Source organism: Paramormyrops kingsleyae, chromosome 4 (assembly GCF_048594095.1).
Source record: "Paramormyrops kingsleyae isolate MSU_618 chromosome 4, PKINGS_0.4, whole genome shotgun sequence".
In the NCBI taxonomy this organism is placed as follows: Eukaryota; Metazoa; Chordata; class Actinopteri; order Osteoglossiformes; family Mormyridae; genus Paramormyrops; species Paramormyrops kingsleyae.
The window spans coordinates 6,049,056-6,193,234 of record NC_132800.1 but is presented as its reverse complement, the minus strand read 5'-3'; the positions used below and the strand labels follow the sequence as shown (position 1 = coordinate 6,193,234).

General features: G+C 47.0%; 4 protein-coding genes and 1 long non-coding RNA gene across 17 annotated transcripts; 2 read left to right on the top strand and 3 right to left on the bottom strand.

Moving 5' to 3' along the window:
* Positions 1-29,294: 29,294 nt before the first annotated feature.
* On the bottom strand, positions 29,295-69,815 carry prdm5 (PR domain containing 5). 6 transcript variants are annotated; one of them, XM_072710502.1, is made up of 16 exons: positions 69,412-69,815; positions 68,454-68,537; positions 66,963-67,085; positions 62,816-62,984; positions 62,512-62,689; positions 59,961-60,056; positions 59,750-59,871; positions 54,956-55,035; positions 52,148-52,232; positions 51,858-52,015; positions 49,668-49,761; positions 48,264-48,424; positions 45,891-45,984; positions 37,324-37,409; positions 32,141-32,245; positions 29,295-30,037 (listed from the first exon to the last, which is right to left on the bottom strand). In XM_072710502.1, exons 1-16 carry the CDS (start codon positions 69,514-69,516, stop codon positions 29,873-29,875), a joined length of 1,905 nt encoding a protein of 634 aa, XP_072566603.1. In that variant the 5' UTR covers positions 69,517-69,815; the 3' UTR covers positions 29,295-29,872. The 6 variants fall into 6 exon arrangements, with proteins under 6 accessions (XP_072566603.1, XP_072566606.1, XP_072566604.1 ...); XM_072710505.1 differs by lacking the exon at positions 69,412-69,815 and adding an exon at positions 69,098-69,380 and having other exon boundaries at positions 68,454-68,555; XM_072710503.1 differs by lacking the exon at positions 69,412-69,815 and adding an exon at positions 69,098-69,380.
* Positions 69,816-79,383: 9,568 nt separating this feature from the next.
* On the bottom strand, positions 79,384-92,717 carry ndnf (neuron-derived neurotrophic factor). 2 transcript variants are annotated; one of them, XM_072710500.1, is made up of 4 exons: positions 92,297-92,717; positions 85,410-85,601; positions 83,866-83,990; positions 79,384-81,448 (listed from the first exon to the last, which is right to left on the bottom strand). In XM_072710500.1, the coding sequence occupies exons 2-4, from the start codon at positions 85,598-85,600 to the stop codon at positions 80,040-80,042; spliced, it is 1,725 nt and encodes a 574-aa protein (XP_072566601.1). In that variant the 5' UTR covers position 85,601; positions 92,297-92,717; the 3' UTR covers positions 79,384-80,039. The 2 variants fall into 2 exon arrangements, with proteins under 2 accessions (XP_072566601.1, XP_072566602.1); XM_072710501.1 differs by lacking the exon at positions 92,297-92,717 and adding an exon at positions 90,417-90,783.
* A 4,318-nt stretch (positions 92,718-97,035) lies between these two features.
* Positions 97,036-113,416, bottom strand: LOC111857148 (TNFAIP3-interacting protein 1-like). Of its 5 annotated transcripts, none has more exons than XM_023837686.2 (12): positions 113,326-113,416; positions 105,450-105,508; positions 104,907-104,997; positions 103,837-103,920; positions 103,205-103,282; positions 102,845-102,910; positions 102,484-102,570; positions 101,877-102,005; positions 99,762-99,839; positions 98,370-98,495; positions 97,641-97,710; positions 97,036-97,178 (listed from the first exon to the last, which is right to left on the bottom strand). In XM_023837686.2, exons 1-12 carry the CDS (start codon positions 113,389-113,391, stop codon positions 97,162-97,164), a joined length of 951 nt encoding a protein of 316 aa, XP_023693454.2. In that variant the 5' UTR covers positions 113,392-113,416; the 3' UTR covers positions 97,036-97,161. The 5 variants fall into 5 exon arrangements, with proteins under 5 accessions (XP_023693454.2, XP_023693459.2, XP_023693456.2 ...); XM_023837691.2 differs by lacking the exon at positions 113,326-113,416 and adding an exon at positions 113,230-113,296; XM_023837688.2 differs by lacking the exon at positions 113,326-113,416 and adding an exon at positions 112,982-113,209.
* On the top strand, positions 107,257-111,925 carry LOC140588683 (uncharacterized). Its single transcript, XR_011989837.1, has 3 exons — positions 107,257-107,769; positions 108,253-108,347; positions 108,480-111,925. It is a non-coding gene; the product is annotated as an uncharacterized lncRNA (long non-coding RNA).
* Positions 113,417-128,052: 14,636 nt separating the features above from the next.
* On the top strand, positions 128,053-140,084 carry LOC111857147 (polymeric immunoglobulin receptor-like). 3 transcript variants are annotated; one of them, XM_072710496.1, is made up of 6 exons: positions 128,053-128,171; positions 129,877-130,197; positions 134,710-135,021; positions 136,153-136,443; positions 136,962-136,983; positions 139,337-140,084. In XM_072710496.1, the coding sequence occupies exons 1-6, from the start codon at positions 128,126-128,128 to the stop codon at positions 139,494-139,496; spliced, it is 1,152 nt and encodes a 383-aa protein (XP_072566597.1). In that variant the 5' UTR covers positions 128,053-128,125; the 3' UTR covers positions 139,497-140,084. The 3 variants fall into 3 exon arrangements, with proteins under 3 accessions (XP_072566597.1, XP_072566596.1, XP_072566598.1); XM_072710495.1 differs by having other exon boundaries at positions 136,959-136,983; XM_072710497.1 differs by lacking the exon at positions 136,962-136,983 and having other exon boundaries at positions 139,337-139,498.
* The last annotated feature ends 4,095 nt before the right edge of the window (positions 140,085-144,179 follow it).

Sequence of the window (144,179 nt, the reverse complement as noted above, 5' to 3'; positions counted from 1 at the left end):
CCTCACCCTGGCCTCACCTCATTTGTAACCCAACACGCGGTCTGGATTGCAACCTCTGACCTCCGACCTCCGAGATAGCGCTCAGGGCAGATAACAGGAAACACGTGTTCCCACAATCCTCTGCGGCGCCGCCTGGAACAGCCCAGAGAGACCTGGGGTGGGGGGTGGGGGGTCTAAATGTCAATGCTCTCATGTCTTGTGACATACCTTTAGCATTGGAAGCTAACTAATTGGACGGTACCCTACCACCGCCATCGGTCCCTCCAGGGGAGCCTTTGCTGGTTAAAAAGATTCTCGTTTTATGGCTCGACATGGGGAACGTGGCCCCTGTCCCTTTACAGCGGTTACTCAATACCCACTGAAACATCAGCACCATCAATTTCAGCCAGTTACCATAATCCCGAGCACCTGTACCCAGGGAGCCTCTGGCCCGAGCGTTACCCCGTGCTGCGTTATGATGTGTCTTGTAAATGTTCTGTGGCCCAGCAGTGCACTTTAACGCAGCTGTGGAGTGCCACCCTGCCCCCCTACCGAGGGTCCTCACCAGCAACTGGGCAATGAAGGGTCATTTTAGATGAGTTGCTATGATATAGCACCATATAAACAAAGCCAGGAAGGATACAGACATGGAAGTATTTACGCTCTTCCTGAGAGATGGGAAATGGCCTAAGATTATGGAGCCAGCAGCAGTATTTACTGCCACTCAAGCCACGCATTTGTCTGGCGCCCCCTATCGGCAGTCACTAACAGGAGTGGGGGCCCCCAGAAACAAGAAACCTGGCCCTGTAGAGAGCCCCTTTGTCTGGTAATGCATCGTCCCAATGTGGGGCTCAGGGTTGTTGCGCATTGCTTCGATGTTCCTTGCGCCTCTGAGTGGATCTGATTCCTGACAATGGACTTTCTTTCCTGGAAAACGGTAAGAGTCATACTGCTCTTACCACAACAATGGGGTACGGTGTAAACCAAAAAGCATTTGTCCCCCCACCCCGCCATGCATCATTAAGGATCGATTGCCCTCATAGAGGGTGTGTCAGAGAGAGGACAGTGCTTAAATTGCCCAAGGTCCAATCCGACTTGAGACAAGACACCCCCCGCAGCACCCAGGAGGGGGGCATTAGTCACCACCCTTATTGTAGCAGACAGGGCCCTAAACTGAGTACTGAAGTGCCCCCCCCTTGCACAGAATACCTCAGCCCATCTCATCTTCAAAGACATATTAAGACCTTGGAGAGTTTGATTTTCTCTCTCTCTCTCTCTCTCTCTCTCACACACACACACACACACACACACACACACACATCCCTTGTGGTAAGACCTTGGAGCAAGTCTGATTTTTAAGGCTAACTGAATTGTACAGAGAGTTATTCTGTAGAGTGGGATCAAAGCAGAGTGAGCGCACTTTTTCACTTTCCGTGAAAAAACTGAACCCTCTGTTTGCGACAAGAGCGATAGCTTAATGAAGAGTGTGATAAAAATGATTAATTTTACCCTCAACGAATAGAAATTTTATTGCGTTACCAAAGAAAGAGGGAATATTTATTTTAGCTAACATGCTTTACTTGGCCACTGGTGGAGAATTCTGGAAGCTGAGCAAGAGGAGGACGAGCAGGAGCGTGACATCATGGGGTTACCGTGAGGGGAACCCCATCTTTGAGCTTTCATGCTGGCTCAGCAGAGAAACACTTCACCATCCTGAAGTGTGGCGGGTGTCGAAAAATGCTATTTTCGCTCCATGAATGACAAGAAAACTAAAAAGAAATGAAAAAATAATCTTTACACCATGTATTTCTTTTTTATAAAAGGTCTCTATGACATAGACTTTCAAAGTGTCATTTTTTTGGAAGCGAATCTGTTATTTTCTTTCCTCAAGGGAGCATCTGATTAATCATTCTGCAAAAAATCCTATAAATGATCACATTAATAAATCAAAATCAAAAAACTACTATTTTGCTGTGGCTTATATCAAAATCTTGGCCCACCGGTAAACTGGTTCCACATGTGGCCCCCAGAACATGACTTGATCTCGCTCCGATCTTTGTCCACGCTCCTGCTGCCATCCAGCCGCACCGATTACATGACCCTCCTCCCCATGTGACGGGTTCGCTTGCTGCCACGGGCCACCAGATCCAAGCAGGCTGGGGGGCCTGATTTAATTCCGCGTTGGCGCTAGCCAAGAGAATCGTTTTATCGCTCGTTAGCGTTCCTGATGCTAACACAGAGCCCAGCCGCATTTTTTAAATCAGAAACATATAGCCGCTTTGTTCCCTGCCCAAAATGTTTGGGGATCGTGGTCGCGACCTCTGATATGCCAGTGAAAAGCCCCTCCCTGCTCTTGTTTGCCCCGCCCACGTGACAGCAACGTAAGGACAGATGCTGCGAAAACCAAGGCTTGGCACGTGTCTTGCTAAAAACATGGCCCCCACGTCGACGCTGCCCGGGCTGTAATTTACAGTGCATGTAGCCTGTTCCGGAGCTTTTTGTGCTCTTCCTGTGCATTCTCATTCCTCTTTCCCCGCTCCGAGACCAGTAAATCTTCCTCGACAGCAGGAGAGACCTTGCGTGGGATGACTTGTGGAGTCTGGGTACTCCTGGTACTTCATGATCTACGTGGATGCTGTGTCCCTCTTTGATCTGCAGTACTGCGGTGAGGGGGGAGTCACACTAGGTCCTTCACTCAAACAGGTCATGCTGATAAACAGCCAAGGGGGGCACCTCTGTAACAGGGTACAGCATAGGCTTGGACATCAATCTGTGTGTGAAGGTCTTTCAACATAGATGTGCATGAATAGACCACATAATACGCCTCAATCATGGCCATTTATGACCACGGAACAGACTGACGCTTTAGTTTTGACTCTAGAACATTTCTTTCTAGCTAGATTGTTTAGATGGTGAAGCCACAGTTCTGGTCTTGGAGGACCATGGTACAGTATGTTTATGTTACAATGGAGATCAAGGTGGGAAATGCGAAAAGAAGCTTTACAATGTACCTGTTCTTACACAAATAAATGGCAAATAAAGCACCATTTCATCTCAGTAGGAACCTGCAATCCTTGTCCTGGATGACAAACATCCAACAAGTTTCTTCAGTGCTTTAGCGAGGAACATTGTTTAATGATATTTAGCCACAGAAAATAAACCTTTCCTGAAGTGAATCTCTACCTTCCCACTTACCTTAAATTAGATATTTCAACAGGTGCTCCTCTGTGTAAGCTGGAAAGGGAGGGGGATGTCAGGCCGTGATTTGTGCTTCTGGCACTTTGCTGATGTCACTTCCTGCATGATTCATCTCCTGACATGAGCATGAGATCAGGTAGAGGTCTGAAGACATGAGCGTGAGGTGGTGCTTGCTACTGCACAAGTAACGTGAATGTATGTGAACTTCTAGCTGCTGCGTCAGGATATTCGCTAGCAATGAGCAATGGGGTTGCTGGTCATTGCCTCTGGTCTGCTGTGACGTAAGAGACCTTCCAAAATGCTCAGGAAGAGTCACAGGGCACCATCCCTGGCACCAGCCACCCGTCTGCCGGTGATGGATGGCTGGATGCCGATGAAGATGCAGCGGGGTGAGACGCAAATAGGTGCGGCCTCCCTGTCTCGCCGGGAGAGCTGGGTGCCATGATCCAGGCTACTGGATGTGGAATGATGACATGAAAGGTTCTAGGTTCCCACGAGCTGGTTGGTTCAGAAGGGCCATCTCACTTCCATGGCATCGGTGGGGGTGATGCATGTGTTTTTTGGCCCGGGGGGTGGGACATGGAAGATGAGATTCTCCCAAGAGAACCCCGTGCCTTTGTGAATATGTTGCGTTAAGCTAAGTCAGTTAAGGCTGGTGAGAAAGACGTCGACCACCTCCCCCCTCAGCTTGGTGAATGGATCGTTCCTTCACTGTACCCCCTCACTGGCCCTGCTCTTCGAGGGCTGGTGGAGACACAACAGCAATTCAAAGGCCCCCTATTGGCCAATGGCTGTGGAGAGCACCCGCTGCCATAACGCAGGCCTTGAGGGTTATAAAATAAAGCTCTCTTCTGTAGAGTTTCGGGGGAAACGTTCTTTAAATAAAGAGGCCATGTGTCGGACGTGAAATGTTCCAGAAACTTTGAATTATACTTGAATGAAACTCAATATGCGTTTCCCGTACTCATGCACGGGTTCGATTGGGTTTGATGGCCGTGTCACAAGTTCAAAAGGTGTTTCCCGTAAAAGGTCTGCATTCCCGCTGATGTTCCTGCAGGGTCACAGGTAACTGTCCGAAACAGTTTGTGTACCCTGAGTCTTGAGCGGAACGCCTTTGATGAGTGGACCACCTCTGTGTAAGGGAACTGGGTAGGGACAGTCAGATTGGTGCTGTGGAACCAGACCCCCCGCTTAAATAATTCTTCAAAAACACCCCCCCCCCCCCCCACCCAGGCATATCCACATATTCCATAAAGCAAAACGTGTACAGAAGAGCAATGAGGCATGATATTGATTACGATCTCTTGACCAAAATGCACAATTTGCAGCGTGGGTGCGTGCATGGACAAGTGTGTCTCTTCATATTAGGGGAGATACAAAAAGATTTGACCGCAAAAGTATTTTTAATGGCGCACTTTTCAGGAAGGAAAAATTCAGGTTTTTAATAAGCGTGTAATATGATCAGTTTTAGTGCTTTGGGCAGTTTGCTGGATGGATTTGAGGTCTGAATTAAAAAGTGCGCATGTCCGTCAATGCTAATGTGAGCCTGAATATTATGTGATTCATCTCAAAGTGATGTAGTTCACAGTTTTGCCAACTAACACATCTGGACATCAGGTTAAGACTGTTTCACTGTCTCACTTTGGTTACAACTAGTTTGTATAGACATCTAGTGTGTGTGTGCATACGTGTGTATATTCACTATTTGCAGTATTATTATTATTATTATTATTACCTGTATTTTCTTCTATTCCTCATTTATGTTTATTGTCTTATTTGTATTGGAGCGAAACGTCAAGTCAAATTCCTTGTAAGTGTCACCTTACTTGGCCAATAACACAGATTCCGATTCCTTTTTTGATTCTGATTCTGACCCTGGCTCAAAGGTAAAACAGCAAGCTCCTATCTAGGAATTGAACTTGTAGCATTTTTAGATGCCAAGCCCAGCTACCTGCCTCCTCATGTTTGCACGTGTGCGCTCATGGGTTAGGACGCTGTTTCTGTGAACATGAGGTCATAGGTTCAAATCCCAGGGTCGGCAGAGTGATGTTACCATTGGGCCCCTAAGCAAGACCTTTAACCCCCAATAGCTCTTGGGCCAGGCTGCCCGCTTTCGAAAATGTATGTCACTTTGGATAAAAGCATCTGCTAATGAAATAAAATCTAAATGCTGGCATTACATGCTGGTGTGGACGGCCGTGTGCCTGCGCTGTCTAAGCTTTACAGCACATGTTTGCCGCCCTGCTATCCCAGAATGCATTTCACCTCTCAGCCTTGTGCGTAGCACATTGACCCCGATGGTGAGCAAGGGGCCTATAAATACTTCAGCAGACCCACAGCTCTTAATACACCACAGGAACGTCTTACATCTCACTGAGGTTCTTATTCTCGTCAGTCAATCGCATTTTATTTGCTATTGCACATTTTCTTAAACATGAGACCAAGCATTTCAGCGTTGATGTTACTGAGGAAATAATGAGGAGTGACTCTCTGTTGTGTTATAAGAAAGATAACTGGGTAATTCTGCCCCCCTCACTCCCCACCCCGCAGAATACAATGTCTATAAATGTTTGAACTGTAGGCCATGTTCGTAAATCGCATTTGAAAACCTGAGGAAACGATCTCTGCTTCAGTACCCAGGGAGAAGGAAGTAATTCACTCATACTTATAGCTTGATCCATCAACCAATCACTTACCCCAAGCAGGGTCATGTGGGAAGATGGGGGGTGGGGCCTGGATCCTATGGCAGGCAGCACAGGGCACAAGGTTCACCTTGATTGGATTGCCAGTCTATATTAGGATATATAGACAAACTTTGACTCTATGGGTAATTTACAGAGTCAAATTAGCCTGAATGCAGGTCTTTGAACAGAGGGAGGAAGCCAGAGCATCTGTAGGAAACGGACAGCTCTACAGGTACAGAGCGGAGGTAGGATTCAGACCCCCAGACCTGGGGAGGGAAGCTGCCGTGCTACAGGCCTAGCCACCATGCTGTCAAGGTAAATGGCTAAACGAACTATATCTCTCAGCAGCACATTTAGTCATAGTCTATCATTTGTTCCTTATACTTTTTAGCATTTCCATTTGATCCCTGCTGCACACTGTACACTCCAACACCAATCACATTTTAATTTAATTTATGAGAAAAACAGGAAAATGGCTAAACTGTTGACTTAGGATCCACATGTCTACGGCTAGGGAGTTTGTACGTCGGAGGCATTTGAACGTGAGTCGGCACCCTCCCGGTGCACTGCAGTGACCCGTAGCCCAGAGGTAGCTGGTTCTAGTCTCCGACAAGCTTGAAGTTGTATCCTTCAATAAGGGCTTTAACCTGAATTTCTTCTGGATGGTTTCCAGGTCTAAAAAAACCGAAAAGCCATACTCTTGGTGGGAGTTTATCAAATCAGCATGGTGCCGCTTGGCTCAAACAGCGAGGGGATTGTCCCAGCCAGCGCCGTCAGCCTGGCATAACTGTAAACAGAGATAACGAAAATAAAGAGGTGAATAACCGTATCGTTTCGGAGATGGCCTTCAGCTCTCGTGCAGGACAATCACCTCGTTCTTGTCAGGGTCTCGCCGCTGAAAATCAAGTCGAAATAGACAGAGGAATCACTCAGCGCTCAGTATGGTGAACATCTGATGAAATCATGTTGGCATCTACGGGAACAAAAATCAACTTCATTGTCTCATCTGATAGCTAAGGAGCAGAAAAGACGGAAATGTCTCACCACGGTTATGACAGTTTGTGTTTGTTTTTATGTGTCTTTTCCATCTGGTAACATATGATCTCTGTGTAACGAAATCTTCTGTTTACTTACCTGGTTCAGACTGAGTCCCCAAGCCTCAGTGAGACAGCGCTTGATTATTTACTGTCCTGCAAACACTCACACAGTGGTCCGTGTTCATTTCACCCCCTGGAACCCGGTTTCTCAGTTTTCTAGCGGTAAATCATGTCATTATACAACCCTCAAAGGTACAACATATGCCCCACCACTGGGATTATAAAAACTGCAGCCTTTTCTGTCCCAATCTGGTCTACGTGCCCGCTGAGAAAAGATGTAGGTGATTTTTAATGAAAATTATAAAATGCCAATTCATTCACTGGACCGGTTAATCTGTTTCTCATTTCTCAATTTTCTCGAAAAAAATAATAAAATCACGAAAGGCAGAAGGGGGATAAACTTTTCTGGATAATTGTTGGGTGTTCTCCATCCTCAGTGGCCTCTGGAACATAATTCCCATCAGGCATCTGGAGGGTTAACCGTGTTTTTACTGCCAGCTTTCACAGTAATACACAGCTGGTCTCTGTGCCTTTTGAAAAAAAAAACATATATAAAAAAACAGAAATGAAATCACACATTTTATGTATTTATAGATCTCGCTAGGTCTTTTCCATAGCCCGGCGACACTTGTAAAAGTGTTTCTCTCAGAAGGGAGCTTTTATGGACAAACCCAGTGATCGAGTGTTGAGCCATTGTGGAGCCAGCGTTTACGTGCCTCGAGAACGATCTTGCTTAGAAAGGGACAGCCCTGTTGCCAAAATCGATGGCGGAGGTGCACCCCCGAAACCGCGTCACCCTTCTGGCTGGGCGCGACGGACTGGCTGGTGTATTTAAAAACCTCTCCATTGTAAAAATGTTCCATTTTAAAGTCTTTCTTTAGTGACAAACTCATGCAGTGTTTTCCCTGCACCGATTAGCCTTCCAGCTTGAAGAAATATTCATATTTCACTTTATCGGCCTGAAATAATTTTCCAGACAAAACAAGAGCAGGAGCTAAGTTTGGGGATATGATTTTTCTGCAAAGATATAAACTAGGAAACATTAAGCGCACATGGACAGACCCAAGAAAGTAATCAGGCTCGTCTGCATCCATACACCCCACGTAAGTACAATCAGGATTCCCATACCCCTCACATTAACGCACCGAACACATACAGCAATTAAACCACGCAGATGTTTTCGGGATCTGATTTCAAAGAAAGAAGCTTTTCTTCCTCTTCCAGTTAGTTGACATTTTTTTCTGGACTGGCCTTCTCTGCCTACGGAGCAGACGGTATTAAATCCTAGCACCTGATGGGGAGTAGCGTCTTTCCTCCGACCCCCCTTCTCTTATGGCCTTCAGCAGGGTTTCACGTGCGGGGAAAACATGAAAACACGCCGCCGTCCACAGAATCCCCGCTTACGCGAGATGTACTCCAAACCTGCGACTTTAAACATCAGCCAGATCCGTGACATTAAGAGAAAAAATACAAGCTGTTTTTGCCTCGGTTAGAGGTAACCATCTACAGCTGATGCAAGCAGACCTCTAAACGTCTTCTCTGATGTTTGATTATAGACAAACATTTCGTTCTGTTCCCTCTTACAGATACATGAGGTCATCTGCTTTTATTTTTAAGGTATTCAGGTTTTTAAATGGTAGGAACCTGAAATGAAAAGGGCTTTTAAATGCTTGGGGAACCTGGATTCTTCAAAGTTTGCTCCCACAGGTTTTTTTTGGATGTAATTTTTGGCAGAATTATAAGATCCCGGTGCCAGTCCATCCTCTGGTGAATGTTAGGAGACACAGGATGGTTCCGATCCCGTGCAGCCGTGCAAAATCGAGCTGCGTGATTCCTGCTTGTGATGTGATGAAACGCTCACAGCAGGATGGGGGGATCTCCCGGTTTTGTCCGGGTGACCGTGGAACATGGCAGAACGAGATGTTTAAAGATCTCAGCTGCGGGTGTGATAGATAGCATCAGAGAACGAGCCCTAAGAAAACAGATTATACTGCAGCCTGATCGGGAGTGAGATACGGCAGAACTGTGGAGCAGAATCTGGTGTGGAGACCAGAGGCTTAAAGTTCAGGAGGCCCAACCTCCAGCACCAGCCTTGGAGAAGCTCAGTATGGAGCTGAGAGAGCATCTCACTACAAAGCATCACATAGGAGGTTCTCAGCAGCTGCCCGACATCTGGAGCTCATGAGGTTGGGATGCTGGGTCTGTGATCAGGAAGCCAGTGGTTCAAATCCCAGGGTCAGCAAAGTGATGTTACCACTGGTTGCTCGACCAAGGCCCTTAATCCAAGCTGCTCCAAGAACTATCTGACCAAGGGCTAACGTTCGGGTTCATCATTAGTAGGTACCGAATTAGCCCATGACCCCCCACCCCCCTAAACGCATGCGGTATGAGGGACATATCATGATTTGGTGTTTTTTTATGTACGTCACTTTGGATAAAAGCATCTGCTAAATAGATTTAAAATGTAAAAATGTATTAATATCAATGCTCCTTCATTACTGTCTTACCATTCAATGAAGTCAGAATGGTACAGCATGAACGGTACAGCATGAACGGTACAGCATGAACGGTACAGCATGAACGGTACAGCATGAACGGTACAGCATGAACGGTACAGAAAGGTTCAATTTGTTGAACTGAACTCCCTCATCCCCCAACAAAGCCCTTCCCAATGGCCAGGAATTACTCCATCCTACCCTACCCTACCCTACCATACCCCACCCTAACCTATCCTACAATGTCCTACTCTATCCTTCCCTATTCTAGTCAACCATTTGGTACAGCATTAGCTTTTAGCATCTCTAATGCTGAATCCACTATAGGCGAATGTTTGTATGAGAGGACATGGCCTGGAACTGCTTGCTGGACCATAAGAGTATAAGACTACTTCAGCACTTCGTCAGTCCTGGAGACATTAGGGACTTTGATGACCAGGATTCTGCTGGATGGTTCCTCCTTGGCTTCTCACTCCATGTGTCAGTCTATACTCTCAAAACCTAGGGCAGGGTTCCGCCAGTTCCAGTCCTGGAGGGCCAGGATCCAACACAGTCTGCAGATTTTCCAGCTCAAACACACCTACTAAACCGTGTAATTAGCTGCTTAAGATAAGTTTGAGCCAGGAAATCAGTAAACCGTGTTGGATTCCAGAACCGGGGAACCTGGACTCTCTCGGAAGACATCTAGTGTAATGTCTTTTCCTAATGACTCATCCACATCCAACTACATCAAACAGCCAAACTACTCCCCATACAGTCTCAATAGTGCCCCCTATGTCTACGTGTCAAACCTGCCCCCCCCCGCAGCCACCAGCTCTCCTTCAGCACCAGCATCTACACATGAAGGAGGAAACCCAGTTTAAAATGCGCCCCCTCCCACCTTAAAAACCATGGGGGCTTCTCTGTCTCAGATCCAGTCTCCAGCTGGAGGACGACTTCTGGGGGGGGGGGTGCCGACATCTGAGGAGCAAGGCTGCCATTGAGTGCGGCGTCTCACATCAAAACTTCCCTCCCGCCCCTTTAAATCCCGCCGCGCTTCTATGATTAATATTCATGAGCCGGGAAAGCTGGAACATATTTGGCCTCTGCGATTGATGGCCATCGCCGTGGCAATGCCGCCACACACCAGCCCCTGGCTGGGGCATTCGTGACCCACGTCACACTAGCAGAACCTGCGTCGCAGAGTCGGTGTGAAGGGCCCCTATCTCATTACCGTCAAGAATCTGTGAAAATCCCTCTATCTAAATGAATGCTGATGTGAGTGACGGGGATTCATCACTAACGAAGCGAGGTATCGTGGGATCTGAGTGGTGGCACCCCCCAGTGGTCCAGTTGGTGTCCTGCTTGTTAACAGCCTAGGGGCGACTTCAAAGCAAGCCGGACACTCAACAGCCAGATGCAGCAACAGAACGCTGATATCCACACACGTCTGTCTCGTTCCATCGCGGCTTTCGGTGAGTGTGGCAGATAAATGTTAGACAGGGGAGGAAATATGTCTGTGTGTATGTGTGTCTGTGCGTTTGTGTCTGTCGGTCCATATGCATGTCTGTCCACCTTGCAGAGGTAGGAAAATCGTAGGAAAATTCCAGAAGGCAGCGTGTTTGGGGGAGAGGACACCTGTTGCCAGAAACCAGCTCCTAGCAGGAAGCGGAGAGGCCTGTGAGCACCCCCCTCATTCCTGCAGGTGCACGTGTTGAGCAGGTGGGGAACCGGTATCCCAGGGGGTGGTTCCCTTGAACTGTACGGGACACTTGCTGCTGTTTCAGGGGGCAGGGACCAGCATCGCTATGGCAACCCCATGGAAGGGGGCCTTAGAAGTGATAGACCACTGTGTCCACCGTTTCACACATGATGCCCCAACGACATTTAGCCGGGAGGGAGCAGGAAGTAGGGGGTGTCCACTAGTCTCCATGGTGATGATACATGATGAGAGAAGTTGGGGTTCCCTGACTTACCCAGAGATGGAGGGGGGGGGGGGGGGGTCTAAAATACAGACGTCCTAACAGATGTAATTATAAGTACATCATTAACATGGGAGCAGAGGGTACCGCACTACACAGTGCAGAGTAAGTACATCATTAACAAGGGAGCAGAGGGTACCGCACTGCACAGTGCAGAGTAAGTACATCATTAACATGGGAGCAGAAGGTACCGCACTGCACAGTGCAGAGTAAGTACATCATTAACATGGGAGCAGAGGGCACCGCACTGCACAGTGCAGAGTAAGTACATCATTAACATCGGAGCAGAGGGTACCGCACTGCACAGTGCAGAGTAAGTACATCATTAACATCGGAGCAGAGGGTACCGCACTGCACAGTGCAGAGTAAGTACATCATTAACATGGGAGCAGAGGGCACCGCACTGCACAGTGCAGCGTAAGAACATCATTGACATGGGAGCAGAGGGCACCGCACTGCACAGTGCAGAGTAAGTACATCATTAACATGGGAGCAGAGGGTGCACTGCACAGTGCAGAGTAAGTACATCATTAACATGGGAGCAGAGGGCACCACACTGCACAGTGCAGCGTAAGAACATCATTGACATGGGAGCAGAGGGCACCGCACTGCACAGTGCAGAGTAAGTACATCATTAACATGGGAGCAGAGGGTGCACTGCACAGTGCAGAGGGTGGCAGGCATGAGCTTCAGCTTGTTGGTCCAGGTCAGCAGGGAATTCCTGCATTGAATGGGGATATTAGCATTTTCCAGCTTGTGTTTATACACTATATTGCCAAAAGTATTGGGACACCCCTCCAAATCATTGAATTCAGGTGTTCCAATCACTTCCATAGCCACAGGTAGGGCTGGACAATAATTCGATATCAATATATATCGCAATATAATTTTTTTCAATAACAGTGATACGATTTTTAAACACATTTCCGATATTTCGATATACATATATACTGTATCATATAATATACAGTATATGAATAATCAGCCTGTTTTAGTTTAAATGGAAATATATTATTGTTAATAAGCTGAGTCTGAGAGTTGTATTTATTTGATAGTTTATTTCACATTTCTTGTTTGTAAAGGCTAAATACAAATAAAAAGTGAACCTTATTTTTTTTTGTACTGTTTTTATTTTAAAAAAATTATATAATTTTAATAGGAGGAGCCTGGAGGTATTATAGACTTTGCAAATTCAGTTTGCAGACATCCATTGTGTGTGTCCTCGGCAGTTTTTTCCTGAGGCTTTTTAATATTGTCCATATCGATATCGGAATTATATCATATCGATCAAAATTAAGAAATATATCGTGATATAAATTTTTGCCATATCGTCCAGTCCTAGCCACAGGTGTATAAAATCAAGCACCTAGGCATGCAGACTGCTTCTACAAACATTTGCGAAAGAATGGGTCTCTCTCAGGAGCTCAGTGAATTCAAGCATGGTACCATGATAGGATGCCACCTGTGCAATAAGTCCATTCGTGAAATTTCCTCACTACTAAATATTCCACGGTTAGTGGTATTATAACAAAGTGGAAGCAACTGGGAACAACAGTGACTCAGCCATGAAGTGGTAGGCCACGTAAAATCACAGAGTGGGGACAAAGCATGCTGAGGCGCACAGTGTGCAGAAGTGGCCAACTGTCTGCAGTCAATAGCTACAGACCTGCAAACTTCATGTGGCCTTCAGATTAGCTCAAGAACAGTGTGTAGAGAACTTCATGGAATGGGTTTCCATGGCCGAGCAGCTGCATCCAAGCCTTACATCACCAAGTACTAAGCGTCGGATGCAGTGGTGTAAAGCACACTGCCACTGGACCCTAGAGCAATGAAGACGTGTTCTCTGCAATAACAAATCACGCTTCTCTGTCTGGCAATCAGATAGATAAGTCTGGGTTTGGTGGTTGCCAGGAGAATGTTACTTGCCTGACTGCATTGTGCCAAGTGTAAAGTTTGGTGGAGGGGGGATTATCGTGTGGGGTTGTTTTTCAGGGGTTGGGCTTTGACCCTTAGTTCCAGTGAAAGGAACTCTTAATGCTGCAGCATTCAAAGCCATTTTGGACAATTTCATGCTCCCAACTTTGTGGGAACAGTTTGGGGATGGCCCGTTCCTGTTCCAACATGACTGCGCACCAGTGCACAAAGCAAGGTGCATAAAGACTTGGATGAGCGAGTCTGGTGTGGAGGAACTTGACTGGCCTGCACAGAACCCTGACCTCAACCTGACAGAACACCTTTGGGATGAATTAGAGTGGAGACTGTGAGCCAGGCCTTCTCGTCCAACATCAGTGCCTGACCTCACAAAGCTGTTATAGCTGCAAAGGAGGGCCCAACTCCATATTAAATCCTATGTATAAAAAATGGGACCACATTAAAGTTCATGTTTGTATAAAGGCAGGTGTCCCAATACTTTTGGCAATATAGTGTATGTCAGCGGCTGGAAAAGTGTGATAACAATTAAAACATGTTAATTAATCATCGTGGCCCCCTGTCTCTGCCCTTATTACCCAGCATGCCTTTTCACTATCAAACACACAAGCTCTCTGGCCTCCCTGATTGGACAGCCATTGCGGAGGGCCCTGCTGTGTTCTGACAGGACCCGGGGCTGGCCGCGGATTTGCCTGCCACACACAACAAACCTTTATTATGCCGCTGGATTTTCAGGTTAGCAAGATAACTCATCAGATTTAAGGTAGCCTAGGCTAAATGCAATTGAACAAAGATAAAGTCTATTTAAACTGGGGTAGCTTAAGTCATCAAGCGAACCAAGAAATCATTTCATTTTACAAGTACCTGCGGCTCCCCCCCCCCCCCAAAAGGTAAAGACTAAACCATTTTCGGATCTGTAGCAGAACTTCAAGCTGGTTCACATCTGGATTTACAGAGCTCCAATATTATTCTGTATTCTGTATGCAGCTTTTCCCAGCTCATATCCGAACGACAGCATTGATTCGCAGGTCACTTACGCTGACATCTGTGCACATCCGACACAGCGAGTTCAGCTATAAATCAAACATTTACACATTTCCATGTGCCAAGGAGCATAGAATTCAACAGATTGGCATCCTTTTTTAATATTAGAAAATATGAGTATAAGAATCAGGGCCAGACTGACTTATTTGGGTCCTAGTTTGACATTAGCATGGACACTCAGGTGTTGCCGATTTCACCGACCGTTCCATAAGCGACACCTGGTGTTTGCTGGGCCCTAGGCTGTTGTCAGGCATAGCTAATGCATTAATCTGCCCCTGAAGAAAATATGCAAGCGCAGGTTCGATATTAGCGGTCTTGGTTAGTTGTGAAAGGTGTATTTGCTCATGTGACTTTCAGGCTGAGCCAGTCGCATTCACCGGACAACGATCGATCTTTGAAATGCGTCCACCCACAGAAATGTGCGTTAAAACCAAAATTTGAGTTTCCTCTGAAAAAATAAAAGGAGGCCTGAAACCAGCTTGCAGGGCCTGAACTGGGACAGGGCGATTACAGCCGTCGGACGCCTCTCGCTTACTGGGGACATGTTTGTTTGGGGACTGCTAATTGTGCCACCCAAGGCAGAGAGCACGCTCGGACTGTTGAAACAAGGATTGACCTGCCATTACGACAAATTGCCACCATTAAATGTATTAGGGGGACAGATGCATTTTCGTGGATTTTCACCAAGGGGGGGTGTTTGAACCTAAATAAACAGGGAGGCAGCATTCTTTAATTTCCCTCCTTTTCTCCTTTCATTTTTTTTGGAAACCCTGCTGTGACTGTGACTGAGATTGTTACCACCTGCTGTGCCTTTCTGCCCCCCCCCAAAACATTTTAATCGTGGATGAAATTCATTTATACGTCCTGATAATTGCCCCTAATTGTTTCTTTGAAGGAGTACTGGCATCTGGCGGACACGTGCCACGCGAGAGAGGCGTAGCGGCCCTGTGCCCAGTGTGAAGTAGCGGGCCGAATCCTACCCATAATCCCTTTCATCCAGGAGGGAGGGCCGTCCCGGCTTAGCAGCGTCAGCCCAAGACCGGCCTGGAGGGCAGGGTACAGGTGAACGGATGCTCAGACCCCCAGTGATTCGGACTGATCCAATTTTATATAGCGCCTTTAAAGAAAGAGCTGGAAAGAAAGAAAGCCAGATGACAACAGAGGAGAGGAATCAACAGCTCTCAAGTAGGGAGAAAAAAAATCCTCTTGGGGTCCAAGGTCAACTGTCCCCCCTAGGACATGCTAACATTACAGAAAATAGGGAGTGAGCCTGCTTACGAAAAGCAAGGCGTAAACTGTGTTCAGCTACCTAGACACGTATATGGGAGGCAGATCATTGAGCCAAAGGAGAGGTCTACGTGGACATCAGTGAGCCAAAGGAGGGGTCCACGTGGACATCAGTGAGCCAAAGGAGGGGTCCACGTGGACATCCGTGACAACAATAATAAATATGGGGGCTGACAGGCTCCCACTTAACGGCAAGTAACTTTTTACACTCTGGACAAATATGTCCAATCGCCTGTCGGCTCTGTCCGAATCGCAGCCGTGATCAGTGTCGGTGGTGCTGACCCAGCCCACATCTGGAAGCCTTTGGCCCGTGTGTGTGTGTGTGTGTGTGTGTGTGTTTTTCCCTTTTGTTGCACACAAATGTGCTGTGCATTTCAATGTGGTCTGATGTGGTCACGGGCCCTCGCTGGGGAGGTGGGCCAAAGGGTTCAGGCTGGGGGGGGGGGGGGGGCTTGTGTCCCTCCAGGGTTACCATAGAATGGCTGGCAGTCACCCCCCCAGACTCCCCCGCGGGCAACCATAACCTGTAACAGATGGGCGGTAAGCTGGTGCACTGCGAAGAGGGGGCACTCGGGGGGGGGGATGTGGCTTCCCAGCTATAGGCAGGAAGGTTTTCAGTGACCCCCATCGATGTCACTGCGGCGTGGCTACATCAGCATCTACCTACCAGCCCCCCCCCTGGATCTGCTCCGGTTTTAAGAGTTGGTAGGGAACCCTTGACATGTGGCACAGAGACATTTTGCCGGTGGGGGGGGGGTTGGGGATGGGGCCCGGCCGACCTGTGCTCTCCATCGTACGTCCCTTTGGATTAAAGCATCTGCTACATAGATGTAAATAGGAAAGACTCCTACATTCTGGGTCAAGAAAGGTGAGAGAATCTCAAGTTCTCTAAAAACCGACAGGCTGGTCAATATACTTTCAATACGGCCCTATAATCAGTCGCAGCAGCAAATTAATATATATATTTTTTTTTTTTAAAAAGAACCAAAGAAAACAGTTGATTTTATGAAGAGTTGCAGGTTCAGGACCCAGAGCCCGGGAATATTCCAGGGCCGAGAGCTCAGTCTTACAGAGCCGCTGTAGGGCGCAGCTGAGGAGAATGAACAGCCTTGTCACCCGGGTCCACACCCTGCCAACCATCTTATGTTACTGTGTCATCCCGCCTCGCTGACGCAAGCTTGGCGTGTCCAAAAAAAAGAAAAGAAAACAATTTACAGGCGTCATAAAGAAATTAAGCCACCTGTCGGAAACAGGAAGCCAGACACTGTGTCGCCGTGGGATACGTGACAGAGGATGATCTCGTAAAAATGTCATTCGTCTTGTTAGGGAAACATAGAGCTTTTTTGTTGCCGGGAAGACTGATTCGGTAAGGTGACAGCACGCCCACGGGAGAAAATCCCATGTCAAGGGAACATCGCCTCACCTGCTCTGAGGTGAGAATCATCTGTTTACCCAGCTGCGTGTGCCAGATGTATCCCAGAAGGCCCTGTGAGAGAGAGAACACAGCGGCGGAACGCATAATGGATGCTTTGCCACGTAAATGACTTACTCAGTAAACTAACTGTTGCACTATTATTTTACGTTATGTTATTTATTCTATTGTCTGTTGTCACCATTTTATCACTATGTGTGGTGTTTGCACTAGCAGACACTGACACCTCATTCCGTTGCAAATGTGCACAAAATGACAATAACGTTAACGTTAAACTTAACGACACTTTGAAAAACTCCCCAGAAGTAAATCCCACTTTCATGGCGTCATGACGACATTCCGTAAACGTGGCACGAATGCGGGCAGCCACCTTTCACCGAACATTAGGCCGAGCGACGTTTTCTGGAAAAATAAACGCATAGAGTTGGGCGACACAGGTTTAAGCGAGCGAGCCGCCCCCCCCCCCCCAGTCCCACAGAGGGTGCCAGGCAACTGAGCGACTCCACGGTGTTTATGTGTCCAGTCCGAGCTGGTAATGGCCTAATTAGCTGCGAAAAGGCCCATCGCTGCCAAGCGTGGAGCCAGCGGGACAAAGACGAAGTGTTTCGGGGTGCGGAGAAGCAGCCTCGCCTGGAACACCTTCCACGCCGACGGTGCTCGACTCCGCCGATGACATCATGGCTACATCGAGATCGCCCCCCTCGAAGGGAAACCCATATTTAAGCCACATTATCTGACGCAGACTGGATTCCAGAGTTATTTCCTGATCCTGATGAGTTTCCACATGGACACGACTGACCGTCCAGGCTTGGTCCCCAGTATTGGCTTCAGGCCCGATGGCCGTAAACCGCCGTCAGAGAAGATAGGGAGATGCTACAAAGCGGAGATCCGCTCAAGTTTATCTACACCTTCAGCTATCTAGCTGACACATTGGACCATGAACACAGCTGTGAATCATATGTCTAAACCGTACAGATCTGATAGCGTATCGGATTCATCACATGACCAGCACACTCAGAGAGGCCCAGCGTGCTGGATCCGGGCTTGAGTGCCGAGCAGTGGCTTGCTGTCGCCTCTGACGGAGCCCTGTGACCCAGGTCACCTCCGATTCAGCCACCGTCACAGGGCGACACGATCAGTGCCACCCTTGATCAAATCTGACCTCCACTATTCCTTCTGTCTGCGGTGTTTGGCGACGGATTGCTTGATGTGGACGGGGTCCATCCAAATTGGAGGAGAAGGGGACTTACGGGGGAAGGATTTCGTAGCCCGAGGCATTGTGGGATTACTCAGCAATAGCCCAAGGCATTGTGGGATTACTCATCAATAGCCCAAGGCATTGTGGGATTACTCACCAGGTCCTACATGTGGAGGAGACCCAAACTGCAGGGCTCAGGGTGGCTGGAAACACTAGCAGTGACAGATAAACATTCAGCTCGGAGTAACTGATGGTGCTGTCCCTGTTAGTGTCACGCTGACATCGCTGCATTTGAATTCATACCCTGCCTGTTATATTAATGGCCAGATTAACATCTTAATATAGCTGGAGTTTTTAACGGTTTTTACCGCAGTAGTTAAGTTGAAATACATTGCTGAAAGCAGGGTCAGACTGGGATCAAAAACCAGCCCAGGACATTGGGGGTCCCCCATGGTAAATTTTGCTGACTTGCAGGGGGGGTTCCCCTGTATAACTTTTTCCAATGGATAGATTTGGCTCTATAAGCCAGATGGCCGGTCCAGGTCTGACTCAGGACCCAACTGCAAAGTTCCCTCCCAGTGGGGAGAGATTTCCACATTTTGGGTCCGTGATCTTCACCGCTGCAGCTGCAGGTGTGTGCAAATACAGGAAGGGCACAATAACTTGCATCGGGGTGGCCCCCCATGAGTCAGCAGTTTACGGGAGTCTGCCTGGGGAGAAGAACAGCACCTGAGGGGGTGTTGGTGCACTGACTGACACTTGACATGACTCAACTATCCAGCACGGTTTATTTTCACCCCCCAGACCCTTGTGGAAAACACACCCCAGAAGAATCCAAACGTCCCATCCAATCACATGCTAGTATTTCTATGCCCCAACTTGACTGGGGTCACGAGCGCAGGACCTCTACCGAATTCCCCTTGCGAAACGCCATGACGCCAAGGGACCACAGACGTACGTGAGACCTCAGTCATCCGACTCCCGCCATTCAGCTGGTGAGGCCAGGTTAACTGGAACCATCCACCTCTACTACATGGGCTCTTCCAGAACCTTCTACCTGGCAATACTGTTGACCGACCCCGTCCCACCAAAACAGAGCACGTCAGCCGTCTCTCTCTCGAGTCACGGTCTGAAAGGTGGCAGCATCCCCCGGTGCCCGGTGTGGAGATCGCGAGCATCTGCTTTCACTTAAGCCATGCTTTCTCTGCGAGAATTAATCTGAAAGGGGACTGGATCCAGTTTCCCGAAATGCTTCTAATGAAATCTAAACTGGAACACGTTTCCAAATGAAGAACAAAGAAACCGGCGCACAGGAACGTGCGAGCAGGAGCGATCTGGGGGGAAGTGTTTCTCTAGCCCTCAAACATGGGGCCGGACCCACTTTAAACTCGAAACACCATCCCTCCCCCCCCCCCCCCCCCCATACGGGATCGAGTTTCTCCATTCTTCCCAAAACAGGTGAAGAAATGAAAGCCTCGTTGTGGGGCTCTCGGATTACACATTGTTTTTACCTGTGCGACACAGGCGTGAGGCGTAATTAGAACCGTCGCGACTTTCACGACAACGCAAAGGGGAGGCCGAGCGGACTCCCCGACGCTGCTAAGGAACTCTGAAAAAAGAAAAGAAAAAAAAAAACTGTTAAACGCGAGTCAATCTCGAGCAAATGTGCTCAACAGCTCCAGAAGATTGAGATATCACGGACGGCAGACACATGTGGCAGGTTATGTGAAACATATTTGTGGGATAGAACAATGTGCAGACCTCTTATATGAGAATTAGGACCTTTACAAAGCTTTGAAAACCTTAAAGGTCCCGCTTAACCCAATTTCTATAGCTGTCACCGATGATGGAGTGAAATATTTATTGGGAATGAAGGGCCCCTGGTGACTGTAATGAAGGGCCCCTGGTGACTGTAATGAAGGGCCCCTGGTGACTGTAATGAAGGGCCGTTGGTGACTGTAATGAAGGGCCGCTGGTGACTGTAATGAAGGGCCCCTGGTGACTGCAATGAAGGGCCGCTGGTGACTGTAATGAAGGGCCCCTGGTGACTGTAATGAAGGGCCGCTGGTGACTGTAATGAAGGGCCCCTGGTGACTGTAATGAAGGGCCCCTGGTGACTGTAATGAAGGGCCGCTGGTGACTGTAATGTAGGGCCGCTGGTGACTGTAATGAAGGGCCCCTGGTGACTGTAATGAAGGGCCCCTGGTGACTTTAATGAAGGGCCGCTGGTGACTGTAATGAAGGGCCGCTGGTGACTGTAATGAAGGGCCCCTGGTGACTGTAATGAAGGGCCCCTGGTGACTGTAATGAAGGGCCCTATCTCGGAGCACCACAGGGCTGTGCCGTAACCAAACCCAATTAACTGCCATCCATTCATTATGAAAAAATACATCTCAGAACAAATTAAATGATAACACATTCTTTTTCCTCCCTGATGCAGTTTGAACTGACGTGAAAGACAGCGAGAAAGGGACCAATTAAACTTCAGCTGGAAGCTTTTCATTTCGTTGACATCTTTGTATTATTTTTTTTCACATGTAAATCCTTAAGAAATTTCCAGAATTGGTCCTGGGGTATTGTGGCTGAATTTAAGATGCCAAAGACGCATACCAGGGTTTAGGAGTTGGCTTAAATCGAAGCTATCCTTGTGTTTAAAGATATAACTTAAAAAATACTTATCGTCATTTGTTTGTTTGTTTTTCAAATATTTCTCTGTCTGATTGTGAACTTTTTTTGATTCATTTTTACTTGCCTCAACAATATATATTGGCTGAACAATATAGATTTATCTTGAACAATTCCATTATTCTATTCTATCCATCTGACTTCTAAATCTGCTCTAGAAAGCGAAAGGTGGTGATTGCATAATTACACCATGAAGTGTTCCTGACTGGGCTCACCAGGGCGCCCAAAAGCGTCAGAACGGGGGAGTCAGCCGCAAGCCGACACGTGTACGATCGTATCTTTTAAGGCCTCGCAGTTAAAGAGGCAAACAGATCTGCGGTTTTTAAGGCGCAGTCTAAGGAGGTGCTGCAGGCAGGAGAAGCCCACATGGGAGAGAGGGCGAAGGCAGCGCTATCTCACGCTGCCCGGATGGCGTCCTTCAGAAGTGAAGACGTGAACTTGCCGTGGCGTTATCGGATACGCCACACGCACGCGGGAACGTCACCGATAGTGTGAGGCTCCGCTAAGGAAGGTTCCGGGTTTACAAAACAAATCAGCTTACACAAAGAAGTCTGGGTCGTTTGTTTATTTTCACATTCATCTCAGGTTCTTGTTAACTGAGGTTGGAACTTCAGGGCCGGCACCTCGGCCTCAGAGTGCTGCGTGACCCTCTCCCCACTGGGCTTCAACACAAACAATCCACGGGCGACCTGACGCCGCTCACAGGGGGAAGGGGCAACATTCATCTCTGTTTTCCATGAAAAAACAGAAAAGATCACAGATTTAGTTGTCCCTTTGAACCAATTTTTATTACATTAGATTACATTTAGATAGATAGATAGATAGATAGATAGATAGTCATAGACATGCAGTCTCAGAGATTGGCCACAAGCTATGATAAAGTCAAAAAACAGGCTGAACAAACGGGACACCACCTTCTGCCTCTGGACTTTTTCCGCTGCCTGTCCCATGTGATATATCGCGTGGAGACATTTATGGTTAGCTGTGATATACTTTTTTTTTTGCTGCTGTTATGATTTACATCGTGCTCAGTAAAACCTGTTCACTGTTTTTGCATTTGCTTTGATGTGGGATACACAAGACTAACTTTCCAGGTTGTCTTCAGGTTGGCCTGCTCCCTTCCCTACCCTTATCTGGTTGGCCTGATTTAGTCCTATGTCTGCAGTGACTTACTCTGGACAACCACTCTTACCTTACGGGCCCATCCCCCCCCCCCCCCCCTCCCCATTGTGAGATTGTATCCTGACCTGATTGGCCCATTTCTCTCTATACCTTTTACCTGCTTGGCCCATTCTCTATGTACCCTTTACCTGGTTGGCCCATTTCTCTCTATACCCTCTCCTGATTGGCCCATTTCTCTCTATACCTTTTACCTGCTTGGCCCATTCTCTATGTACCCTTTACCTGGTTGGCCCATTTCTCTCTATACCCTCTCCTGATTGGCCCATTTCTCTCTGTACCCTTTACCTGCTTGGCCCATTCTCTATGTACCCTTTACCTGGTTGGCCCATTTCTCTCTATACCCTCTCCTGATTGGCCCATTTCTCTCTGTACCCTTTACCTGCTTGGCCCATTCTCTATGTACCCTTTACCTGGTTGGCCCATTTCTCTCTATACCCTCTCCTGATTGGCCCATTTCTCTCTGTACCCTTTACCTGCTTGGCCCATTCTCTATGTACCCTTTACCTGGTTGGCCCATTTCTCTCTATACCCTCTCCTGATTGGCCCATTTCTCTCTGTACCCTTTACCTGCTTGGCCCATTCTCTATGTACCCTTTACCTGGTTGGCCCATTTCTCTCTATACCCTTACCTGGTTGGCCCATTTCTCTATGTACCCTTTACTGTACCTGCTTGGCCCATTTCTCTCTCTGCCTTCACCTGGCCATATCAGTCACAAGATTACATGTTAGAGGTGTATAAACAATGCATGCATTGGATTCTGTTGAGTTACAACTTCCTGTTCTAATCATGATGCATTTCTTGGCATGGACACTCGATGCATTTGCTTTTCAAGGTGAGAACATACTGGTGTGTGTGATGGGACGTGTTCGTTTGTGTTTGCTGGCAGCATTTGTCCTTCAGCTTTGTTGAGCAAGTTTGCTTGTCTGTGTATTTGTGTATATGTGTAATGAGAACAAAACCCAAAACAATAAGTCCAAGCACTGGTGATGAAAGGCACCACAGCTGGTACGATATCACTGTGATACATCTGACACCAAGCTATAAGTGACCTAAGCGGCGGCTTGGGGCCCAGTGGCCACCAGGGGGCCCCCTATCTGATCATCCCATCAGAATGGGAAGGAAGATGAAAAATGACAACTAGGTCAATCAAATCTTGCTTAGAGCCCCAAAAAGGATGGGGGGGGGGAGGTGGCAGCCCTGCCTAAGCCCCCCAGATCTGTTTGTTTCTGTGTTGTCTGGGGTTTTAAAGTCTGTTGCATATCCCATGCCTCATGTGAACAAGTTGCTAGACAGGCTGGATAAGGCTCAGTTTTATGTGAAAGTGGACTGCTAGCAGATTCCCGCGTGGCCAGTGTCTAAGGAAAAACCGACTTCCTCCATTCAATCCAGGGTCGACTCAAATTCTCCACTGTACTGCACGGTTTACATGGGGCACCAGCAACATTTATGCAGCAAAAACACAGGATAGTTCACCCTCTTGTTGCTCATGCTGCAGGGCATCTGAATGACGTCGCTGTTTATGGGGGTGACTGGCCGAAGGTGGCCCCGTGGATGCCGAGGCAGGTCTGCAGGGCATCTGAATGACGTCGCTGTTTATGGGGGTGACTGGCCGAAGGTGGCCCCGTGGATGCCGAGGCAGGTCTGCAGGGCATCTGAATGACGTCGCTGTTTATGGGGGTGACTGGCCGAAGGTGGCCCCGTGGATGCCGAGGCAGGTCTGCAGGGCATCTGAATGACGTCGCTCTTTATGGGGGTGACTGGCCGAAGGTGGCCCCGTGGATGCCGAGGCAGGTCTGCAGGGCATCTGAATGACGTCGCTCTTTATGGGGGTGACTGGCCGAAGGTGGCCCCGTGGATGCCGAGGCAGGTCTGCAGGGCATCTGAATGACGTCGCTGTTTATGGGGGTGACTGGCCGAAGGTGGCCCCGTGGATGCCGAGGCGGGTCTGCAGGGCATCTGAATGACGTCGCTGTTTATGGGGGTGACTGGCCGAAGGTGGCCCCGTGGATGCCGAGGCCGGTCTGCAGGGCATCTGAATGACGTCGCTGTTTATGGGGGTGACTGGCCGAAGGTGGCCCCGTGGATGCCGAGGCGGGTCTGCAGGGCATCTGAATGACGTCGCTGTTTATGGGGGTGACTGGCCGAAGGTGGCCCCGTGGATGCCTGCTATACTCAGAAAAGTGCACCATTAGCCAGAGAGAAGTTCAGAATGTGTCAGTGGGCAATGTCTTAATACCGAACTCATGCATGGACTATTCCAAGTGGGGGCGGTCTGTGCCTCAGTGTGTTGGGCGCCTGTGATCAGAAGGTCGCCAATTCAAATCCTGGGGTCGGCAGAGTAGTTTCCCTGTAACGTCCCTGAGCAGAGCCCATAACCAGCAATCGCTCCAGGGACTGGCTGACCCTGCTGTCTCAGCTGTACCTTGCTTTGTCTGCTAAATGTCTTACAGTCAGTCTTACAGTATGGTGGTGTGTATGGTTTATATTATGAGCGTGTACGTAGATTACCCCGCACACGCGTGTGCAATTGTGTGTTTGTGTGGTTTTCTTCACAGCTCTTCGGCATGCTCTGTTACAAACGGCTTCGAACGCTGCTACATGTCATATCTTCTCCTCGGCCTCCAATCCGGTACAGATTCCCCAGTTAGAAGATTAATTATTCCCTCTGGGGAGGCAGTGAGGGTGGGGCTGCCCAGAGACAGAGTCCCGAGGAAAGGGAGGAGACGGGGAGCTGGCAAGAGAGAGGAGATTAGTGAGGAATCTCTGCTCACGTTTCCACAAATGTTTTGACTAGACAAGTTAAAACCTCTCTGTCATCAGCACTCACCTGCCGATAATGTGGCCCGACGGGGCCCCCGTGGGCTCGCAGAGAGGGCAGCCTGGCTGGGATGTCCAGAATCAGATGGAAGAAAGACAGACGCTAGACTCCGGAGCTAATCAAATCGTCCGAAAGGCTATTCAGAATGAACGACGGCTACGAACATTTGCTTCTCGTTTTCAGCGGACGCCACCCGCCGGGGACAAGTTAAAATGTAATTTTTTTTGGAAGTCTGAAAGTAAGGGTGACGTGAAGGGTCAATCCTTGCTGGGTTTTTTTCCTTACATGCCCTATAACTCAGGCATTGAGGGCGAGAGCTCAAGTCAGATAGCATGCGATGAACAGAAGAGAGTGAGATCAAAATCACCGAACAAAATAGAAGCGAAGAGGCAGAATATATCGAGGGTCAGAATTCACTTGAGCGCGTTCACTAGGGTCTCACGGAGCTTGAGTGAAAGATGACACATCTGGTTCTAATGAACATACCTGCTAAGTGAGACAGCAGTTCCTGAGCTCGTCTCCGTAACCAGAGAGGCGAGGCTGTGGTCATGTGGTCAACTCTGAACCCAAGCCAGGCTGCGTTGGCTGGGGGTGCATCTGGTCACCCATTCCAGTCTTCGCGGTGGCGATCAGAGACAGGAGGTCCACCATCCTCTACCGGGTGATGGGTGAATAGATGAGCTTCTGAGAGATGGAATAATGTGGCCTGTGTGTCTGGATATCTTTAAAAAACAGTTTATCTTAGGGGGTAACTGCCCCTACTCCACTATGGCCTACCATAACCCTTTATAACATCTTTCTAAAGGGACCTGCCACTATGGCACACACTTAGTGGATGCCCACAGACTGCAGTCATTGTGGCTGACATGATTATGGAGCATGTGTATCTATCGGGCGTGTGGAGGAGTTGGGGTAAACGGGCCGGTGCTGTCACAAAAATGAACTGCCACATACAGGCATAATGACCAATGTGGTGCCAAAATGGACCGACAGTACTGAACACACACACACACACACACACACACACACACACACAGAGTATCAAATAGTATTATTAGTACCTTTATCCATTAGTTAGATAACCTGAGTATATTTAACTACATAAATCCCCACAATTTCTGTAATAACAAAAGCAAATTTATTATGTCAGCTCTAAATAGCGGCTATTTAACATACCTGACTAGACTGCATGACTGCATGCAAAAAGCTTACATGTGATTGGATGATTCCTTGCACCCCTATGGAAGTACATAGCACACCATTGGACAACAATCGGACCGACAGACTGGCAACTCCCTCTGTCCTGTCCCCCCCCCCCCCCCCTTTGTTTCTCCATCGCTATGGACACAGCCTCTATTATACCGGTTTGAGATACCTGTAGGTTTGTGCTGCGAAGCCTGGCCAGCCGCCTGCCGCTAAACCCAGGAGGTTTGCAATTAGGCTAAATCGTTCCTCTGAAGCGAGGGGGGAGAAAGGGGCAGCTAAGCTGGAATAACAACAATCTCACGCCATGCAAGATGCTATCCTTATTCCCCGATTAATCACCCTAAGCTTCCAGAAGGTAATACTGGTTCATGCGTCTTTAAAGTGCCGCTCACATGCTAAGTCTGTTCCATTATCTAAAATGAATCTCTCCGTGTGGCACGAGGGACTGAGACGTAAGCCTCCCTGCTCTCGTTTTTACAGTGATAAAGGCGTCTATTCACTCCATCCTCCCAGGACTCGAAAAACGATACCATCTCTCGCTCGCTGAGTTGATATCCCTCCTGGGGAGTCTGGGAAGGGGAGGGGGGCGGGAGTTCAGATTAAAACATCACGCTATTAAGAAATGACCCTCTAGAGTAGAGAACAGTGGGGCAGCCGGTATGCAAAGATGTTTCACAGAGGAATGTTCTACAAGAAAATCCTGGTACTCATTGGCACCGGTGAAGAAGATAGGTGAAAGTTCAAGGCACAAGGACCAGTGTTTTGGTTACTATGGATACGACTGACACGGCAACAGGAAGCCAGACTGGAACACCCTCCCTGACGTATAAAGACACCTCGGTCGGCACCTCCTGTGCAATCTCGTGATGCCGCTGCGGTCCTTACTTCACATTCCCTCTGGGGCGGCTTGTTGCTGGGGTGATGGTAGCCAAATAAGTTCATGGGGCAGCCCACTATGTGTCGTTCCTGGTGGTTTGCTGGGAAATCCCAAAGCCGGACCCCATTTTACAGAGGTATCCGCTACTGGACCTGACCGCACACAGATGGGTCTGGGTGTGCTGGAAGTCGCCACAGGCCCGCGGAAAACGTGCAATTAAGGCGGAGGGCGGTCCCCTGAAAAACACGCAGTGACCACATCCACGGATAGGAGACTGTATGCTGGGGTCACTGAAAAAAATCCCAGCCGAGAGCAAACCTACAGCACCTTCGGAGATGCTCAAAGGAGGATTGAAGCACTTGGATCACATGGGGGAAAAAAACTTCAGGCAATGAGAGGGACACTCAAGATTAGGCCCCCTGCTTCTGCTTCTGTGAGGGGAAGCATCTCCCTTTTGGTTCAGGCAATGAGAGGGACACTCAAGATTAGACCCCCTGCTTCTGCTTCTGTGAGGGGAAGTATCTCTCCTTTGGGTCAGGCAATGAGTGGGACACCCAAAGATTAGGCCCTCTGCTTCTGCTTAGGAAGACATGTACCAAACTAAAACCACTCCTTTCTTAGTTTAAAGTTTGCAAACATTTTAATTACACATAAAAGGAAATTGTCCAGGCTTCGCTGTGTCATCTGTTATGCATTTTCAAAGCAAACTGTGTGGATATACAGCACTAATTAAGGACCTCGGCGGTCAGCTCACATTCAGAAATACACGCCTGCACCGGATCTCATGTTCCTCAGCAGGGAAGATTTGCATGGTACATGTGAGAATCGTTACGGACTAAATTTAATCTGGGAAGACTCACAAGCTTTAAAATAATAATTATGCATTTACTAATTTGTATAAACCATCGGTTTTCTTGATTATATATTCCTTTTGTCTATTTTTAAATCATGGATTTGTACTTGGCCTATGTATGCAATTCAAAGTGAACTTTATCGTCATTGGGCAGACACACAACAAAATTCTTCACGTATGCCTGCTTGCACCTCTGCATTCTGGGAGCACGTCCGTGTGTGGGTCCGTATCACCGTGAGCTGGAATGGCCCGGAAATCTCCCGGCAACCAGCAGGAGCCCATAGAAAGTCGCTGACAGCTCCCGCATTGAAAGTCGTGGCCTAGGCGAGCAAGGCCCCAATCCAGGAACACCCCCGGCCCGCCCCCCCTCCCCGGGGGCTAGCCCTAGGGAGCAGGCCCCGCGTGGGGACGCCCCAGGGAGCCTTCTCTCCCAGTGCTGGCTTTTGTAGATCAGTCAGCGGCTCTTTGTGGGCCAGTGCCGTGGCCGCGGACGGCCTTAATTACCGAATCGTCCCAGAATGGCCGATGAGCGCAGAATGAGAGGCGAGCGAAGAGCCGCTGTGAGAACGGCGATTCGGCTTTGAGTGGCCCGGCCTTCACGGTTTACATTAAAAAAGCGTAATTATAATTAACGGGGCGAGCGGCTCGGCAAGCAAGGCTTTCATTAGTGTGCGTGGGAACATTGAGGCCAGGAGGGAGCGCGGGATTCTGGGAGATCGGCAGCCTGGGGCCCGGTGAATGCATACAGAGATATGACTAAAAACACACACACACAGACACACACACACATAATAAATACAGCAACACACACAAATATACCGACATAAATATGACAAATAAAACACATAAATACACCAATACACACACAATACCACATATAAACACACAAACACACACAGATATACCAATACACATGCCAACACACACAAACACACACCGCTCATTCATTTCTATGGGGAAAATGCTAATGCTAACTATGACAACCTTAACCCCTACCCTGCCCTAACCATAACCATAAGCTAACCTAACAAAATACAAGAGTTTTTGCATTTTTAGTTTTTTCATTGCAGTCACGGATTTTTATAAAATAGAGTTTTCCCTTATGGGGACTAAGAAACTAGAAAACGGCTCTTCATAACGTTGTGGGTCCCCACAAAGTAAGGTATACCTGGACCACATACACACCCACACAAATACATGAAACACACTCTGATATACCAATACACACGCAGAGACACCAACCAAGAGAAATAACCAACACATTAGTATCACACATTACTGTGGGCAGTTTAGCGACCCCCCCCCCCCCCCCCCCCCCGCACAGTCATTCACCACTGAACCTCCTTGACAGTAGCTAAGACAAGGAAAAAAATTTAAACAGGAATTTTAATAAGCAATGCCAACAACTAAACCACAGAATTATAATACAAAGAGTATGAACATTCAGAAAAATTCAGTTTTAACAACAATACAACGATTTTTTTTAAATGAATATATAGAAAGGAAAATACAGCACATGCAAGAGAACCTCAGGGAAGCACTGGACTAAAGAAACACTCCTTAAAAACAAAATAAAATAAATCTACTGATGTTTAAACTGTGTGTAGGATATGCAGAATGCCCAACACTGAACAAAAATCCATGTAAATATGGCAGCAGCTGAAGTGAAATGAAATGCTACAGGATGTAGAGGTTAGGTTTTGTTTGGTTGGCCTTCACTGGCATTCCTGCATCTGAGGCTGCAGCCCAGAGTACACCCTCTAGCACCTTACCTATCTCAACATCACTGATCCCATATTGGAGATCGGATACACCAAGGTTAAGGCATACCCAGTGGTGCTGAGGATGCCGGACCGGCAGAACCACTGGGACGGTGCGTAGCCATTTATTCACTTTCCCGGGGTTCGATGCTGAAATCCCTCCTTCAGTGGAGGGGAAGGTGAGTGCTACGCTTCGGTCTCGCCGTGGACGTTCTCCATGTGCACCTTGAGGTAGTCGTTGCGCGTGAACTTCTTGTGGCAGAGCTGGCATTCCGCCATGGGCCGGTTGGGGTTGTGGGTCAGCTTGTGGCGGATTAACATCTTCTTCAGGCTGAAGGACAGGTCGCACACCTGCAGGGGGAGCCGTCGTTACCTCTGACATCTGCCTGCCTTGCACCTTGGTCTACAACAGTGTTTCCCAACCCAGTCCTCAGGGAACAACGGACATTCCACGGTTTTGCTTCCTTTCAGCTCCCAGCGCACCTGTACCAGGTATTCGGTGTTCCTGATTGGCTGGGAGCTGGGAGGGAGCAAAAACGTGGACTGTCTGGGCTTCCCCGAGGACTGGGTTGTGAAACACTGGTCTACTATACGACAGGGGTGATATTTGGGAGGGGGGGGGGTATTTTGAGTAGTAACATTCACCGATGAAAAACAGAGCCGTTAGACCAGTAGATCCGCATCGTGGTACCCAGGCCATATTGTCATGTGACACGGGGCCGTCACGACCATGAAAGCCATGAAATCTGCAGAGCTGATGTAGTCCCCAAAAAGTTGCTGCAGAGACACAGAACAGTGTGATCCACGTCGCAATGGAAGCAGTCCGTCAGGGAAACGGACTTTGGAAGCTTCTGTTTGGGCCGAAACACACACACCCCCCCCCCAACCCCCATCCTGCAGACACTGCGTTTCCACGTGGCTCGCAAGTAAATAAAATCCTACTGAACAAGCTGCTTAAAAACACACAAATCATCCCTTTTATGAGCGTTGATCCTCTTCCAGGTGGCACAGCGACCGCCCGGGCCGTGATGAATTATCTCCGCCATGCGCCCCCCCCTCCGCTAATCAGCTTAAGCTGCCCCATCTGGGAAGGGAGGACTTGCCCGTGGCGTTTACCAGAGCGTATAACAGGCCTGCAGAATGTGCCCGTGGATACAGCCAGTGGAGTTAAAGCTCTGGGCCTTTAGGGGGCGCAACTCCGAGGTCTGGGCAACAACTGTAAGCTCGCTGTGTTTCCAGCTTGCAGACATAAATCACATGGGAGGCCCCCTCTCCAGCGGCAACCTGTCTAAAATCATTTAAAAAAATGGATACATAAAACTGAAGACCTTTTGCATCTGCAGCAGTTTGCAAGGGACATTCCCCGGTTCTATCCTCTGTTTTCTGGATTCCTCTCCCTTCACGACGCCCTCGAATTCGCAGTACGCCTCACAGAACGCCCGGGCTGTGGCATCCGGTGACAGATCCCAGGAATGCGCCACTTTCAAAGATGACGTGGTCCGCAAAATTCTGGACGCCAAACCCGAGCAGGAGATCAGGCAGTGTGCCGGCTCTGTGGCCACTCTATCCGCCAGCGTCGGAAGGTTGTGGGTTTGGTACTACAGCCAAGCCCAACCAAAAAATTAAAGCCAAAAAAAAAGCACTTCTGTGCTTTCCTTCCAGAAGCTGCAGTGATGTATTATGGGTATTGGGGGTCCTGTTAAGAGGTCCCATGTTTGGGGGTCATATTGTTTCAGGATTCGCAAACTGGATCGGGTTGAATCCCCAAGTAAAACCGCTTGACTTTGTATACTAATTCCAATACTAATTAAAGAATCCACGGTAATAATTAAGATGAGACTTGCTAATGAGAAAAGCTCTATCAACTTTAAGGAAACATGCTTTACATGAGTAATAAAGCCTGTCTGAGGCACAGTGCGAAACAGGTGCTTTAAAGCTCATAGAAACCGTGTCACATTTAACCATGTGACTCACTTTAGCTAGAAAAGACGCGTCACGTTCTGAAAGGTTCAGGAAACGACCTGATTTATTCATCCTGGGATTCAAGCAGCCTTTAAATGGGAATTCAACGTTCATGGTGGGGGGGGGGGTGTCTTCAATTCTTTGTGCGACACTGGAAAAATCTGCGGCCTTGTTCTGGAGCCACAGTGACAGGATTGGTTTGGACAGCGCCGCACATGGGCTGTTTTCTATAACATCTCTGCGATGCTGCAGGATGTGGACATGATGTGGACGCCTCAGGACGTGAATAAAGACGCGCGGCCAATCGGACAAAGCCAGGTGAGACGCGCGGCCAATCGGACAAAGCCAGGTGAGACGCGCGGCCAATCGGACAAAGCCAGGTGAGTGGCTCAACTCGGCCTCTTTAGGTGCCTAGAAATTTCAGAAATAGGTTCAGGTGACCGTAAGAGAAAAGCCAAAGGTTAGGCGTTAGGGGTCAGGGCTCAGACTTACGTCACACTGGAAGGGTTTCTCGCCGGTGTGCGTCCTCATGTGCTCGTCCAGGCCTCGCTTCTGGCTGAAGGCCTTGTTGCACTCAATGCACTTGTAGGGTTTCTCCTGGAAGGGAGAGCATCAATGAAACTGCAGCTCGTTAGATCGGCCCGGCGCAGCGGCGAGTCCGAAGGGATCCGCATAAATCTGTACGTCCCAAAAAAACCAAAACGAAACACAGAGCATGTTTGTGAGGCGTTATTTTACCCCAAAGCTTCATGTCAGCTTTCTCTCTTAATGGCTTATGTGTGGGTATCAGAATGATCTAGAGCAGGCCTCCACGCAAGTCTGATTTAAACACATCCATCCACGTACCCATCTTCTAACCATTTATCCTGGTCAAGGTCATGGGGGAGATTTAAACAAACTTAACCAAATTTAAACAAAGTAAAGAAGATCCTGGCCAAATGAAAGGACGTTCTGACAGGTTTAAATGGATAAAGAGCAAGCCTGGGGCAGAACCCAGGAGGCCCGTTGGATGAGACGAGCTAAGGTAGCACGAGAATACGAGTAAAAAGCAGCGCCATGTCCTCCCGTAGGTACAGAGATGGGAGAAATGGGGGGGGGGGGGGGGGGGGTGAGCATCCACATCGCTGTCCCCACACCTGGAGGGCATTTAAGCACTCAAAGCAAGCCAGCCTCCTCCCCCCCACCCCATCCGCCTCCTCCCAGGCCGCGCTGAGACGTAAAAGCCCTGAAATCAGAGACGGCAACAAAACCCATCAAACTAAACGCAGAGGGACGACTGGGAGAAGGCAGCATGCATACGAGGCATGAGAAACACATGGGCCTTTAACACGGGATGTGGGACAGGGAGATAGACTGGGACTTCAGAGGACATGCATGCATTAGGGGTGGCGCACACTAGTCGAGTGGAATTTACTAAGTGCCGTACAACAGCGAGGAGCAGGCTTACCGGCTGGATCATGCACGAGTTCCGCTTTCCTCCCCAAGTCTTACACCGACATTTCAGTCTTTCGTCTTTTGCACTTAAATGGAAGTCATAGCCAACTAGTGTTATTGTTGTATAAATTATCGCTGCTGAGTTGCAGTCTGTTGTTTCTACTTGTTAATATTCCATGAAAAATGTTTGTGTATGAGCCATTTGTTGTCAGCATATGCGTTCAGTTTTGCGAATAGAGATTGTTGCTTGTTGCAAACTATTCCCTGCTCCTGTGGTTTTATTAATGACGCCATCTGTGATGTCAACTTTAAAAAATCTGATCTCGTGCAACCCCTAGCACGCATGCACACACACACAATTCTGTCCATACATGTGTTACTGTCCTGAGCCTGTCCATACAAGTGTCTCTGTACTGAGCCCTTCTATGCAGGTGTCTTTGTATTGAGCCTGTCCATACAGGTGTCTCTGTACTGAGCCCTTCTATGCAGGTGTCTTTGTATCGAGCCTGTCCATACAGGTGTCTCTGTACTGAGCCCTTCTATGCAGGTGTCTTTGTATTGAGCCTGTCCATACATGTCTCTCTGTACTGAGCCCTTCTATGCAGGTGTCTTTGTATTGAGCCTGTCCATACATGTCTCTCTGTACTGAGCCCTTCTATGTAGGTGTCTTTGTATTGAGCCTGTCCATACAGGTGTCTCTGTACTGAGCCCTTCTATGTAGGTGTCTTTGTATTGAGCCTGTCCATACAGGTGTCTCTGTACTGAGCCCTTCTATGCAGGTGTCTTTGTATTGAGCCTGTCCATACAGGTGTCTCTGTACTGAGCCCTTCTATGCAAGTGTCTTTGTATTGAGCCTGTCCATACAGGTGTCTCTGTATTGAAACCATGGACACTGTTACCATGGAGAATCGGACCCCCGCCAGACAGTATGACAATAAGTGGAGACAGCCTGTCACCCCACCCCATGTAGCCTGGCGGGCCCTGATAGCAGTCAGGGAGCCAAGGGTGGGCCAGGCAGACATACTGGGGAGGTGGGGTGCCAGGACTGGGACGGCGGTTGAGGAAAATGGGATGGGTGGCAGGGAGAATGGGGACCGTCTGCTGGAAACCACATACACAGGCAAATTCTGTTACACTACTCCGTAAGATACTCAGCCATATAATTGAGTAAAAGAGCAACTATTGATTCCATATAGAAGCAAGCACTGTGAGTACTCATGAGTACTGTTCATAAGCAGCCTGGTGCATGGTCAGGTCCAGCCTCATTCAATCCATTCCAGCCCTTCTGGCCCCCCGGCCCGGTCCAAATCTGCTATGCGGCAGCGAGGCAGCTTCCTTCCCAGGCCTGTTTACCAAATCTCCAGCAGTCAGGTCGAGATCCCCAAGACACCGGGGTCAGAGTCCAAGCCCCCCCCCTGCTGCTGAACCCCTGGAACCAGCCCGCTCGAGTTTCCTGGCTAAAACAAACAAATAAAAAGCCAGCATTTAATCTCTCAGTCGACACGTTTCCTCGGCAGAGTCCATTTAGCAAACAAATTGGGAATCGTATGGCTTTATTTACACAAACGAGGACCCGGCTGCCCCTGAAAAGATTCCAGCTTCTGCAGGGCCTCTCATTTCCCATCTTTCCTTCTGGAAATTTCCGTGCAGGACGTCGCGGGAATGACTCAAACCAGGGGCGCTTCTAGGGTTTGAAAAAAATAGGGTGGCTGAAGCCTCGCTATGTAGGGTCTGGAACCACCTACGAGTCAAAAGCTAGCATCTTGATGCGTTTTAACTCACGGCTGCCGAATGTCACTGTCCCACCACCCCTCCCATCTTCATCTGAGTGTTACGGGTAATTCCTCACTCCTCCTGCGCCCCTCAAGGTTGGCTGACCCCAAAAACTGCTGGCCAGTCTATAAAGACGCCACCAACACCCAACCCCCCCTCCCCCAATCGCAAAGGGTTCCTTAAGTGTTTGAGTCCCGCAGCTGGTCCATCAAAAGGAAGCCTTCTGGACTGGCATCCTGCTGAAGCAGAGGGCACAGCAGCAGGGGCTGTGGCAGGGAACCTCACAATGGGAAGTCGGTGTCGGAGTTAGATCAGATAAAATGCCGCGACTCTCCACCCCCTAAGCTAGCCCACCATTCCTGATCTGATCGATAAGAACCCACTAGCTCATTTGTTTGGGTGGTCTAGCCCAGTAGGCTGGTGGGCAAGTCAGGAGAGCCTGTGGGATGCTGGGAAGGCTGGCTTTCATTTGCGGGCTCATGGGAGGCGTGCTCCGGACCCCAAAACCGAAAAAGCAGCAAGACAAGCGCCCGACCACCCTGCCTGGTATGGGGCTGGGCTTGTGTTCCAGGGACGTACACATGGATGTCTCCGGCAATGCCACTGGTAAACTGGGCCTTCTGGAAACTTCCACGGCCTTCCTGAGAGTTACCTTCATCTTTCGCCATAAAACATACGCGTATCACTGAGGATGCTCTGGGGCGGCATGTCTTAGCCGGGGAGAGGGGAATTCCTGGCTAACGGAATCCCAGAGGTCCCGAATCAACCAATAAGCCCAACTTACTGCCGCCTCTAGCCAGCTCACGCTAATGACCTGCAGTGAAGCCCCAACCCCCTCCAGCAAGCCCCACCCACCAACTCGCGCCGTACAGCGAATGTATTCCATAACCGCGAGTCAGCCTCGTGCCAAAAGAAGCCTGCGAATGCCCTGCCTTCTCCACCTCCTTCCAAGCAGACGGCAGCCCCTAGGGCATCCTGGGAAGTACCCAGGAAGGTGTAGCACACAAACAGACTCGCGCTCCTGAAACGCACCTGTGTTCTGACACGCGACTTGATCGGCGGGATTTCCCTACATATGGGGTGTGAGGGCTGGGGGGGGGGGGGGGGGTGGGGCAACTGTGCTGGGCTTATGCTTATAACGACCTGGAAAGCCCACAGCCAATAGCGAAAGAGCGACTTCATGGTGGGAACAAGAGAAGACTGCAGACAGATTATAGCTATCCTAAAAAGCAACGCAAATACAGAGACAAACACCAATAAAAAGTGGACGGCAACAGAAACTAAGGTAAATTAAAAAAGCACCATCTCCCCTCTCTGGGGCTGGGAAGCTGCTGTTGCATTATGGGCCGGATGTTGTCGTTGTTGAGTGTCAGCCGAAAAGCTGCCATGGCAGAAATGCTACTGATGTCGATAAAAGCCTTTACGCTTCTCCAAAGCTTTCCCCGCAGCCCTAACCCATCAGGTGACTGCCTCCTTTACCGGCCCAGCACTGCTGTCGTACATCTGAAGCAGCCTGAAGCTCCCAGCTTCTCTGTCAGTGTGTTAGACCCCATTCAGAGGGAGTATCTCAGACAGCCAATCATAACCGAGCTCCTGGGCATTGGTGTCATAAATGTTTAGAGTATAATTCTAGTCGAGGGGTCTCTACTAAACCCATATTATGGAGTCCACATTAAACCCCGAACCAAAACCTAGAGCAGTGGTTCTCAATAGGATTAGGCTCAGAACCTACATTTTCATTTGGTGATTAAGTCACAACCCAAATTTTAAAAAATTCAAACCAAAAACAATAAACGGAACATACTGCCAGCATAGCAGCACGGTGCCTTCATGCACTGTTAAAAAAACAAAGTCTGAGGTTAGAACAAAAAAATATTTGTTTTTAACCACAAACTAAGAAACGGTGCTCTGAGGGAGGTCAGCCTCCTCTGATGTGATGAGTGTTAATTTGTTAACGATGGTGTAAATGGAGGAGAGTAACTCTCCACCGCTGTCATTTTCACCCGCAAAGACAAAATCGGATCAACAGTGGAGAGAGAGAAAGAGGGGAGGGATCTTAGCGGAGCTTGTTATGAATGTGACTCTGGAGGGGGGGGGGGGGGGTAACGACAGCACGCGTGCTAAAGTGTGTGGGGCGTCCGTCTAGAATGTAACGCCGCACCGGGGCGTGATGGACCGCAGATGCTCGACGTCCTTTCATGTGCGGTGACCCTTTCAGCTGACATTAAGAACATTCCAGAAAGAGAAAGCTCTGGAGAGGACACTCGGGCATCCTTCAAACCTGCCTTTGGATAGCAAGTGAGGCGCGACTGGCTGTGGGCCCAGAAAGGGCTTTAAGAAGACTGCCATCAACATGGCTGCTTGTGGTCATGTGGAGGGGGCGGGGTTATGGATGGGGTAAACAGCTATTGGCTGGAGGCCAAATCACTCCAGCATGTGGATGTTGATGGGGGTGGGGCTTCACTTACCCGGGTGTGAGTGCGAATGTGCATCTTCAGCCCGTCGTTCTTGCTGAAGGCCTTGTCGCAGTAGGGGCACTGGTACGGGCGCTCACCTGGAATGGAGAAAGGGGGCGGGTCAGGGGGGGAGGAGACAGAGGCAGGGAAGTTGTCATAGCGACGACCTCCAATGGCTGACAGTTTTCCTTCATAGGAGGAGATATATATATATATAGATATATAGAGGTATATGTAGGTGCTCCAACACTTGAGGTTATGTCAAAATGAACCAATCATGTTATCAGTTGAATGTGATATGATAAACGATGATAAATAACTACTATCACTGAATAAGTAAACATCTAATAAAAAAAATACCTAACTAAATACTAGTAACTGAAAAGAAAATAACTTTAAATACAAGTTTATTTGGCTAAACACAGAAAGAAAAACACTGTACGATATGTTGTTGGACATCATAAGTGATGTTTTACGCTCGCAATTGCTACAACAGAGGCCGGGAGCGTAGATGTGTGGATGTCGTCACCACCCCTCATCAGTATAAAGTATCATACGGCATATCGCTATCCTGGAAACGGATCAAAATTCAAGCTGTCTGCTGAATGTGCATCACTACTGCGCCATCATGAAGTTGAAATATGACTATGCACGACTATGCACTGCATCAATGTACGTTACTTATTACAACGCGATGCTGCTACGACTTCTGTCTTGTCTTGTCTTTCGCACAATGTCTTGTCGTGCCTTGTTTTTAAGTTTTAATTCTTATTTGCACTAGTATCTGGACACTGCAGACCTCGAGCTTCGCCATCTCGTCCCACCTTATAATTTATATGGTTGAGATGACAATAAAGTTCACTTTGACGTTGACTTGAAATATCCTAAGTTGGACCATCTCAGAGTGAGGAGCATCTGTTAAGACAGACCCAGGTGAAGCAGGAAGCTCAGCGCTGTTTATGTATGCCTTACCCAATTACTCAATTACTCAATTACACAATTACCCCAGAGGTCAGGGCGCAGCAGGGCAGACACCGTAACAGCGGGCTGCTTGCCTTACAGGCCCAGCGGAGATAAGCAGAGCTATAGTAATAATAAACACTAATAATGCTAATAATAACATTACTAACGGGCCTGTGGCTCATTCTGGGCCTGACGGGAGCCGCAGAACCAGCTCCAGGTCTCACACCCATTTCCTCTCGGCCGCGTGGGGGGTGGACTCCAGGCCGCGATATCGTCCAGGGGTGGGGGATCAAAGAGGGGCTCAGAGATGCTATCAGCGGCAGCCGGATTGCTGGCGAGCAGCGATGGGGCCGTCAGTCAGGGGCCCGCCGCAATGTGGATTCGTTTACCCCCTCGGAGGAGCGTATTAGGGGCAGAAAACAAAAAAGCTGAGGGCCGTGTTCAATCAGCCGGGTGTAGGGTGGCAGGGCTTGTGTGCGGCCGGTCCTGCCCAGACATTCCATGGGGGGGGTCGATGTCTCCGCCTCAGCATGGATGGCGCCCCCTGCTGGTATCCGCCGCCTCCTCTGTGAAGAGGAGGAGATTCGCCCCACTCCCACACCCCCTCCCCCAGGGTTCAGCCTCAATCGGCGCACTGGTTTGAATTACAGCCGTCCGCACGCGGCCAAAGCAAACCGAATAGATGGGACGACTGCGCGGCTAAAACCCGCCCCCTTTACGCTGACACGTCCAATCAGCAGTCGGCTGACGTGCGCCGCATGCGGCCGACAGGTGACAAGCCTGCTTTCAAACACAGCCGCGGAGACAGGGGATTTAAAGTGACCTGTTCCCCTTTTACCGTCTTTACCGTTCCGGCCACTGCAATGTTCATTTTGTTAGTTGCGTTTTTCCATTTTATTTATGTAGTGTTTTTATCAGAGGCGACGTGCATTTCAGAAAGCTGGGTCCGACAGTCCCTGGAGCTACTGGGGGATGAGGGCCTTGCTGAAGGGCCCAGCAGTGACATCGCTCCAAAGACCATGGAATCCGAACAGACATCCTAACCCGTTGAGACACACCGTCCCCATTCTGAATCATTGATTTTTATAAAAATAACAGATTTATTGAATATGGTCAGTTTCAAGCAAAAATAACAACCAGAACTGAAGTAACTGATACTTGAAAATGGACCTCACCAAAGGGGGAAGGTGGGGGGGGGGGGGCAACCGTTCGGAGTCGTCAGCAGTGCGGCAGTGAAACGCAATTGAGTGTCGCTCACTGGAATTTTACACGCCCGCAACGGAATGCGAGTCTGCGTGCCGCAGTGTAACGGAATGCGGTTTCATATCCTGCGGCATAATGCGACGTAATCTAATCTAATGCGACGGAGTGCGGCTCAGCGTAATTCGGGGGGATTCGGCGCAATTGCACGTGATCCTGGGTAATTCGGCGTAATGCAAGTCGGTCCACTAATGGCTGGTGGAGAATCCCATTACAGCCGGCCAGATGGGTGAATGAGGGAACCGAGAAGTCATGGGGTGCCTGGTGTGTGTGTGTGTGTGTGTGCGGTACAGAGAGGAACGTGCCTTAATGAGATGTTGTGTTACGGCTGTTTGGGGGGTATAAACAGCCCCCCCCAACCCCGACAGATCCTGTTCTCTAATGGGATTAACAGACAGGGTAATTTCACAGAGTTTAGGAGGCGTGAAGTTTGCCATCCTGCAGCAGGGGTTGGGGGGGTAGCCTGTTTGAAGGTCCCCCCCCCCCCCACAATGGCAGAATTCGTGCCAGGCGTGCAGCTGCAGAACGCCCCCTGTTGCTTTTGGGGTGGTACTAGCACGCACATCTTCGCCTGAGGGGGCATTGCAGGGGGCGTGCCGGGTCATGCAAAGCGATCCAAATACACGCATAACTGATTGTGAAACAGCTGGTCACACCCTCGCTGACTTCACGAACAGACACACACGAAGATTACACACAGGCTGGCAGTGAACCCAGGGCAGGTTATGCTTGGCCAACCCTAACAGACACCTCCTACTGGCACTCCAAGGTTGCTTCTCCTCTGCTGCTTCCAAAAATGGCCCACTAGCAAAGGAACTGAGGTCTGTCTCCTATGCTGGCAATGACGACCAGTAGTACCAGTACAACCAGATAGCCCAAATCCAATAAAGTAGCCCCGATCTAGTAAGGACTGACCAATGAGGGCTGTCCAGTAGAAACGGAACCAATAAGGCAGCCCCGATCCAGTACGGACTGACCAATGAAGACAGTCCAATAGAAACTAAACCAATAAGGCAGCCCCGCTCCAGAACGGACTGACCAATGAAGACAGTCCAATAGAAACTGAACCAATAAGGCAGCCCCGCTCCAGTAAGGACTGACTAATGAGGGCTGTCCAGTCGAAACAGAACCAATAGAGCAGCTTCATCCAGAAGAGCCCAGAGGGGCCCTGAGCTGTGGGCTGCCAGTCCCCTGAGGGAAGCCTCCACAGCCAGGCCTGCAGGCCATTAGCAGACTCCCCCCACCCCCCAAAGGCTAATGGGGGGGTCGGACGTGGCAGCACCCTGCCACTTGACCCATACTTCGATGCCATTCCCGCTTTGGCTGATCTTTTATCCACCACACAGCTTTTCCTGCTTAATAAGCACATACGTATGATGCAGATGAGAACAGCGTGCGAGAGAAGTAAGACCCCCCCCCCCCAGGACACAACCGCGTGGAAGCTGGGAGTGGAAGAGGTCACAAGGGCCTTGGGGGGGCAGGGAGGTACTTGTTGTGGGTGAGTTAGATTCTCCGCACACACACACAAGATATGAGGCATTATTAGGTTTTGATGTCTTACCCACACACACAGGATCAGATCCCTCTATTCGGCCTTCTGTGCAGCCCCGGCGTGAGTAACATCGGACCGGGCCCGACACACGCAGCAGGATCCCCCCACTCCATACCATCTCAGCGCCAAGAGGGGTGTAGCTATCATATCAGAGTGATGGGGGGGGGGGGGGGGGCAAAGGGAGGGGTCCCATTACCCCCCCCCCCCCAACCCCACATACAAGCCACGGACCTTGCATGTCAGCACCCATGCTCGGCATGCGACGGGGCAGCCCGCTCTGGGAAATCACCCTTCACCCCCAGGGCTGAGAGCCGGGGCCAGCCTCTTCCTCCACCCCCCTGCGTCTCCTCAGAGGCATGTTCTCTCCAGTATGATAGGCCTCCGCTGCACACAGCTGTGCTTGCTTGGTGGGGGGAGGGGCAGGCTGCGGGCGCTGGAGTTTTATAAGCAGCAGGTGGCATGTGGGGGCGGGTAAGCAGGTTGGGATCTCATAGGGATAACCACTTAACTGGATAACCGAGTAAGGAGGGTACGGTCAGGGCACTGAGAGGAGGGTATGGTCAGGATACAGAGAGGAGGGTACGGTCAACCCTCTGGGTACAAAGAGGAGAGAACGGTTAGGGTACAGTCAGGAGGGTACGGTCAGGGTACAAATAGTAGGGTACGGTCAGGGCACAGAGAGGAAAGTACGGTCAGGGCACAGAGAGGAGGGTACATTCGGGGTACAGATAAGAGGGTACGGTCAGTCCCTGTACGGTACAGAGAGGAGGGTATGGTCAGGATACAATGAGGAGGGTATGGTTAGCCCTCTGGGTACAAAGAGGAGAGTATGGTCAGGGTACAGACAGGAGGGTTTGGTCAGCGTACAGAGAGGAGGGTACAGTCAGGATACAAAGAGGAGGGTACGGTCAGGGTACACTGAGGAGGGTATGGTCAGCCCTTGTACGGTACAGAGAGGAGGGAATGGTCAGGGCACAGAGAAGAGGGTACGGTGTGTCCCTGTATGGTACAGCAAGGAGGGTACAGTCAGGACACAGAGAGGAGGGTAATGTCAGGATACAGAGAGGAGGGTACGGTCAGCCCTCTGGGTACAAAGAGGAGAGTATGGTCAGGGTACAGACAGGAGGGTACGGTCAGGGAACACAGAGGAGGGTATGGTCAACCCTTGTATGGTACAGAGAGGAGGGTATGGTCAGGGCACAGAGAGGAGGGTACGGTTAGCCTCTGGTTACAGAGAGGAGGGTACAGTCAGTCCCTGCACGGTACAAACAGGAGGGTTAGAGTCAGGTTACAGACAGAAGGGTACAGTCAGGATACAGAGAGGAGGGTACATTCAAGGTAAAGAGAGGAGGGTATGGTCAGGGTACAGAGAGGAGGGTATGGTCAGCCCTCTGGGTACAGACAGTAGGGTACAGTCAGGATACAGAGAGGAGTGTACGGTCAGTCCTTGTACGGTACAGAGAGGAGGGTACAGTCAGGGCACAGAGAGGAGGGTACGGTCAGTCTCTGGTTACAGAGAGGAGGGTATGGTCAGGGCACAGAGAGGAGGGTATGGTCAGTCCCTGTACGGTACAGAGAAGAGGGTACAGTCAGGGCATACAGAGGAGGGTACGATCAGCCTCTGGTTACAGAGAGGCGGGTACGGTCAGTCCCTGTACGGTACAGACAGGAGGGTTACGGTCAGGGTACAGACAGAAGGGTATACTCAGGATACAGAGAGGAGGGTACATTCAGGGTACAGAGAGGAGGGCATGGTCAGGGTACAGAGATGAGGGTATGGTCAGCCCTCTGAGTACAGACAGGAGGGTTACGGTCAGGGTACAGAGAGGAGTGTACATTCAGGGTACAGAGAAGAGGGTATGGTCAGGGTACAGAGAAGAGGGTACAGTCAGGGTACAGAGAGGAGGGCACGGTCAACCCTCTAAGAACACAAAGGAGGGTATAGTTAGCCCCTGGAGACAGACACGTTTCTTTGTTCTGTGCGATAACCGTGTTTGATCTCCCTCCCGCTCAGATCCTTTTCATCTTGAATTCTTCTAATTTATGCATCTCTGACAGCCCTGACAGGTTTCCTGGGAAAACCAGCAAAGTTACCTCTCTGGTCTGATGGCACAGTTCTGGGGAGCATCTTCAAAGGAAGACCGCGGACTGACATGGTTGCGCACGGTCGGAGGCCAGACAGACGTCATCGTCGGCACCGCCGGACCCTCACGGATCACGCCGGGCAGGGTGAGCGAAACGACGTCTTAAAAACATCGAATTTCAAAAAAAACGATCGCCGCATGCTTTCTTCGGAGTTAAAGTCTCAGATCGCTCATCGCCGTAATCCCACAGCAGCGGGAAAGCAAACAACCCCTGGATTTAGGTCTCAAATGCCCTGAGAGGATCTGTCAGTGCTGGCCGCTTCGCCATCCATGGGGGTCCTTTGTAGAAGTTTGTTTACGCAAAGATAAAACTTCCATCTTTATTCCCCATGCCCGACGGGAGACAAAACAATATCTGGAATGAGGGGGGAAAAAAAGCATCACAATGACTTCAAAACCACCAGCAGTTCTGCCAATGCGTCACCCCGCCCCCCCACCATCCATCTGATGGTTTGAGCCAGGCCATTCCACGTGGCAGGCAGGGTCCGATCCGACCATCTCCATAAGCCCTGTGGAGCTCTGCCAACCTGATTTCACCCCTGTTCTGTGTGGGTGGGGTCAAATCAAAGACTGATCGTCAGGAGATGAATGACGGGAGGAAATGGGGGATTAACTTTGTGTTCCCATCTCCCCCAACCCCCCCCCCCCCCCCCTTTGTGTCCACCCCCCTCACCTTGTGATCCTCTGAGCCTCAACACGCCAACCCTGCTAATATGGGGACTATTCATTATATTTCAAATTTCCAGAGATCATTAATTACATTTAGGGGGCTGTAAAAAAAAAAAAACATTCATAAAAATCGTAATAGCAGACAAGGGGGGGGGGGGGGGGGATCCAGAGGACACTGGTTTCTCAGAGTTCCTGAAGCTGGGTTTTCCCGGCACGCGTTAAACAAGATGTGCTGCAGCCAATCGCGGAGGCCGTCATAGAGAGTGGGGAATGAGGATTTACTGTGAAGTGTCAGAGCCAGCATCTGCGCAAACAGAACCTGGCTGTCATGGATCGGCACCGGGTTGGTTCCCCCGGCCCACTTGGCCGGGCCCGGCACCACAGCGATGACGGGAAACAAAACAGGGCAGAAAAGAAGCTGTGGATCGTGAGAGAGAGGATGGGGCTGATTTACGGCCAGCGCCACCCCTGAGGTCGCCCCGCAGGACGGCTGCCTTTCTTCCTAGTGTTTTTCCCTCTCTGAGATGCCCAAACAAGCTCCCCGCCCCAGCATTCCCAGAATCCCAGTGTCTTGTTTACTCTCAGGCGCCTGTATGTATAACTCCCGCCGGTGATCCCTGTAGGGGGTGTCGTCCTGCTTTCGTGCCTCACGCTGCCCTCGCCCCTGCCGGGACCTACCAGAGGCTGGCCCCCAAATGCCCCGCGCTCGTTTTGGGGGGGGGCTGCGTGGTCTCTATTAGGACATGAAAGCTGGGAGGGACTGGAGCGTTTAAGCTGTATAAGGCCCCGTGCGTGTGATGGAGTGAAGGCATTTTGTGGAGGAAATTCATTTGGAAAAAGGTCTCCGCGGATTTATGAGGGTATATCCTTGCAGGGTGAGGAGTCTTCCTCAGCAGGGGGATGAAGGCACAAGGGCTGTGTGCATCAGGTGGTTCAGCATGTGTATGAGGACCCCCGAAAGATGGCATGGAAGGATTTATGTAAAGATGGATGGATAGATGTATGCATAGATTGATGGATGATTATTAGATATATACAGATGTATAGATGGATGAATGTATGGACGTAAGGATGGACAGATGGATTTATGGATGTGTGGATTTTGGTTACATGAATGCAGGACACAATAACACATGGATAAAGAAACTGTCCAGCAGGTCTTATCTAATGCAAATACCGTCACTGTGAGTTCCCAGCATGCCTCGCTCCCTGCACCCCTGTGCACCCCACACGCAGATTCACACACTAAGCCGGGGAGGGGGGCGGCCATTGTCCATCCTCATTGGTATTCCGGCGTCCGCAGATAAAGGGAGAAACGACAGGGAAAACGCGGGGGGCAGCAGGGGGACAGAGCCGAAGGGGGGCTGGGGGTTCTGCCAGGGGGTGACACCAAGTGCAGATACTTCTTCACAAAACCAGCTGGACATGTCTGCGGAGGCGGCCCACTCAAACAGGAGGCGTAACTTCATCCGGCCCACTTACTAGGGACTACCAAAATCACACCAAGGCAACAGGTTCACTTCCTGTTATACCGTACAATATAGCATCCATCAGCTGGCCCAGAGCATTCTGGGTAGATGTATTGTGAGCAGGGACGCAAATAAGGGCATGGATACCCTGGTAGATTCACGAGGTACAGCATTTCACAGGAGCCCTTAAATATGCAAAATTCGGAATTTCACTGGACGCGGGGGCTCAAGGAGGCATTTTGTTACAGGACCCAGGATTTCTAGCTGCATCCCTGACTGCGAGGGAGGGGAGTGCAGGCTATTCAGACTGAGGCGGGGTGGGGAGGCGTACCAAATCGGAGAGGAACAGATGACGAGGTGGGAGTGGAAATAAAACAGGAAGTGACACGAGGTCCTCTTCCTGTAGGCTGGCAGACGTGGACAGGCCCAGAATCACAGAACCTCACAGGACTGGCGGTGGGCGCGGGTGTTGGTGTTGGAACTGGAGAGCGGAAAGGGTGAGGCGGGATGTGATGGACTCACCGGTGTGGCTGCGGATGTGGACCCTCAGCGTGCCGTTGCTGGCGAACTTCTGTCCACAGTAAAGGCAGATCTTCTCCTTCTCGCCCGTGTGAGTCTGTCAGGGTGGAATGGATGCGCTCACTGATCCAGTCGCTGTCCCCCCCATCCCCACCCCGCCCCCAGCGTAGGTATGACACGCCGCATTCGACTCGCCTAACCCCACATGCAGTAACCTGGGCCAGTGTTTACGATTCGCCTGCCTCGGTTTCTCTTTGGCCTCAGAGTTAAATAAGGCAGATTCCGTTTTATCCTACCGCAAACTGGCCACTTTGCTTTCAAGTTTATGCTTCTGTTGTGCTGGTGCGGCCTCCCACTCCCCCCACCCCCCTCAGAACCCGCATCAATCTTCCGAAAGGGGATGTTTTTCCAGTAAAAGCTTTCTTCGTTACCGAGTCCCCGTCATATGGTTCCGTTTGCCGTCCCACCACAAGACGCTGTAAAAGCACGACGCACCGCATAACTTGACGTGTATATCAGGGAAGATGAACGGCAGGTCATGGAAACAGACAGCAAACACACAAAAAGAGAGATTAATCGCAGAAGGTCGCTGTGGGGCTTCCCCTGAAACGGGGGAACAGTGGCATGAGCCTGTCCTACCACAGCTGGCCTCTAGGAGCCAGTGTGGAGCAGGGGGATCGGCCAGCACAGGATGTCGTGCTGTTACTCGCAGTGTGAACCCGTCGGGATGTCGGGGTGCTGCTTTTCAGGGAGTGCCGTGGGGAAGCAGACCAGCAAAGACACTAGAACACTGCAACCTTAACTGCAGGATGGTGAACATGGAAATAAGCCACACTTCTTAAATAACAAGGATGTGCAGCAGAAGCAGGGCTACACTCAGTCCAGAATAATGAAGGTCTCACATCTCTCCCATGAATAAAGAGTCCCTGTCTCACATCTGTCCTACTAATACAAAATCCCTGTCTCACATCTCTCCTATGAATAAATAGTCCCTGTCTCACATCTGTCCTACTAATACAAAATCCCTGTCTCATATCTGATCTACTAATACAAAATTTACGTGTCACATCTGTCCTATTAATAGAGTCCCTGACTCACATCTGTCCTATTACGTCTGTCTCACATCTGTCCTACTAGTAGTCTCTTTCTCACATCTGTCCTAGTAATACAAAATTCACGTCTCACATCTGTCCTCTTAATAGAATTTGTCTCACATCTGTCCTAGTAATACAATCCATGTCTCACATACGTCCTTTTAATGGAGTCCCTGTCTAACATCTGTCCTGTTAATAAAGAGTCCCTGCCTCACATCTGTCTTCGCTGTACGAAACCCGAAAAACTGATGAAATTCAATAATAAAACAAGTTTTTGGCATTTCTTCTGGTCTTTTCAAAGATTAAAAAAAAAAAAAAAAAAACGCTCCAGTTCTGCAGGACGTCTCCAAATCGTGAAGAGAGGAGTCTGTCTCGCCCAGAAGGGGCCGCAGAGTGTGCAGGCCTCGCCACACCAGCATGCAGCGAGCAGCGGGGCGGCGGCGCCTCACACAGGCCGAGAGCGGTGCTCCAGCATCGATGCGTCCGCCAGGCTCTAAAGCCTCGCCCCAAATTACAGAGCTATCAGGAAGGACGGCAAGGCCCGGCACTGCTAGGAGGCCGGAATAAAAGCAAAGGTGCAGAATAAACAGAAATTAAACAACAGATCCTGGCTGAGCACCAGAGGAAAAAGCAAAATTGCACATAATAGGTGTCCTGTAGGGCGGCGCTCTTTTCTGTTGCAGGTTCCTGCCTCCTCCCTAGAGAGGATTGCAGCTAATCTGTCACACGCCAGGGTTCGCAAGGTAGTATGTTAGTAATGTATTTGGTCCCGTGCCAAGGCAGGATTCGCTCTCAGCCCGAGCCCCCGGACACGCCGGCACGTTATGGCCCCCAGATCCACCCCGGGACCTCTCCAGTGCCTTAAAACCCCACTAGGGCTAAACGTCGTCTCTAATTACGAAGAAAAATGTGTGTGATGGCTTTTGCAGTCACGGGAGAAGCGTGTAAAAGCGGAGGGGGTGGGGGGGGGGGATTTTAAAGCATTTATGGTCAAAATAAAAAGTACTGCGTGATCCCGGCTGGACCAGAAAAACACAAAGACTAAGCCTGCGTGTTTATGTAAGACACCAAGATTTACAGCACCGCCAAAAATTGTCACTGTGGGAATTAAAAATCAAAAAAGGAACATTTATTCATCAGTGTTTCATGTTCAGTTCGACGTCTAGAGTTGGGTATGATTATAGAGTCGGCCGACCTCATAATTAGAGAACGAAGTTCTCATTTTGCAGAAACGGTAATTCGGGCTTCCGCCTGAAGGGGGCTCCTGAGTGAGCCATCTTACCTTCTTGTGGCTCTTCAGGACGGACGGTGTGACAAAAGCCTTCTCGCAGAGGTCGCACTTGTACTTCTTGTGGCCGTCGTGCACCACCTGTATGTGCACGTTGAGCGTGTCCTTGCGCTTGAAGGTGGCGTCGCATTGGTCACATCTGAAGGTCCTCTCGCCTGAGGAAAGACGGGCACGTCACACGGTCAGCCCATAAAAAAAATCAGTAAGGATAAAGTCCTCTCTTTCCAAATACGAGACGCAAGCATCCTCCAATAAGAGCAAAGCAGAAAATCGCTTTACGAAGACTCATCATCCTGTAAGGCATGGAAATGTCTACCTTCAGGATCAAGTGCTTTAAAAATCCCCCCCACTCTGTATCCTTTGTGTTCTGCCCCTGAAAGACAGCTCAGACTCATGAAGAGAGGCATACCCCTTCCCTGACACGCGAGGCCATGCTCCTGAGGCCTGTCTCGTTAAAGAGCCTGACAGGAGGCAGTAAAACCCCATGAGTTGGGAGGCTTCTGTTTTAATGCGATTTCCACAACGTCCTGACTCCCCAAGCCGAAGAAGGGGCGAGGGCTCCCCCCTCGCTCTCAGAAACACCTCCACCCGGGGACGACTGCCGCAGACAGAGAGCAACATGCCAACTTATAGATACATCCTCATGTTGCACCTGCGAACTCCAAACAGGAACAGGAAATGACAAATCTGTGGGCCAGGAGGACCAAGGAGGTCACTGTGGTGCCTGATTTTCACCTGATGGGCGTCACACACGCCGAGCCACACGCAATGACCTGCACACACAAAGACCCGCACACACGCCGAGCCACACACAAAGACCCACACACACACCGAGCCACACACAAAGACCCGCACGCACACCGAGCCACACGCAATGACCTGCACACGCAAAGACCCGCACACACGCCAAGCCACACACAAAGACCCGCACACACACCGAGCCACACACAAAGACCCGCATGCACGCCGAGCCACACGCAATGACCTGCACACACAAAGACCCGCACACACTCTGAGCCACACACAAAGACCCGCACACACACCGAGCCACACACAAAGACCCGCAAGCACGCCGAGCCACACGCAATGACCTGCACACACAAAGACCTGCACACACACCGAGCCACACGCAAAGACCCGCACGCACACCGAGCCACACGCAAAGACCCGCACGCACGCCAAGCCACACGCAAAGACCCACACACACGCCGAGTCACACACTGCAGCCCGTTTCCACCTTGCATGTGGTACTGAGACATCCAGACACTGGTGAGAGGTGTAAATCCCTGAACTGCACATCACCACTTGTAGGGGGCGCTGTCCTGCACACCTGGAGAGTCACTATTTAAAGACAGACAGAGAGCCAGGCAGCCACACACACACACACACGGTACTCACTGTTGTGTATCAGCAGGTGGCGCTGCAGCGAGAATGGTGTGCGGAACAGCGCCTTGCACTCCTCACATTGGAAGGGCCTCTCTTCTGAGTGGGTCTGTGTGGGGGTGAGGGAGCAGGAAATCATGGGGAAAAAAGGCACGTGGATGGGAAACTTTCGGGGGGGGAGAGACCCCCCTTATCTCTGCAATCGAGCAGCATAATTACCCAGGGAGGGATAACGGGATTATAGCCCATCTCAATCAAAAGGTCAATCAACCCCCCCCACTAAATTAATCAGGCCCAGCAACCCCCCCCCCCCCACCCCCCGGATCAGGGAGTCCCAGGGGAGACAGATGGAAGGTAGGATGAAGAATTATTTGGGGGAGGCTCTGTCTCAGCGAGTGTCATGTTTCCAGCCGGGCTAGGGGAGAGGGGGGGGGTTGGGGGGATTGCTGTCCTGGGTCCTCCCTCTACTGCCTCTTACTCCCTGCGGACAAATATCATGGGTCTATCTGTATAGACACTCCGCTCTGTCGAGCCAATGTGTGTGTGTGTGTGTGTATTTCTCTTGTATTTTGTCTGGTTACTTATGGTTATGGTTAGGGCAGGGTAGGGGTTAAGGTTGTCATAGTTAGCGTTAGCATTTTTCCCATTGAAATGAATGAGCGGTCCCCATAAGGATGTGTTTACTAGGGGTGCAACGGTACCTCGGTATTTGGGCCAAATATTCGGTTTAATTTTGGTTTAAATACAACACTACAAATAACACAAGAAAACAAATAATAAACTGCCTCTTATTTATGTATAAAATATCTATACATGTATAAAATTCAAACTTACAAAATGTAAACAAAAACACTTTTAAAAATGTTAAAGTGCCTCTTAAAGTGCTCTAAACACTCTATATTCCACTCGAGGCTCTGTGCTTGAGCCAAATCGTTTTCGATGGCTTTGTGCGCTTTGTCATAGAGGTCGGGAATTATAACGTCGCTGAAATGTGTACGGCAGGGCACAACATAACGTGGGTCAAGCGTTTTAATTAAGTGGCAAAACCCCGCATCTTCGACAACAGAAAAGGGTTGCAAATCTTTAGCGACGAACGTTCCCACTGCACGGGTTATTTTCTTATGTTAATCGGATGTAGCAGGGTATGTCTGCTGAAAAGCTTTTTCGATAGACACTTGTTTACCTGCAGTTACCTTTTCGTCTGTCCTCCGTTCAGGAACCGTTATATCAGCATGACTACGTTTGAGATGCTTAGCCATATTGCTGGTGTTTCCATTAGCGTATGGGACACGTGTTAGGCAATGTTTACAAACAGTGACATTTCTATTAACTGTTTTGACTCCCTGGTCGTTGTATTCTACAGCGAACCCGAAAAAAATCCATACTGGACATTTGTACAAAGCCGGTGCTTCTTCAAACTTCTGCCTCTCAACTGTTCCGCTAGTGCTTGCCATGCTTGTTTGTTTTTCTTTTTTTCTGCGTCTGCGTACCGAGCTGCGAGCTCAGCTCCAGTTACGTCAGTGTGAGAGGGCGAGTGGGTGGAGCCACAACAGTGATTGGACATTAACTCACGGTGGAGGGCTTTCGCTCATTGGCGCTTACTGTTTAACTGGAGCCTGATAAGCATTAATCGCCATTTTCAAAAGGAAGTGCAAAAACGAAATACCGCGGTACACAAGGGCGTACCGGACCGTGCAGCGTGTACCGAACGGTCCGGTATTTTACCGAGTACCGTTGCATCCCTAATGTTTACCCTACATGTGCGTGCGTGTGTGTGTATATGTGTGTGTATGCATGAGTGTATGCATATGTGTGTGTGTGTGCACGTGTGTGAGACATATTGCCATAATTTATTCATGGGAAAACACAGCCAACAATCCAAGATGATGTAATGGCTACTACCTCTGCCCTGCTCCTTCCTACATCTGTCTCCACCCCTTCCCTATCATGCTCCACCCCTTCCCACTCATTCTCTATCCCATCTCATGCATTGCCATCCATACGCCACCCATGCTACACCCCTGTTCCACACATGCTCCACCCATTCTAGTGTCAATCCTCCCCATGGCCCACCCTCGATGGGCCGAATGGCCTCCTCTCGTTTGTATATTTCTTATGTTCTTATGTTCTAACCCCACCCCTTCCTTATCAGCCCTGCCCATGCCCCGCCCACGCTCTGCCCATGCCCCGCCCCATTCGCATTACCTTCTTGTGGTTCTTGTAGACATTCCTGTGGGCGAACTCCTTCCCGCACAGCTTGCACTTGTAGGGCTTGTCCTCGCTGTGGATGATCTTGTGCGCTGTCACCTGGTCCAGGCGCTTGAAGGAGCGGCTGCAAACCTCGCAGGTGTACGGCCGCTTCTCTGCGAGCCCGGAGGGGGAGGTGGCAATGAGGGAAAACAGCCAATCAGATAGAGGAAACACTCCCTCCCCGGGCCATCCTGCGGCCATTCCGATTGGGGCTGAATCACAGGCGGTGCTGCTCTTAGCCGTACCTGAGTGCGTTATCATGTGCCGCTTGAGCTGATTGGTGGAGATGAATTTCTTGTCGCACGCCGGACAGTCGAACACCTCGTGCACCTGAGAGAAACCAAGACAAAGTGAAGCACAGAAGCCAAGTTAGTGACAGGGATCTGAAAACACTCAGGGCAGAGTTTACCACACTGATGATACGTCAGACGCCCCGGTCAAGCTGATCTGGGATTAAAGCTGGATCTGCGCTCACATTTTAGCCACAACTTTCCTTTTAATCGTCTATGCTGGTGGATACAAAGACACCGCAGCTGTGAGACACTGAGCGGCCGCTCTCCTGATTCAAAGCGGGCTGTCTGCTGGCAGAACTTTCCGGAACACATCGCAGATGCCACGGTCTACCCAGATAAGGAAGCCAGCCCAGTTGTCGTGAAGAACCTCAGTAAGAGCGGATAACGCCAATGGCTCCCGTGGGGGACAAGCTGCAATGATTAAGCTCTTTGCTGTGCACCCCCCCCCCACCACACCAGGCCCAGCCCACTGACAGAGTGAAGCAAATGGAGGGGGGGGGTGGAAATGTAATTAAGCTGGCAGCAAAGTTTTAATAACTGCACCTCTGTGCTCTGGTGCTTGCGACTGTTCCATGGGGCATGTGATCCTGATTTGGGGGGGGGGGGGGGGGGGGGGGGGGGCAGTGATACATCAGTATGGTGCCTTAGAGGAAGGAAGGGAGCCCGTCTGTGACACCCTCTCTGGAGAGGCGACGCCAGAGCCTCCTCAGCCACCATGCCAGCAGCTTTCTGGAAACTTCCGGTCCCTGCAGTCCGGCTTTGACGGAAGCACTTTCGGGAACGACGGTTGCCGTTCGTCTTTTTAGTTTGGGAAGAGAGAGGCTGAAACACAGGATTAGCGCAGCCTTTGGCCGGATTTTCTCCAACGATCCCTGGGCGGCTTCAGAATTGCTCACAGACAGAAGTTTCCGGGCCTCTCCATAGAATCTTGGGTCAGCGTCAAGTCGAGATTTTGGAAAGTTTCCGGATCTCTCCATGGAGTCTCGAGTTGATATTTTGGGAAGTATGTTTTAATCAGGGTCCGGATCACAGGGTGACATCGCTTCATGTCCATTTAATTACTCTAACAAGAAACCCTGTAGCTCACAGACAGCCATGCTGAGCACCGTCAAGGTGTGATGTAAATTTCAGAAAAAAAAATGCATGAAAATGCAGTTAGGACGATCGAGGCTCATTCGATGTGAGGAGTTGGGAGAGAGCGAGCGAGTGAGCGAGAGAGAGAGAGGGATAGAGAGAGGGAGAGAGGAGGGAACTTCACAGTGCCAAATCAGATTAGCCTCCCGAAACAGCACCGCTCGATGTGGCCGCTCTCAGCCGGCCCAGCCAGCAAAAGAGCCGATTATGAGAACAATCTGTTTGTCATTAGGGCGCTCAGGCCCATCAGGGGCTTTGCGAGTGGAGGGGGGGGGGGCTAATCGCCCACTGACAGGGGTCAGGGCACCGCGGCGATTCTGGCCCGCTTCAGTACAGCCTCAAAAGGTCCAGAGCCCTCTATGGCTTACCACACTAGCTCTGCTGGTGCTGGGACAAAGTGCACCCTGTCACCAAACTGAGACTTTAGAACCAGAGTCCAGAAGAGGTGATTTTTTTTAAGTGGGAGGCATAAGAGAGCCATAGTTCATACAGAGTGGCCGATTTTTATCATTATCCAATCAAATGTTTTGAATTGGTGAGGGACACTCCGGGGGCCCAATCAGCTTTCAGATACCTGCACCTGTATACGCCCCTGGCATCCAGGGAACCACAAATCATCCTTTCATCTTCATGCCCCATTTTCAATATGTCACCCTTCACCATTACGGTGCCTCGTCTCAAATCCATTCCCATTGACATTCTGGGGGCAAATCGCACGGTAATGGGTCTCCATGCGAGGGGGGGGTAAATTACCTTAACCCGGTCAGGGAGGAAAACCATTCTGGGATTTTCTAAACGCTCCAAACAAGGCCCATGCGATGGCTGGCCACACTGGATGAGAGAGACACTGTTTCAACGGCCTGTGTTGATTATGCATTTAAAGTGCCCTTCATGGCAGCCTGACTCTTTAATGAAGGGACAGTGGCTTGGCCGGCATCCATCTCCATCCTCCGCACATCGAGAAGCTGGCTCCCCTTCAATGAACAAGGGCTATATCGTAGGGTACCAGGAAAGTCGCTCTTGGATGAAATCTGCTACCTAAAGATCCTTCAGCAAGTCCAAATAAAATCCGGGGGGAGTACGCAATCAAACCGCTCCCCCGACCTACCCCCCCCTGCGAACCCCTGGCAACAGTGCTGGGGCCTGCCTTCCGCACCCCCTACCGCTGAGGTCTGCTGCTTCATCAGGAAGTTTCATGAGACCCACACCGAAGACCTGTGGCCTGTACTACGACGCGGGGTTACTGGCTTATCGGGGTAGCTTGTCAGATTTAAGGTACCACAGTTTAAATGGACTTCATATTCGTTTACTTACATTTTGCCCAGACTACCTTAAATCCGACAAGTTACCCCGATAAGCCAGTAACCCCGCTTTGTAGTACAGGCCACTGACCTGGCAAAAGCGTGTTATGTTGCTAGGAAACCTGGTCAGGTGACCCATGTATATGTAGCCATTAACTACAGCAAATCTTGGCCCCTGCTTCACTGTCATGAAATGTGTGTCTGCTCGCTTCCCCGGATGAGTACAGAATGGCTCCTCCTCCACCAAGAGAGAGGAGGCTCTGATTCTTCTCCCAATTCTTCTCTCGGTGTAGATGGAGCAGCGATTTTGTGGGAAAATGCCAACCTTTCGGTGCTCCTGCAGGTTGACTGATGAAGAGCACTTCTTGTTGCAGATGGAGCACATCAGCTTCCTACGAGCGCTTCCTGCAAAAGAGACAGATCTCCGTAAATACTCAGAGCCCATCAGCTTCTCACGTCAAATTCCTGCGATGCAAAGGTAGGACAGTGAGCATATGTGCCTGGACTGAGAACCAGTCAGCTTCCGGGAAAAGAAAAGCAGGTCACTGTGAGCAAATGTCAACATCAAGAGCCAATCAGATTCATACATGAAGTTAGGGCCCTGAGTCTGAGTGCCAGCACTGAGAGCCAATCAGCTTCTCGCATGAACTTCCTGTGAAGCAAAGGTAGGATGCTGAGTGTGAGTGCTAGAACTGAGAGCCAATCAGCTTCTCACATGAACTTCCTGTGAAGCAAAGATTGAATACTGAGTATAAGTGCCAGAACAGAGAGCCAATCAACTTCTAGCATGTACTTTCCAGGAAAGGTGCTGACGGGGCACCTACACCTGTCAAATGAATGACCTTGCTTAAAGGGTTCAGGCAGCAGTAAACACAAACCGCACATTGTGTTCAGGCAACATAAACCGCACATGTCTCACTGTTCCGCCTCACCCTCTGCCCAAAGCGGACAGGACAAGCCCACGGGGAAGCCAGACCAGCACAACCTTCCACGCCATTCCACAGCTGGAAAGCTGGACCTCAGCCTTCGCAAACTGGGCCTTGTCAAAGCCTGGCAGTCCTTCTGGGTTTTTGCGGATGAGATGCATCAGGGAGCGAATCGGATTTCCTCATGTTCACCCCCAATGCAAACAAGCTGTGTTTAGTCAGACACCTTTTAGCTGCTTTTGGAAAAACAAACCACAGATACAACATGATTCGATTTTAATGGGGTCTATAAATAATGATTCTTAACCCTAAACATACAAGCTAGTGATGACATTTCGGACCGCAGAGTACAGAGTGAAAGCTTAGTAAGCAAGTACAGCTGGTAGCATGTTGCTTACTGGGGCACCAATCGTTATCTGCCCTCCAAAGGTCAAAGGTCAGAGGTCAAAAGGCCACACAATCTTATTTCTCATCCCTCCTCATGAATAACCAGATTAAAAACTGACAGTCCTTCAACTTAAAGTCTATGTCAAATACTGTTTACTACCCTGGGGCTATTTTACTGAATCAAAATTAATGGTAACTGCCCCCCGCCCAACAGGGTACAGACACACACAGTGCACAGCAGATTTCAGGGTGGGGGTCAGGATGGGTCAAGTTAACAAGTAAGTGGGCAGGGGGGGGACAGGATGGGGGGTCACAGGGGATGTTAGGGTGTAATGGGTCATGATACGACTGAGTGGGGGGGTGGGCATCTGCACAAATAAGACCCACACAGACACACACAGTTCCACACAGACACACGCAGACACACGCAGACACACGCAGACACATGCAGATCCACACAGACACACGCAGACACACACAGACACACACAGACACACGCAGACACACGCAGACACACGCAGACACACACAGACACCCACAAACATAGGGCGCTTTTCCACTGCACAAAGTACCATAGTTTTTAGTGTTTCCCCTTTTCCATTGACTTCCAGTCGAGTCCCAGTACCAAAAGTGCCAAACCAGCTGGGGTAGTTCTTTGGCACTTTGGTACTTCAGGGTGGGACTTCAAACGCGTTCTTTGTTGATTGGTTATGCAAATAGCCTGCCTCTGAACTCAATACAACTGCCGCCGTTAAAGCAGTTGTGAACTCGACAATGATAAACTAAGTTAAAAAAAAAAAATGCGATCTGGTCAGAAGAACAGATACAACAAAAAGATCAAGATGGCATGAAAAATTTAAAAAGTATTTTGTTTAATATAATGTTAATGTTAATGTGATTTTGTTGTAAATACAGCAATGTGATTTTGTTGTAATAAATGCTGGGGTATTTATAAAACAAAAAACTAGTTCATAAATTTCTGACAAACCTGTCTAGGAATGATTTAAATAGCAAGGATGGAAATGATTGATTGTCTCCGAGAACGCATGCAGGCTCATGCAAAAGTCACGGAGGTAAACTTTAAAACTATTTTTAAACATATAGATAATCTAGATGAACTAGATTTTAAATAAAATTGCGTAATGGAGTAATTAAATTGCAAAGAGTTTAGTGAAACTTATACTCCCTGCGCTATAATGTCTGTACAGAGTTGAAAGTATGAAAAAGCCTGATCTTAACATAGCTACCTAGCAATGTAAGAATTGCATGTGCATAACATGCGATGTTGCTATTAATATAATGTTCTACAGCCATTTTTCAAATTCTGCCTTCTGTTGTGATGTTATATACACACAGACAGACAGACAGACTCTCACACACACACACACACACACACACACACAGACCCACAGACAAACACACACACACAGACAGACTCACACACACACACAGACAGACAGATAGACTCACACAAACACAGACCCACAGACAAACACACACACACACAGACAGACAGACTCACACACACACACACACACACAGACAGACAGACAGACAGACTCACACACACACAGACCCACAGACAGACAGACAGACTCTCACACACACACACACAGACATACAGACAGACTCACACACACACACACACACAGACATACACACACACACAGAGCAGGGAATTAGCTGCTGCTGTTTAGCTTTTACGTCACAGAACAAACACACAGAAAGTCCCCCTCACCCCCAAAATTCCAGTAAATATGCACTCATTTGTGTCCAGCTTCGGCGGCGGTATTTACAGAAGTGACGTGGGGGGGGGGGGGGGGGTGTGATTTGAGTCCATTAGGTCTGCTGAAGTGTGGAAAACGCCGTGGGGTGGGGGTTGTTGGCTAGTGTGGAAAGGACAGCATCCCACCATTTGGTCAGGGCTATAATGGCTGCCGATTAGAAAGCATTGAAGCCACGCCCCCCACGTGAGCTGCCGGCCAATGAGGCGTGTCAATGAGTACACAGCGTTCCGGCTGAGCGGTCGGCTGCCAGCATCGTTAGCTACGCGCCACACACTCCCGGTTACTTGTGCGGGTCGCTTTACGTCCCTGCCACCAGCTGCCACTAATGAGGTGTGGCTGAACTGCCGCTATCGGACCAATCAAGGCAACCCGGGGTCACGTGTGGCCAAACCCGTGTGTATTCAGGTGCCCATGACCAGGTCCCAGACCTGGGTGGGCCGGGTTTGTCTGTGATTAATCTCCTTTGGTGGATGGGGGGGGGGGTCGTATAATTCACCAGCTTATAAAATTAACTGAGGTGGGAAGCAAAAAATGGGCCAAGATTCATACAGAGGGGGCAACCTTATTAGCCAATGATATGTTTTCAATTGCTGAGTGACAGTGGAGAGAGCCATTCAGCTTTCAGCTGGGGCAAGTACCCCCTGTGGCCCCACTCCTGTATATCTGTTGATTCACAAGGTAAATAACAGTGTAGATAATTAAATTATGGGTCACTTGTGGCATCGATGATGCAATGAGAACTAAGCAAGCAGACGGAGGCCCACAAGGTGGCCATTCGCAAACATCACGTCTCATGGTGTGCGGCTCTGCTGATTGGCCCTCGTTTACACGCCCATGTCGTCTGACTCCCCTTCAATGAACAAGCGCTATATGGCAGGGTATGGGGGAGCAGCGGTGGGGGATGAGAGCGATGATCTGACCGAGGATATAATTATTACTCTGCGATACTCCAAAATAACAAGGAAAAGCTTTGAGACTGTAAGACAGCAATCAATGTTATCTCAGCCGCACTAATTACAGAGGGGCAGCTTAATTAATTAGGTTCAAGCAGCAGTGCTGTTTGTAATAATACACAGTTATTAAACTTACCCCAGGCCCAGTTATAATAGTAAGCTTCTCCAAGCAGATAGACATCAAAAGCAGTTTCTCCATTTCCCATCCCGGGAATGACATGCCGTGGTTGTGAGGAAGCAGATAAAATAGATGGACGCCTCCCAGCAGGAAGCAGCATGCCATCTACATGCGGACCAGTCAGTACCCAGCTCACTGTTTACCGTGTGTCACTGTGCTGGGTAACGACTGCATGAGAAGGTCGAGATCAGAGAGAGACATCAGGCTAACATTTATGTTTGTTTCTTTCCCTGGGGCTGACTGGTGAGCCTCGGGAATGTTTTGTTTCCACACCGGCTGGGATTTTCACCAAAACAAATCAGGAACCAGCAGAGTGTTTTCTGTTGCCTGTCATTCCGTAATTCCCGTGCAGCGTCCCGATGACGGACAGAAGCAAGACCCGCGTAGCATCACGCTGCTGACTCCCAAAACCAGCAGGCAGCTCAGCCCAATACAATCAATTCAGACTTGACATATCAGGGGAGAAGAGAACAACTGGCCAACACATTTGTATATGCCCCGCCCAGCTACATGATAAATGCCCCGCCCAGCTACATGATAAATGCTCCGCCCACCAGCATGATAATGCTCCGCCCACCAGCATGACCAATGCCCCGCCCACCAGCATGACCAATGCCCCGCCCACCTGCATGATCAATGTCCCGCCCACCTGCATGATCAATGTCCCGCCCACCAGCATGATCAATGCCCCGCCCACCAGTATCATCAATGCCCCACCCACCAGCATGATCAATGTCCCGCCCACCAGCATGATCAATGTCCCGCCCACCAGCATGATCAATGTCCCGCCCACCAGCATGATCAATGTCCCGCCCACCAGCATGATAATGCCCCGCCCACCAGCATGATCAATGCTCCGCCCACCAGCATGATGAAAGTCTCTCCTACCTGTGTGCACATTCCCTTTGTGCTTCTTGAGGGACTCCTTGCTTTTGAACCTCTTCCCGCAGCTCTCTGCCTTACAGATGAACCTGGCATCCCCTCTGCATGCCTCCCTGTGCTGCTCAAAGCTGTGGGGGGGGGGGGGGGGGCAGGCAGTCTGGTGATGTAGGGGTGGGGGGGCAGCGCGGCTGCGCAGTAACTGTGAGGTGTGGCCTACCTGGACTCGGAGCTGAACGTGCTTTGGCACAGAGCGCACTGGTGCACCTGGGTGCCATCGCCAGCGGAGCTCAGGCTGTCGGAGCAGTGGAGCACGCTGGGGGGGGGGGGCATGCGGGGGGGAGGAGAGCATAAGTGAAGGTGCGCAGCAAACACTCCGACATACACATCCATAAAACAGGAGCAAGCACAGCTATATATGGGTACATACTGGTGCACGTACTCAGGTACACAGAGGTAAATCCACTCAGGTACATTATATGGGCAAAAGTACTGGGACACCTGTGGCCTGTACTACGAAGCGGGGTTACTAGCTTATCGGGATAACTTGTCGGATTTAAGGTAGTCTGGGCAAAATGTAAGTGAACGAATATGAAGTACATTTAAACTGTGGTACCTTAAATCCGACAAGTTTCCCCGATAAGCCAGTAACCCCACTTCATAGTACAGGCCACCGGCCATAACACACGCAGGAACTTTTATGACACCCCATTCTAAATCCATATGCATCGATACGGAGTTTGTCCCTTCTTTGCAGCTATCACAGCTGCCGCTCTTCTGGGAAGGCTTTCCAGAAGTTTATGGAGTAAGTCTATAGGAATTTTCACCCATTTTTGCCCAGAGCATTTGTGAGACCAGGCACAGATTCTGCACGTAACGGCCTGGCTGACAGTCTTCCTTCTAGTTCATCTGAAAGGTGTTTGATGGGGTGGAGGTTAGGGCTGTGGGGGCCAGGCAAGTTCTTCCAAACCAAACTCACCCAACCATGACTTTATAGACCGTGATTTGTGCATTGGGGCAGAATCATGCTGGAACAGAAAAGGACCCACAAAGGGTCCCACAAACTTGGAAATATGGAATTGTCCAAAATGTCTTGGTATGTTGAAGCATTAAGAGTTTCCTTCACTGGAACTGAGGGGCTTAACTTAGCCTCTAAAAAACAACCCCATACCATCATCCCCTCCTCCACCAAACATTACAGCTGGCACAATGCAGCCAGACAGGTAATGATCTCCTGGCATCTGCCAAACCCAGACTCATCCATCAGACTGCCTGACAGAGAAGAGTAATACGTCACTCCACAGAACCCGTTTCCACTGTTCCAGAGCCCAGTGGTGGTGTGCTTTACACCACTCCATCCGACACTTGGCACTGCGTTTGGTGATGTGAGGCTTGCATGCAACTGCTCAGTCATGGAAGCCCATTCCGTGAATTTCCCAGTGCACAGTATTTGTGCAGGAGTTAATGCCAGAGGTAGTTTGGAATTAAGCGAACAGAACACTGGCGACATTTACGCAGCATGTGCTTCACCACTCAGCGACTCCGCTCTGTCACTTTACATGATCTGCCACTTCTTGGCTGAGTTTCCGCTGTTCCTAAACACTTACACTTTGCAATAGTACCACTTAAAATTGACCGTGGAACATTTAGCTGGGAAGAAATTTCATAAACTGACTTATTGCAAAGGTGGCATCCCATGACATCACAAATGTTTGGAAACATCTAAATTAAATGTTAAACAGGTTGTCCCAGTACTGTTGTCCATTTGGTGTATATGCAGGTGCATATTGGTGTATACAATCTGATTTAAAGAGCTACTTACATGTGTATTCACTCTGATTTAAACAGATGCATATAAGTGAATACACTCTGGTACATAGAGGTGTATATACTTAAGTATATATGTACATGCAGGTGAATACACTCTGGTATATGCAGTTATATACAGGTGTATACACTCAGCTAAATACAGGAACATGCACTCAGGTATGTACAGGCACCCACACTCAAGAACATACAGGTAAATACACTCAAGCATATACATACAGTTGTATATCTTCAGGTGCAAGTACAAACATTGAGGTGCACACACTCAGCTCTATACACATACACACTCAGCTATATAAAGGCGTACACACTGAGATACGTACAGCTACATAAACGTACATACACTAAGGTGTGCACAGCAACATATGACTACACATATTCAGATATGTACCGGCACACACACACTCATGTATATACACTCAGATATATATAGGCACACACACTCAGGTATATACAGGCACACATACTCAGGTATATACACTCAGATATATATAGGCACACACACTCAGGTATATACAGGCACACATACTCAGGTATATACACTCAGATATATAAAGGCACACACACTCAGGTATATACAGGCACACATACTCAGGTATATACACTCAGATATATATAGGCACACACACTCAGGTATATACAGGCACACACACTCAGGTATATACACTCAGATATATACAGGCACACACGCTCAGGTATATATAGGCACACACACTCAGGTATATATAGGCACACACACTCAGGTATATACAGGCACACACACTCAGGTATATACACTCAGATATATACAGGCACACACGCTCAGGTATATATAGGCACACACACTCAGGTAAATACAGGCACACATACTCAGGTATATACACTCAGATATATATAGGCACACACACTCAGGTATTTATAGGCACACATATGTACACACAATGAGGGGCATGGCTGGGACTCACTGTCGTTGCAGGGCCTGCTTGACAGGAAACCTCTTTCCACAGTTGCGGCACTTGAACTCCTTGTCGTCGCCGCTGGGCCGCTGGTGAAGGCTCTGAAGGTGGGCGGCCAGAACCTCCTCACTGGGAAAGCTGCTCTCACACAGCAGGCATGGGTGGTCCTCCTTCTTAATCATCACGTCTGGGGGCCAGCATATACCACATTATTTATTCAGCTGCAGGGCCCACCAATGATACAACAGGACTCAAACCCACAACCTTCCGGATGTGGGCATAGATCCCAAATCTGAGTCAGTTCACACTTTACCTGATTCTGCCACGTGCTTGGCCTCCCTGCTGTTTTCATCCTCATCTTTCACAACCTCCTCCTCTTCCTCTTCTTCATCCTCCTCCATGTCACTATCCAGGTAGCCAATCAGGAGCTCCGTGTCCGTTTCAATATCATCCACAGCCAGGTAAAAAATGTTCTCTCCATCCTAAGATGGAGACAACCCAAAATGGCATGATGTGTATGTACTACATACCACAGTCAGAAGAAAAAACATGTTCAGTTCATTTTATTATCATTAAACTCTTTCATATCGATCTTGAAGAAACTGCACTCATATAAAACACAAAACTGGCCTTTTGGAAAACATTTCACCTGCTTATGTCATTAAAAGAATTTGCCGTTCTGTTTTTTTAAAAAAAATATTCCGCAGTCTGTCTGAATTGGATTGATGTGCTCCATAAACATCAGTATTTTTTAAACCTCAAACCTGTGATAGCCACAGGTATTGCTGCCCGTCGTCGGTCAGTCGATACTCGCCGGGATCTTAATCTCCCTGCCTTCCGATTCATTGTCCTGCGCATTCATCCACTGGCCCTTTCAGACAGAGTATTCTCGCTCGGACACCCTGCCACACTCACTCTGAGGCGTCTCACACTGTTTTTTACATTTTCTTTCCATACTCTGGCCCCCCAAGCAAGCCTCTCCACCCAGGACGTGTTTGTTCCTCCACAGACCTGCTGGAAACCACGCTTGGATGCCTCTGACAGTGTTTTTCTTCTTCCCCATCCAATTATCAGTTTGATAACCATAATTTGTACCCTGAGGAGAGCATTTAAGAACAGCAGAGGACTAACCCCCCCCCCCCCCCAAGTGGGGGAAAATTCTCATCTTGGCTGAAGGCTCTTCTGTCTGAACACGCCGGGTGAGGAACTTAAACGGTGTCTGGAGCGAAAGTGGGTCGGAGTGGTTCTACTAAAAGAGACAAGAAGCCTGGAATTACAGAGACAACGAACGGGCCGTCGGAACACCCTCCGGATCGGGATGGCATCTAACAGACGAGATCAGAACCACTCATGCCACTTCACAACCAACAGACTTAGAACCTCATTGACGTCATTGTGGATGCAGAGTATATACATAATGTCATCATATCAATAACAATAATAATAATAAGGATGATGATGATGTGGTGGTGGTGACTCAGCGTGTACCACTGATGCACACACCTCAGTTGGACAGGCTCTTTTGGTATTCCTGCTTTGTCAGACATGTTGCAATTCCTGATCAGACCTTCCATGCCACATTTCCCAGGCTGCATTGCAAGGGATCTCAGCGACTGACCCAAACTACATCTCCGCCACCGTTTATGGTCAGACTTTTGGTCACAGTTGCAGTCGTCATTGTATCGATGGTAACACCATGGAAACACGGTCACAATGACCATAGGGGTTCAGTCAGAGACACGGTCAGATTAAACAGATACTTCCCCCCCACCGGGCAGTATCCTAATACGTGAAACTCTTAAGTTATTCTTAAAGGCAAACCTACGTAAAACGGAAATTTATTGGGCACCCATGTGGAATTATGGGTAAGTCAGCAGAACAACATACAAATACACAGCTTGCTCTCTGTCTCAAGCAGCAGAAACATCATTCAAAGCACAACACGTCTGAGATATTTTTCCTCTTAACGACACAGTAACAAATGAATAACTTCATTTACTTTCTCACAATCACTTACTTTCCTTCTAGACAGTCATTGGTTATCAGCTAGCTTCATTGCAATCACAAATGTCTCCCACAGTGTTACTCAATTAACAATAATGTGGTTTGAATCAATTAAAATGTCCTCCTCTGCTGTCTTCTGGCATTCGTTCTTTCCCTCGCCCCTGTTTTTTTCCCCATTTCTCGCAGCATGTATGGATGTAATAATGCATTGCCAACCGCTCTTGTCAAGTGCCTTGGATTGAAAGGCGCTATATACAAACAAATTGGACTGAAGTGAAATGTAACACGAAACATGTCATGTCATGTCAACACCTCAATGGCACTGTAGGGTGGGAAACCAAAACCAGGATTACATCTGAAGGCTTATCCTTTGAAAGACATCACAGAACATGTCTGCTTGTTTACTTACAAAAATGAAAGTGCCGCAGCAAACAACATGAAACAACATATCAGATATCTGTTTGGTTTACAGTCAGGTTCGGTTTATAGGATTACGTATGACTGCGGTTTGCCCAGGTGTGGCCTTTAGAAACACCAAGAACTTGAGGATTTATGGGGGTGGGGGCAGCGCCTCTGTCCTGTTTACAGCGACATCATGCCTTAATCCCCATACACACAGGCCCCAGGCTGACTGAAACACTAATTCTGCTACACCCACGTGCCACGAGCAGAAAGAGGGCTGGATCGCTGTGCCCCCCACCCCCATACACCCCACCTCAGGACCTCACAATCCCAGAGACGGTGAGTGGGTCGTGAGCATAATCCCATAATGCATCATGTTCAGGAGTCCCAAAACAAAGACTCGACCTCAGACAACCAAGACTCCCCGTCCCTCCCAGAAGCTCCCGTCACCAAGGTGTCCCACCCCAGCACTAACCTACCCCACCCACACACAGAAGCCATTGCTTGATGGCGTGCAGCTCTATAGGTTTAGTACTCTACGTCTGCCATCGGCAGGTCATTGGTTTGAATCCCATTGCTGGCAATAAGGTCATATTACAGTTGGGGCCTTAATTCTGAAAACTGTGCAGGGTGCTGGATAATCGGCTGACCCTGTGCACGAACACCAAGCCTCACCCTCACTTCCATGCGTCCTAATGAAGCGAGATCAGAAAACCATACCAGAATAACATTGCTTTTGAAAATACCATCAAAATGAACCATGGTATAATGTCTGGACGATATGAAAAACTAGATAACACCCAAGCCTACGGACTCTCACTCCCTGTACAATCCGGATCCAATAACAGAGTAGAGATCAGGGTTAATTGAAAATAAAGTAAAAAATAAGAATAAAAAATGAGTCAGGAAAATACCTAGCTCCTAGTGGGCTGGGTACTGTACAGCAGAGAATCGCATGACCTAAACGGCGAATTCTCCATCTTTGGCGCCACCGTAAAGGTCCCCGAGCATTTGGGGTTTCCCATCAGACCTGGAAAGTTCAAAGTCATTACAGTAAGATGTTCACCAGGGCCGGCGTGATTATGGGGACAGGTCAGAGCAGAACTCTTTCATTTATCATCATTGGCCTGGCCAGCCAAAAAAGGCCACGTGCTAATGAAATCAAAGTGCTGATACAGCCTGGAGGGACGGGATATGTTTGGGAAAAACAACTCTAGTAAACGACACGGCTCGACGGATCCCAGAGCCTGTCGTGTCCCAAGCTCACGGCGTCCGGCGGGGTGGAGGCAAGATGAAAGGCGATTCTGTGCTTTCCGAAACATGGCAGACGGAACCTTAAAAGGAAAGAACTCCCAGGTGGAACTCCCAGGTGGGGTGGAAGGGACTTGCTCAGGTGGAGGTGACTCACCCTGACGGGCGGTGAGGAATGTGCTGAGCGCTGGCGGTATCCATGGCGACGACGCACCGAGTATGCTCTCTTCCCAGGTGCCTTCTCCACCTAATTCATTTTTGTTCTTTTTTCTCCCCTTTGCCTTTTGGGTGTTGGAGTGCAGCAGAGGTAGGGGTGCTATACAGGGGAGGGGCCACAAGGGGCACCACCCCAAGCTGAAAGCTGATTGGCCCCTGTAGTGCCCTCTCCCCTTCACTCATCAATTCGAAACATATCATTGGCTAACGATAAGGCTGGCTCCTCTCTATAAATTATGGCCTCTCTTATGCCCCCCACCTTAAAAAAATCCTACAATCTCCCTTGAGCCGAGGCCAGTTTGAAACCTGATATCAGCTCTTAGGCACAGAACAGCACGAGAACCCAGTCCTGTCAGGCACCGGCGTGTATGGGGGATGCACCCTCCCCCCAGGGGGTCGGGGGACAGACTCAGACTAAACAAAGCTCCCCCGAGCACCTCATCGCTCCCTCCTCCTCACATTCCCTCTCTCCATCTCTATCTCCATCTCCATCTCTCCCTTTATCCGCCGCGGCCCGGCATGGGAGATGGCACTAAGATGGTGCCAGCGGGCGGGTGGGCGGCTGGGCGACGTGGCGGGACTCTCACCTGAATGGCGGCCAGGTTCTTCTGCTCCTGAGATGGAGCCTGATGGACGAAGCGCAGCCAGTTGGCGTGCCGGGGGTTGCTGGCGTCCAGGACGTACAGCACGTCGCCCTTGCTGCCTCTCACCTGCAGGGGGCGAAGGAGGAGCTTTCACCTGTTCAGCTGGATGAGAGGGCGAAGGATTCCGACACGGAAATGTCTGACAGGCAAAGGCCTGTGACGTGAAAGGACTGTGTAGGGGACTTCCCCAAAAAACCGGGTGTGCGCTGGATCCAGGCCCTGGGGGGAGCCGCTCGGCATTTGATGTGTTGAAAGATCGTGCCTCTTATTCCGCTGAATCCCCCCTCCCCCCCGCCCAACACAATCGACTCTGTGACATGCCGCAATCCACACTGCGCAAGACAGGGAGGACCAGGGGGTGTCCACTCTTACCCTATTTATTTATTTACGCCCACCACCCAAATCAGCGCATAGTGATGGGGGGGTCGGGTCACTGTGTGCATTACGAGCCCCATGCAAAGCCTGTTATTACCAGTACTGCACTATTTTACGGTGTTTCACTCAGCCAGCAGAAAATGATACGATGTCACCCAATCAATCTTCTCCACCTGAGAGGCACCACTGTAATTTTCCCTGCACCTTTCAAATTAACCTGGCATACCTGTCCCCCCCCCCTGGGGGGGGGGAATACACCGGGGTAACTTCAGGGTGAATGCGGTGTAGCTGCCGTCCTAGATGGGGCAGTAGCCAGGTTACACCCCCTGTCACACACACACAATATGGGCAATTCAGAGACACTGATCCCCCCAAAACCGCGGGAGGAAACTACACAAATGCAAGCAGAACTTATGCTGCATTCCATTTAGCTTGGGTGCGAATGACATCACACCCAAACAAATCATTTGGCAATACCTGTACTAGTCAGGTTCACTGTTAGCCATAATTAGCAGTACCAGTACATAACAACATCATACGATATTTTGCGCATACAAACACCGCAGCAACATGTCCACAGATAGAGACGGGACAGTAGAGTGTGCGTACGACTGATTTAATGAGACACAAATCAGACATAAGTGCTAATGGACAGTATATAACTACAGCTTTCACTTAAGTTGACGATGGGCGCAGCCATCTTGAATTCTGAGGTCGGGGTTGCAGAGGTTCCTCCGGCTTTCCGAGTTGGAATTCTGACTTCAGGGGGCCTTCCAGTAGAAATTTCTGACTTGGGAATCAGAAATTCAACTTCTGAGTTCAAATGGAACTCACTAAAATACCATCCACATACACCAGTGGGACTCTAACCCCCAATCCTGGGGGGACCTGCAGTGTTAGACTCCATTCCATGTCGCCCCTAAATCCCCTGAATCCTGAATTATTACCGACGACAGATTCAGTTAACAGGTAAATAAATACATCAGGTATACAGGAATAAACTGAACCCGCCCCCTAATGGTGACAGTGTTTCTGTGGCCACCTCCCACACCAACATACCTCCCACATCAGCCGTGTATCCATGCTGTCGTCCAGGTCGCTGGCCATCTTTTTCTCCCCCGCAAAGGGCCCAAACTTCTCCCCCTGAAAGAGTCACCCACACTAAGTAATGGTACAGTAAAAGACAAAAAAAAAAAAAAAACAGATCATTTAACGTCATAACCTCATAGACACGTCATACATGGAAACTTCGGTTTCTTATACACACTGCAGATAAATGTGTCCCACCCCGGATGGATGCATAACTATAAATGACAGCATATATAGTATAATTCAGGGGTCTTTTATGCACTTGGATTTGCATTCCTGCAGTGAACGTAACAGCTTCATATCGGGACGTAATCATCTGCCGTTTCTCCCCCCTCCCCCGCGGGCTGCCAAACTTTCCCTGCGCGAAGGCAAATCGGGAGAGCCGGGAAGCGAAAGCGCTGGCCGGGCAGGCGGGCATGCCCGCATCTGCGAGCGCACGGCGGACCTGATACGTGGCACTCCAGCCCAGCAAACGCGCCGTCCCGGACCGGACACGCAGTGCCGCAAAGTCGCGCTGCCCCGTGTGCAAACTAACCACAAAACGCCCGAAACTCCCCTGCTGCTCTCGGCTTGTACGAATCACTCTCCTCTTTTTTTTATTTCGCTGAACAAACCTTTTTCACCCGTCTGGCGGTGTAAAGCCCGATCCCGTCTTGGACCTTAGAGGATTTCAGAGCGAACCTGTCTGGCACGTACATACCCAGCATTGCCATTGCCTATCGTGACAGTGGATGGTACATTAATAAGAAACGACAGTGGGTTGTTTTCTCTCGTTTTCTCTCTCTTTTTGGTCTGTTTGTGGGTTATTCTGCGAGCTGCGTGTCGGATCCCAGCCCAGATCCTACTTCCATATTGTTCCTGCTGCATGCGGGGCGGCCGCGCCCTCTGATTGGCTGGAAGTTTTGGGGCCGGGGGGCTGCGCGCATACCGGGGTGAGGAGCTCCGTAGCCGGCCGCTCCCCGGCGAGTGCCGCGGATCTGAAGAAGAACAAAAGAGGGAGAGGGACCGGGACCATCCTGCTTTTTCGTTTCATTATACTCCTGCCTATTGTAGCAGTAAGGAGGCGCTCAGTGCGCGATACCCTGCTTCGTCTGGCGCTGCTGATTTAATCGGATATTTCTCGTGGTGTTTCTATAACCGCTTGGTGTCGTTGGTATCTGAGGTTCTGTCGTTCTGCCTCAGATTTACCCGACAACTATTGAAATTTCACCCAGCATGAGATACTCATAAGGGCCAATTTGATAATGTGACAATATTTGCAATAGTTATATAAACATTATCACTGCGAATGAAGAGTAGTGTGCTTATTTATTTAGACCAGATGTTATCCCAATACAAAAAAAAAAATCCAAATTAAAATATAAACATTTTCTGAAGGCAAAGGAAAAATAAATTTGTATCATTTAAATGTTGACTGAAAAAAAGGTGTTGTATTTGTAGCCCTATAAACGCTACCCAGATAGCACACGTGTGTTAAAATGACATTGATTCCATATCAGACATTTTGAAACAACGTTGATCTTCAATCTTTCACTTTAAATCAACATTGAATCAAGGTTTTGCCATGCACCATCAATATTGGAAATCTGACCAAAAATCAATTCAGTTTCAACGCTGATAATTTAACACTGACCATAATTCAACGTTGAAACAATAACATGATCCTATCTGGGTAACATTCAACAATTAAAAATGACCCCCTCATAAAATCCGAATCAGTCAGCACAGCTGGTGCTCAGCTGAGCGAGTGGGGGTCAGTTATTACTAACACTGTTCCAGGGTCAGAATCTTAGCTCAAATGATATATTCACGAGTGCAATCCTTTAAGAGCAATGTGTAGGCTATGTGGCCTTTCTTTGGAGGGGGTCAAATACTAGTTGTGTGACGTGCCAACGAACTGACAGTGAACAGAAAGTTTGTCATACAACAAAAAACATAAACTAGATTTAAAATAGCCACCGTGCACTAAACTGCTCAAGTGTACTGTGCCGGGAAAGGGAATCAGTCATTCTGGAGGCAAGAGGACAGATACGGGTGTCCTGCTGTCACTAGCGTCCAGACTGCAGCTAGAAACGAAACCCCCAAAGAGGTGATGCGGGGAGCAGTTTTGTGGATTTACATTACAGTAAGGAAAATGGATGGATGGATGGATCGGATATGCGCCCCTCCTACTTACTAGAGTCGGTGCTTTGCGCAGGGGAACATGAATCGAAGGAGTCAGCAAACATCTGCCTCTGTGTGAATTCTGTTTTAATTACCTCATATAAAATCATCCGGGGGGATGACGACAGTTAGTTTAAACACAAAGGCACAAAACGAGACCCGATTTATCTAAATCCAGCCCGATCGCGTGAGAATCGCGGGACATGGGAGACCTGGCAGATGCAATCCAGTTCGCTGGTGATCTGTCCGCAGGAATGCGTGCATCTGTACCTGCGTGTCTGTGTGCCTGTTCAGGTGTGCCTCGGTGCGTGGTCCTTGTGGGTGCATGATGTAGTGAATGCTCGTGTGTATGTGTGTGTGCGCGCGCGTGTGTGTTCACGGCTGTCTCCTGGCGCGTGTGTGTGTGCGTGCCTGCATGGCGCTTCCAGCACGTTATTCACCAGCCACTTACAGCCCGCTAATGTTTAATCAGCTTTGTCTTAATGCTGTTTACAACCTCTGTTTATCTTATTGATTTAGTTCTTTTGAAGATTTGACCTAAATGCACTTTATTTGATTACTTGGAGTAAAGATTCGTTTGCACGGCTTGTTTAGAGATTCTCAGTTGATGGTAACAGGACCTGATTCCACATGACTACTGTTAACTTAAATCACAGTAACATAACTAAGTTTGACCACTAATATTTATGTGGCAATAATATATCTTGATTTAGTTTAGTGTTGCACCACAAAATTGGTTCTTGATGAATAATTATTCAATTTATATGAAAAAAACATATTATGGTAGTCATAGACACATCTTTATTTGGGGGGGGGGGGTAGCTTGTGGCCAGATGTATTTGAGATCAGATGATGAGCTCTGATGGCACAAACAGATAAACCTTCCCTTGCATTTCCTTGCACCACATCTTATAGGTTTGTGGATGATGTAGCGTTGAGGATACACAGACGGACATGCTGAGGAAGCCGCCTATGTAATATGTATTCCCACTCCTGATCTGAATCCCAAACACAGGCACATGGCTCTGCACATCTCCAGGATAACTGTCTGCTCCATAATCGCCCTGTTCCTGAACTACGCTTTGGCTTCCTGTCCCAGAAGTCAGCAAGCCCTGCCCCCCCCCCCCAATCCCAAAAACATACACTCCCTCACCGCACACAAACCGCATCCACCAGGGTTTGTTCAGAGGACACTCTCACCTAGAGGGTGTAACATATCACACCTTTATGTACTTTCCTGAGGTGATTTTTCGAGGCGATCCAGTGCCACCGTGTCCCCTGGAGTCTCCTCCCTCCATTTCATCCATTTCCTGGAAGACTGGGCTCACCATGGGCTGTCATTGCTCACATGATTGCTGAGGCATTGTGGGATCTCAAACAAGTCATGTGATCACTTCAGGGGCATTCTGGGAGGGGGGCAGAAGGGGACGGTGCCCTCGTGACAACATCTATGGCCTCCCCTATGCCGCCCCTAAATAGACAAGTTCTGGGAAAAATTGAGACAAATCCATATTTTTTTAAGAATCTGCATTTTTAAATCCTGGTTAAATCGTGGTTCTGCTAGCAGAAGGTTACACTGAGCAGCAGGATGCTTCCAGGTTCAAAATTTCTAAGACAGCAGTTCATAAGAAGAAGGTGAAGCAGGAGACACTGGGAACAACCAGAAACCAGCCAGGTAAAGGGCGGATGCAGCTTCCAAATGCCAGAGATGACTGTTAACTTATCTGACAGTTTCTCATGAATCAGCGGATGACATCAAGTGACCTTCAAAAGGAATGGGAAACATTAAGTGCAGGTGTGAAGTGCACTGCTAGGACAGTTCATATCAGGCTCCTAGAAGCAGGACTGAAGTCCCATAAAGCAAGATAGAAGCTCTTCATCAAGGAGAAACAGAGAAGAACCAGGCTGCAGTTTGGAAAACTGTATGTCAATTCGGTCTGAAAATTATTATTATTATTTATTTATTTATTTATTTATTTATTATTATTTACATTTATATATGTGGGCTCAAATGTTGTGTGCTGGGACCAGACAAACACAGACATAAGCACGTTTTCTTGACAGAGTCTTAATGTGAGAGCTTCTTAATACTGGCAATCTTGTGTAAGTAATACATGGAGGACATTCAGGTCTGATGCAGTTGCCCCTCCCTAACAGAACAACTGGCACCAGTCTGGTCCCCCCCAGTTGAAATGGTCTAGAACCAGCACTGGATCACTTTACGTTCCTGAAATACTGTGACGTCCCTTTTTATTTTTCCTTTAACAAAACATCGAAGTATAAGTTTAGATGGAAAAAGACGGCTGGGGAGCCAGACGACGTGGTTAATCGCTCAAGGAGGCCGATGCCCGTGACTCTGAATCCTGCCTGAGTCGTTATGATGCGGCCGGTTGCAGTTACCTTCCACATGGCGTCGTTCAGATGCTGTATTTTAAGCGTTACCTCTCAGGTCATTCCAAGCGCTGCGCTGTGAATACTCTGAGCGCTTCAGAATTTCCGTGAGCGCTGTTCACCATGATGCTTAGGGCAGCGGGCTGGCAGTTGGGGTTGATGACCACCAAAGAGGACACCCCCTTCATCTGAACGACATGCCAACACAGGGCTTTCAGAGCTTCCTTCGACAGCCACGGATTCTATCTTTCCACATGCGATCGTCTGAAGCTAGCGTGGGGTATGACCCTGAGCTTCACTCACCGCCCCTTGCTGCCACCCTCTGAATCAAGTCTGAGGTACACCACCAATCCCCAGCATGGTGATACCTGTGAAGCAGAATAACCGTCAGATAATGTTGTCATTCTAAATTGTTCTCGGTGGCGACGGTTGCTTCAGCAAACCTTGCATCACTTCCTGCCCACCCCACCCCGACAAATAATAGCCATGTATAAACTAAGACTCTGCTGAACTCATGTCCAGCTAAATCACCATAATACACTAGGAGCAACCATTAAAGGCATGAACCAATCAGAGCAGGGAGGGCAATGCACCAATCAGAGAAATGGATGCTAACCCCCACTACACAGGTATACCAGATCACCTGAAAACAGTGTACCTAGGGGGGTGTAATGTGAACTTTAATAATGTAATGTGGCTTTTTTAGGACAAACATCACATCTATCCAAGGTAAACAGCAGTCAGGGGCCTGAAATAGTTCATTAGTAATATACAGATTAACAGTCATGGAGCTCTAGTGTAAAAAGGCGAATGTTCATTAGAGGCTTGTATAAAATGTTTTACAGATGTTCCTTCAAAATGTCCTTCTGGTATAATACTGTATTTGCTGTTATTCAGTCCCTACATAATATGTCTGTTTATGACCTGGCGACTACAGAATTCTGACTAGCTTTATACATACTACATATATATATGTAATGCAGAATTCCTCAAATCCCCACATCTTTAATTCAGATCTAAACACATCTGCGCGCCCGTCGTTAAATACGGCCACCCATAAAAACCTGGGAATCCCAGGAAAAGGCCACCCTCTGCTCCGTCCGGGGGTCGGAGGTCGGGGGGCGGATTTGGACCATGCTGGCGGTGCGGAGCTGGGCCAGGACAGGATGAGATGAGCCCTCAGCAGGCCTGGCGGGCCCAGACCCGTTCAGCTGCGTAGCAGAGTCCCAGGACGGCCGCGCCAAGACACAGAAATTTGGATCCTGCCCCCCTCTCTCCAGTGCCAAGAAGACACCCAGAACGGGCCAAAAATGACTGAATTCCTTCAGCCCAAGCCATTCCCAGCAGCTCCCCAAGAACCACAGAACCCCCCGCCCCCCCCCAGGACATGGCAGAAAGGCGCGTAAAGAAATACGTCCTTTTAACATTTACTTTTTTTCGCCAAGTAAATATTTTTACGCCAAATGACTTCAGCCGTCGCAACTAGGAAATCAAGCATGATTTCTCTCTCTCTACAAGTCCATTCTGGGGGAAAAAATTAAACAAAATTAAACAAAAAGAATAATTCTCTTTCTCAAACTACCCCAAATACTCAGGAATCAGGGTATAATTCACGTTTTGTACACCTGGCCAGGCAGCATTTCTGCAGGTTAATAGCAGTACAAATCTCTTCTTGAGAAACCATCCCATTGGGAGAACCAGCATCACCAATCACTAGCCTGGTAAGCGACTTCCTGTCCCACCCCACGACTGACCTTACGGGCACTTCCTGTGCGCTAATTGCAGACATTTTTCAGATAATTTTTCAAACATGGTCCCCCTGCATATGTCCTCCGTGACTGCAGCTCGCAATGATTTATTCTGGCTGTGGGTTCGTCATTCTGCCCCCCATCTGCCCCCCATCTGCCCCATCCTCCTCGACAGCCCTCGTTATGATCTAACACATATATGGTTTTTATCTGAAGTTTATCTGTCCTCTTTAAGAAGCTGCCTTCCACTTAAGGCCTTGCTGATTTTAATCCGATCCCCTCAAGCATTAGCGATAAGTGGGGTGGCTTCTCTTGGAGATACCGACAATTCGTAAGGACCTCACACACACACACACACACACACACATACACACACACACAGGTTTGTAATTATATCTTTGTGGGGACTCTCCATTCATTTCTATGGGGAAAACTCTCATCCCAATAAGACGACCCTAACCTTACATTTTGGGGACATTTGGTCCCCATGATGTAATGTAAACATAATACACACACACATGCATGCACACGCTTAGGCCTAGTTTTCCGGTTCCTTTGAGGAACTCGTATTTGGACGGGTGGTATGAAGCCAGAGAGATACCTGCAGGAACATGGGGAGACATGCAAACTCCACACACACACGCAGCCCCGGAGGTGTCGGGTATCAACGTTAATCCATTTTCCTGCGTTTTAATCATGTTTCTATTATTCCCTACCAAAAACTCACGAAACCTCAAGAAACATGGTCGTCAAGTCACAGCCAACCTTATCATTAGCCAATGATATGCTTTGTATTGATGAGTGACAGGGGAGGAGGCACTCCCAGGGCCAATCAGCTGTCAGCTGTGTCCAGTGCCCCTGTGGCCCCACCCCTGAATATGCCCCTAGTGTGTCATTCTCTCCAGCACCAGTAGGTGTTCACTTGATGTCAAATGTCAACGTCTATAGCAGATCGATGGCAATCGCATTCGAGGTGCATGTCTCATAAGTGCTGCCTTATTTCTGGATATTTATGAGGCCGCTTACGAACAGTCCTGCCAATGAATTTAGTTCTTATTTTTTATTGTTGACTGGAGAGACTTAAAGTAGCTGTTTGCTTAACAAATGCAGACAGGCCCCACACTCTCGCAGCGAGCAGCTCGTATGTCACCGGATTTGCACTGCTCTTTCCATTAAGCCGTCTGAGATTAAGTGCCCCTCTCACGAGCCCAACAGCCGAGCTCCTCTTAGGGCAAGGACCCTAAAATCCGCTGGTCCCAAGTCTGATTCCTTAACCGCTACGCCTCCTGTGGAATTTCATCCAACATCAACTCTTTTGTTCCGAGCAGCTGGCGTTTCAAGGGTATATATTTTATTATGTAAATGTTTTATTTTATTGGACTTTTTTGTGGTAAATCCATCAGGGGGCCTTCAGCGAAACCAGCATATATCATTTTTCATCTATCAGCGCTCTGAGTAAGAGAGGGCAAAGGCAGCATTGCTGGAGGACTGACAGTAGGGGGAGCTGCTGAGCTTCTCTATACCTCGAAGAGCTTTGCGGCTTTACAGAATAATCGAAGGTGTATCTTCCCCTGTCTCTAAGATGCACGGCCAACATTGAAGGGAGTGCCATCTCGTGTAGGTCAGCCAAAGAACCCCTGCCCCCACCCCCACCTTGGGGGAATCTGACACAGACCCCCAGACTTCCCCAGGTCTCTCTTCTCATTTAATAGGAGGTCTGACCAGCCTGCTATTAGAGTCGAGTCCTTCTGTGATCTCTCCCTCGAGCCCCATGTACTCTGGGTGGCCAAATCAGGTTTTACCATATCAGTCATCCAGGCCGTGTGGCCTCCCAGACTTGTGCATGCATGTGCGCATGCTTCTCATGTGCATGCATGCGTGTTTGAATAGCCGCCAGAGCGTGCTTCTTACTCTTTGTTCCTAAGACGACTTCCAAAGTTACAGCGGGAAAACAACAATTAAATTCTAAAAGAAACAGAAAACAAAACTGTAGGTTTCTGTCTTCTATTTTTCTTTGCTGTTCTGGCAGAAAGCTCGTTAGCAGAGGGTGTGACTGCGTCCAGCCTGATTACTGCCTTTGCTGTCCTGTAACGAGCCCCTAAGCAGGGTGTTGATGGTTAATGTGTGGTTTCATGGACTTTGTCTGGCGTTCGGGGCCCGACATATGTTTACATGGCGTTTCCATGCCGACCGGCAGGACGTGCCAACGCAGGGCTCCCAGAGCTGTCATCGGCGGCCGCGGTTTCTGTTTTTCCACGTGCGATTCCCTCCAGAGCTTGTAAAACGAAAGGAGAAACGAAAGAGTGCAATTTAAGAGGAGAAGAACAGCGGTGAATATTCAAGGCGTGCAGTTTTATGTTTTATGGACGATTCTCGTCTAATTTCCACACACGAATTTCTCCACATTCTTATCTGTCATAAAACGGCACAAAAACATCTTCATCCCCCACTGTTTCATTGTCAAGGATTTATCATTTGAAGGCAAGACCTTCTTGAAGCAAAGTTGGATTCATGCTTAAAAAAAAACACTCATTGTCCAGCGCCTAAATACCTACGTTATTTTGTCATCAAATGCTGGACGCTGCTTGAGGAATCAGCAAACGGAGGTATAGTAATGGGGACATATACCCCAGTGAGGCAATTCTGGGACTTTTTTAAGGTGAGGGGCATAAGTGGATCCATAACACATACAGAGGGGCCGACCTTGTCATTATCCAATTATATGTTTTGAATCAAAGAGTGACAGGGGAGGGGGCCCAATCAGCTTTCATCTGAGGCCAGTGCCCATGTGACTCCGCCCCTGCATATGCCCCTCCTACCAGCGAGTTGTTAAAAATGCCACGACTCTTAGTGTCAGCTGCACTGCCACCTGGTCTGATGTAAAAATCTAGTGTAAGAGTCAGTGTGGGCGGGGAGGGAACAGAACCACGGAACTGGGATGCAAGGAGGAAACGTAGCCATTTTGGTGTAAGCCTGAGTGAAGAATGGAGGAAAACGGAATGGGTACTGGATGCTGCTATGTAGAGTAATGGAGAGAGTGTGGGACCATAATGCATACAGAGGGGCCAACCTTATTATTAGCCAATGACATGTTTTGAAGTGGTGAGTGACTGGGGAGGTGGCCAATCAGCTTTCAATCAGCTTCTGTGGCCATGTACATACCCCTAAAGAGTGGACTGGGCATCAGGGTGACTGTCTGTCCCGGGGGCGGCACATTATACCACATGGATAAATTAATTCATCACCGTTTCCCCCACCTAAGGACACCCATACCTCACCCCCCCCCCCCCCCCCCCACCTCCATCCCGAGCTTATGCAGCTACTTCTCACCAGGAAATTAATTCAGTGTGAAACGTGAGATTGCTTTGGCCATGAATGGAAAACTACTGCAATCTGCTGATTTGCAGAAAACGCTTGTGGTGTTGTGTTCGGGTTTTGGTCGGTTGTCAAAAATGCATCCGCAATGAACAACAGGACCAATCTGCCGGATTACGGAGGTGGATTTGTGCTTGACTGGCAGCTCCGGATTTGTGCTGCGATGCCATTGCTGTGATCCAAGGACACGGTATTCCAAATGCCCTGGGAGGGTTGGAATTTCACACCTGATTGTGACACAGCACGCTTGTAAGGTCCGCCATCCGGAAAAAAACGATGGGTCAGTGAAAACACCTGGCAGTGAGACCAGAGTTAACCAGCCTTGGTGAAGCTGTGGGAGGTCGGGGCAGCTCGCCCCCTCAAGGTCAGGAGGACCTGGGAGGTGTGGAAGAGGAACAGGGAGGAGATAAATACCAGCATACAGCATGGAATCCCATCCATAATGTTTGATGGAAAGTCATGTGTCTCTGGGTCATGTGACCCAGGTACCTGCATCACGTATGAGAGTCAATGGCGTATTTCCCCTCTTCCAGGTCACCATAGAAACACACGTGCAGACACACATGTGCGCAGACACACGTGCAGCCAACAGAAAGCACATCTGGGATCCAGAGCTTTTGCCGATTAAACTTAGCATTTTTATGTAAGCTGGGGGGGGGGGGGGCGCTTCACTCCGTCCTCCTTCCCCATGCCATGGATGGTGTGCTAGAGGGGTCAACACTATAGGGGGAGATGCACAGACAGGAAGTGGTAAAATCTCAAATCAAATCCTGCCGTGACCCAGCGAGGCGTCAGAACCGGCCTAGCTTATATCCAGTCCTCTGCTGTGTGCCGCTACAGGGCGAGAGCACAGCTGAGCTTCCTCACCTCCCCTCCCCTCCCAGTGGCTGGGGGATCGTCATGTCAACACCACACAGACCGTGACGACCCCCCACCCCTCCCATACACTCAGCAAACCCCTGTATCAATCCAATAGACTCTCTGCTACTCAGTAATAAAGTGAATGTTCCGGAATGTTAAAATGGCTGCTTTCAGGGGCTGGAGTTTGTGTAGGCCGGGGCGGGGGGGGGCAATTTTAGAGTTCACTGTCATCCGAAGCACATTTCAGGCATTTGCCAGAATATGGGTCTCCTTTAAAAACAGGGATATTTCCATTTTCTGCTAACTTTTATACCTCCAGGCATCCTCCGAAAAGCGGGAGCACATGGGAAGACAGACACGTCTGACATTTTATGTATTTAGTTTTTATGTACATGGATACTGCCAGGACAACTTTGTACATTGGAGACATAGTAGTAAAACACAGAGTTTCATCACAGGAAGGAGACATTTACAAAACAGGATGATAGACACAACAGCGCGTCCGAACATCGATCATACTTCATAGATTTACCGTTTTCTTAATCGGCATAATAATAATAATTAATATAAAAAAAAAAAACAGATGTATGAAATAATTTAAAGTCTTCTAATGTGTACTGTGGACATACCGCGTACATGGATAGCGACGGGGGCCGAGGGTACAGCCGGCGGGTTTTCCAGAACGTTCCGCTGAGGAGACCGGACGGACTAAAACAGGAAGGGGTACTCATGCAGCGACGAAGGAACACGAGACAACAAGTCCTCCCACCCACGTCAATCAGTGGCGGTGGTGGGACCCAGGCCGAAAAACAAAAACCCGCTGTCCAAACTGTCCAGAACGACCGCAGGGTTATGTAAACATAAATGTACACATCGATCTCTAAACAGTTCCAATACTGTCACAGGCCTTAAGCTGTGTGAGTAGTCAGTCCGTATACACTCCTTAGTAGAATATCGCTTAGAGTTAAATAAACTTCTTTTTTTAATATATATAATATATTTATTATTTACAAAGTCATTAACAAAACTTCCTCGTTTTGACCAGTTTGCTCTGGTACTTGACCGCATGGCCGCCATGGCCAACCACGTAAACATCTAGCAGATAGGACTTGCCCGGCTCCAGGCCCTTTATCGTTTCCGTGGTGACGGCCTTCTGGAGGTTTGGACTGTGGAAGTACTTGCAGAGGACCTTCTCAGACTTCTTGCGGGTCTCAGGCCCAGTGCACTGGTTCTGCTCGCGTCGCCGGTGTTCTTCACCGTAGGCGTCGTCAACCTCGCGCCGATAGACGCAGAATTTGTTCCTCTCCTGTGTGCCGAGCCAGGCTACGGTGACAGAGGTGCAGGTGCGGAGCTTATCGAAGGCCTTGATGCGTGTGTCCTCAGGCAGGGACGGGAAGGGCTGCTTGTTGGGCCGGGTCGTCGCCAAGAGCTTCAGCATGGATGCCCCCTTGCGACTTCCTCGAAGTCGCACCAGATACTTAGCCTTAGCTTTACCTCGGAGCTGAAATTGCCGCACGCCCTCGACGTTCTGGGAGAGGACCAGCTTCCCATCCCTCCGGACCTGGATCTGAACCGTATCCAGGCAGGAGTGGACATAGAACATGACTTTCTGGTGTGAGGATACAGGAGCGAACCTCAGGAACTTGCTGCCCTTTCGCTTGATGAAGATGTCGGTGACCTTGCCGTCCTTCAGCTCCAGGGTCTTCTGCTTGGCCTCCTCCTTGGTGCGGGCGAAGGTGCCCACGTAGGCTGTGCTCATGTTGCTGGCAGTGTTGACGGCAAAGACGTCAAAGTAGTACTGTGTGTCCGGTTTCAGGTCGGCCATGGTGAAGATGTTCTTGTTGCCGATGCAGATCTTCTGGATGTCCGCTTTGGGCTTGGCCATGTATGAGCGGGAGATCTTGTTACTCAGGGCCTTGTTGGAGGTGATGGAGCGACCCTTGCCAAGGTCATTCTCCGAGGGGAACCCAAAGTGGATGAAGTCAAAGGGGCTGAAGTCAAGACCGGGCTTGGGAGCCACCATGAAGGCATCATCTCCCCCAATCTTAGCCTCGACGGCGCACAGACTCTTAAAGTTGTGCTCCTTGTTGACCACCACACAGTACTGCACTGGCTGCCTCAGACGGGACCCGGTGGGTGTTGGTTTCCAGGCCAACGTCACCGTGGTACGGCCAAGGGAGGTGACGTCCACCCGGGGATCGAAGGGCAGCTCTGGGTATGGCTGATCCGACTCAGGGGTGGTGGTGGCGTACACCTTGAAGCTGCTGTCCTTCTCAGTGGAGACAAGTTCCAGCTGGTACAGGCCAGATGGCGAGCTGGTGGCCATGTAGGACTCGACGTCGTTGCCTTTATAGGCGAAGAGCTCTGCCCCTTCATCCTCCTCTGCCGTGGCTTGCTGCTTCTGCTGATCCAGCGGCTCTGGCTCGCCTGCGCAGACAAGACCGAGAAGCATTTTCATTCCCAACTCCGCGGAGACAGACATAACCAGCGTTTGTTCTAATTATACAGGAGTAGGAGCTCCTGCAATTATACCCAACCCTCCCCGGCGCACTGTGTTATTTCACTCGACTGGAAATTTCATTCAAACGAAGTACTGCTGGACTAGTGTCCAAGCCACATTTAAAACATATAACCCTGCCTCTGACATACCACACTGTGGGCACCGAACCCGAAACGGGATAAGATCACCCTGACATTTCTCCCAGCGCATTTGACTCTGTCCTAACTATGTTTACACCCCCTTGATGACTGTACAGCAGCAATGTGCAAAATTGTTTCCACTGGTCCTAGCCTAGGACCAACGGCTGCCCATAGAGGCCGCCGGTGATTTAAATCACAAGCAGTCACTCATGAGCCAAAGCTGCTGTTTTCACACAAAATAGCCCTTGGACATTCATTTAATTTTTTCTTTCCTGTCATGGCGTCAGAGGCAGTGGATTTGCTGCCTGCCCGCAACAGATTCGGTCCAAGGGCCTGAAAACAAAATATTATGTCTGCAAACTAGCCACTGTACTGGACGATGAACAGCAGGACTTTTGCAGCAGACTCTGGGGTCCTGCAGGACTGTGCAATGCATCTTCATTACTCAGCACTCTATCAGGCACCTACTCGGACACCTATATCCTTTGTTGTGAACGGCACAGCTCTACTCCCATCATTATTGTAGAAATACTCATAAATTGAAATATTTCTGTCTTTAACGGAAAAGGTTTTCTCTTATAGCTCTAAAAAGGTTAAATTCCTCTGCCTAGAAGGTGATATTTCTCTGGTTCAACACTGCCATTTAGACATGAAAAACCACCCTGTCAGGACCCCCCCACCCCCACTGCCCCCTCCACACACCACGTCATGAACACCACACAAGCTCTGCGTCTGGATGCTAATTGCACAGGGAGCTTGTGGGATCACTCTGGTTTCCTGAATCTCAGATACTGTCCAGATGGAGAGGGAGGAAAGGGGCGGGGGGTTCTTTAAAGGGAGGGGGGACAGATTTTGGTGCAAGGGGGGGTACAGGAGGGTTGTGACCTTTTTGGTGGAATTATACAGAGAGATGATTACGATCGTGGGAAAAATGATTACCCACGAATATCAGCCGGTTCCAGTTAGAGGGGCTTCCGTCGGAGACGTCCCATTCCATGCCACCCTACCCCCCCACATCTGACACCCAGAGAAAATCCCTCTTCTTTACCATTCAGAGGTACAGAGATGTGTATGTGCGTGTGTGTGGTCATGTGTATATTACAGTGTGATTAAAAAACCTGTTATTTTGTCATTGTGGGGACATTTTCCCTGACCCCCACAAAGGGAAACTCAAATCTGTGACTGTAATCAAAAAAATAAAAATGCCAAAAAAATCTTGTATTTTGTTTGGTTACTTACGGTTAAGGTTAGGACTATATTTCGGAAAATTGCCTCCACAGAGACAGAAAAACCTTAATTTAAAAACACTCTCTGGCAGTGTGCCAAAGCTTTATCTCTCTGCCAGTTTCCAAGTAGTTTTGAGTTTTATTAGGTGAAGTATTGAAGTAAATCAGGACTTGTATGTTACTGCATACTGTACATTGTATGCACTTGTATATTGTATATATATTGTATATGGCATGATTATTGTATCTATGCAGTATATATGTCTAATGTATATCGTTGCTGTTCAATGTAAAACTCCTATCTCCCAAATTCCAATATTTCAGTAGCGTGAAAACTGCTTTACAAAGTAAACCTAAAGCAATATGATGAGACACCGCGACATCCATTTTCTGACACCGCTTATCCTGTTCAGGGTTGTGGGGGGTCCAGAGCCTATCCCAGAGTCTATGGGCGCAAGGCAGGGAACAACCCAGGGTGGGGCGCCCACCCATAGCAGGGCAGACTCACACATGCACACCTAGGGGCAATTTGGAAACTGCAATTAGCCTCAGCATGTTTTTGGATGGTGGGGGGAAAGCAGAGAACCCAGGGGAAACCCCACAATGACACGGGGAGAATATGCAAACACACACACACACACACAGGAGCAGGTTCTGAGGTGTGAGGCAACAGTAAAAAAATACGCCACTGTGCCGCCCCCTTATTTTCTGTTTATTGCTCTTTCCCAGTGTTTCCCTATCTGGACCTCGGGACTCTCAGACAGTCCTACCGGGACCTGGGAGGGAGCAAAAACGTGGACTGTGGGTCCCCAAGGACCAGACTGGCAAACACTGTTCTTTAGCATCATATGTTACTGCAGGGAGGTGCATAAGCAAGAACTTAATTCGGGTTGTGATGCTGCCAGATGCCTTATGGTTTTGCATTTGTACAAAGGACAGTAAAGCTTTTACGATGGCACCCCCTGCCCCCCCCCTTACCAGAGGCCTCCCCGCTCGCGTCCTCGGGCAGTTCCTGCAGCGTGAGCCTCCACTCCAGCGGCGCGTCGCACGGCGTCACCGTCACCGACAGCGGCGTGTTGTCCTCCTCCACCACAAAGTAGTACCTGCAAGGGGGTGGGGACAGGGAGCCCAGTGTCAGCCCGACCGCGGCCGCCCAAAATACCCCGGCAGCTAAGCCCGGCGCCGCCAGCCTCCTCGCCCCCTGCCATCGGCACCCATTTATCAGCACCCGTGCTGAGGTGCAGCTCAACCTGATATTTTAATCCCGTTTACACAGGCGGGTATTTTTAACCAGGGGCAGGTTGTGTGGTTAAAGGGGGGGGGTGTTCTTGCTCTGCTCAACCACAAGGCCGGTTCCTCAAACACTGCGCCTCCTGCTGTCTGCCGTGAGTATGTTCCGTTCTGTTTGCGCCTGGGTGGCGGCTCTCCCTGCTTGACACCAGGACACTTTAATAAACTTTATTGTGTTGCCGTACGAAGCCGTGATGGAGCGCTCTCTCTCTGCACTCGTGAAAAGGCTCCGGGGCGGCATGATGGAGCGGCTCCTCTAATAGCCCGGTGTGGTGAAGAGCAGAAATGAAACACGACAGGAGACACATTCAGCCGCCTGTGCTGCTGCTCTGCTCTGCCTGTCATGTGCATCCAGTCTCAAAATTAACTGGACAGCAAGTATAACGGAAATGATACCAATGCACTAGATAAGTGCTTATGGGTGACGGGTGGCTGTACAACAAAAACGACAATTTATTCAAGCCCAATTCTGTGAAACTAGTTTTTGAACACTGATTACATTTTCGTACATATTTTTCATGTAAAAAAAAAACATGTGGCACTAGGTTTCAGATGTTTAGTAAGGATAATCGTGGAATTAACGTTTTGTTGATATGCTGCGCGAGTTTGGGAAGCAAACAGCCTCCGTTTACTTCATGAGATCAGGGAGAATGAGCGACGTCAGCGTTCATCAGGATCTGGACTCGCAAGTAGCCTGTGTTTTAATTGGGTGGGATGATAGAAATGATCCCAGGGTGTGGATTGCAGGGTGCAGCCTTTTACTGCACCATGGGAAAGAAGCAGCTCAATTACACCAGAAACTCAGAACTGGAATTTTGCCATAAGAACATAAGAAATTTACAAACGAGAGGAGGCCATTCGGCCCATCAAGCTCGCTTGGGGAGAACTTAACTAATAGCTCAGAGTTGTTAAAATCTTATCTAGCTCTGATTTAAAGGAACCCAGGGTTTTAGCTTCCGCTACACTAGCAGGAAGACTATTCCATGCTCTAACTACACGCTGTGTAAAGAAGTGTTTTGTCAAATTCAGTTTAAAATGTTCTCCCGCTAATTTTCACCTATGGCCACGAGTTCTAGTATTTAAACTAATAAAGGACTACAAATAATAATAATAATAATAGTAATAACCTGTGTACCAGATATGTGTTTATGGAAAATGGGTGGCTGTACAACAACAACAGATGAAGAAAAAGGTGAACATCAATGGATGGATGGATGGATGGATGGCAGTACCTTTTTGGTGTGTCCCTGAAGAGGTACCCATTGATCTCAGCCCCGTCAGGAATCACGGACGAGTCGTGGAACAGCGCCTTCTCTCGCACCTGCATCTGGAAGAGCCCCTCATCTCTGGTGGGCAGCTTCTGGGCTCCGGCGCCGACGGCCAGAACCAGGCAGAGGCCCAGGTGTCCAAGCAGCAGCCTCATCCTGCAGCACCAGGTGGTAATGAAAGCCAGGCTGAGAGACTGGGCCAGGTGCAGATACCGGTGTAAACCGATGTCACAACCGACTGAAACGTGGGTGACATAATGGATCGGGATGGCAGTGACAGTCAGAACCGGGTCGCTTAACAGAACCATGTTCCACAGTCGACTTCGAACACACACACTTCCCCAGCCAACAAGGTATCAGAACAAAATGTTTGTGATCCATGAAACGTACCCCTACCCAGTGAACATAATCATCCCCCCCACCCATAAAAAGTCACGACACGCTGCTGACAGAAGGAAAGTAGGTCCAGACCGTTGGAAACAATCTGGAACATGAAGTAAGGAACAGCCCAAGACATGAGTAAAAGTTGCTAAATATCTTGCAGTAATAGTAGAACAAAATATGACTAGGAACTCCCAGAGCATTCTATAATCCATGGAATCTGTCTTTAAGGCCAAAAACAGGGCACCATCCTCTTATGTTCAGCTTTTATTCAGATGCACACATGTCCCATGATCCTTCACTGCACTCCTGCCACACAGACAGAGAGACCAGGCCGGATTTTTAACATAAACAGAACTCGGTTTGGCACCGTGTGGCAATTCTTTCCTCCGGGCTTGCGGCGAAAACAGAGGCTTGTGGGAAAAATCTGAGCCCAGTCTCTGCCGAGTTGGAACGTCCAGCTCTGTCTGTGCAGCTCGAGACACCCCCCCCCCCCCCCCCCGCCTCGTGAGGTTCCTCCCATGGTCTAATAACTCGCTGTCATCCCGAACACGAATGGGCTCTTGATGGGTCATTCCCCATTACATAACGGCTAAACAGGATAAATTACACCAGGAAGCACGGTATGGATGCAGAGCCCCAAAAAGAACAAAACGTACCCCTGATGGCCCGAGAGGGGGACAGCCAGACAGCAGACCCTGTCTGCTTCAGATCCGCCACGGCTGACGTAATAAAACACCCATTTATCGATTTGGCCACATTGATCGTGGTCGATGGCGACCAAATCCCTGGTGATTTAATCAGAATAATGAGAGCTGCTTATCCAGATGCAACAGTGGCATTTACAGCAGGCTTTTCCTTTAAACGACCTCTATAAAGGATGGGGTCTCTCTCTCTCTCTCCCTCTCACCCAACCAGAGCCGAACCAAGAGGACCGTTGTCAGAGACCAGATTTTAAAAGGGCAGCTGAGAATGAAGGAGAAGGGTCCTTTCAAGCAGACCTGTGTTCGTCCAGTCAGAATGCCTCATCTGTCCAAAAAAAAAACAATGGGGAAAAAAAAGCAGACACCTCCGGATGAAACGGCAGCTGTTTCCTCAACATCTGAGTCAACGAAAAAAAAACACAGGGAGGGAAAAAAAAGACGTTCAGATGATCAGAAGCATTTATCAGCAGATACTTGACTTTTTGGTCCTGCTCAGTGGGAGTGGATACATCTGCACATGGGACAAGTTCCGGTCACGGGATGGTCACTGGGGTCATAGTCACAGGGACCGAGTGTGAATGGCCATAGTCACGGCCGAGTGGTAACGTCAGCAGGGAAATGGTGGTGAACAGAAAGATCTGCTCACAATCACACCACAGTCACGGTCACAGACAGGCAGTCACGCTTATACGGCAGTGGTCAGAATCTGAGGGAAATGGTCACAATCACAGGACAGTCTTGGTCACAGAGAAGTGGCCTCCCTGGCAAGGCAGCGGTCAGAATCTCAAAGAAATGATCACAACCTCGTCTGTACAAGGTGCGACAGACACTCTCAAAAACACCAATCACCAGGAGGAGCTGGAGTCACAAGGCCGTGGTCGAGACAGATCAGACCCACCGTCAAAACTGGGAAAACAGTCACAACTGTAAGCTATCAGCTGCTTTCCGTTTACACAGCCGACCGGCCGAGCTTTCCCTCCATGATGGGACCCGGGGTAGCTGCATGTGTATCGGGTTTGAGTTTGCGTTACATGACACTGAATGTCCCAGATCATCCAGAACCAGAGCCGGCACGAGTTGAATTCATCCAAGACCGATTCTGGGCCTGTCTCGCTTCTCAGGGCCCAAGAACACAGAATAGTATGCCGGCTCTTTAAAACCCGCAGATGCTGGCATCTGGAACACATGAGGGCTAATGTTTAATTACAGGGGAGGAGGACGCGGATGGTAATGTAGGGAAGGATCGTTGCGAGGCAGCGCCAACCGCAAGCATGTCAGCTTTGTCTCGCTGTCTCTATTGATTTTTTTTTATTCATCTATCGACTTATTTATTTGGTTTTTCTCTCCGGTGATTCTTTTTGTGCAAAATTCTCGGTCACCACCAAAGTTCAGACGCTCCGGAAAACTTCGGAGGCCGGAGAAGAGAGGATATCTGGCTGGGGGGTTGTTGGTGTGAAGCTGCTAGCGTCGCTGGTCCTGACCCAACATGCACAGAACCCTCTAAACGGGCCCTGATGTCTCGGCCCAATCTGTAAGTCAGCTCTCAGCAGAGAAACAGACCTCGGGCCGCCCTGGCAAAGCTAAGCCGCTGAATAATAACGCGAGACGCACTCTTACTGTAGTCTGAGCCTCCAGAACATGGGTGGCCAATCTTATCTGCAAAGGGCTGCTGTGTATGTGGGTTTCCGCTGCAACTCCTTAATTAGGTTACTAATTAGAGGACTGATTGGTTGAGGAGTCCACACACCTGTCTTTGAACAGCTGACCTACAGTTCATCCCAAAAACCTGCATACACACCGGCCCTTTGTGCCCTCCCCTGATCTAGAGGCCGGGCACCAGCCCATGACAGGCTGTACCAGTGCATCATGGGAGTGTACAGTCACATAACCTGACAACCCTCCCGTATCTAACTGTTGAAAAATAGCTCAGCAGAAGTGGACAAAATGTTTTTTTTCCCCACAAGTAAATTTATATTCATTTATTAAAGGAAAATCCTTGGTACCCCATCAAACCCTTTAAAAGGTGCCATTTTGCTTTGCAGAGAAGAACACATTGTGAGTGTGCCCTTCTTTGGTAGACACAGCTCAGCCATGGAACACATCAACAGCATTTCTGTGTTTCTGTCTCTATGCTTCGGTAGCAGAGGAAGCAGACCTGATGAGCTGGGGCTATCATCAACGTCCACAGAACACTGAGAAGAAGTGATGCGGAAATGTAAGGGGGCGGAGCTCTGGCTCGCCGTGTAACGCCAGTGAGGACAGCTGCCCTGCTGATGCGTCACAGCTGTGGTGACCACCGGCAATGCTGGGCTTTTATAAGCAAGTAACAACACAGATGTACCTGCAGCTATTTTTAACCGCAGGGAGATTCTGTCTGGCAGAAGACATGTTTCCTGGTGCAGGGCCTTTGTAGGGGTCTCCTACAAATGGTCCAACACGGGAGCTTGAGACGTTACAAGCCCACCTACAGTCCGCAGACCAGCGGGGGCGACGGTGCGCTGTCCATCAAAGCAGGCGGCCATCCACATCCTGGAGGCGGGGCTTCCTCAGGGAGAGTCCGCCTGACAGGGCATCCAGCTCGCTGCTCCTGCTGGGCGACATGGCCACCCATTGGGGGCGCTCTCCAGCTTCCCTGAGCTGCCCTGTCAATCACCTGCTCTGAGCCGGGACAGCCTGTGTGTGTGTGTGTACGCAGATATGTGCAGTTGATTGTGCACATATGTAGCTGTGTATCACTCTATATACACTCTGCATGGGGTAACCATGCGTCCTTTTGTTTCAGACCAAAAAATGTGTTTTTCGGACTTAAAAATTGCCCAAAATGCCTAGGATTTTGCCTTGTTTAATGTTTATGTTTGCATTCAACAGACAGAATACATTCAATATGCATATTTGCATTGTTTTGACGTCTCTCTTTATGTCTTGCCCCCAGTCTCTTCTATGTTGAAAAACAAAACACGGTCGCCCTAATTCTGCACAAACTGTACGGACCAACGGCCAATCAGCGGGCACTTCTCCATCTCCTTCACCCTCCTCCATCTCTCTCTCTCTCATTTGTAGCTGACTCCCTCCTGTAGGACCCAAAGTGACCTACACAAGCAAAAATTTGAACGCTCGATAAAACGAACCTTCTGACCCCCCCAAGAGAGCAGAGCAACTGACCCCTAGATCCTCCCCCCCCTTCCCAAATACACACCAGCCCCCCATCCTGTGCCCCCCCCCCCTCCAGTGATCCACCCAGCCATCACTTTCTGCAACCGTAAATCTCCACTCCCTGCATGCACATGGAGCTGGTTAGTGGGATGGGAAGGAGAACGAGACACTAAGTTTAGCACAAATAAAGATATTCGGGATTAATATCAGCGGCACCTGCAAAGCCGTGGGAATATCGGGCTACCGGATCTGCCTCCCCCTGATGCTCTAGACCAGCCAGAACCCCCATCTCCCCCGCGATGACAGCGGACTCACCTCGGTGCCAGAGAAAGGGGGCACTGCACATTGTATCTCAGCCGAGACCAAAAATGGCTCTCATATGATGGGACTATGGATCTGAACCGACCCACGTGAAGACCGAGAGATTTGTCTGGGCTGGCACTCTGGGCCGATCCAGGACATTGACAACCTTAGATGCCATGACCCACACTTGACGGTTCCATTACTTGATTCTGAGCAGTACCCAGCCCATGCGGCTCCATAGGGAAGCTTCACCTAGTGCCCCCTGAAATCAACTTGCTGCCAACTTGCTGAAATCTAAGTCTGCGCCGACTCAGAAGATGACACCCTATATCACCTAATGGACTGATCAGCACTGGTTATGTGGTAATTTAACATCGTGGTAATTACTCGTGCAAACTGTTCCGTTACGAGCTTGTATCCGTCCTCTTACCGTCTTTAGGGTGAATGTCGCGCCCTGCTTGGATCGGGTCAGAGGATCTTTCTCTAACGCTCCAGTACAAACGAGCCTTTCACACGGGCGCCCGGCGAAGTCTGACTGATCTACTCTTCGCTGCTCCTTTGTGACAGGAGGAGATCACACGGGACGCGCACAAAAAAGCCCATGGGAAAACATGTAGTCCATGTCAAGCCATTTATCAACACGGGACGCAGCAACGCCCCTTGGAAAGTGATTCAATAATGCTTGGTCGGTAAGGCGCAAAACACTTTGCACCTGGCAGCAGTTACATTACATGTCCAAGCGCGAGGTGGTCTCGCTGCGCAAGTCTGCCTTCAGAAATGTTTGCAAAACTATCGCAATAAACCTGCCACTGTCTTAATTTATGTCCTCAGTCCTCCCGGTCCATGTTTACAGACAAACATACATGGCATAAATATTTTCCAGCTGCCTGCACAAAGGTTATGGGGTGTTTAAAAGTGCATAGACGGGCGCTTTCAGTAGCGGAGTTTTTTGGGATGCATAAACAGCGAAGGCTCCACTGGAGGAATGCTTTCAGCGCCAGTTTTCATATGCAAATGGCGATTTAGTTACGGTATGCGACACAGACATCCCCGTTTTCAGACCTTTTTGTTCATCATCTATTCTCCAGAAATAAAACTATGTGGGAAAGCAGAGCGAAACGGAGCGCCTGCGCTCTCCTCCGATGCAGTCATTCACGCTCGCAGAAATAGAGCAAAATCCCGAATAACCATTTTACTAAAGGCAACGTTGCGACCGCTATACTTAAAACACCTAAGCGGAAAGTTGTTTTGAATTATGATTTTAAAGTAATTTTCAATTCTTCATTGTTCAAATAGCAGAAAACTGATGGGAAAACAAAAACATCACTTTTGATATAAGATATATACGCGTACTATGTTTTTCTTCAACTTGAGGAGCATCTATTTATAATTTCTAACAGTTTTTTCTCGCAGACGCAAGAATATAAACCAATTTAACCAAAATAATGTAGTTTTAATAAAATATTTTTTTGTTTAATGAAACCATCATAAACATGTTTTAGTTTTATATCATTCGTACTTTTCAAGATAAGTCGTAAAGTACTATCCTAATAAATTTACCGATGCGTTAGGCTACCATATGGATCAAACGCAGTAATTTAAAAGGTTTGTTAGTGAAGCAGAACCGGTCAGTGGTGTTGCAGGTGTGCGGCGTAATTAAACAAAAAACCGCGCAGAACATAAAAAGTAAGAAGTGGGAATAACATTTAAAGAGTTTTAGTAGCCACGGTTTATGAGCAACGCTTAAGCGCATATTGGGAAGCTGGTGCGGACGGATGCGTGCGCCTCGGACCTCCGGACCCCGAGCCGGGGCGGCCCATTACGTCTGCGAGTGCGTTTAAAGCCGCTGCCCATCCAATCCCGCGCCACTGATACGCATCCAAACTGGAAAACCCAAATTAATAGGTCATACTAGCTGCGACTTGATTGAAATGTGTTTGAAATCCTTTAACTTCCTAGAGTTGTAAACCACAAAACTCCTTCCCCTTCATCTGGCAGCAATTTCAAAGGGAAATGACTCTCTTCATTCAGAGTCTCGCTTTGTTTTTCTGCAATCATTTCCACAGTATATCCCGACCGTGCAAACCACACATCATACATCACAGAAAGAGAAAATTCATTTAGTTAAAGGACGCGATCGCACTTATAAGTCACTAATATATGAATCGGTTTATGGGCTTATGGGATCACTTAGCGGTATACTTTGTTTACTGTGAATTGTAAACCAAACGCAACTTCAATGAGCATAACTTAGAGCAAAAAGTCACTTAACACGCCGTGCAAGAAATTAAAATACAATAAAAATCCTACCTTGCGCAAATGTTTAAATTGGTTTTGAAAAGTTTGGATTCTTCAGCTGGGGCAGTCTTTCAAAAATAATGATGTAGTCGCGTCGCGGTCAAAACTGAAAATGTCAAAAAGCAAAAACACAGAAAAATAATAATAATATATAATAGTAAGAGGACGGTGAGGCTGGGACTGGAATGAGCAGAGAGCTGTCCGTTTCTGCTTTCTGTAGGTTTCCTGTAGAGTCACGGCTGGTTTATGGGATTATGGACGTGTTGGCTGCTCGCAGATCTGGCGGATTCACTTTGTCCGGAGACTGGAGAGTATCCCGACACTGGCAGCGAGCTCCTCTCCTGCGGCGCGCCTGTTACTGAGACTCGGACTGAGCTGATCTCTACCCCCCTCCTCCGCCAGTAGTGAGTCCAAGGCCAGCCCACCCGTCCCAGACACACAGCCCAATAAACAAAAACCAACCAGAGACCAGCCGCCTTCAGCTTAAGCCCCTATCAGGGAACCGGTGCGCATCTGACATCACTTTATGAATGAGAAACTATTTCAGATTACTTCGTGTCAGCCATGCACCATTTGTTTTTATATTATTATTAACTATCAGTTTACATTTATATATTTATATTTTCAGGAGCATGTTTTGGATTTGATTTTCAGTAAATTTTACTCCATTAATTACTATTTACATCAACTGGAAGCATAATAAACACTTAAGTTTGTCTTTTTCTATTAGACGTATGAAAACAGACACTTCTTTTCCCCTTGGGGCGAAAAACAACTGAACCTACTGCAGTGTCGAATTTGTCAGTCAGCTCTACGATCCCATAAATAACGTCTTAACGCGCCTGTCCCGTTAAATGAGGGGGAATCCACCCTACGCCTTGGTCTTGGGAAATGTTTATTGCCTTTTGTAAGATGTGCAAATTTGTTACCCTCTTTTCAGAGTCACGCACCACCCCGGGGCTTGTTTTTAAGGGCTGGTGTAGGTGTCGGATACACTATTTGTAATAAGCATTCCTCAAGAAAATCTATTTACATTAGGCCGTGTGAAAATACAGTCCGATGTCTCGTAAAAACACATCTGTCCGCCCAACTAAAACAACCTGAGCGCCTCTTATCTGTGTGTGTCCGCAAGTGTTTATCCGAAGGCTTTTCCTTTGCATTTCATGTGTTTATTTGACCCGAAGATATTCTGTATTTAGGTGTGAAAATACTGGTCAAGGACGCGTATTGTCCGGTTCCGGGCCGTAACCTGGGGAGGTAAATATTTATCAAAAGATAAGAGCGGCTGACAAAACGTAGCTGCAATAGGGAACCAGTAATTGCTAGTGAATTTATGACTGGATGGCGGCGATTTTCGAACGAAGCGATAAGTAGCTTCACCTGGCAGACATGAACAAACGGCAGCTGTGATTTGCATTTAAAAAATATTACATTATGGTGCCAACACTCCACTTTAAAGGCAAAGAAATTGGTCAGAGATTGAACGCTTGCGGCTACATTTGGCGACTGCAGTGAAAGGAACAAGATGTTATTTAAAAAGAATGGTTTTTAACAACTACTATATTGTTCTCCTGTAAAAATACACAACATCAAAAACCATGACTTAATTACTCCACCACATTGTAAGAACTTGTAGGACACTATTAATACAAAACAGTCTTCCCCTGTTAACAAATATTAACAAATGCCCGGGCTCCATCTAGTGGCGGAAACTCAGTAATGCCTCCGCCAATCGCACGGAAGGCGGCCAGACCCGTTACACACAGACACACACACACAAGGGTTTGTAATTGTATCTTTGTGGGGACTGTCCATTCATTTCTATGGGGAAAACTCTCATCCCAACATGACACCCTTAACCCCTACCCAGCCATAACCATACCCATAAGTAACCAAACAAAATACGAGACTTCGCAACTCATTTTAACATTTATACGGCTAATAACAAAATACCCCGATTCCATGGTCCTGTGGTTTAGTCCTCACAGATCACTTTCCAAAGATAATTTCTTTCAAGACATACTTAAGGCGCCTGAGTCCGGGGCTTGAGCCAAACCGTGTCGGTCTGGAACATCCAAGAGATGCTCCGTCCTCCCAGCCAGGCAGCGGAGGTAAGGAGACTGACTATGATTTTTTCGTATGGGGAGCAGCCAGCCAGTTCTGGGGCAGAAACATTCGGATCATCTCCCTGATATAAACACTCCCGGCCCCCTAAGAAGGGTCCCCGAGATCAGTGACAGTGTAGCACACTGTGTTTTTAATCCTCTAAATGAATTCGTCACTCATCAGGCGGACCAGCTCAGAGCGCAAATCCAGCATACATGCATGTTCCGGGGCAGGCACCCGGACAGGCGCACACATTCATAGCAGCGCACACATCTATGCGGACATCCGCGTGCAGGCTCGTACCCGAGGAAAGCCGCACAAGGCCACGAGGACTCGAGATCTCTTTGACTCCCACAGACGTTTAAACTGACCTCCAATGTTACGAAGGAAACGGACAATACACCGGTGTAGATAGATGCACACTCCCTCTTCAACTTCCCACAGACCTACAAACTTAGGAGTTCCACTGACGGTGGTATTCACCTTAAAAGCAAAAGCCTCTTAATAAATGGGTACATGTATTGGGACGAACTTGCAGACGACTACGTTGCCTAGAATTAATCATTGTCCTCCTGTTCCTGTCATACTTATGAGGTGATTGAGGCGTGGATTGATTCTGATCGTGTGTGGACTGATCATCCTGAGATTCAGATACGTCGCCCACGATTCACCTATAATATTATTGTTTTAAGGATAAACCTGCATAAGCATGGTTTTGTCCCTCTCTGATCACTAATATAACTTGCTTTCCACAAATGACTGGTTTGAGTAACCTTATCTCATGTGAAAGAATCCTCGTTCTGGGATGCTTAACCTATTCAAGGACGCTTACCATGTTTCCCCGGGTTTGGGGGGGGGCTTGTTGAAGACAGGGAAAGGTGTTGCTCAATATGTTCTGTACACCACTGGTCAGTGTATGAGACACCTGCCTTATCTTCATGGGAAGGGAAAGCATTGCTCAAGGATACTCGTCTAATTATTTTGGGAACTGCACCTAGTCAGTCAGTGTGTGTAGAACGTTTATCCCCATCCTTAGGAGGAGGGGATACATTGATTATAGAAACTTTCCGATTGAAACTGCAGGCGGCATTGCTCGGACAAAATTAGAAATTTGAGAACGCATTGCCTGAGGGGAGGGGTGAGCCTGGCCAGCTCATCCCCTGCCCGCATGTAATGCCCAAAATTTAGAATACAGGAAGGTGGAGATGTTGGTACTGACCGGAGCTCAGCCGTGGGATAGAGCGCGCATCGCCCGGCACTTTCTCGGGACTCCTCACATCATCTTAAATCAGTACATTACAAGGAAGTCAGTTTAAACCTGCCTTTCACAGAAATCCAAAAAGACCCTTTCGTTGTACAGGATATGCACCGTCTGCCAATAATCGCCCTCAAGGATGGACAGCTTCACACGTGCTCCTTGGTATTCCTGTCTTCATGGGGACTCTCCACTGACTCTGATCATAATGTCATCCATAAACCTTCCATCCCCAAAAACTGCCAAACTCAAGCCAAGATCGAAACTGATAAGAAATAATAAATTTGCCCCTTTTTGTGTGTGTATGTGTGTGTGTGTTAACCACATCCCCCAGAGGAGATACAAAGGGTGAAAGGGTGCATCTCTTGCCCACACCTCATTGGTCAGATGTTTCTCCTCAAATTGTAAAGCTTCTCTTTGGAACTAAAGATACTTACCCACACAAAAGCGACAAAAAGACATTCCCTGACCACTGGCCTGTCCAGCTAATGGTTAACCTAGCTGGGCGTAGCCATCGCCATGACGACGCCGGCATAGTCAATACCCCTCATTCCCCCTACTTACGGACCACAACCCAGAGAAACCAAAAGAGTAGCAGAACATTCCAGAAAAAGTCCACCCATCCCAACACTGCGCTCCTTAATGTGAATAAACAAGGCAAACGATCCCTAGATTATGCTGTTCACCTGACCACCTTTATTATTCAATTTTATTGAAAAGTGACTTTATACACACCAGAAAGAGCGTTTTGAGGATGGATGGATGAATGGATGAATGGATGGATGGATCTCATACTGCAGGATGTTTTATCCGGAGCAGTTCATGTTGGTTAACTTGGTCAAAGTTAAAAGAGTAAGAAGTCTTCTGGGACCTGAGCGCGGCATTTTCCTCAGAGGGGAGGAAAACTCTGTACACACCATTGTAAGATCACAAGGATGAGCTGATGTAGGAGGTGTGTGCGTGTATGTGTGTGTGGGGGGGGGGTGTGCAGCAAGAAAAACCAGACGGCTAGTGTCAGGTGATCCACAGACTCCTGTACCGGGCCGAGGGTCAGAGGTCACGCAGACAGTGGGAGAGCTGGGAATACTTCAAAGCACAAGGTGTCCCCCAGAGAAGAGCGGCATTCAAAGGAAGCATCGCCAAGCGGAGCCCATGTACGTGCCACTCTACCCCCCTGCCCATTTCTGCTTTTGAAGATACTTTACCCTAAATCATTACCAGCACCATGAACATTCTACACAAAGCATTATGGGAAGGAAAGTGTTACCATGTCGAGGTTCCGGGGGGGGGGGGGGGGCAAAACGTACCACCATGCACCATCTGACATCCTGTAGCTGTTACTTATATATTCCCTTTAAACCAGAACTTAAGACAAGCACAAATACTTAGAAATATTTAACTAATTTTATTTGATAATCCCTGTACATACATATCATAGAATAAATATTACTGTGTTTACATTTTTGCTACAAGATATACAAACACTCCAGGAGTATCGGCACGTCCTCACAGAGCTCTAGGTTCCTGAAGCATCTGCAAGCACAAAGGGGAAGTTTACTTGAAGGTAAAGTGACATAGTAAAAAACGCTGCCCCCGGGGGTGCTTGGGCACCATTGCGCCTTCCCCTCAGAGAGATAAACATCCCAGGCCTTGTAACACTATTGCTTTGTTGTTTCTAAAATTAGCTCCGCATTCTGCAGCCTTTCCCTTCGGAATGGCAGGATTAAAAAAAAAAAAAAAAAAAAAAAGACACCGAAAGCCACAACTGGATCCAGATGAAGAACACAAGAGTGTTACGTTTGAGTCGGATTTCATTTCATTATTCAATGAGTCTAAAAGCAGCCACTGGAGCCCTCAGTAAACAAGGCGAGACCTCAGAAGGCTTTTGAGGTGTAAATGCTGAAGAACGCTTGCAGCCTAGTTTCGAATTCATAAAAACTTGAGGTCCAACGAGTGCTGAGGAAAGGGAGAACGTGGATCTGGACTGAGACTTACCCCTGGTGCTCTGGGTGGGGTTAGAGGAATGGCCGGTCAGGATGGGCGTGGCGTGTTGCTGAGCATTGGACTGCGATGGACAGATGAACACAAGTCAGTGATACAGAAGCAGCACAGGTGATATGACAGGTGCCACGAGGTCACTGATGCACTACAGTTTAGCTAAGACCATGGTTGGCAGAGAGAGTGACGTCCTTGCCCCCTTGTGGTGATTTTGCCAACTGCAAGCCCAACACAGACGCTGGGAAAAATCCTACGTAGGCTCTGCTAACATTATATATACTGTTGTAATATCACTTTTAGTGGTTTGATTTAATAACTGTTTTTCAAATAAATAAAGATGAAGTCTAAGCTCGGTTACCTAGTTAAATCAGTATAGCCATGAATGTCAATATCGACTACTGGTCAAGCAAGGTAGCCCCCCTGTTACTCCTCATGCCCCGTGCTGCCTGGCTAAATCCTATAAGGACTGCCCCATGATGTCATAACAGCTGGTGACCTCAGACACATGCCCTGTGATGTCATGACAGCTGGTGACCTCAGACACATGCCCTGTGATGTCATAACAGCTGGTGAAGGTCTTACATTTTGGGATAATGGTGGGGAGGGGCTGCTGGACTATATGACAAACTGATTTGGACAATAATAACAATCATAAAAAATTCTGAGCATGCCCAGTGAAGGACATGATATTTCATTAAGGAGACAGGGAGGAGCCGAGTCTCTCACCTGAGACCTGAGTGACTGCAACTCCCTGCAGAGTTTGGCCAACCTCATCTCCAGCTCGATGTTCCTCTCCTTTAACTTCTCCCTGTCCTTTCTCTCCAGGTTGAAGTCAGCCTTGTATGTGTCTGCCTGCAGGGGGTGGGAGGGGGAGATATTATTTTCGCAGAGTAAAAGAGAACTGCTGGGACCAAGTGAAATGGGGAATGTGCGAAAGAAAAGATGAATCCGAGTCGCTTCCTGCCTGAGTACACTGGGTACACTGTAGGAAACTATGGGACTATGCAGCACCTGTGTACATTTTACTACATGCTGTACTTGTATAACTATGTACATGACAAATAAAAGGAAGCTTGACTCTCTCCGTGACTGTTTGCTGTCGACCGAATCTGCCTGACCCTGTTTCCCGTTGAAGTACTCTCTCCCTGACCATAACTCCTATTGGCTGATCCTCTCCCTGATGGTGTTTCCTCTTAACCGACTCTCTCCCTAACAGTGCTTCCTGATGACCGACTCTCTCCCTGATGGTGTTTCCTCTTGACCGACTCTCTCCCTAACGGTGCTTCCTGATGACCGACTCTCTCCCTGATGGTGTTTCCTCTTGACCGACTCTCTCCCTAACGGTGCTTCCTGATGACCGACTCTCTCCCTGATGGTGTTTCCTCTTGACCGACTCTCTCCCTAACGGTGCTTCCTGATGACCGACTCTCTCCCTGATGGTGTTTCCTGATGACCGACTCTCTCCCTGATGGTGTTTCCTCTTGACCGACACTCTCCCTAACGGTGCTTCCTGATGACCGACTCTCTCCCTGATGGTGTTTCCTCTTGACCGACTCTCTCCCTAACGGTGCTTCCTGATGACCGACTCTCTCCCTGACGGTGCTTCCTGATGACCGACTCTCTCCCTGATGGCGTTTCCTCTTGACCGACTCTCTCCCTAACGGTGCTTCCTGATGACCGACTCTCTCCTTAACGGTGCTTCCTGATGACCGACTCTCATCCTGATGGTGTTTCCTCTTGACCGACTCTCATCCTGATGGTGTTTCCTCTTGACCGACTCTATCCCTGACGGTGTTTCCTCTTCACCGACTCTCTCCCTGATGGTGTTTCCTCTTCACTGACTCTCTCCCTAACGGTGCTTCCTGATGACCGACTCTCTCCCTGATGGTGTTTCCTCTTCACCGACTCTCTCCCTAACGGTGCTTCCTGATGACCGACTCTCTCCCTGATGGTGTTTCCTCTTCACCGACTCTCTCCCTAACGGTGCTTCCTGATGACCGACTCTCTCCCTGATGGTGTTTCCTTTTGACCGAATCTCCCTTCATGTCATTAATGCAGAGTTCTGCCAGGTGTTTACAGGTGAGCTGTGTCACACTCTGGAGGTGGACATACTCATACCTGCCACCTGAGAACTTCCAGCTCCTCCCTGACCTCCTTCTCCCGTACAGCCACCGCCTCCTGACTTTCCATCAGGACCTGCAGGGAAAACAGGGGGGATTATGGGAAACTGTGGGACTATGCAGCACCTGTCCCCACTCTAGAGAAAACATGGTGCTGATTCAGTTGAATCAGCAGTGGAGGTGACCAGTTCACAGTGGCACAGATTACAGATCATGGACACACAGATATACATTTCCTTCTTTACACAGAGGCACACACACAAATTGCCTCTACCATGTATCCTGGCAAACCCTGGGAAGGGAGACCCTTTACTGGGTGGTCACTGGGCTGGAGGTATACTTCCACACACTGCCAGTTCCCCTTTGGCAGGAACACCACCCCCTCACTGCACCCTGAATCTGAACCAAGACACACAAACCCTCTCCAAGCCTACATCTAAAGGAGAGGTCCGATTTCCATCTCCTCCCAGACACGCGTGTTTGTCCAAATCTGCACTTCTAATGATGTCACGGGCCAAATCTACCCAAATCCACAACAATCCCATACTGCCTAGCATTTTATCTTGTATTGGGTTGTCATTAATAGTTAGTAATCACAAGGGAGCCTTCTATTAAATACTGCTTCAACAGCTAGGTGTTTTACAACAGCAAAGCAGGACAAGCTCTCAGCTCTAGAGAAGCTGAAGTCTTCCAGGACTTTGCGGAGTCCTGCTTCAAGTGTTGCGTGTGACACAAAGCCAGCTACGGAAAGCAGTATATTAACACCCGCTCACAGCCAAAGAAAAAACGTACTGGGTAAACAACGGGACTCGTTTCTACCGCCAAGGAAAAAACTGGAGCGGAGGTCCATTTCAATGTGGAAACAGCGCGATTTACACTGTGCTGTCAAAAAAAAGTGAAACCCCTTTTTCACACGTCGTGTCCTGTGATATCGGATCATTTTCCGCTCCGTATTCCACCCAGAATCCCCAGGGCTCTGTGGTGCCGGAGCCGGCAAACGCCCAACAGGGCCAGAGACGCAGACTCAGGTTTCTACAGGACCGGACCGGCTCTCATCCAGATCCAACACCACAGCTTTGCCAGGGAAGTCAGGCCTCAGTTGGTTCCCCCATCCATAAATCTTCGCTTCAAGTGGAGCCGCACGGGACATCTCAACGAAGCGGCGCACCGTCATCCAAACAACTCTCTAACCACAGACTCACACACCGAGCCACATGTGATAAGCTGGGCCCTTAACCCCCATCGGCTCCAGACACTGACTGATCCTGATCAATTCTATGTTGCTTTGGTTAAAAGCATTTGCTAAATAAATTAATGCAAATGTAAATGATAACACATGTGAACAAGTACTGCGGTGTTTAAAGCAACAGGAACAGCGTGATCATCTCAGCATCACACACGCGCAGGAGTGAAAATATACACAAAAGCAGGCACATTTACAGGCTGACCTGTGCACACAACATACAGGCACTCCCACAATCTCAAACACCGATCAGAATCCTATCTCCACATCTGGAGGAATTTGTGCTTTACACCTCTGGTGTATATTTGAGATAATACAATGCTATGATATGGAATCACTATAGGAAGTTTATAAGAGTATTTGCTTTGTAGATTCTGTGAAAGCAGTCAATAAAAATAATCTCTGTGATTTAAAACAATATAAAAAAGCTTTAAACAGCTTGGTATACAGTAATAACTATGCAAGGAAGACAAACAAGCTTAGGCTAGAGGAAATGGTATTTTTTAAATAATAAGCATAATTTTAAATAACTCTGATCATTTATAGGTTCAAGTTTCCAATTCTAAGTACTAAATTCAATTCCACTCTCATTAAATATATATCAGCGACTTCCACCCTGTGGTCAAAATTGGTAATGCACATAGCAGCGACGAAGGTGCCAGCCGCAACTTAAGCCGGGAAAATTGTACTGTGCCCCGTGTGGAGGAGAGTGGTAATGCAATGGAATCTATCAGCAAGTCCACGGCAAACAGTGTAAAACTGGCAATTAAAACCATGTAAATTGGTAAATTAAATAATTCTGCTGCCTTCGTATTAAAGATTTCACACACGCACTCGGTGAATGCTGTGCTTGAACAAGAATAAAATTACCTGATTCAATCGCCGGATTTCACTGGTCTGTTGCTGCCCTCTTGTGGTCAATGTCGCGATCTGCTCTGTAAGACGCTGAACTTGCTTCTCCGTTTCCCGTAATTCTGCAATCTGCTCGAAGTTTCGGTTCTACAGTCATACAAAAAAAAAAAAAAAAAAAGAAAGCGACCAATCGGATTTTTAAACAGCGGCTGATTGTTTCTGGTAAGTCTTGTCCTGGAAATACAGATATTGAAATTCAACTGTTGTCATAAAAAGAGACCTATGGTGTCATTTGAATGACATTAGATACACGAATACAAACTGCCCAAACAGATGCTTAATGTTCTGAAAATACAAGACATATTTAACATTGTTAGCATGAACCTTCACTGGCACATGTGCATTTTTCTCCACTTCAACTACTGATGTTCATTAGACAGACTTTTAAATAAATATATGCCACTTGGATTGACTGGCTCAAGGTATTTGTAATAGCTGTCTTACAACACATCAAGGGTGACGACCCTTTAAGTTTACATGTGCAAATATCCTGTGGGATGTTCAGTAGCCTGGGGATTAGGGCTTTTTACGAGGACAGATAACCAGAAGGTGTGTAAATTCTCACCTGTGGCTTGTCCACGGGGGGCCTTCCCGCTCTCACCTCCCTGTGGTCGAGTTCCCAGGTCGCCAGCCTGCCCCGCAGCACGTCTATCTGAATAAGGAAACGCATCGTGGTCAGTCCCATCTCACGAGTTTGGCGGTAAACTGCTTTGGAGTTTCCACTCTTTGGGTGATATCTGTGAACTAAATAACCTGGTGATATTCGGAGCCTCTGATTAGTGCATCACCATGATCGTCCCTCACGCAGCATGACTGCCCTTTATGCAGTCACACAGCCTCTCTCCTCCACTCATCCCTCCCGTTACATGTGGTGCAGTGCCATTAAATGCCATACTTTTAACATAGAGAGTAAATACCCAACAGACCTTTTGCATATAATGTCGTTTCAAGTATTGGCAGTATTCGTCCCACTTCTTGTTGATGTCCAGAAGCTTTGAACAAGACAACAAAGAACAAGAGCAGTTAGGCCCAAAGACATTAGGATTAGATAAGATGAACTTTATTGATGCCAGGGGGAAATTCCTCACATGAGTAAAACCTCACTGCAGGATATGTTGTGTGAAGAATCTGATCCTGTAGGAACCTATCGCAACATGCATTTGAGCACCTAATTCTATGCACCCCCCCCCCCCAAAAAAAAAAAAAACAAAGGAAGTACTTCAATTTGGCTGCATTTTCTTAAGTAGTCGACTGCACCGTGTCCCACTAGGGGAAGGTAAACTTACCTCTTGTCTTTGCTTTTCCAAAATGCCGATGCGTTGAAGTAGATCATCAGGCCTTTGGGTCACACTTCCTTTGATTTCCTGCAAATTTTAAGTTATTTAGCATTAACAGATACATTGTCAGATATATCCCAGAGTGTATCTGTAATGCTGTGTGACGTTCACTTTAACATAGAACCCTATATGGAGTTATGCACATGTAAATTCACTGTCCTAGTCACAAGCCAAAGTATGCTGTAATTTACCAGCAGTTAATTTGATTTTTCTAAGGCACTGAAATTATTTACATACTAATATGAACACTTTAACTGTTGAACTAATTATCAAATTGTTGCAATGGAGCAAACCAGCCTTTTATATCTATAGATTTCCAATTTCGAGTGGTCCCTGAAACATTTCCAGTAGACTTCCTTCACGTGATTTCATCCTTTTAGAACCCCAAATGTTAAATGTTGCCAGACCACCTACAATCGGCCCACCCGGAAAATGCCCGGTGTGACGGACCAGATGAGCAGCCCTGCTAAATCCTACAACCCCGTTAATGAAAACTCTCCTTTACGTGAGCGCCCTGCCTGTGCCTTTGCACGGTATTAGCTCTGATTGCTGGATCGGAGTGTCTGTACGTGAGCTCTTACCACGCCGTTGATTCCGGGGGATTTAGCTGACATCCTGCCTGCTGCCCTGCCAGACTCCTTCATTTCTTCCATCGCAGTCCCGGTCTTTCGTAGGCAGGAGACAGAGAGTATTATAGCACACGCGTCCCCACTCTCTCGGTACTTATAGCTGAGAGGTAGCATGCTGTGGGTTTGCCCCGTATGTCGAAATGCGATCAGTACATGCTGTCCGCTGGAAATCACGTATTACAGAAACGTTGCGTTAAGGAAGTTCTGCCCGGCAATGGACTGCATAAAAATTCACACGACTTTAACGAGAGAGTGTGTCGCACACAGGCAATTTCGGATACTTCCTGCCAGTATATGACACTTTGTACAGGAATTTTATGGAAAGCGATTACCGTCCTTTGAAAAAAAAAGTCCATGCTCTTTTTTGCCAGACTTCTTTCAAGTTGTAATAATACATAAAAATGCCCAGGCGTTACAATAAATTGGCACCATAATAGTGCGGAGAAATAAAGTACTTGTCCAGCATTGTAATTTTTTTTTGTATTTTTTAAATGCTATTTATCACCGTAAGCTACTGTCTATTTTAATGAACGTCAGGTGTTCGCTTTATATAGTAGACTACCGAATAAACCTTAAGTGCCCGTTTTTCAAACATCTAATTAAGTATGATTTTTAATGACATATGAAAATATAATACAGACAGCAGAGCAACTACAACTTGCATTCAGCCGATATTTATAACAATGTATTCGCTACCCAGACGACGGGATTTAATCAGTTACAACAGGGATTCACTGACTCAATACGCAAAAATGCCACGTATAGAGCAGTCGATCTCAAAAATTGCAGCATGAAGTGGCCGAGGTTGCGGCGATGACTCAGTTTGCGCCGAGTGTCTATGTAAACGATGACGGAGAAGCGCACGCCGTTTCCTTTTAGGCTTCGCCGGGAACTGCGTTCCAGGGAAGAGCGACTGCGCTTCTTGCGCAATGCAGGAAAATTCCAGATTGCTGGGCTGCTTACAGGCCACTTAACACCCAACAGCATATCCAGTACTTCTAGTTACTGGAAGTTACTCTCACCTCCGGGGGTCTGTGATCTTGGTGGGACGACTGCGTGGCTGTACGCCCGATTCTCTCCAACAGCCTCCTGTCCAATTCTACCGCATAACATCTAAAAAAGCATCGAAAGAGCTCAGCAAATAGCAGATACTGGTACATGCGGCTTTGAAAACTGATGAAAGTAAACAGTTTGCTGCACTAGTCATTTTATTATTAAAATAACAACACTGGCCACTAATACTATCACTAAAACTACGCAAGAGCGTAGGTTTGTTTTCAGGATTGGTAGGGACCCCCAATTCCCCTAGACCCCTTACATATATACCACAATACAGGTAGTGACATGACCCTATTGTCCAAACATAAATCTATGCCCCTGCTACTAACTTGTACTAACAACATCAACAATAAAGTATTATAATTATTATTATTAATAATAATAATAATAATAATAATACTATTATTGGGAAAGTACATCAGTTTAACCCATCATCAATGTATCCCGTAGACAGATAATCCAAACGGGTCAGACCAAGGAAGAACCCACCGTGAAGGGGGACTCACCTGTCAGGCTCTCCATCTCTCAGCATCTCCTCCATGTACATCCAATCAACCCCCCCGTGCTGAAAGTGAGAAAGCCAAAATGTTAGCACTGGGCCAAGGGCCTCTTCATCACGCCAGTGCTGCCCTAAAGCTGACATTATCGCGGACTATTACTGCCGGATGTCGGATTTTGGTAAATGCTCGTACGGGGACCCTGTGAAAGACCACGGTGACTGGAAGTGAGAGCGCTGACAGAAGCGGGCGGCACACACGTCAGCAGAGGACCAGGACCGATAAGGCAGTCGCTCAGGGTTTGACTCAGAGCTTAGATGTGGGGTCTGTGCGACCTGTGCTGCTCCAGCCTGACCCAGTGCGCTTCCCCAAGGCACGGCAGGTCATCGAAGGCCTAGAGTGACCGCCACGCTACGCATGTGTGACGATGAGCGCGAGCAGACAGCCCCAGAGAGGCGTCACCAACCTCCAGCGGCACCCTTGGCGTCCGCCGCCGAAAGCACAAACGGAAACCATGACTCATGTTTTCTTTTGCTCTCTCTTCTTATTTTCCACCACAAAAAGAGGTCCCCCTTTAGGTGGGAGGTAAATAACGCACCCACTCAAGTCTCCCCTAAGAAATACCCCAGCTCTCTCCACCGAACAAGAAATGCCTCATTTCTTTGCACCGGGGCTTCTTTTACGAAACATGGCCCATTGTGTTTATCGCCCCTTATAGGAAACACCCACCCAGCCAAACGCGCGGCAGCACAGACAGGCCCCTGTAAACACATGTCATATACATACACACACACATTCTAATTTCTAATAATACTATTTATTATTTTTGTTCATATTTCGTAAACTTTATTATTGTGGACCTCTCAAGAGCATTGGCAATTTAAAACTATGGATATGGTTTCCTCATTTGAAATAACAAAATTGCTGATTTAACTACATTTTGAGGCTGTGGTTCAGAACGTAGACCTCATTATAAACCTAGACATCACTGTTGATTCTTGGGCCAGGGAGTGAACCTGAATTGCTCAAGTAAAACAGCCAGCTGGACAAATTGTTTGTAAGTAGGGTGACCACCTAATCCATGTCAGTCAGGGGCGACACTATGAGCTATTCTAGGTTTTACAAGTTAATTTGAAACTGAAAGGCTCTTGTGCATGGCTAATTAATTAGTGTTCTTGTACTCTTACTGGTTTTTTTCCTTGATTTAAAATCTAATCCAGCTGTTTCACATTAACTTATCTGACACAGGCATGATTATAGGAGACTGACCAATTAGCACACAGCAAGAACTCAGTGATACAGTGAAATCCATGTCCTTTTAATTGAAATAGTAGTTTACAAACCATGTCCTAACCTAACTCATAGTGTCTCCCATGGCATGGATTAGCGGTCACTCTATTCGTAAGATTGGGTACTGAGAAACTTCGTTCTTATCATGTCAAGTGGTTTGAATGAAAATAAAGCCGATAAAGCTGATTCTGAATGCTTATTAACATAAAACGATTCACACTTACCATCCCGTGCTCAAGACAGTCCATTGTGTTCCTCTAAAAAAAAAAAAAACAACAAAAAAAATGTTCGTCCTGTACTCCAGTAAAGACGATCGTCTGTGTGCGTCTCTGTGCATGTGCTGCGTATTTAAATGAGCCACGCCAAAAGGGAAACCCCAGTCTGCCGCCGGGGAAGACCCGCCCACGCAATCGTTCAACTGAAAAGACCACAAAAAAAGAGGAGGAGGAGGATACCCTGTCAGGCCCGTGCGCTGGTGGAGCAGCGCATGCGTGGGCAATGCCCGGGGACGAGCGGGTTGCAGCATGGGAGTTTTCTCACCTTAGGCTCCGTATGCCAGTAATACCGTGCCTTTACTGTAACGCCGGGGTCCTGCCGCTTAAAAGTCAACAACGTTTCGGTTTCCGAAACTAAACTGTGCACCATTATAACTTAATTAGTATAAATTTCGGTGTGTGTCACCGTTGTGTAAGTCCGCGATAGACCATTCAATACCATAGTATTCCATAACACCGAAGGAGGGGATTACTCGTGCTGACTTAATGTCATTACTCTCACCAAAGCTCTAAATGTCATACGTTTGTATGCAGCCTATATAAAACGTTAATAATTGTCCTTCGTATCCTGAGTAATATCAGTCCTTGTTTTCTTTCTCGGGTTCTTGCTTGAAGCTGCCTGAGTCATTGCTGATACCTGTCACGAAATTGAAAGGGAGGGGGAAATTTCTGGAAGCGAGCCTGCCCTGCCGGTACAGTCATTCGGCGCGAAATGCGAGCTTCGACCACAACCGGGGCTCGGATCTTCTACTGCTGCACACACGGTAGGAGCTTTGGTCAGGTTTTGCTCCATGAAGATCATCAAGAAGGGGGGGGGGTTGGGGGTAAAGTGACCTTTAAGTTCTTAAGCATGATGGGGGTGGGGTAATCATAATGGCATAGGTAATTCCCATTCACCTCGTATTTAAAAGTGTATATGTGTGTGTGTGTGTGTGTGTGTGTGGGGGGGGGGGGGGGGGATTATGATTTAATGTCAAATGAGATACGGTGAGGGACCCTTTGGCTTAACAGGGTAGCAGACCCAAGAGGTTTCTCACTCATAAAGACGAGGGTAGGTTGTTACTGTTATAAAAACCTACACATTTGCAAAAATGGTTACGCAACGTTTAATGATATATTCGGAAGCGGAGGTGCCTTTTGAAGCATCTTTAAAAATGCATTGATGATGAATAGCCTACAAACGAAGTATTTCAAACCAATAAAACTTTAACAAAAGCCTTAATTACAACTGTGTTTTAATTCAAAAGGGTGAAGTAAACAGAAAAGTGGACGTGAGACACACACACCACTTCAGAGCAAGGAGGAATCACCATGTTCCCATAACTAGGAGATGCGGACTGCAGTCAGCTCCTTTCCTTACCGCTGCCGTCAAAATCTCTTTCGCTCTCTGTCGGTTTAGGTTTCGCTTTTGTTTCTCGCCGTTTCACATGGTAAAGCTCAGGGTGTTGATTACCTCCCCCGACATTCCCAGCAGATACGGAGACCTCACGCTCCACCGATCATCCACAGCTTCCTCTGCTGTCCAAAATCCCACAACGACCGCGGTCAGAAGATACACGCAAATCCATAAAGTTGCACCTCAGACACCGCCGTTTACCCCAAACTAACATAAATAACCTGAACTGTTTTCGGTAAATATTCAGTCATGTTGTAGAACTCTTGGCACTATAAATGTTATATAAAAAAAAAGAAGCAGCAATTTCTTGCGTTTGGGGTAGAGTATGCTTGGATTAGGTACTGCCCTGTGGAAATCCATCCATCCATCAATCCATGCATCTTCAGACCACTCGTCCAGGTGAGGGTCACGGTTCCTGTGGGAATCTCTGTTTACAGTAATGTCCGTGCATTTTGCATAAGCAAATGGGTATTTTGAGCATCCTTGTGATTTGATTACTTATACACCAGGCTGCCCCCCCCCCCACACACACCTGTTATACGCTCGTGCAGGTCTTCCTATTCGGAACACCTCGTCCCATAGCTTATTGTTAGTGGTTTCAGCAGAATGTGTTTGAAAGGTCACATCCTCTTGCTTGGTGTTAGTTCCTATCATCCAAAGAGTGATTCAGACCATATGCAGGCCGCAAGCCGCCACAGAATGGCCTATTTACCATGGGAATGTGACTGGGAGAAGCTGGGCATAGGCCCCTGCTCAAGGGCCCATCTGTGATTGGCTGCTGACCACAGGACTCCAACCAGACACAGTCACAGATTGCAAACCCACTGAGGACGTGACATAATAAGGTCAGATGACCTTTATTAATCCCACAGATGGGAAATTTGCATTGTAACAGAAGCAGAAAGAACAGAACAGTACAAGAGGAGTAATAAAATAGCCTTAATACTATATATGCATACACATATATCACTGTTTCCCCCAGGTTTACAGCTTTGGGAGGGCAGACGGACACCGACAGGATTCATGGTTTTCATGTGTTTCTTCTAATGACAGCAGTAAAAAAAACACAGATATATTTGTCTGCTTTTCAGGTGGTTGACGTGACATATTTTCCAATGCGCGCTCTCTGTCCGCTGCTGGGAGTGTGCTCACCTGTGTGTGCACGCACATGTCTGTATGCATGTGTGTGTGTATATTTACTAAGTGGGCATTTTTAGATCCTCATAGCAGCAAACTAAATTATTAAAGCAAATAGCAGCAGGAATTGAATATTTGTTAACAGCAGAAATGACAATATTAGAACATTTCGCAGACTCCTATATGAAAAATCATTGCACTTTATCAGTCCTTGTGTGTGCTTGTGTGTGTGTGTGCGTGCATGTGGTCAACTGCATGATATTGTTTATTGTAGAGTCTGACAGCAGCTAGACGGAACGACCTGCATTATCTCTCCTCCTACCCCCTTGATTGGATAAAGCTCCCATTTGCCATTCCTGATTGGTTCATTTCACTACTATTCACCATCAGACCTGACCAGGTCTGAGATCCAATCCCATAATTTTTCATAAACAATTCCCTTATAGAATCTATATACTTACATTTACTTACGTTTGTTCCCTCCACTGACTTCCTGTAGCTGCCCGCATCAGATTCAAAACGCTGATGCTTGCCTACAAAGCCAAAAATGGACCAGCATTCTCCTACCTAAAAGAACTTCCCACCCCGCACTGCACCACACTCTCCAATCCTCCAGCACCGCTCGACTGGTCCCACAGTCTCTCAAGGTGCAAAGGCGGCATGCATCTAGACCCCTATTATTCAAATCACGGTCCTCGAGGTCCGAGCACTGTTGGTTTTCCAGCCTTCCTTTACCTCAGAGCCAGGTGTGAAGCCTCTGACCAATCAGGATCAGTTATTATTAAACTAACTACCTGGAAGAACTGAAAACAAGGCCTGGATTTGGAATCGAGGTCCAGATTTGAAGAGCCCTGCGCTAGACTCTTCTCTTTTTTGGCACCTCTGTGTTTGGAATGAACTTCCCCTAGATGTCCAAACAGCTGAGTCATTGGGTGCCTTCAAACAATGACTAAAAACCTACCTCTTTCAGAAGAACCTGGATTAGCACTTCCAGGATTATATTCTTATTTAAAGAAAAAAAAAATACCAACAGAGTTTTTAAAATGATAGTATTCTTAGCTGAGTTATATTGAACCAGTATCAGAATGTATTTACTGATGAGACTTCTAAGCATTTATGTAAGTCACCCAGGCTAAGGGTGTCTGCCAAATGCTGTATATGTACTTTTCCCTACACTGATGCGTTGTTTTCATTCTTCAGTGGGTGGGGGCACAAGAGTCCCTCGGTCACTTCTCATTCAGAACGTTTGAAGTTGGAAGCATAGAATTATCCAAAATATCTTGGTATGCATATCAAGACATTGTGGACAATTCTATGCTTCCAAATTTGTTGGAACAGTTGGGGGAAGGCCCTTTTCTGCTCCAGCACGACTGTGCCCCAGTGCACAAAGCAAGATCCATAAAGACATGGTTGGTGAGCTTGGTGTGGAAGAACTTGACTGGCCTGCACAGAGCCCTGACCTCAACCCCATAGAACACCTTTGAAATTAACTATAACGGAGATTGCGAGCCAGGCCTTCATGTTCAATATTAGTGCCTAATTTCATAAATGCTCTTCAGGATGAATGGGCAAAAGCATTCACAGAAGAGTGTTAGCTGTTAAAGCTACACAGGGGGGGACCAACTTTACACTTTTACAAATTCATGGCTACGGATTTAGAATGGGATGTCATAAAAGTTCTGTGGCCAGGTGTCCCAATACTTTTGTTCAAATAGTGTAGTTAGGGGTGGTTGATATTGCAGTTGGGGTGAGATCCTTTTAGTGTTGACACCTACCCTGAAAACTGGGACCTGTTAAAGCAGGGCTGGCCAATCTTATCCGCAAAGGGCCAGTGCGTATGCGGGTTTTCACTGCAACTCCCTAATTAGATTACTAATTAGAGGACTGATTGGCTGAAGAGTCCTCATACCTGGGTTTGAAGAGCTGACCTACAGGTTATCCCAAAAACAAGCTGTTTAGTGGTATTTTACCTGATGATTAGGACCTCCCCTCCTGCTCTCGATCATGTTCTGAATAATGAGGTTAAATATATTGTGGTGCCATGGGGCAGTCATGCCATATACCCTGTGCTGCTTGTATATGTACTGTAACTGTGTTACTTAATGTGTGCCTCCGTGTATTTAACCCTGAAATTAAATGTTGTACCGACTGTGTTTTACTGTGAACTGTATGTCATGTCCTGTCTTTAAGTTGCACCATAGTCCTGGGAAATCCTAGGTCATATCACGATACACAGCATGTATAGATGATATGATGATAAAAATACTGAAATTTGATATAAACAAACCTTCACGGCCACATTCAAATTTACACACATTGTCTGAACCGTACCAGTTATTCCACTAAGCCAAACGTGCCATGCTTGTCACTCTTACATCTACAGGATAGCAGACATACAGAGTTGCAGATATACATACATACAATGTAAACTGTATAGAAGACGCAAGCATCACTAAGCCGGTACTGTTAGAGAGTGCTATTAATTTGGCTGTTGACATGGAATTAGAGATCTAGAGTGTGTAGTTTAAGGTGTCAGTGATAATACCAAGTTAGTGAAAGCAAAATACACACACTACTTAATTTGGATCCATCTCCTCTACAGTCTGATTGGCTATATCTCTGAATCAATAATTTTTCTTTCAGCCTTCAGACCTTTTTGTGTAAGTAAATCTCCCATGAGAGTCTGTATTGTCCTCATGTACAGGGAGGGGTGAGAGGGCTGGCATGGTAGGCCAGGAAGCAACAAGCTGTTTACTTATATTTTACATGATTGGGATCTTAACTCATGTTCTTGATTGCCGGGGGGGGGCTCTTGTCAGGGAGTGCTTTTAAATATATTCATTTGTTTGTGTTTGTCCTAGTTGGCCTTATGTCTGTGCCACTCTAATATCGGGGATGACAGTCAGGGTGGTGTGCCTTATTAGACTCCATTATCCTATGCAGTGTTGTGATTTTTTTCATTTGGAGTGCACTGTACCTGTGTATCTTTTAGGAGAACTAAATCAAACGAACTGTGATCCCCGAAAAGGTCATTTCGCCCGTCACTACTATCAATCCCACGCCCTCCGTGCAGGTCTGGATCACCCCGAGCCGTTATGCCAAGGCGGAAGTGAGACACGCTTTACCAGACCCGGTTAGACTGAAGGCTACACTTAAATTCAAAGTTAAAATATGACCTTTAGCAAAAAATAATAATAATTTAACTGGTAGGTGGCACTTTAACAAGAGCGAATTCTAAATATAAATGCGGAAATACGAGGTACGCTTTAAAATGAAACTGAAACGAGTTAAAAAACCAGCAGCGTGCTTTTGTAGATAGTGTAGCACACATAAGGTCATATAAACATCATACTGGTACCAGCTCCATAAATTGCGGAATCCTGAATTTAAGCAATATGTACCGAAACGTAGGGTATTATAACGACTCAATGCAGACTACTCACGTTTCCGTAGCAGCACGCGTGTAATGGTACGGCTCTGTCGGCCATTAACCCTTACTAAAGGTAATGTAATGATCTTAAGGCATCTGGGGCTTAGCTCTGGTTATCAAACTGACAGCATGGTTGTTAAAACGTCTGAGCTAAACACATCAGTCTGGTCTAGTTAGGATTCTCGCATTTTGAACATACTAGGTAAGGTACCAGGGCAAACGCTCGCTATAGGCGGAAATGACCGAGGGCAGCCGAATGACCTGTGGAGGGGGCAGCTGCTCGACGGTAAATGCTGGCGACGGGGGCTGTGGCGGCGCTCAAAAATTAAAAGCAAAAAAGAGAGGTTGTTTTCTTACCAACTGGGACAAAAGGGGCAAATGCTCATACATCCTCAGTGCCCCCAGCTGATGCTGAATGATCATCAGTTTCGGGGGCGGGGCGAGGAGACTAAGTATTGTGGGTAATTGTAATTTCAGTTGAAATGCCTTGGAAAAACAGGCATTTCACTCAAGATAGCATCATAAATAAATTCATTATTATTGAGCCGCTTCCCCAGCGTTACGGTACTCCTGAGTCCTTCATCGACTCGGTTTCCTGCAGTCAAAGCAGTGGAAAGGAGCAAATCGAAAAGAAAAGCTGTTTAAATGGGCAATATTCTTGATATTTTTCTCCTTTATGCACTTCAGCTTTTATTTATAGTATTGGTATTTGAGAATGGGACACTCATTACGGGAAAGGTACCTGAAAAATACCACGGAGTTACAGGGACATTAGCTAGACACATCTCCGTACCAGGGTAGTACTGTCATGTTACATATAAATAAAAGTGATAAATATATCTGTAACGTTTTGGAAATTCACCCGCAAAAAAAGCCACAGCATAACACTGAAAATTCAGGCTGGTCCGCATTAAGTTTCAGTGAATCACGACGTAGGAAAGAGTTAAACAATGGTGGAATTCAATCAGGGTATTTCATATCCACAAATGCTTAACTGCAAAGGGTGTGTTGACATTCAGCAGATTAAATGTCGCTATGACGGAAAGACATAGAAAAAACCCAACTTTTATTCTTAGAGAGGAGCAATTAGAGCGGACGCAGGTAATATTTTCTGGTCTATAAATGTAGTGTTGCTGAGTACTCCGTGATCCTCGGGTGTTGGACCACGGGCATCGCCGCCATTAAATCTGAGGGGGACGTGTCCTCCTCACATTTCATACACACACACACACACACACACACACACACATTTAACATAAAATATTAGTTTTATGCCAGTGTCCCCCCCCACACACACACACATTCAAAATGCTTCTGACGCCCCTGCCTGGGACAGAAACCTTCAGAAACTGCTGTAGTATCAGAAACCACCATCTTAACTGACCTTCCGGACAAGTTTGGATTAGGTAATGGGAGCGTTTTTCGCGCATACTGTTACACCCAATTCAAATGGGATCCATGTCATTACATATCTTTCTTTTTCCTCACATGGGCTACAGAAGGCACCCCTCCACATGCACGTGGCAGCTAGGCTGACAGGAGCTATAGAATTCTGTCAGTCCAGATGAAGGGAGTCCTGGTATGCGAACCATATGCTACCTGTCATAGGTATGGTGGTGAGTCACCGTCAGTCGTATATGTACAGAATGGTAAGGAGCGCACTCATCGCTGAGCGTTTCACTCTCAAATTCCTCTCAGGTTTGTCATTCGCTATGAAATGACGACTTAAGTGTGGAAAAGCGACACACACACCAGGAGTGTTTGAAATTATCCGAAAGGACATAAATCTGTAATATACTTACAGCCCCTTCACATGTTTTCGCCTGGTGAAAATGTGGTTAATTAATCCTTACAAGTCAAATTAAGAGTCGGAATTAAGCTGCTTGAGTAATGCAAAAGTTAATTAGTTCTTTATTATATCGATCAGCGGTTACATCCAGTGCGGGACACTTGCGCCTGTGCGTCCCATGGTGAATTACACCGGTTTTTATACGCTTTTCATATCTCTTCTCAAAGGAGACGTCCCAAGCATCATCCTTTCCAGATCAATTGCAATTATGGTGCTTCCCTTTCCGGGGCTCCGGTAGTTTTCATCCATATTAGTATATTAGTCTTACCATTATTCCCTCGTCTTTGGGGTCCACTTACTCCCCCACCCCCGTTTGATAAAGTTTATCAATTATATTTTGCAGAAGCACGATCATAGAAAAATGGCCACCACGATGTTTTTTATACTTATGGCAAAAGGCCCAAAAACCAGGCAAGGACACAGCGATGGAGAACCCAGGCAATATGCCCAGAACTACCGTGAGAACTCAGGTGTTTCTTCAATAATAATAAATAGTAGCAGTCTTTGGAAGTTTTAGCTAGGCACACGTTGCTTAGCTGCAGAGCCTTCATCATGGCGATGAGCTGCAGAGCTAACGAATGCACATATTCATACAACCAGGGCTAACATAGGAAACTGATACAGAACCTTTGGGGCTAACATTAGGCGCAGAAACACTTATTTTGGTTACATTGTGCAGCAGTAATTGGTCTATGTTCTCTAAAGGTTACAAGATTACGTTGTATTCCGCGTGCTACATCTTTACAGTATTGTCCTAAGGGTTAGGCCTACATTCAGTGTCATACAGTGCTAAATAATATTCCATAAAACACTAGTGATTTGGTATTAAAACTTATGCATTTATAGCTGCAAAGAATCGGAATTGTGAAATTTGTTGCGATCGGTTTTTTTTATCATTCATTTAATCATCTCACGTCAAGCAAACGTTGGCAAGCTGCCTTCCGCTAGCGGGAACTAATTTGTATGTTTCCCATCATGCTTTTGCTATATGTGTTGTGTTGTGTCCACATGTCCCTGTTTATGACTATGTCCTGTTGCGTGTGTCGTGTGTTCCTTACATGTAATGTCATGTGTGGTGCTTATGTTTGTGAATGTTAATGTAATGGATGGTGTACCCACCACGGCTTGTTGTGGTGGTTAAGGGAGTTAGCACGGTGGGCTGTGATGGAAGTAGAGAGAGTGGTGGGTTGTTGTCGTTGTGTAGTTTGCTGCATGAGGTTTTTTTAGAAGGCTTTAAATACGAGGGCATGTTATGTCGAGCTGTTCTGGGCGTCACAGTATCATTGCAGCGTGTGGGTCATTGATTTAGTCGGAGTCGGCACCCTGATTGTAGTTTGTGAGCTTGGCCGAAGCATGAGACGGGGAGGAGCGGGTCTGATCCCAGGGAATCCCGAGGTGGGCGGAGCAGGGAAATCTATCAAATAATGCACCTCCAACAAATGCAACTAAATAAACCAAAATTCATTCATAATACTGTAAATATAGCTACAATAGGGGTATACAAAGCAGCCGATATTTGTATCTGTATTTGTATTTGTTGAGGGGGGAAAAGTATTTGTATTTGTATTCGAGTAAAATTCAAAATAGGCGTAAAAATCCATTTTTTTTAGTTACAATTCTAATTTACGTTATAGTGTAAGTATTCTTTAATTATATCCATTATAATAATTATGGATATGCAATAGACAGAGTAACTTAAACGTACCATATAACCCCCACAAGTGCATACAATTCGACACAACTACACAAGCATTGTTTTAACCTTTTTAACCGAACGGTAAGGTTACTCTGTCAACAGCCAATTGTCTAAATTACCGAGCTAACAGAGCGAACATGAGAGCACCCGACTGCAGACGTCAATAATGCAGCGTAATGGAATAATCTCGCGATCAAACTCTGCTTCACGAAAGTTATAAACTGCCCCCGGAACCCAGTTAAAGGACAAAAATCGATTCAACAAAAATAGTGATGCAGTTAAGTCTTTTTTTTTCGCTCAGCCGAGCCTTCTCTGTTGCTGTATGGAGCAGCCTGTGTCAGTCACCTCTTTTACATAAAATAAAACATAAAATATTAGTTTTATGCCAGTGCCCCCCCCCCCCCACACACACACACACACATACACACACATTCAAAATGCTTCTGACGCCCCTGCCTGGGACAGAAACCTTCAGAAACTGCTGTAGTATCAGAAACCACCATCTTAACCGACCTTCCGGACAAGTTTGGATTAGGTAATGGGAGCGTTTTTCGCGCATACTGTTACACCCAATTCAAATGGGATCCATGTCATTACATATCTTTCTTTTTTCCTCACATGGGTTACAGAAGGCACCCCTCCACATGCACGTGGCAGCTAGGCTGACAGGAGCTATAGAATTCTGTCAGTCCAGATGAAGGGAGTCCTGGTATGCGAACCATATGCTACCTGTCATAGGTATGATGGTGAGTCACCGTCAGTCGTATATGTACAGAATGGTAAGGAGCGCACTCATCACTGAGCGTTTCACTCTCAAATTCCTCTCAGGTTTGTCATTCGCTATGAAATGATGACTTAAGTGTGGAGAAGCGACACACACACCAGGAATGTTTGAAATTATCCGAAAGGACATAAATCTGTAATTCATAATACTGTGTCAGTCACCTCTTTTACTCCTAAAAGTCACTCACTCACTCATCCGGGCATGCACTGCGGTCTCATGAGGAAACGCAGCTTTTTGATATGAAGTTTTTCTTGTTCCCGAATACAAATATTTTTTAAAGTATTTGTTCGAAATAAGTATTAGTAAAAAACACGTTATTTGTGCCTTTCCGAATACCGTATTCCGGTTCGGCTCCACTCTTAATATACAATTTCACAGACATTTCTTTGTATGTTTTTCTGGTTTGTCCCAAATCGTTAAGAATAATACGCCACCAAGGTGAATTTGCTTAGTTCTGACTCTTGGCTGACAGTGTTGGGGGGGGGGTGCATTGATAATTTCAGAATGGTGCTCAATTTAGAAAAAGGAGGAAAGAAGAGGAGAAAAAAACATGCAAAATATAAAGGTTTGTAACTGTTTCTTAGCCAATAGAGTAATAGTGTAATAATTTGATTCTCCTTTTTTTCATTTTTATACTATAATTTATTTCTATTTGTCTGTTACTTGTTTTTTATTCACAAATCTTATTTTGTATATATTTTTATGTTTATATAGTTTTAAATGTATAATTGTTTATTTGTATAGTTCTAAATGTCCTAATTGTTGGGAGGGGTGGTAGGGTGCTGAAGGGGGGGTTACCCATGAAGGGGGGGTTACCCAGGGTGCCATACAGCTTGAATAACTATTACTTACGTATTGGAGTTATAAATTGTAAGTTTCTGTGTTTACATTACTGTCATTAAAGTTTTGCTGTTATTTATTTAAACCATGTATGAAATGACTACAATGCTAAGTTTATGGTCACTAAGGTCATGTAAACACATATAAATACTGGTGAAATTTCCTGTATTTGTTTACTGCTTTTCCGTGATAATTTCAGAAGTTGGTGTTTTACCTGTTGTGGATGTGGTAACAGGCACTCTCTCGGACAAAGTGATGCCCTGCCCTGTATTTGCATATTTATCCTGGCTAATTTTCCAGGCCTTTCCTGTTTATTCAGATGTCTGCATATGATTAAATCAATTCCTCATCAATTTCATTTCTTGATCTGAGGGTCTGCTTGAAATAGACTGTGAAGCCATGTGTCAAGAAACCGAAATACATGGGTGACCCTTTTACTAAAATCAAGTGCGAAAAAACACCATAACTGGCTTTCACCATAGCCTGGGGCCAAAGGTTTTACTTAATATACATATGAATTATACTGATCGCTAGCAATTGATGCATCAATCCATCTATCAAAGTATCTGTCCAGGACAGGATTGTGGAGAGTTTAGAGGGTTTGCAGAAAATCAAATGGCACAAGGCAGAGATACTTTTCCATCTAAGATTTTACCAAAATATTTCTCCTTTGTTTATCTGCACAGTGTATGTGTGGAGTTTACACGGTCTGCCTGCGTTACATGATTATGCTCATACAGTCCAAATAGTTAGGTTACTCTCTAAATTTCCATCAGTGTTTGATTATGTGTGTGTGTGTGTGCCCTGTGACGGCCTGGCACGCTGTCCGCGGTTCGCCCAGTCCCTCTGCCCTGTGACGGCCTGGCACACTGTCCGCGGTTCGCCCCGTCCCTCTGCCCAGTGACGGCCTGGCACGCTGTCCGTGGTTCACCCCGTCTCTCTGCCCTGTGACGGCCTGGGGACAGGCTTCAGGTCCCCCCTGTTTTGTTACTTCCCTCTCGCTTCAGCTTCTGCATATTAGCACATGGGGAAGTGAGTGTCAGTTTCCACAGATCTGGGATCAGTGATACACTAATGGATCCTCTGATGCTCCTGTTTCTTCTCATTGCTGGGCTCACAGGTGAGTGTCACTCATTACAGTGGAACTGAGTAGAGATCTCTCTCCTGCTCCTCCACACACTGTCAGATACAGTTTGGAGGTCATGATGTCAACTGTAAAATGATGGTGGTCTTAAGTAAAAACATCTTTGTCTTGGATATTGGAAATACTTTTCACATTCTTACAGATGTACCATGAATCAGGTTATTGATACTATAAGACTAATAGTTAAATATACTGTGGCACTGGGCAGACCAAGACATTGCGGCAGTGAATTAACACGGATTCACATGAAACTGCTTTTTACTTACAATCATTAAAAGGACCACACACACGCAACAACACAGCGAGACCATGAATGGCAGGGAAAGACGGGGAAGTTATTCTAAGGACAGTAAGTCACACACACGGCGGGTAATTACACAATGGGTAAGACACGCGAAGATCAGGCAAGACCCGAGTACAACCACTGTTAAAGGCAAACTCGACAACTTGATACACAGCACAACAAGTATTTACACTAACAAATACAAACAGGGGCTATATACACACACTCATGAGGCATTCTGGGACATACAGTTGCCTCTGGCTCAACAATACTGTGTGATACTGTCATCTCTCACATTTAGTGTTTAAGCAGTAGAAAGACTCAGATAAAATGCAGATAAACTGTCCCTGTCTCTTGTATCCTTTGGTTTTGTGTGAGGCCTGCGATCGATCTTACTGGGGTCATTTCAGCAGCACAGGTGGTTCTGTGAGCAGACAGCCGGGATGCCATCAGTCATTTCTGTGTGACAGACAGAGGGGTCTAAACTCCCAGCTTCATGTGCTACTGGGGCAGGTCTCTGTTTATCAGGGGTCAGGATCAGCATTAGGGGTTGAGACTAGACCTGGTTGTCTTTCACCCTGCAGCAGGTTTGGGGAGCTAGTTACCCTCTAGCTGGTAGAGACTGGGGGCAGCGTGGGGGCCTCACACCTCCAGGCTTGTGGTTTCCATATCCGGCCCCCAGCTCTCTGTCCTGTTTAGTTTTAGATGTTTATAAAAAGTATGGTAACATTAATATAAGCAGGTAACTGGCTCATATTTTATGCATAGTGTATTTTATTTTGAACTGTGTAAAAATCACAATGTTTGTTCCTAATCTGTGTGTTCAGGTTCCCCATGGCTCTCAGTGGACAAACAGGAGGTGACGGGTGTGGAAGGAGACAGTGCCAGTGTTCAGTGTCGCTATAGAAACAATTATGGTCAGAGGATGTAGTGTAAGATTGGGGGCTCCTGTGCATCAGAGAGATCTGGGAGTTTGGATGGGAGGCCTGTCCTGATCAGGGATGACAGAGTAAATAAAGTCTTCAGTGTAACAATGAGGCAATGCTGGTTTGTTTGAAATGCCTTTATATATATCAGGAGTGTTTCAGTTTATGCTGAAGCCATTTATTTGTGCATGAATCTCTCAGGGTCAGAGGAAGCTGGGGGGTGTGACCTTTGTGGAGCAGAATGCATCAGAAGAGCTATAAAATAAATGGTTATGCTAACTACAGTGAGGCCTCTCTCACACAGCCCTGCTCAGTCTGTACAGTCACACCATGAGACTCAAACACAGAGAGGTTGATCTGCAGTGTAGGATTGTCTGCTGGGAACCTGTACAGCCAGTGCTTTGTACCGCTGATGGCCTCTTCTTCACAAGCGCTTTACTGCCACCTGCTGGTCACATTTTAATATTGGTTTATTAATTAGTGAAGGTAAAATTGTATCAAATCTCATTGCTTATTAATTAAGCAATGGTAATTTGATGATTAACTTTACATTTTGTATTGTTCTGAAGTTTTTATTAAAATTGAAAGATTTCTCATGCTTCAAGTAAATTATATGTGGTTTGCAGGTCACTCCTCCCTGTCAAATCCCAACAATCAGTGACCCTCTCAGACTGTGATGTAACACAAAAAAAAACTCACAGTGCAATATAATAGAATAGAAAACATTACAGTGGGCTGTGAGATTTAAATGAGCTACTTTAACATATAAATTACTTTGGACAATCATGGTTCCCAAAACTCTATATTGTTACAAATGTCTTTGCTCCAAAAAAATGAGGAAGAATCGAATGGTCACGCACATTAACGGACGTTTAAAACAATTTAGCACCGTTGCCTAACATCTCTAACCCTCTACAGTCCAAAAACATACTGAAGTGAACAGGAGCTACTAAACTGCCCATAGGTGTGAATTTTGATATATGTAGCAGAATTTTGTTTATCAACTAGAGGGCAGCAACACATAGGAGATTCTCTAATAAAGGGATCTGATGCTTCAGGAAAGAGCTGCAGAGGAGACACCCAGGTATTCCAGTAAGACAGGGGTGAGCAATCTTATCCACAAAGGGCCGGTGTGTATGCAGGTTTTTGGGATAACCTGTAGGTCAGCTGTTCAAATCCAGGTGTGAGGTCTCTTCAGCCAATCAGTCTTCTAATTAGTGTCCTAATTAGGGAGATGCAGCGAAAACCTGCATACACACCGGCCCTTTGCAGATAAGACTGGCCACCCCTGCAGTAAGGAATGGATTAATATCAGATAGATCCACCATCTGACTATAACACGCAGTATTTAAATAGAATTTCAACACACTCAGTGTCAATATTAAATCCATGATATGTGACTTTTTATGACTGATGAACTTCGAAAGCCAAAATATATTTGAGAACAAGGGCCCCCTTTATGTATGAAACATCACAGTGGTTGCATCACTTCCTGTGTGATGTATAAAGTGACCCTTCCCTCTTTACTGTGACTGCTGTATGTGAGCATAGAGATGAAGCAAAGTTATGGAGAACCAAGGTGTGAGTGTCAGTCCTCACAGATCTGAGGTCAGTGAGACACACATGAGGTTCCTCTGATGCTCCTCTTCATCCTTTTCTTCACTGATGGGCCTCTGGGTGAGGATCACTTACTCTGGGACAGGGTCTCTCCCTCTCTCACTTCACCAATTAGTGTAGTTAAGTTGAAGAGACAGATAACTGACACATTTCAGCAAATTTTGGATGGATGGATGGGTGGATGGATGGATTATCCCTGCTGACAGATCAAATACTCCAAATAATCACAAATGAGCTGCTGTGCGTATAAATTCGTAAACTGTGATGACATGGATTTATGCCTCCAACTTTGTGTCAGTGAATTACATGCTAACAGCAGTATGACAGCATTAGATTACGCACAATGTTTAGACCAGGAAGTTAATCTGGAAAAAAAATCTAATTCACAGATGGAGGTGTGTATAGTAAGAGGAAATCCACCAGGGAGGGGTTCCTAAGAGAAGGAAGTCAGCCCAGATCAGGTTCCGCCCCCCAGCGAATAGGCTGCCTGGACGCTGAATGCTGGTCCAGCTAGACAGCACAGAGTGATCTGGGTGCTGCATAATTTTAGAAATGATTGCAGTGTTTTCTGTGTCCACTATGTGGCAGCAGTTCACAGAAATGTTCAAATTCATTCCACCTGTAGGATATATGCTGGATTGACAAAGTCTGCAGAAATCATCACATACCACTACCTCCATGTGAAGTGAATCAATGTGCTCATCACCTGACTTTGACCCCCCCCCCCCAGGGATGACTCCCACCCCTGACTTACAGAGATACAGTGGTACCTCAGAACTCAAATTTAATCCACTGAGAACTCCGGATCGAATCCTAAAAAGTTCGAGTTATGATAGAATTTTCCCCATAAGAAATAATGGAAAACCAATTAATTGTTTCCTGGCCCCAAAAAAATTACACCTAAATATGTTTTTCTTTTTTTTAGCATTTAAACATGAACCGGATAAAACAAGGAGAGCATATACTGTACTAAACACATCTAAGCACATTTATCAAATTTGTAAAGTAAGAAAATAAATGTATCCAAACAATGGCTATGTTCACACTGCCAGCCACATCGTTCAATTCCGATTTTTTTCTTAGATCGGATTTGTCTATCTTGACGGTTTACATTCATAACTACAAGTGACCTGTATCTGACTGTAATGTGAACGCATCGGTCCTTCAAAACGTCACGCATGCGCACATTAATACGTTTTTACACGGGTAAAAAGCTGGTCGTAAAATTGGCACGTTGTGCGGCCATGACCGCTGCGCTGATTCAAGTGTTTTGTCTCCTTAAACTTTGACTTCAGGCTCTTTATTTTTCTTTGCCATTGTAGCCACGTTAGTGTCCGCGCTGCGCCATTTCTTTGGCAATTTTTACAAATACTACTTTATTACGATAGGTTCCTTCCAGTTTAGCTTGAACAGATTCATTTCCCCAAATATCAATTAAATCCCCAACTTCTCCATCCTTCCACTGACTTATCGCAGCTCTCCTCCATCTTTACCTTCCCGCGCTGCCGGTGCAGGCTGATGATGTCAGCGCATGCGTATAAGCAAAAAGCCACATGAATTCCGATCTGAGCGTCACATTCAGGTCGCATGGCCACGAATCGGATACGTATGAGATTTAGGCCCCGTTTACACTTCTGTTAAATGCGACCTAATTCCGATTTTTTGCTCATATGTGACACAGATCGGATCTGTTCTGTGACAGTGTAAATGGGAAAAAAACGCATGCATTCGGATATTTCGAGATCGGTTTCAGGCCTCATTCATATGTGGAAATAAATCAGATATAAATCAGATATGGGCCAATGCGACTGTAATGTAAACAGGCAGATCGGATTTTCTGAGGCATTGCGTTCTGTACGTCATTAAACTGCGTACGTGAAGCGTACGTGAAAAGTACGTGGGAAGTACGTGTGGAAGCGTAACATTCAAGAAACACACGAAACATGGAGGAGGAAAGTGTAGGGCAGTGGTCGGCGCCTGAAATAGCCTACCTTCTCACCCTGTGGGGAGAAGAATCCGTTCAGGATAAAATTAAAGGTTCCTACAGAAACAAATCTGTTTTCGAGGATATTTCGGCTGCAATGATGGCCCTTTTCCTCCTCCTTCGCCTCAAAATCGTGATGTTGTTCGGCGAACTTCGCATACATCGCAAAGCTATCGTAAAACAAATGTCGCGTTCGTCCGTCTTGGCTACGGTGTCGTGCAAAAACCCCCGTTGAGCATGCGTGAAATTATAGCAAGTGTAAACAGACGGTCCAAAAAATCGGATATAGGCAACAAATCGGAATTAGGCATAAAGACCTGCAGTGTAAATGGGGCCTTAAAGGCAAAAAATCCGATTTGAGTCACTTCAGCATGGCAGTGTGAACGTAGCCAATGTGTCCTGCCCCGATCGTCCGCTCCTTCCGTGTGCCACGTCCCCTCGTTAACCCCGTGTGGAATCCCCGTGTGATCAGCTGTTTCTGCTTGTTGTCATTAGTCCTCTGTATTTTGTCCGCGTTTCAGTTTGTTTTCCCAGTCCGGTCATTGTATTCTCCGTCTGCGTTTTGCCTGCCTTACCTGTAATTAAACTCCATATTCCCTGATACCCTGATGTCTGCGTCTTTGTCTCCGTTCCATCCCCGCTCTGCACAACAATATTATTATAATTAAATGTATTAGTGGTTTATTATTAATATTAAAATAATGAATAAGAAATCTTTATTTAAAAATGCATTTTATTATACAATAATAATTACTGTTACTGTCTATCATTGTCTAAATGTATTTTTACTGTCTAAATATATGTATTCAGTTAGTGTAAACATGCACGGTGCTATCACAGGTAATGCGAGGCTGAGGCTGAAGTTTTACCATTTGTTCCTGCTGAGAGACGTACCGCGTGACTCATTTCCCCGCACGTACAAGTTATCTTAGGTCAGTGTTCACGGTTTGACTTCTGAGATTCAGAGCCCTAGGTAATTTTTTTTTAACTGGTTGGTTCGACTTTTAAGAAATTCGAGTTCTAATGAGTTAGAGAACTGAGGTACCAATGTACCTTCCTAATTGGCCTCTTGTTTCCTACTTATCCACAGAGATTAAAAGGACCTACTGCTGTGATGCTTAACAAACTGTATAACACATAAAAAAGACTGAAACATAGGCTTGAAGTCAGAACCTCTGTATGCAGCACACAGTGTTTCTGCAGAGTCTCACCCTCACATCCTGTATGACGATGCTTTTCAGATTAAGTGCCTGTCTGAGAATAACATCTGCATCATGTTAATGATTTAGCTATTTTATACTATGTGCATGAGAAAAATGAGGAAGTTAAAAGTGGTGTGCATGTATGCAACGGCAGAGCAAAGCTAGAGACGGCCGTTAAATATTTTGCCCGCAGTCTAACAATAAAACAGACGCCTGGTACGAGAAACAGGGCGGAGGGAACAAGGAAGCCGACCGCGGGCTGCAGTCTGCAAGGCTGATAAAGGCTCCTCCCCAGCTGTACTCCATCAGGCACCATCAGCCAATGAGGGAAATGCATTAAAGGACACATGAGTTAGCAAACATCAGCCAGCCATGCTGCTACAAGGCAGGGCTGTAACAATAGCCTCTGACAGTGTGTACTGGCCCACAATGCAGTGTTTTACAGTGTCTCTCCCTCTCTGTTCTTCATTTCACTGTTTATTTTTGTATTTGCAGAAAACATCTGTGAGTCACATGAATGTCAAGCAAGCTGAAGACTTACATTTTTTTAATTTTCCACCTGCACTTGCATGTTCTCCCCGTGTCATCATGGGGTTTCTTCCAGGTTCTCTGGTTTCCCTCCAAAGTCCAAAAAGAGAATGGAGTGAAGTGGAATTACCATATTGCCTGTAGGTGTGCATGTGTGTGTGAATGGTGTGTCTGCCCTGCGAGGGGTTGGTGCCCCATCCTGCACTCTAAAAAATAATTTGTTGGGTTTACTTAAAAAAATTATCGTAACAATTTGCATTCAACTTTTTAAGTTGTCCCGACTTAACTTTCCCAAGTCAGTATTATTAAGTAATTGTTACTAAACTATCATTATTACACCAACAGAAATCATTTAATACACTAAAAGCTATATTAAGTTGAATCTACTCGATATTCAGTGGGAACTATTTGAATATTCATATTGGTTGTACTTAATGCATGTGTTAGTTACACCAATCAAGCACAATAAACATGTTTTTCCTTCTATATCCAAAAGCTAAATTAAGTAATACCTACTTAATATTAATTCAATATTCATTGAAATATTAAGTTACCTCATCATTCAAATAAAGTTGCTCTACCTTAATTTTTTTGTTGTTTTCTACTCAGAAATGTCCATGCAAATAGTTAACACACATTCTTTAGTATTAGTACCTTGTTTTACTTAAGTCAGGGGAAATAAAAAAACGAGAACCGCATTTCACAATTCAACATTTTAATAAATGTTAAATAATAATAATACTCATCATCACTTCATTAATCCCCATGGGAAAATTGCCTTTTACGTCTCCCTCAACTTGCTCTTTGTAAGTAAGTTGTCCGCGAAGAGCAGCCACTCATGGCTGCACCCAGGGAGCTGGGGGTGAAGGGCCTTGCTCAAGGACCCACAGACATGCTGAGGCTGGGTGTGAACTGGTGACCTTGTGATTACAGGCATACAGGCTTAGCCCACTGAGCCACACAGAACACATGGTTCCAGTTATTAGAGTACAAGAATTTTTATAAATAAATTACAAATATCAACTTTAAACACAGAAAGCATACAATAGGTATTTTAGACATCCAGAAATTGCGCAAATGTTACAAAAGCAGTCAAGTAGAAAACAATTTGAATAGTGGAATGTAATCGTGTGCATTATATGTGTGTGTGATCAGCAGGGTTTAAATAAGAGTACAGTCAATCTATTTCAATACATCTACTGTATATTGTACAGCACACACACATATAATGCACACGATTACATTCCACTATTCAAATTGTTTTCTACTTCACTGCTTTTGTAACATTTGCACAATTTCTGGATGTCTAAAATACCTATTGTATGCTTTCTGTGTTTAAAGTTGATATTTGTAATTTATTTATAAAAATTCTTGTACTCTAATGACTGGAACCATGTGTTCTGTGTGGCTCAGTGGGCTAAGCCTGTGTGCCTGTAATCACAAGGTCACCAGTTCACACCCAGCCTCTGCATGTCTGTGGGTCCTTGAGCAAGGCCCCTAACCGCCAACTTGCGGTTCTTGTTTTTTTTATTTCCCCTGACTTAATTAAAACAAGGTACTAATACTAAAGAATGCGTGTTAACTATTTGCATGGACATTTCTGAGTAGAAAACAACAAAAAAATTAAGGTAGAGCAACTTTATTTGAATGATGAGGTAACTTAATATTTCAATGAATACTGAATTAATATTAAGTAGGTATTACTTAATTTAGCTTTTGGATATAGAAGGAAAAACATGTTTATTGTGCTTGATTTAATGGTGTAACTAACACATGCATTAAGTACAACCAATATGAATATTCAAATAGTTCCCACTGAATATCGAGTAGATTCAACTTAATATAGCTTTTAGTGTATTAAATGATTTCTGTTGGTGTAATAATGATAGTTTAGTAACAATTACTTAATAATACTGAATTGGGACAGTTAAGTTGGGACAACTTAAAAAGATCAATGCAAATAGTTAACACACCTTTTTGAGTAGACCCAATACATTCTTTTTTAGAGTGTAGATATTAACTGTAATTCATGAAGTCATCTTTGCTCCTGCTGAAATTTTTATTTTAATGAGTCTGTGCTTTGATAGTTTACTTTATGCTGCACAGAGGAATAATAATGGAATGACTTGCTGATGTGCTAAACATTCAGCCTTGTGGTTTTGTCACTTCCTGTTTAAAGTGTCCACTCCCCCTTCACTCTGCCTGCTGTGTGTGAGAATAGAAACGACAGAGACAGTGAAGGTACAGAGGATGAGGAAGTGAGTGTCAGTCTCCACAGATCTGGGCTCAGTGACACACACACGTATGGATCCTCTGATGCTCCTGTTTCTTCTCATTGCTGGGCTCACAGGTGAGTGTCACTCATTACAGTGGAACTGAGTAGAGATCTCTCTACGTCAGAAGAAATTGCTGTAAGTAAATTGTGAAAAGATTTGGAAAGGGCTGCTTCGAGTAACATTGTCTTGAAAATTGCAAATAGTATTTGCATTCTTGCAGGTGTTTATAACAAACCACTTTGTACATATTTTAAAAAAATGTTTGAGCCTGCAAATGGAATCACTTGATATAGTTACTTTGCGTTATTTGTATTTATTAACGATTGTAATATTTCTCCTGAATTCTAAGATTTAAGACAGGACCAAACCACCATTAATCAGGATATTGATATTATAATATCCAAATATACTGCATGATACTGTCATGTCTCTCTTTTAGTGTCTAAGCAGTACAAAGACTCTGTCAGTGTAGATAATCTGTCCTTGTCTCTTGCACCCTTTGCTTTTCTGTGACGCCGGAGATTGATCTGATTGGGGTCGTTTCAGCAGCACAGTTGATTCTTTTTCTAACTTCACTCGGTGTTTCACTATGGGAGTCGCTTTGGGCGTGACCAGCTACAGAAGCTCCAATGACAGCACGTCTGTCTGTGATGGACAGGTCGACCCGAGTCCAGGCTCCGCCCCTGCCCTCACTACCGCGATCGACCTCCCTGTCGGGTCATTTGTAGTTTCTTCCTGTGAGAAACTAACATCCCTCAGGTCACCTGAAGTACAAAAATAATTTTGCTTAACTGTTCACACGTGGCCTGTGGTTGGAGCCCATGGAGGAACATGATAATGACTCTAATGCTGGATCAGGCTGAGGAAGTCAACCGTTAATAAAGTTACTTTAGCTGTTTAATCAGTATCTTAGGATTAGTGACCATGTTGAGCCAAGCTATCCGCCGAGCTGCTGCGTTCTCACTTACCAAGTCGGTGTAGCTGGTCCAGACAGTTACAAGTGTCTCTTCCTCTTCCTTGTTACATAATTGATGTGGCTGAAATTCCATGTTGCCCTGGTCAGCCAGCTAAGTCACACGCTTCCAGACCAACTCATGTGTTACAACGTGTCTAACATGTCTACATTAGTTTCCAGTGGCTCAGGAATTTTTTTTAAAAATTGTCTTCAACTTGCGTGGTTTCCAGTGGCTTTTGGGACTTTTAATTACACAAAAATTGCCGTCCTGTTCTTAATATCCTCAAGACAGTCAGAAAGGGCCGTCAGAGAGCAGCAGTCACCAGGTTTTAATGGCAGATAGAGCTGCGTATGACCAGCATAGCAATGATATTTTACATTATAACATTCACAAATAGAGCCCAAAGGAAGCATGTATAGAGGGAATAGGAGAGGGCCTGTATCACAGCATTGGATATGTTTACAAGTAAGGCCATAGTACTGAAGGGGTGTGGCCATCCCACACAGTGACCAGCCCATTCATTCACCTCATCTGGGCCTTTTACTACTGATTTAAGGTCCTGGTTTTCCTCTCAGACCCTAGAACACACTCCCAGGCTCAGATTCCCGATCCCACATCCCGCTGTAGCTCTTCCCAAGATCAGACACTGCTTTTGCTTTCCTGTGTCTCTCTCTCTTATTCGTATAGCAAAATGACAGTCTGTGTCTTTTACAGCATCTTCATGGTTCTGCTAAACACACATGACCCTAATCCAAGTATTATACACCAAGCAGTATTACTTAGAGATGCTGTGATGTGGAAAATATTTATTTATTCCCCACAGATGCTGACAATGTCTCCACGGTGAACTGGGTGTCTGCATGGAGAGGAGAATCTGTCACCATCCCATGTTTCTATAGTGACAGATATAAAACTCATGTGAAATACTGGTGCAGAGGACATTATAGGGATTCATGTCCTCCTATAGTACACAGTGACTCTCCACAGGGGGGTAATGTGTCAATCAGAGATGATCCTGATCAGCAAGTCTTCAGTGTGACCATCAACAATCTGACAACGGGGGACTCTGGTTATTACTCCTGTGGTGTGAAGATCAGTGAAGGTTCAGATGTTGGAGATTGGGTTTCCCTGTCAGTCACTGATGGTAAGATGTCTGTACTGCAGACTGTAGCCAATGAGATGCACATTATGCAACATGTCATTCAGTCAGAAAGGAAGGACACTACCACAAATACTGAGAAAAATATTGTAGAAATAATTATATTTTAATGTTGTAAAGCATTATTTATATAGAACCGGTTCCACATTTTATTCAATATGGCAAATATGCAGAAGTAACAGTGCAGTTAAGTGGTGCGGTGAATTAACTACTACAGCAGCACTTTGGATTAAGGGACCCAGTTTTATGTTCAGTTGCTCGTTTTGAGCCACACCAAACGCGAGCATCGATCCAGGCCAACGGCTGAGTTTAAGTTCAGATTATATGCCGGCTGGGACTGGGGAGGGTTTGCGTGTGTGAGTGTGTGTCCACAAATGCTGTTGAGTATAATGTATATAGTTTTGAGCTAATGTTAATGTGTTGTTGTATATTGTAGATTGTTCCCGCATCAGACATTAAGTGTCATAAGCCAGGCAGATGTCAATTCCTACCCACTACTCAGACCATCCGACCCAAGTCAGTCAGTCAGATGGGGGCGCTGAACCCCCCCCTACCCCCCACACACACGCACGTTTTGGCCGATATCTCATGTCCTGTTTGTCCTACCATCAGGATTCTCTTTTCTACAGACACAGGCAGCCATTCCCTACAACTTTCAGAGTGAAACTATTAAGTGTCGAGATTTTTTGCTAATTTGCAAAACTTACTTCTGCCTTAGTCCTACCTCGTCCGACCAAATCAGACAAATGAGGTGTCAAACCAATCAGTCCTCTGAGCTGATCAATACTTATTAAAAAAGTCTGACATTTGTCTATCGTATGGCCACTAGTCACGCCCAAACCCTGCCCAAATTTGGTCCATTTCAGTCTGACTGCTATAACTTGGCCGTGCCTTGGCCTACCTTAACCAAATTTGAAATCCTACCTCTCATTCTGGGGACACTGTATGAGGCAGGCCGCATTTCGTTCATAGGGGAGCAGTCCCCCAGTAGTGTTCTGAATATGCAAGACAGACCAAGTTCATTCAGCCAGAATAAACACTTTAACCTGTAAGATTTCGATTGACCACATTAGGTTGGAAGGTGCCTACTTCTACATACTACTCAGACCATCTGACCCAAACCAGACAGGCTCAGTAACTCCACCGGAGGCTTCTACATTCTGTCTGACATCTGCTGACCTACAGTCAGAAATCTCCATCCTGTTACAGGACTATGTAGTTCTGTCTGACTTTTTAGTACCCTGGCCGACAGTCAGTCTTCCAGTTGTCAGACGTTACTCCTCTACCGTTTGTCCGACCTGGATGAACTTCCGACGCTTTGGACCCTTCCGTCACTGATTGCAGTTAGTAGTATTGATATTGATTTTTTTTGGTTACACATCCATTATGATTTCATACTTTTGGTGATTTTGAAAAAGTTCACCTTTTTCGTAAACTCCTTTTTTTTATTATTCAACATCCGAGCAAGTGGTTGTCTGAGTAACTGGGATACTGGAGTGGCAAAAACCGAGTTCATGTTGGGAGGTTGTATATGGCCTTTTCTTGTGGCCACAAACAAAGAAGTATGTATTGTATGGTTAAAGTCAGAGATGGGGACAGAGCTAAGTCACATATGATCAAGTCCAAGCAAGTTTCAAGTGTTAACCATCAAGTCTCGAGTCACAGTTAAGACAAATCAAGCAAGTCAAGTCAAGTCAAGGGTTCACCCTAAGCAAGTCAAGTCGAGTCCTGATAAGTTTCAAGCCAAGTCAAGTCAAGTTGCAGTAATAAAACAAACAGAGGTTAAATTTTCGATACATGTTTATTTTTGCACAGAAAAAATTTTACAGAAAAGTTGAACTTATATACATATATTATGTATCTTATTTGCATTGCTATATTTAAATTATATGCATAGCTGTGCTACATTAATATCTGAAAATAAAATTGTGTTGCTTACACAAAATGTTTAAAACTAAGAAATCCAGTCTAAAATGTATAATGCAATTCAATCTGAAAGGATTAGTTTACTTTGACAACAACAATGTACAGATAATGTACTCACCCCCTTGTCATCCAATATGTTCATGTCTTTCTTTCCTCGATCATTAAGAAATTGTTTTTTTGAGGAAAACATTTCAGGATTTCTCTCTATATAATGGATATGTATGGCACCCCGTCTGGGGCACAATGAACTGCGACATGGATGGCTGCTGTGGGTCGCTGCAGTGTATCTTGGATTTAAGATATTCATCATATCTGCAAGGATAAAAAAAATACCAAACCAATCAGGGAAAACAGTAAACATTACAGCAAAATTAATTTTAAGTGATGATCTCTTGCCTATGTATGTGCTTTAAGTTAGGTTCCAGCAGTTACAGATTTTCATGTTTACACACACAAAAATGGAAATACTTATATGTACTGACAGAATGTAAGACTTAAGTATTTATACAGGCTATGAACCTTATAAATTAAAGTATTGTGACTTAAGATTTATCTAGTATGTTTTATATATGATGCTTTAATACTTATGCTGTCCATTATAAGGCACAGTAGGGGATTTATCCACTCTTTTTAATCTAACGTTAGTGATGAATCTCGTTAATTAAAACGAACGGATCTTTTTAATTTCAGCAGAATATAAATATAATGTATGTTAATATAGCCCAGTGATGAAGTTATGAAGCTTAATCGTCATCTCTGCGGTGGACGCGCAATATACACGTTTCATACATAATATATAATCTGATATATTTGTTTTCTATTTGAACTGGTTTCATTCATTATACAGCACACAACATTTTGTTGTTATTGTGAGTGTACACAAAAAAATTATAGACACTTAACCGATTCGAACGATGAAATTATTCTTGTCTGTATGACCAAAAAGTTTTGAACGAGTTATTGAAGGAGAAGTGATTGCATCGACGCTTTCATCTTATAGATTTTCATGCAGTATAACGTTACACGAGCTGCCATTCAACTAACCACACGCAGTCAGTCCATACAAACGCTTGAAAATGCGCACATTTAATATAGACATTATAGTTTACATGTAATATCGAGAAGCCCTTTCATTTCAAGTTGCACTCAACATTAAAATGTGGCTACGCCACTGGTAACGTTATAGCGTTTTATTTATGAGATGATCATCACATTTCTGATAAAAAAACATAAAACCAAGGCCAAATTATGACAAACAGAAAAGATTAATTTAATTAATTAGTAATCGTTTTATTAAATTGACTATAAAGAATTCGACTTTCTTACCTGTCCTTGTGGTTTTTGAAGTGCCGGATGAAATTTGATGTTGTGGTTGTCGTGTCTGATACTCTCGCGTTGCATTCTCTGCATCTGGCAAATCTTTTTTTGTTAGTACGGTCTAGTTCAAAGTCCTTATAGCCAAACGTGACTATATGAGGAGCTCGACTATTGTCTGCCATGTTTGGCGCGGTTTGAGTTGTGCAGCGTTCTTCTTCTTCTTCTTGGTAACGTTAAGAGTTGTGCAGCGTTAAGGTCGCAGGCGCCAATTATGGTGCTGCTGAGTCATAATTATTTTATTAAATTATTTTATTTTATTAAACGAATTATATTTAAAAGTTCAAGTCATTGTCGAGTCTTCCACTTTAAGTCAAGTCAAGTCTCAAGTCACTTACTCTCAAGTCAAAGTCAAGTCAAGTCATTTTCTTACTTCAATCAAGCAAGTCTCAAGTCCTGAAAATTGTGACTCGAGTCTGACTCGAGTCAAGTCATGTGACTCGAGTCCCCCATCTCTGGTTAAAGTTAAAGCAGTACAGTTCAGTTAGTGTAGGTAAGTGAGTAAGGACACGATTACAGGGGAGAGTGAGAAATTGATACTGCGATGACGCGTGATTGGGAAAATGTCATCAGATGGGTGTTTAGCGGTTTAGAGGATTAGCAGGGCTTGATTGTGGTTGCATGAGAGGCACCTGGAGGAGGTTTTAAGGGGAGAGGACCTTGTTTAGAGGATGACAGGGTTGTGTTTGTGAGGCAGAGATGTTTTTGGATATTCAGTTCATAAGAAAGCATGTTTGGGGCTTGTTGGATTGACTCTCGGATGGAGTGACCATTCCAGGGAACGTCAATGGGGCCTGTTTAGAAGGTATGGAAGGTGTGCTGGAACCCTCAAGGGGCCCTTCCAAAGCATTTTGATGTACTATTTGGTAGAGTGGTTAGTAAAGTGGAAAAGGATGAAAAGGGTGGAAAACTTCCTCCAGGTGCCTCTTATGCAACCACAATCAATGTCATCACAATACTGTGTACTGGGTTAGTCACAGAACCCAGGGCGCCTCTCAGTACCAAGTGTTTGGTCTAGGGGGCGCTACATTAGTAAAACTAAAATTTATTCAGTATAAGTTTTAAAATAAAATTTCAGCAATGTGAAGTACAGTTACATAGAGTGGACTGGTACTGACTCTTTATTAATATGTGTATAAATGGTGTAAGAGGGAGTGAGAGTTAATCAGCCTGGTAATTTTCATACTGTCCCTGCAGGTGTGTCCACAGTGAAATGGGTGCCTGTACAGAGAGGAGGATCTGTCACCATCCCATGTTTCTATGGTGACAGGTATAAAACTCATGTGAAATACTGGTGCAGAGGGTATTATAGGGATTCATGTCCTCCCATAGTACACAGTGACTCTCCACAGGAGGGTAAAGTGTCAATCAGAGATGATCCTGACCAGCAAGTCTTCACTGTGACCATCAACAGTCTGACAGATGGGGACTCTGACATCTACTCGTGTGGTGTGAAGATCAGTGGAGGTTCAGATGTTGGAGATTGGGTTTCTCTGTCAATCACTGATGGTAAGATGTCTGTACTGCAGACTGTAGCCAATGAGATGCACAGTATGTAACATGTCACTCAGGTAGGAAGGAAGGATGTGAACACAGAATGAATAAAAATATTTAAATATTTTTTTAATATTTAAAAAATTTATAGAAGAGATTCCAAATTTTACATCTGTTCAATAGCATAATTCAAGATGCAAGAGGATTATTTGTCACGTACACAGTTGTACACATACAACATGTAGTGGAATGTCACCCTGGTCACTCCGAGCAGCTGTGCATGATAAGAGAGTAACAAAATATAGAAAAAATAAGAAAAATAATAAGATAAAAATATATGAAATGTTCAGCTGTACATAATCTATACATAAGTGATAGGTAAGAGGTATATAAGTGCAATGTGCAAGAGGCCTGAGGTGTGTGTCAATGATTTGGACAGTGTGAAGCAGCACCTAGAGGCATTGAGTATTGTCCTGGTTTAGGAGCATTATGACCTGGGGGAAGAAGCTCCTCCTTAACCTTTCTGTTTTGGTCAAAAGGCTGCGGAACCGCTTGCCTGAGTTCAGCAGGCAAAACAGAGAGTTATTGGGGTGGGAGGGGTCCTTGGAGATTTTTTTTTGAGGGTGATTGTGCTGGATACACAGTCGTAGGTGTAGAGGGTGTACAGCAGTGGGCTCGAGACACAGCATTGTGGAGCTCCTGTGTTGAGGGTGATTGTGCTGGATACACAGTTGCCTACTCTCACCACCCGGGGTCTTCCTGTAAGAATATCCAGAATCCATCTGTTCAGCTGGTCACTCAGTCCTAGATCCCTCAGCTTGGTGAACAGTCTGACTAAACCTATGAAAACTAACAGCATAAATTTAAATTAGTTGTCTTTCACTCCGCAGCAGGTTTTGGGAGCTAATTAACCTGTAGCTGGTAGAGACTGGGGGCAGCGTGGGGGCCTCACACCTCCAGGCTTGTGGTTTCCATATCCGGCCCGCAGCTCTCTGTCCTTTTGTTTATATGTTTATAAAAAGTATGGTAACGTAACTGCCTCATATAAACATGGTACAAGAGTAACTTGTTAATATTTTATGCATAGTATATTTTATTTTGAACTGTATAAAAATCACAAAACTTGTTCCTAATCTGTGTGTTCAGGTTCCCCAGAGCTGTCAGTGGACAAACAGGAGGTGACGGGCGTGGAAGGAGACAGTGTCAGTGTTCAGTGTCACTATAAATATGATTATAGTCAGAGGATGTGGTGTAAGATCGGGGGCTCCTGTGCATCAGAGAGATCTGGGAGTTTGGATGGGAGGCCTGTCCTGATCAGTGATGACAGAGTAAATAAAGTCTTCAGTGTGACAATGAGGGGACTGGAGAGGAAGGACACTGGCTGGTACTGGTGTGATGACAGAGGCCTGCAGATCCCAGTTCATATTACTGTCAAACGTAAGTAATGAAAAATCTGCCCGCGAATCATTTATACTTCAACACAAATAGATAGTTGCTAAAGAAATAAATTCTGTGTGTGCCAGGGTTTTTCCAACAGGCTCCAGGGTGAATAAAACACTATAGAGCATGAATTTATTAGCTGCCTGCTCTGTGTGTGTGGAGTTTGCATGTTCTCCATGTGCTGTGTGGGTTTCCTCCCACAGTCCAAAGACATGCAGTCAGGTTAATTGGTGTCTCTAATAGAGAGAGTGTGTCTATGTGCCCTGTGACTGACTGGCATCCCGTCCAGGATGTCCTCCATCCCTGTGCCCTGTCCTGCCTGGGATCGGCTCCAGGCCCCGCATCCCTGACCAGGATGAGGGGTTAGAAGATAGATGGGTGGATGGCTGTAGTTTTGTGTCTGTATGAATGGACTTGAAGATCTTTATGCACAGAACATGGTTTTAATACATTTTAAATTAACAATCTTTTCTCCTATTTCCGCTACTGTACATATTTGGTCCATGATGAAGAAGGAGGGAATAATGATAAACTGAGGTAAGCATTCAACAGCATTTACAGCAGTGTGGTGTCCAGCTAGCAGCATTTACCTGGTCACACTGTAATGGGAAACATCCATTTTGTTTATGACAATAAAGATTGGATTTTTGATTTCGTTTCACTTATAAAATACGTGGGACGGCATCCCTTCCACAGTGAGCCCCTGCTTTGTGCCCTGTGCTGCTGTGCTGCAGGCCTGTTTGGGTTTTATAGAACAATGTAGCATTTTATGTAATAATCAGAATCAGAATCGGGTTTATTGCCAAGTACGTTCACACATACAAGGAATTTGCTTTGGTGGTTGGTGCCAGAGATGAGGAGGTAGATATATCAGCATATAAATATATAATATAAATAAAAATGTACATGGGGTATGTTCAGGGTGAAATATATACATATGTAACATACTTGTGTTAGGATGGGGAAATGGGATTTGGGTGAGTGTTCCTGGCCTTATTGATGAGGCGGGCCGCGGTGGGGAAGAAACTGTTCTTATGCCGTGATGTTTTGGTCCCAATGGACCGCAACCTTCTGCCAGAGGGGAGAGTCCGAAGGAGTTTGTGACCAGGGTGGGAGGAATCGGCCATAATCCTTCCTGCTCTTTTCAGAGCCCTGGACTTGTACAGGTCCTGTAGAGGTGGAAGGTTGCAGCCGATCGTCTTCTCAGCAGAGTGGATGATGCGCTGTAGTCTGCTCTTGTCCTTAGCAGTGGCAGCAGGGTACCAGACAGTGATGGAGGTGGTGAGGATGGACTCAATGATGGCCGTGTAGAAGTGCACCATCATAGACTTAGGCAGACTGAACTTCTTCAGCTGCCTTAGGAAGAACATTCTCTGTTGGGCTTTTTTAGTGAGAGAACAGGTGTTCATCTCCCACTTAAGGTCCTTGCTGATCGTGGTGCCCAGAAAGCGGAAGCACTCCACAGCGGTGACTGGTGAGCCGAGCAGGGAGATGGGTAGAGGTGGGGCAGAGCTTCTCCTGAAGTCCACAGTCATCTCAACTGTCTTCAGGGAGTTGAGCTCAAGGTTATTCCCATTGCACCAGGACACCAGGTGATCAATCTCCTGTCTATAGGCAGACTCGTCCCCATCAGAGATGAGTCCGATGAGGGTGGTGTCATCTGCAAATTTCAGGAGCTTGACAGACGGGTGGGTGGAGGTGCAGCTGTTGGTGTAGAGGGAGAATAGGAGGGGAGAAAGGACGCAGCCTTGCGGCGATCCGGTGCTGATGGTCTGGGAGATAGAAATATGCTTTCCCATCTTCACGTGTTGCTTCCTGTTGGTCAGGAAGTCTGTGATCCATCTGCAGGTGGAGTCGGGTACATGGAGGTCGGAGAGCTTGTCGTGCAGGAGGTTTGGGATGATGGTGTTGAAGGCGGAGCTAAAATCCACAAAAAGGATTCTAACGTATGTTCCTGGGGAGTCAAGGTGCTGGAGCATGAAGTGTAGGGCCATGTTGACAGCATCGTTTACAGATCTGTTGGCTCTGTAGGTAAACTGCATGGGGTTCAGCAGGTGGTCAGTGGTGGCTTTGAGGTGGCGGAGTACGAGGCGCTCAAAGGACTTCATAACTACAGGCATCAAAGCAATGGGTCTGTAGTCATTTAGTCCTGTTATCTTAGGTTTTTTTGGTACTGGGATGATGGTAGATGTCTTGAAGCAGGCTGGCACATGGCATGACTGCAGTGAGGTGTTGAAGATTTCTGTGAGCACAGGAGTCAGCTGGTCAGCACAGTGTTTTAAGGTGAACGGGGAGATTGAGTCTGGACCTGCAGCTTTGCGGGGGTTCAGCTTCTTGAGGACCTTGTTAACGTCCTCCTCATGAATATGAAGAGGTGGGGTGTGAGGCTTCAAAGATGCCACACCAGCAGTTGGTGTGGGGGAGATGGTCAGTGGTCGATGTGAGGAGCCGCGGGGGATGGTGAAGTGTGAATTGTCCAGTTGTCTTTCAAAGCGGCAGTAGAAGTCGTTTAACTGATTAGCAAGGTGCAGGTCATTGACAGAGTGGGGGGCTGTGGGTTTGTAGTTAGTAGTTAATTTGTAGTTAATAACATGCACAGTTAAATATCTTTAGCTATTTTCAAGTTCTTTGTTAATGTCACCTGTTCCTCATGTGTAGCCTGTGAAGTAATTCAAATGTGGCTCTTATATGTAGCTATAAAGTACAGAAGATTTTACTGTTCAGATCCACCCTCTTATTTGGTCCAACTGCCTCTGTATGTAGGACTGGGCTTATTGGTGCTGCTGTTGATGGTTATAATTCTGTCAGAGTAGATTCACTGCATTGTTCTTCAGGTTTAAATGTGATACGTGTGACTGACAGACACACTGATGTATTATATGTCTGACAGGTGGGAGCAGGTTCTGGATGCTGCACTGAAAGCTGGGACTGGTGTGTTGTATCTGATTTGCACCATCATCGCCATTCAGCTGCACTGGAGCTCCTGTAGAAAGAGGGGATCCAATCAGAGAGAAGCAGAGGGAGGGACCAATACAAACCATGGGTCTTAGGGAATTCTGATTAAATATACAGGCTCATTAATACTGTTACACCTGCTATTAGAGTAAATAAATGCACAAACCGCAAGGCTTTATCAGCAAGGTTATGCTGAGCTTGTATGAAATGTATCTTTATATTTCAGAACTACTTCAGTTTATGCTGTAGCCATTTATTTGTGCATGAATCTCTCTGTGTCAGAGGAAGCTGGGGGGGATCTGACCTTTGTGGAACAGAATGAGTCAGAAGAGCTGTAAAATAAATGGTTATGCTAACTGCAGTGAGGTCTCTCTGACACGGCCCTGCTCAGTCTGTACAGTCATACCAGGAGAATCAGTTAAACACAGAGAGGTTGATCTGCAGTGTTGGATTGTCTGCTGGGAACCTGTACAGACAGTACTTTGTGCCGCTGATGGGCTCTTCTTCACAAGCGCTTTACTGCCATCTGCTGGTCAATGTTTAACATTGGTTTATTAATTAGTGAAAGTATAATTGAATCTTATTACATTGCATATTAATTCTTAAACAGATATTTTATGTATATTGGGCTTTGTTTTGATTTAAATATTTTGATTGAATAAATATTTTTTAAATAATTAAAAATTAAATGTAAATGGTTTGTGGTGTCCAGGTCACACTGATTTTTCAGGGCCCACCAATCAGTGACCCTCTCACAGTGTGATGTAACACACAAAATCAGGACCATCCACTTTTCACTCAGCAGTAAAACACACCAGCTTGTCCCAGCTGACAGCAGTCCTTACTTATCAGATAAGGGAGAAAATATGATATATCAAAAGTGAAAAGAAAGATATCACATTCTTTCTGGAGAAAATCAACTGAAAATATCCCTGCAATAATAAATTGGATTTTGGAATAAATGGGACCTATTGTGCTTTTCCCTTTCTATTAGTGTGTTATATGGCTTCATGTGCATGTAAACAGTCTGTAATGTATTAAGGCCCAAGACACAAGCAAAAGAGAGTAACTCTTACCACAGAAACCACTCTTCTCGAATCTGCCTAAAATGCCTTGTATTACAATTCCAGCCCTTACTTCTGTGACATGATGAGGTCACCTCGTAACACAATCCTTATTGGCTGCGTACCTGCAAGGACCTGTCTACAGACCGCCCAATGGACCTTTTTCTTAATCCTTATTGGCTGCGTACCTGCAAGGACCTGTCTACAGACCGCCAAATGGACCTTTTTCTTACTTCCGTATTTCTCTACCCGAACTCAACAGTGACTTGCAGTGCAGTTTCCTGTTATCATAGCGGCATATATGAAAAATTGCAGAGTCTAAAAATCGAAGTTTTTACAGTGTCCCAGGCTGCTCTTGCTGTACTCAAAAACAGCCCTACCTGTCGTTTCATTCATTCCCAGTTGACACAACCATGAGGAAGAAATGGATACAAGTCATCAGAAGAGAGGACGGGCCAAATTTAGCGTAAGAAAAGGCAGCACTTTTGTCTGCAGTAGACATTTCACCCCTGAAGATTTTATTCAGTGCTGCACCGTCAGTCACCTAAAAAGTGGTGTTGTCCCAAACCTTTTTACTTGGAACAATTTTACTGCATCACCTAAAAGGAATGAAGGTTATAAATAAACATCAGTTTGTTTCCCCTTCGACTGGGGAAGGTAGTGATACGGCGGCTAAGGCTGTGAACCTGGAAGCTGGGTTGGAAAAAGTAACATCTCCTTTCCTCTTCAGCCTCTACTGTCTTTTGGATTTTTTGGGAGTCTATCATACCATCTGCCTCTTGACTGGTGTGCTGGACCAAAGCGAAGAGGGCAGGTGAGGAAACCGGCCCAGAACCCAGCCCACCTGCTAGCATGCCATTAATAGACCAGTTTCTAATGTACTCCATGCGGGTTGCTGTTGGCGTGAAGGAGCAGCTCATTGCTGACATGTTTAAGGTGAGCATTGGTCAGCAAACTTATCATCATTGGGCCAATTATCTTTCATCATGCTGTCCTCACTGGTCCATCTGGATAAGCAGGGAAAAGGTCAAGTCCACTGTCCCCCTCAAATTCGAGAGATATTACGCTAACGTTAGAGGCATGCTGGACTGCACAGAGATCGCCCTGGAGACATTCTCCAAATACAAGAAGAAGACGACATTGAGAGGGCTGATCGGAGTTACTCCCAATGGTTTGGTGACATTTACCTCACCTCTGTACACAGGTTACATCTCCGCATCATTCCACCTTTTAAACATTCCTCTCAATTCAGCAAGGAGGAAACTGCACAAACCCAAGCCACTGCCCACCTCAGAGTTATAGTGGAGAGAGTAATAGCTAGAATGAAGTCCTTTCATATCTAGGACTCCCCTGTGCCTATCTAACCTTGATAGGTCTTTAATTACAAACTCACCTGAGTTCTTGGTCTGTCCCATCTTTATAAGCCACTTGTATAGGCCAGAGGTGGTGGAACAGCCAGCATATGGTGCTGTGAATATTATGCAGTCTGGTTCATGAGTGCAACTATGTGGTTGCAGAACCCTTTACCGGCTGTGCAGCTGCAACCCAACCCAACCCAGCTGAGATCATGTGGAATTCCAGGGTGAAGTCTGTGGCCGTCCGGTGTCCCTGTCGGAGATTGAGGAGGCCAGCTCTGAGGCTTCTGCCCACCGCCAGGTGGTCAAACACAGCACCAAACGTTTGTTGCTATTGCTGATGTTCTTGCTGCCTGTGGTTTCAGCTATTTTTGATTCCCTGCCTGTTCTCCGTGTAGCTAGTTTCCCTTTGTTGATCATTTTGTTCTGTTAGTTACTTTATACCCTTTTTAGTTTTGATGCCTCATGGTTCTTTTTGTTTTGTAGTGTTCCCTGTGTTCTCTGTTCTCTTAATAATCCCTTGTTTCCCTGCGAGCCACAAGTGGATCGTCGACCTCCTTTCCCTGTCTGCATGATGGCCCGCCCCCACGGCAGAAACTCCCGAGACCATGACAAAGGGACAATCGCACGGCAGGTTGGTAGTGCCCCAAGTCCTGTATTTCTTCAGATTGACTGTAGCAACCCTAATACTAATAATAATTGTTCTGATACCAATGTATTTTGTTCCAGTTATGTCACAGGTGTCAAACTCAAGGCCCGCAGGCCACATCCAGCCCAGGGCACAATTATAGTGGGCTCAAGCAAAAATGTCTGTGTATCAGAACTGGCCCGCTGTTATATAGCACGCACATCACTGGCACTACAAATCCCAGATTGCACAGCGGTAGCTGGTGCCTCGGCACGTCAATCAAGGCCTCCAAGCCAGCTCCCCCTCCCACCTCATGATTTCGCTTTTCCATCACACCAGGTGCTGAAAGTACCAAAAGTTCCATACTTCAAGGTGCTGGTTTTCCATTGACGTTCTAGCGCTGAATGGCATCACAATGCATGGCGGGGTATTTTGTACTGAATGCAAAAACCGACTGTAGTACATTAGAGGGCTGGATGATGTGCGATTTTAATAGCAACATCGCATGTTATGCACATGCAGTTCTAGTCAGCTAGATTAAGATCAGGCTTTTTTCAGTTGTGTATGGACATTATATTGCAGGGAGTTAAATTTAGCTAAAACATTCTTACTTGGTAACTGAAAAAAATTGCCAGCTTTACATTTTTAATGATTATTTCTTTTCAGGATTATCTAGTGTATGTTTAAAAATCAGCTAAAAATTTACCTCCATGTGTCCTTAACAATCTGCACCCCCCCCCCCTCCGACTCCTCCCACCTATGCAAAAATAATCGCTGGCCACAAACTTTTCTCGTTCATTTCATTAATATCATCTTTATTTGTATGTATTTTTTTTACAATTGCACCAGCTCTCATCGCCGGCAAATGTCGAGTCTTGTCTTCCTTTCTTCTTCTTCCTCTCTTTCTTTCAACCAATGTTGACATCACGAGCCTCCTAATCGCACCACCACGTTGGGTCGTCCAGTGTCCTGAGGATGGGTCTCCAAGCTGGTCTGGGCTCCGCTGGCCGCTTTCCCGCCTACTGATCTCTCCTGCTCTGGGCTGGACCAGCTGTCAGGACCTGCTTCTTCTAATGCATGACACCAGATCAGTGTTCTCTCCTACTCATACAGACTAAAGGGGAAAAAAAGACAAACAAACTCTATCCTAGACAGGGGTAGCAGTTCGGTGTGGTCTGCCATGGGGGGGCGCTGTCCTGGGGGCTCCACTGCCTCTTCCTCTGCTCCGCTCACGGTGCACGGCGGCCCAACCTGCGTTGACCAAACAACAACCTTCCCCCCATCAATCTTCCTTTTGCTCCCACCTCTCCTCTCTTCCATCTCTACCACCTGATGTGTTGCTTTTATCTTCCCCAACACACAGAAAGACACAAACACACACATGCTCACACACAACACATGCCCACCATTAAGGGGGAAGTACTGTACGCAGCCTCAATAGTCTACACATGTTCACCACGTCACAATGCCTAATCATTGTATTATTCATATTATTTAGTTGATTTTATTATTCTTCTATTTTTCCTTTCTTCTGTTCTGTCTTTCCTTCTGTATTTCCCTGAAAAAAAGAGCTTGTAAGACACATATCCATACATCAAGACGGGGCCTGTGGTTATTTGTCTGGTGTTGCCGTGTAATCATTTGCTAATTTATTTGATATGTGACTTGACCTTAATTTATACAAAATAACTATAAGTATGTGAGGTGTTTGCATTGTATTTTATTTTAATA

Bases quoted from the DNA above. Each gene is read 5' to 3' on its own strand.
- prdm5 (XM_072710502.1), bottom strand. From the start codon at position 69,516: ATGAAACGAAAAAGCAGGATGGTCCCGGTCCCTCTCCCTCTTTTGTTC. The intron at 68,538-69,411 runs GTATGCGCGCAG...TGACTCTTTCAG, and splicing joins CTACGGAGCTCCTCACCCCG to GGGGAGAAGTTTGGGCCCTT. The intron at 32,246-37,323 runs GTAAGTGAAGCC...TCTCCCTTCCAG, and splicing joins ACATTCGCACTCACACCCGG to GAGAAACCCTACAAGTGCAT.
- ndnf (XM_072710500.1), bottom strand. From the start codon at position 85,600: ATGAGGCTGCTGCTTGGACACCTGGGCCTCTGCCTGGTTCTGGCCGTC. The intron at 83,991-85,409 runs GTACTGCCATCC...ACCCCCTTGCAG, and splicing joins TTCAGGGACACACCAAAAAG to GTACTACTTTGTGGTGGAGG. The intron at 81,449-83,865 runs GTAAGGGGGGGG...TTGTCTGCGCAG, and splicing joins CGCGAGCGGGGAGGCCTCTG to GCGAGCCAGAGCCGCTGGAT.
- LOC111857148 (XM_023837686.2), bottom strand. From the start codon at position 113,391: ATGATCATTCAGCATCAGCTGGGGGCACTGAGGATGTATGAGCATTTG. The intron at 103,921-104,906 runs GTGAGAGTAACT...TGCCTACGAAAG, and splicing joins AAGATCACAGACCCCCGGAG to ACCGGGACTGCGATGGAAGA. The intron at 98,496-99,761 runs GTATGAGTATGT...CACCCCCTGCAG, and splicing joins TGGAAGTTCTCAGGTGGCAG to GCAGACACATACAAGGCTGA.
- LOC111857147 (XM_072710495.1), top strand. From the start codon at position 128,126: ATGGATCCTCTGATGCTCCTGTTTCTTCTCATTGCTGGGCTCACAG. The intron at 135,022-136,152 runs GTAAGATGTCTG...CTGTGTGTTCAG, and splicing joins TTCTCTGTCAATCACTGATG to GTTCCCCAGAGCTGTCAGTG. The intron at 136,984-139,336 runs GTAAGCATTCAA...TATGTCTGACAG, and splicing joins GGGAATAATGATAAACTGAG to GTGGGAGCAGGTTCTGGATG.